This window comes from Rhineura floridana, chromosome 1 (genome assembly GCF_030035675.1).
Source record: "Rhineura floridana isolate rRhiFlo1 chromosome 1, rRhiFlo1.hap2, whole genome shotgun sequence".
Classification (NCBI taxonomy): Eukaryota; Metazoa; Chordata; class Lepidosauria; order Squamata; family Rhineuridae; genus Rhineura; species Rhineura floridana.
The window spans coordinates 13,881,643-14,025,821 of NC_084480.1; positions in this window are offsets into that span (position 1 = coordinate 13,881,643).

Genomic DNA, 144,179 nt, shown 5'->3' on the forward strand with positions numbered 1-144,179 from the left:
TTAGCTATGCCCCGCTGCCCCATTGCCTCCAGTAGCACAGTTCAAGATGGTTTGGCAAATGAAATTGATATGAATGACAAGATTTTATTATTAAAAATTCTATATTTTGTTACAGCTGTGACCGAGGCTAACTGATTATAGCATAACAATAATAATTTATTGGGTATTGAATTGCATGCCATTATTTTGCTTTGCCTCTTAAAGAAACTGGTTCTGGAGAAACAAGATTTCGATGATAGACCACTGGTTTGGCTTGAGCCTAGTGTCACTCCTGAGTAAATCATGAGAAAATGTGTGAGGCTCCAGTGCTATTCACACACACCTGCACAGGAGTAAATCACCATGAACATAATTTTACACCTAAGCAAAGGTGCATAGGATTGCACTGTAAGTAGGAGTGAGGGAGAAATTCAATTCAGTTCACATGTAAAGCCTAATCTATCAAATTTGCACTTTCTGAAACAATATGAGACCCGAAGCACAGCCATCCTTCAAAATTTGCACTGCAGTTTGCAATGCAACCAATGTTTACAAAAATGCATATATTGGGGGAAAAGTGAGCATTAAAATGAATACATTAGGAAAGCGGCGTGCAACAATGCATTATATTAGGATAATTAGCTTTCAAAAATGTGTGCTTTAGTCAAAACTATACAAAAAAACAGTTTATTAGGACAAATTCGTACTACCTGCTGACAAATTTTTGTGAGGATTTTTTAAATAAAAAAAAAATCACAAATTGCTTCAGAAATGTGGAGAACTGAATAAAAGACTGGAAAAATGAGAAACTGACAGATTTTTCCATCCCTAACTGGTATTGTGTATTATGTATTGCTCAATATTATGAGTTGTATTCATAGAACTGCTTTCATGTTTTGCATTGTATGTTATGTATCCACATTACATTGTTTATTATGTTACTATGGTGTGAAAAATGGTATATAGGTTTCTAATATAATGTTGTTGTTATGTGCCTTCAAGTTCATTACGACTTATGGTGACCCTATGAATCAGTGACCTCCAAGAGCATGTCATGAACCACCCTGTTCAGATCTTGTAAGTTTAGGTCTGTGGCTTCCTTTATGGAATCAATCCATCTCTCGTTTGGCCTTCCTCTTTTTCTACTCCCTTCTGTTTTTCCCATCACTATTGTCTTTTCTAGTGAATCATGTCTTCTCATGATGTGTCCAAAGTATGATAACCTCACTTTCATCATTTTAACTTCTAGGGACAGTTCTGGTTTAATTTGTTCTAACACTCAATTATTTGTCTTTTCCGCAGTCCATGGTATGCGCAAAGCTCTCCTCCAGCACCACATTTCAAATGTTGATTTTCCTCTTATCCGCTTTTTTCACTGTCCAACTTTCACATCCATACATAGAGATCGGGAATACCATGGTCTGAATGATCCTGACTTTGGTGTTCAGTGATACATCTTTGCATTTGAGGACCTCTTCCAGTTCTCTCATAGCTGCTGTCCCCACTCCTAGCCTTTTTCTGATTTCTTGTCTCCATTTTGGTTAATGACTGTACTGAGGTATTGATCATCCTTGACAAGTTCAGTGTCCTCATTGTGAACTTTAAAGTTTCATAAATCTTCTGTTGTCATTACTTTAGTTTTCTTGACATTCAGCTGTAGTCCTGCTTTTGTGCTTTTCTCTTTAACTTTCATCAGCATTCATTTCAAATCATTACTGGTTCCCGCTAGTAGTATGGTATTTTCTGCATATCTTAAATTATTGCTGTTTCTCCCTTCAATTTTCACACCTCCTTCATCTTGGTCAAATCCCGCTTTCCATATGATATGCAGAACATAGATTAAACAAATAGGGTGATGAAATACACCCCTGTCTCACACCCTTTCCGATGGGGAACCAATCGGTTTCTCCATATTCTGTACCTATAGTGGCCTCTTGTCCAGAGTATAGGTTGTGCATCAGGACAATCAGATGCTGTGGCACCCCCATTTCTTTTAAAGCATTGCAGAGTTTTTCATGATCTACATAGTCAAAGGCTTTGCTGTCATCTATAAATCACAGGGTGATTTTCTTCTGAAATTCCTTGGTCCATTCCATTATCCAACTAATGTTTGCGATATGATCTCTGGTACCTCTTCCCTTTCTAAATCCAGCTTGGACATCTGGCATTTCTTGCTCCGTATATGGTAAGAGACTTTGTTGTAGAATCTTGAGCATTACTTTACTTGTATGGGATATTAAGGCAATAGTTCGATAATTACTGCACTCCCTGGGATCCCTTTTCTTTGGAATTGGGATATATATTGAACGCTTCCAGTCTGTGGGCCATTGTTTAGTTTTCCATATTTCTTGACAAATTTTTGTCAAAATTTGGAAAGATTCAGTCTCAGTAGCTTGTAGCAACTCTATTGATATGCCATATGTTCCTGGTGATTTGTTTCTTCCAAGTATTTTAAGAGCAGCTTTCACCTCACATTCTAAAATTTCTGATTCTTCATCATATGGCTCCTCTGTGAATGAATCTGTCATCCTGTCATCTCTTTTATAGAGTTCTTCAGTGTATTGCTTCCATCTTCCTTTTATTTCATCTCGATCAGTCAGTGTGTTCCCCTGTTGATTATTGAACATCCCTAGTCATGGTTTAAATTTCCCTTTCATTTCTCTAACCTTTTGGAATAAGGCTCTTGTTCGTCCCTTTTTGTTGTCCTCTTCTATTTCTATACAATAACTATTGTAATAGTTCTCTTTGTCCCTATGTATTAGTCGCTGTACTGTTGCATTTAGGGTTCTGACCGTGTTTCTATCTTTTCTTCCTTTTGCTTTCCTTCTCTCTTTAACCATTTTAAGAGTTTCTTCAGTCATCCACTGAGGTCTTTCTCTCTTTTTAACTAGAGGTATTATCTTTTTGCATTCTTCCTTGATAATGTCTCTGACTTCATTCCATATTTCTTCTGGTTCTCTGTCAATTAAGTTTAGCCTCAAATCTGTTCCTTATTTGATCTTTATATTCTTCTGGGATGTTATTTAAATTGTACTTTGGCATTATGATTGCTTTGTTCTTCTTCTTTAGCTTTACACTGGTTTTTGATACAACCAGTTCATGATCTGTACCTCAGTCTGCTCCTGGTCTTGTTTTCGCAGAAAGTATGGAACTTCTTCATCTTCTGCTTCCAATTATGTAATCAATTTGATTCCTATATTGACCATCTAGTGATGTCCACGTGTACAGTCTTCTTTTTGGTTGTTCAAAAAATGTGTTCGCAAGAACCAAATTATTGGCTTCACAGAATTCAACAAGTCTTTCTCCTACTTCATTTCTGTTTCCTAAGCCCCATTTTTCCACAATTCCTAGTTCTTCTCTGTTCCCTACTTTTGCATTCCAGTCTCCCTTGATTATCAGCACATCTTGTTTTGGTGTGTGATCAATTTCCTCCTGTACTTCTGCATAAAATCTCTCCAATTCCTCTTCTTCTGCATTTGCCATTGAAGCATAGACTTGGATGATGGTTATGTTAATAGGTCTCTCGTTTAATCTCATTGATATCACTCACTCAGACTTTGCGTTGTAGTTCCTAATTGCTTTTGCTACATCATTTCTCATTATTAAAGCAAGCCCGTTTCTTCTTAATTTCTCATTTCCTTCATAAAATGTTTTGTAGTTATCTGACTGAAAATGTCCCATTCCCATCCATTTTAATTCATTCATGCCAAGTACTGTAATGTTGATATGTTCCATTTCTTGCTTGATAGTTTCTAACTTTCCCTGGTTCATACTTCTCACATTCCATGTTCCTATTGTGTAAGTCGTACAACTCTGGACTCTCCTTTCGCATCTGTGCACATCAGCCTCTGGGCTTCCTTTCAGCTTTGACCCAGCTGCGTCATTAGTCACAGCACTACTCATACTTGTCCGTTGTTCTTCCCCAGTAGCTCACTGAGTGCCATCTGACCTGGGGGGTCTCATCTTCCAGCACTATCTTGTGTTGAATTTTGGATACTCCATTCATAGGGTTTTCATGGTAAGAGGTATTCAGAGGTTTACCATTGCCTTCCTCTGAGTTTGGATGCATCTTAGTCTGGTGTCTCAGCTTTGGCCATTCCGCCTTGTGTGCCCCTGCTAGGAGTCTAGCCTCTTGGTCTAGACTCCTGACAGCATTGCTCTTAGCTTCTTCAACACTCTCAAACCCCCACACCACATTAAGGTGTGCATCCTAAAGGGGGTGGGTATGTGTCTAATATCTGATGAAATGACAATGAGTTCTACAAAGCAGAGCCTTTCCTTACCACTAGTCTTTTCTTGACTTTCCTGCTGCAAAGTCATTGTTGTGTCTTCAAAATCTACACTGTGCAGAAGACTTGTTTCTGCACTCATCAGCACCAAAGCATTAATTTTTACATTTAGCATGCTTGCTCTCTGTTCATTTTTATACGTGCAGTATTTAAAAATGATCTCTCAGCACCGCAATTGCACACATAAATTGTGACGGTAATATCTACATTTGGAAAGACACTCTCCTTTTTGCTATCTCCTATAATTTTTAAGGGTTGTAGTGGCAAACATGACTGTTTCCCAAAACTTTTAAACTGAAGAGATTATTCAGGAAAAGATTTATCAAGATCTTTTGGGTAATATTCTTGTAAATTTGCAGCAGCACTGAGTATGTTTTCACTTGATATCTCAATAAAATTGTTGCGGAATCCAAACTTGTCCAGTGCAGTTTTGTAGGCATTAAGATGTGAACTTATGCAAATGGATCACTTATCAATAATTGGATAAAATGATTCTACTCTGAACTTTTGAGAACCTTCCATGACAAATTCATTCTCCCATGTTTCATTGGACATGAGCTTGCAGAAGTTTTTTTGCTTTTGAAGACTGTAGCACTTCACTAAGGTCAAGTGTCTTTTGCTCAAGGCTTTGAAAGTATTCATGCAAAGTAGCAATATAGGCTGCAAGGGACTCTAGCAAATGAACTCCAACACAAATATCTAGCTTTTCTTCTTGTAGCCTGAATATTTCAAATATGGTGTTCCACAATACAGTCATAAAGGTGATGTCTAGTTTCTCCATCGTCTTCACTAGCACCCTTGTATCATTTTGTGTTGTCTGTTTTTATGTTCTGTCATCCATAGTGCTTTTAAGATGTAAGTAGATTTTTCTATCATTGCAGTGCAGAACTTTGGTGGATGCAGCTCTGGCTGCCCATCATGTGCCACACAGATTCTTCAGTGTTAAACCAGTCTCCTATTCTCACAAGTTTTCAGGCCTTTGCAGACTTTCCCCCATCTTTTAGAAGATGATGTACAGAAAATGAACAATGACTGCATTAAACTGAAAAATATCAGCTGCAATGCAGCAAATTTCAACTACATTCATGCCAGCCAAGCTCAAAGAATATAGTGCACATGGGCATTTATTTATTTATTTATTTTTAAAACTTATATACCGCCCGACTAGCAATAGCTCTCTGGGCGGTGAACATAAATACAATAAAATACAGGAAAATACAAAAGCATCACAATCTAAAATCAAATTTCACAATCTAAAAACTGCATAACTAAGATCAAATTACAAACATTACCATCATTAAACAAAAAATTAAAATGCCTCGGAGAAGAGAAAGGTTTTAACTTGGCGCCGAAAGGATGATAGGGTCGGCGCCAAGCGCACCTCCTCGGGGAAACTATTCCATAGTTCGGGGGCCACCACTGAGAAGGCCCTTGATCTTGTCACCACCCTCCGGGCCTCCCTATGGGTCGGGACCCGGAGGAGGGCCTTCGTAGCAGACCGTAGTGTACGAGCTGGTTCATAACGGGAGAGGCGTTCCGACAGATATCGTGGTCCCACGCCATATAAGGCTTTGTAGGTTAATACCAACACTTTGAATCTGGCCCGGAAGCGTATTGGAAGCCAGTGCAAGCGGGCCAGAACAGGTGTTATATGGTCCGATCGCTTCGTTCTTGCTAGCAGTCTGGCCGCCGCATTTTGCACCAGCTGTAGCTTCCGAACCGTCTTCAGAGGTAGCCCTACGTAGAGCGCATTACAGTAATCCAAACGTGAGGTTACCAGAGCATGTACTACTGATGTAAGATCCTCCTTAGTCAGGTAGGGACGTAGCTGGGCTACCAACCGAAGTTGGTAGAACGCATTCCGTGCCACCGAGGCTACATGAGCCTCAAGTGACAGGGAAGAGTCTAGAACGACTCCCAGACTACGAACCTGTTCCTTTAGGGGGAGTGTAACCCCATCCAGGACAGGATATGTATCCACCATCTGATTGGAGAAACCATCCACCAACAGCATCTCAGTCTTATCAGGATTGAGTCTCAGTTTGTTAGTTCTCATCCAGTCCATTATCGCAGCCAGGCAACGGTTCAGCACATTGACCGCCTCACCTGAAGAGGATGAAAAGGAGAAGTAGAGCTGCGTGTCATCAGCGTACTGGTGACAACGCACTCCAAAACTCCTGATGACCGCACCCAACGGCTTCATATAGATGTTAAAAAGCATGGGAGACAAAACCGAACCCTGCAGGACCCCACATTGGAGTGCTCATGGTGTCGAGCAATGTTCCCCAAGCACTATATTCTGGAGACGGCCCGCCAAGTAGGAGCGGAACCACTGACACGCAGTGCCTCCAACTCCCAACTCCGCAAGCCTCTCCAGAAGGATACCATGGTCAATGGTATCAAAAGCTGCTGAGAGATCAAGGAGAATCAACAGACTTACACTCCCTCTGTCTCTTTCCCGGCATAGGTCGTCAAACAGGGCGACCAAGGCCGTCTCAGTGCCAAAACCAGGCCTGAAACCCGATTGAAATGGATCTAGATAATCAGTTTCATCCAATAGCGCCTGGAGCTGGTCAGCAACCACTCGTTCCAAGATCTTGCCCAGGAATGGAACGTTCGCCACTGGTCTGTAGCTGCTGAAATCCTCTGGGTCCAGGGAAGGCTTTTTCAGGAGTGGTCTCACTGCTGCCTCTTTCAGACAACCGGGGACCACTTCCTCTCGCAAGGAGGCATTTATCACTTCCTTGGCCCAGCCAACTGTTCCCTCCTTGCTAGTTTTTATTAGCCAAGAGGGGCAAGGATCTAGTACCGAAGTGGTTGCACGTACCTGTCCAAGCACCTTGTCCACGTCTTTATTCACTCTCTTCAAGTGGGCTTGAAGTCCTTCATATTTGCCAGACATACTGGCAGCATTGTCACAGGATTGACCATGAGCATTTTGCATGTCTAAGCCTAAATCTCTGATCTTTCTAAGAACCTTATCAGCAGTAGACAACCAAGTGTGATCATGAAGCTCCTCAAAGCCTACAAAACACCCTGCAATCTCAACTTCAGCAGTTAACGCAGCACAAGTTGAATCTTAGCTGGTCACAATGCAATATGTCCGGAGATGAGTCAACAAATTATACAGTGGAGTGCTGTTTCTGAGCATATAGCACCACGAACTTTACCCCTCATGAGCAGTACAATTTCTTCATATGTGGTTGAAGACCTGGGTTTCCCTGCTTTTCCAAATGTTCAACAAGGAAAGGATCAAATTTAGCAATACAATGCCAAGGAAGTTGCCACTGTCAGATTCACCTAAGTTTTCAGTATTGTCTCTTAAAGCCAATCCATGCTCACAGAGGAATTGAGCTGCCTTTACAACTCTCTGCAATACTTCTAGCCAATATCAAGAACAGTGTTCCAAATCTTTCTGAAGTTGTGCATAAATCCTACCAACCTTAGAGGTTTCACTAATCCAACATTCTAAAGATGTCAAATACCCTTTACTTCTTAATGACTTGAAACAGCTGGTGTTCTGTGGGCCCAGTGACTAAAACCATTCTGAAACTGAGCAATCTCTCAAATCTGTGTGTATTTGTGAGTGAACAAAAAAAGTTACCAAAAAAACGTTTCCTGATGAAGGTGAGTATATTAAACATTTCCTTGACATTATTTCGCCATTATATTTGTGTAATGAAAATAACTCCCACAGTAATGATAGGAGTTTGAAAACTCGCTGAAGCAACAAATGCCTGATAGTCGAAGTTTTGGTTTGGCACTGTACTTCTTTGCACCCAAAATGTTTCAAAATGGGCTCCAACTGGGAGGAAGGATGGGATATAAATACTAAATAAATAAATAAAACTCTATTACTCTAATGCTGTCATTTGGCCACAATGCGGGATCAGATGACAAATATAAGCAAATCAGTTTCACTCTCAAATCACTTTAATCCAATTTCAATGTGAGCAGATGCAGTTTCACTACACATCTGAGCCATTTGTTCCGTGGCTACATTGTCACTGGAGCAAGAAGCAACTCTATTATCAGAACCACGTTTGAAGGATGCTATTTTTGGCACTTTATCCATTACAGCCTTCTCTTTTTCTGTTCTTTCTTCCTATAGTTTTATTTTTGCAGAACCGCTCAGGCCCCCTTTTCCCATTTTTATTCACTAGCCCTTGATAAAAGATATGGGGATCTAACTGAAAACTAAGAGAGAGTTTCTATAAGTACTTTAGTGTGGCATATGGTTAGAGTGATGGACTGGGACCCAGGAGACCAGGTTCAAATCTCCACTTAGCCATGAAGTTCACCGAGTGACCTTGGGCTAGTCATTATCTCCCAACCCAACCTACCTTGCAGGGGTGTTGTGAGAATAAAAAGGAGGGGATAGACCATGTGCACTACCTGGAGCATCCTGTCACCTTTTCTAGCAGACACTAAGATGCACTTTGCCAGAGATTCTGGTAGACAATGAATATGCATATCCCCTGCATTCCAAGTCTTTTTGGCAGGTGAGTCACAGACTTATCTGCCATGTTAGTGAGACAGCAGGTACCCTATTAACTCCCTTTTTTAAAAAAGCACAGTTAGTTGTGGACAAGGGGAAGAGAAAGAACAAAGGGTTTCAGTTACAGCAGTTTAGCTGTCTCTGTTTCCAGATGAAACATTGTGGCCAGTGCCAAGCAGACAGGGCATATCCCACAGAGCAGTGATTCTCAAACAGTGCGCCCAGGCACACTGGTGCGCCTAAGAGGTGGCTAGGTGTGACTCAAATATTATGAAAGTATATTTTAAAAGGGAATCAGGGAGTGAACTGAACAAAGGGCTACTCTTTTAGACAGGAGCTAGGAGGGATGGGGGAGAAATTTGATTCAGTTGCATTTAAAAGTGAATCTATCAATTTTGCATTTTCAGAAACAATATGAGAACCAAAACACAGCCATCCTTCAAAATTCGCCTTTATCCAAATTTTGTGAGACAGTTCTCTAACCAAATAACATTTGTAAAAATGCATATATTACTGGGAAAGCACGCATAAAAAGTAAGTGCATTAATGAAAATGAAACACAAACATGCCTTATGTTGAGGAGAAATTGCTTGCAAAAATGCGTGCATTAATCAAAACTGCATGCAAAATTATATTTATTAGGAGAAATTCGCATTGAAATGCTGAAGAAATTTCATGAGGTTTTTCCCCTGCAGTTCTGCAAACTGCTGCAGAAATGAAAATAATTGAATTTAAGATTGGAAAAATGAGAAGCTGAGAGAAATGAAATGGACAGATCCTTCCATCTCTAGTCAATGGAGAAGAAAAGGGGAGTTTTCACATCTGACTGTACTTTCTTCGCTCCCACAGATTTACGAGGCTGTAAAACATATGAAAAACAGTAACCTGCTTTTATTATTTACTAGTTCGTCGCCGTAGGGAACAAAGTCCTTTGGGGGGAAATCAATGTAGGCCTTAATTTCAGGCCTCGGCATTTTATTTCACATCTCCAGAGAAACTTGAGTGTCAGCCCCCCACCATATTTTGTAATTATGGGTTTTTTGAAAAAAAACACAAACACACACTCTCACACACATTAATCGTAAATTATAGGCTGCTATGGAAGTTTAGATTAAACATTTAAAAATACACTAGTTTAATTTCTCTAATTGTTAAATAAGCATAAGTACAAACCTGTTTACCTTATAGTTCATGATTTGTTTCTTTTTTTCCTATGCATTTCAAATGTTTTCTAATGTACTTTTACATTTCTGAAAAGTTCATACTTTTGTACATTTAGTAGTGTATATACTTTATATTTACAGCCATACTATCCTGAACATGCCCAATCTCGTCTGATCTTGGAAGCTAAGCAGGGTTAGGCCTGGTTAGTACTTGGATGGGAGACCGCCTGGGTGCCGTAGGCTTAGAGGAAGGCAATGGTCAGCCCCTCCCTTAGCATGTGCGGGGCCCGGGGCAAAAGCATAGTTGCCCCCCACACACATTTTTTCTCTCTCTCTATATCCTTTCCTGCAGGCAGCGGAGGAGGCTTTGTATTTCGGCTGCTAGGAGCTTGCGTCTGTGGCTCCCTTTTTTGCAGCCTTCGTTGTCAGCGGCAGCGGCTTTGTATTTTTTGGCTGTGGCTCTCTTTTTTGCAGCCTTCGTTGTAGACTCGCTTAGTATTTCTTGCTGTGAGGTTTTCTCCTTCCCGGCTCACTACCGCGGCCGTCAGGAGACCGCCGCTGCACCTCTTCCTCCCGGCTCGTTTCTACGCTCCCCTCAGCTTGCTACTGCAGTCGTGAGGAGGACATGGTAGCTGCTTTTATATGCAGATCGCCAAGCATGCCCCCCCCGAAGCGTGGGGCCCGGGGCAACTGCCCCACTTCCCAGTGCCTAGGGGCGGCTCTGGCAACGGTAAACCACCACTGAATACCTCTTAGCATGAAAACCCTACAAATTTATCCAAAAAAGGTGCATAGAGTTGCCATAAGTCATTATTGACTTGAAGGCATATAACAACAATACTTTATATAATTTATTTTATTTGTATAGCCCCCCTTTCTCCTGAGTTTTATAGGTTATGTTGGTAAAAAGGTGGTTTCAGTTAAAAATAATAAAACATATAAATGAAATTATTGGGCATGGCTCATGGTGGACGGGAGTGGACTAAAAGTGACAAGAGGCCAGATCCCTGTTAGTTACAGAAGATTAGGGCAGGCTGTGGCTCAGTGGTAGAGCATCTGCTTTGCATGCAGAAGGTCCCAGGTTCAATCCTCAGCATCTCCAGGTAGGGCTGGGGAAGACTCCTGCCTGAAACCTTGGAGAGCTGCTGCCAGTCAATGTAGATGATACTGAGCTAGATGGGCTACTGGTCTGACTCAGGATAAGGCAGCTTCCTCGGTTCCTAACCATCAGGATTTCTGTACAAGCCCTGTTATTGTAACACCCGAAAAGGAAGCTCTGAAGCTTTTGGGGAAGGGCCACAGCTCAGGGGTAGAGCCTCCTTTGCATGTAAAAAGGTGTCCCACGTTCAATCCCAAATGACATCTCCAGATGCTGCCAGTCAGTGTAGACAATACTGAGCTAGAGGGACTACCGTTCTGACTCAGTGTCAGACACATTCCTATATTTCCCAAACCCCCTATTTACATCCCTGCTTACCCTAGACAAAAGATCCCAATCAGAGTATCTTTCACAATGTCCCTTGTGGCTTCCTATGCACCAGAATTAACTGTATTTTATTTTACAGTAGGTCTCTCTCTCTCTCTCTCTCTCTCTCTCTCTCTCTCTCTCTCTCTCTCTCTGGGATTACATAAATGTTTGTCTCGCTGGCACCGGCCCTAACTTCTCCTTTCTGATTTTGCAATATCTGAGAATGATAGATGTTCATGCCGGGGGAAGAGCAAGCTGAACAATTTCATCAGTGTCTCAGGATGGTTTTATTGGATGACTGCAGATTGGTTCCCACAGCAATTTACAACAAAAAGCTACAACAGGTTCCCATCCTGACAGCAACTGCTACAGCAGTGAAGGGATGGAGAAAAGAACAGCTGAGGGATTTTCAGCTCCACCCTCGGCTCATCTTTGTCATATCCCACCTAGGTTTCTTTCCCCCCCCGCGATGAATCTTTGGGGGAGGGATGCAATGGCGGATATGGATCACTGAGGATATCCAAGGTCCATGCCTCAAAAGAAGTGGCAGCCATGGGCATGTATCAGATGCCACGTCAGGATTAGAGATGGAAGGGACTGACAATTTGCCACCCTGGGCTCCTGCTGGGAGGAAGGGCAGGACATAAATCAAATAATACATAAAATGGAATAAAATAAATTTCAGCTCTCTGCCTTTCTCCACATTTCTGCAGCAATTTGCAAATTTCTTTTTTTTAAATCCTCACGAAAATCCCTCAGCATTTTAGTGTGAATTTCTCCTAATAAAACAGTTTTGTGTGCAGTTTTGACTAATGCAGTTTTACAAGCAATTTCTATTAATGTAATGCATTTTCTTGTTATTTCCTCACATATATTCATTTTTATGCCCATTTTCCCCTAATACATGCATTTTGTAAACATTATTTGGTTGGCGAGCTGCATCTGAAAATTTGGGTAAGTGCAGATTTTGAAGAATGACTGTGTTTTGAGTCTCATATTGTTTTGGACAATGCGAATTTGATAGATTTGGCTTCAAGTGTTAATTGAATTGAATTTCTCCCCCAACCCTAATTCTTACACATCCGGAGCTATGAGGAAAGGAGGGTGACTCTTGGCCCAGGCAAAGCATTTACCGACACATTTGCTGCCTCTGTATTTCCTACATGCCTCTTTTAAAGTGAATGTATTTGCTTTTAGCAGACTTGCGGATTTGGTTGTAACTAAAGACAAGAGATCCAAACTGTTACTAAAATCTCCTATCATTTGCCTTGCGCTCAGTATGGCTGGCAAGGAACTGGCAGCGATAAATGAGAATCTGAGTGCTGTTGGACACAACAGACAGATGGCAAACTGATGTTCGCAGTCAGCTCCCCATGGCATTATTTGTATATAACACAGAGATATGGGTGAATTATTGCTGATCTTAAGTGTTTAATGATTTTTCTTTTCCTCTTATATGAAATCTGCTTCACTTTTTTCTATTTCCCCCCCTTTTGTTTTTCCAGAAGACTTGTGTTTTTAACATCCCCAAAATTCATATTGGCAAAATGATCTAGATTGTCTAATACAACCTGGTGTGTAATCAATCAGAATCCTGGCCACGTTGCTTTCTTCCTTTTGCCAGTGCTACAGCAGGAGGGAAACTCTGTCCTGTGGTTGATAGGGTAATGCAATCAATTCCCATTAGAAACTTAACTCTGAACTAGATTCAGAAAGTTCTCTAGGAAACTATCTGGACCTCTAAACCTACCTTACCTCCAGAGAAGACTTTTGAGTCCATGAGTCCAGAGGACTGCAGGAAGAAGGAACACACAGACACACACACAACACAAAAGGGATGGAAAGAAATGTTAATTTCAGTTTTCTCAGTTTCTCATTTTTCCAATCTTAAATTCAGTTCTCCACATTTCTGCAGCAATTTGCTTTTTAAAAAACAGAACAAAAGCCATCCTCATAAAAATCCTCCAAAATGTTTTTATAGGCAGTTTTGACTAACATACACATTTTTGCAAGCTGTTTCTTGTCATATAATGCATTTTTGTGTTATTTTCATTCATATATTCATTTTTATGCACACTCTCCCGTAACATATGCATTTTTGTAAACACTGTTTTGTTGGAGAACTGCATTGCAAAATTTGTATAAATGCGAATTTCGAAGGATGGCTGTGTTTTGGTTCTCATATTGTATTGGAAAGTGCAGATTGGATAGATTCAGCTTGAAATGTGAACTGAATTGAATTTCTCGCCCATCCGTATATATACCCACAGGAGGAAATAGTATATATATATAACATCTCCGCAATTCAGTCTCAAATATATAAAAAATTGCCCAGTGATATGGGAGATCAGCCCCATTAGCCTTCTGCATTCCCCTTCCTTCACATCTCTCTCTCTCTCTCTCTCTCTCTCACACACACACACACACACAGAGAGAGGAAACAGTGGGGGGGGGAGAGCAAGAGTCCCAGCGGGATCACATGACCTTCCACTTTTTCATTTGTCTGAAGGCCCACCCATTTGTGGATAGCATTGGGAGCACATCAAAAACAGCCTGCAAAAATCCAAGGATGGCAGATTTCACACTTTCTGTGCGGGTTAGATTCTCAGCCTTCATGTGACACAGATTCCTGTGGCACCTCAGCCTGAAAAAAAACTCCCCCTTTTTATGCACCAAGAAAAAATAATCAAACAGTTCTTTGGAAAGCACAGGAACAAAGCCTGTTTTGGGATATAAGAGCAAGGTATCTGCTCATGGTGTCACACATTTAGAAATGAAAAGTTTTGGGCCTTGGGTGATAGCAGTAATGAAGTAGGGCCTTTTTCATACTTAAGTCCCAGGTTTGGGGGTGACCTAATTGTATACATCGAGAAAACGTTGCTGTTCGAGCGACTTTCTTTATTGTCTCAGATAGTTTTCCTCAGGTGAGTTATGAACCTGCTTCAGCTTCCTCAAAGGTACTGCAAAGAAAATTAATCTAGCATCAGAACATCCTATTGAAGGTCCTTACATGGCCTCAATTAATACAGCCTGGTCCCCAAAGGATCTATACCTCTGAGCTGGGGGAGGCTGTGTAATTACGGACACTCTGCAGCATTTATTCCAAGGTAACTGCCACCAGTCCCATTTTATTTTATTATTTACTTATTTATTATTTGCCCTTCCTCCCAGCAGGAGTCCACTTTGACTATCTCCCGAAGCAAGATTCCCATGTCCTCAATGATGGGTTACAAATGAATCAGCAGCTCTGAGGAAGGGAGGAGAACCTTTCAGCCTGAGGACCACATTCCATTCAGGAAAACCTTCTGGGAGACCACATACCAGTGGTGGGCAGGACCAGAGACAAAAGTGGGCACAGCCACAAATGTAAATGTTATCTGTGATACTAGTTTCTACACACATCCCTCTCTGTTCTTCATACAAACAAGCAAGAAGCATTATCATCGTTCAAGGACACATTCTAGCCAGGCAAAAACACTCCAGGAGGGTGCGAAGGAGGGCTAGTGAGGGGTGTGGCCTGGGGAGAGGGGGTGTGGCCTGAGGAGAGGTGGATGGCAGAGCTTGGAAAAGTTACTTTTTTGAACTACAACTCCCATCAGCCCAATCCAGTAGCCATGCTGGCTGGTGCTGATGGGAGTTGTAGTTTAAAAAAGTAACTTTTCCAAGCTCTGGATGGCCTAGCGAGAGTCCCAAGGGCCAGAAAGAGAGGCCTGGAGGGTGGCATTTGGTCCATGGGCCTGAGCTTCCAGACAGAGAAACATTCATAGCAATCTAGGCAAACAAAGCAGTTAGTTACCTCTTCATACGGCAATCAGGAAGTGAAAGATGGAGAATTCATAACTGTATGTTACTGTATCTCCTTGTGAGACATTTTCTTCATTTATGCAGGGGAAAACAAAGGTGAAAATGGAGACATAACAGAGCAGAATTTGCCGGTTTTCATGCAAGCACACACCCCTCAGATTGTTTTTTGCAATTCTGCAATTTATGTAATGCAGGGCTGGGAATCTGCTGCACTCCCTTGTAGAGAACCTTCTGGCAGCTGCACATGCCAATGGCAGGAGGGGTCAGAGGCAAAAGGCGGTGGAGCAATGGGTGTGGTTGTTACCTTTGTGCTGCAGGCTACATTCCAGCCATGCAGAAGTCAGTGTGGTGCGCACACCCACCTCCCCTTCTCTCTCTCCAAGCAAGCAACAGTTCAAGGACACATTCCACCCAGGCAAAAAACATTGAAAGATGTTATAGAACGGTGTTGGTGAGGGCAGGGCTGACTTATCCATGAGGCACAGTAGGCACAGTGCCTAGGGCCCACAATACTTTTAGGGGCCCACGAAAATGTTTTAATTTCTTTTAAAATAAGAAGGAAAAAATGAACTTTTAGGGTTGCCCATCCCTCACTTAATGGATTGCACACCAGTGTATCAAATGATGGTTTAGCCAAAAGGTGACAGGCTTGCTGATGTTATACCAGCTCTTCTGGTTACCAACTGAATTATGGGCACATGGAGGTGTTATGGCCACCACCCAATGGCCAAATCCAGAGGGTCATCCTCAGGTGAAGAGGCTACGCTTTATGCATCCAGGCAGTCACTCCAAGAGCTCAGCCATGGAAGGAGGACTCTGAGACACCAGTTGTCTAGGAAACCCAACCTGCAGAACCAATTTAAACTAGAGGCCCATTAATACTTCCAGCATCCCTTGTCTCTGTGTGTCCCTTGGTACAGCCCCTCCCCAAGACGTCCCCAAGATGATGCAAGGAAGGAATAAAGTCACCACAGGAAGTTACTACTAGAAGGCAAAATGTGCACCTTACAGGACTGGCCCATCCCTACACTAGTTTTGCTTCCTCATGAGGACTTTGCATGTAAGTACTACCAGGATCAGCAGCAGCAAAGGCTCAGGAATATAAGGCTTCAGCACAGCCAATACATGGCTGGTTTCCCATTATCTATCTATCTATCTATCTATCTATCTATCTATCTATCTATCTATCTATCTATCTATCTATCTATCTATCTATCTATCTATCTATCTATCTATCTATCTATCTATCTATCTATCTATCTATCTATCTATCTATCTATCTATCTATTTATTTATTTATTTGTATCCCACCCTTCCTCCCAGTAGGAGCCCAGGGCGGCAAACAAAAGCACTAAAAACACTTTAAAACATCATAAAAACAGACTTTAAAATATATTAAAACAAAACATCCTTAAAAACCATTGTTTAAAAAAGGTTTAAAAACATCTTTAAAAAAATGTTTAAAAACATCAATTTTTTTTCTTAAAAAGGAACGTTTAAAAACCTATTAAAAAGCGATTCCAACACAAATGCAGACTGGGATAAGGTCTCTGCTTAAAAGGCTTGTTGAAAGAGGAAGGTCTTCAGTAGGCGCCGAAAAGATAACAGAAATAGTGCCTGTCTAATATTTAAGGGGAGAAAATTCCAAAGGGTAGGTGCCACTACACTAAAGGCCCATTTCCTGTGCAGAATGGACCTTCTGATAAGATGGTATCTGCAGGAGGCCCTCACCTGCAGAGCACAGTGATCAACTGAGTATATAAGGGATAAGACAGTCTTTCAGATATCCTGGTCCATAGTTGTATAGGGCTTTGTGCACCAAAACTACAACCTTGAACTACTCTTGAATTTCTCTTTCCTAGAGCCAGTGTGATGTAATGGTGTTGGACTGTGGCCTGGGAGACCAGAGTTCAAATCAGCTATGAAGCTAACTGGGTGACCTCGGGTCAGTTATTGTCATATACGTTTATATATATATATATGCTTTTTAGATAAACATTCAGAAACACACAATCTGGGTCTCAGGTGGTGCAGGCTGCTCTAGGGAATGTGTAGACCCCATAGGCAAGGCACAAGGCTTGGTCTTCTCATGCAGCAGAATGAGGAGGTAAAATCCTGTGACGGTAGAGTGGACTGCTCCACTTTAGGCTGCAAGTGGAGCATGATATTTTTAGTGCCCCCATCGTGAAACAAAAACAAAAACATCTCCCTGCAAGTAGACAATGAGTATATCAGGGAGCAAAATTCCAGCTTTGCATCTGTTCCCCCTTTTGTGTTGTGCCGTTTGGTTTGCAAGCCTGTGGTCAAAGGCTGTCTTGTTTTTAATCTGTGTACTACAGCACTTAGTGAAAATTAGGCACTTTATAAACAATCATGATGATTACGAACTTTTTTATTTTTTGTGAGCCACAAAATAAGCTCTGTAGTGCAGAAAGGTGAGATAGAAATTCACTTATAAATTAGCAATGAAAGTAAATGTGTACCAGATGCAGTTGAGCATAGAGTTCCTGCATATGTTTAATCATTGTGTAGACTGTAGAGTGATGGAGGCTGCCAGTCGATCTAGGATTAGATGACAGGCTTCCCTGGGAACATCTTGTTGCATCCAGATAGGTTCAGCCTCAGAACCTCTCGTTTTAGAAATGAACCGCTGGTCTGTTCCACATTCTAGTCTCCGGTGAAGCTTCATTCACAGCATTTTGCTTTGAGCAATTGGTCATTTCTTTCAAAAACACCCATAAAGAACCGTAAGCCTCTTGCTTTTGAACTCTCAGCGTCCCCTTCCTCCTCTGTTTCCCCCCCCCATCTCTTCTTGTCAGGCAATGGAAAGGACAGACAAGAAGGCCTTAATTGATCAGCTTCTGAAGTAGCCTTGAGAACTTGATTCAGATATTGACTTCTAAGGAGCTAGTTTAACTCCAGGTTCCAGAGGCTGCAAGGACTGAACATCAAACCTATTAACCTCTGACCTTACCAGTTGGCGAGACATCACAGCAGCAGTAATTAGGAAGTCAATTGGAATCACATGTCTCACTTACACCGGCATGTCAATCAATAGTGTTGGTGACAGATTCATTAGGTTAAGGCTTGCAGCATCGGCTAGTAACAGCCTCATAAAATACACTTTTCGAGCAAGGTGGGGCGGGGGAAATCAGCTAGAAGGACTTGTCGGGGTGACAATATGTATTGAGCAGGATGTTCGCAATTTATGAAGAGCTACTCACTGGGGTAACCTTTTTGACTTGGTCCTAAATTTTCCCAAGTAATTGCTAAAATAAGACAACCACAAAAATGGCACTTTTTAAGAAGTCATATTTCTCCCTGACAGGGTTGTTGTTGTTGTTATTTTTTAAAAAATTAAACAGTGGTTATCATGAACAAATAATCTAAGAAAGTAAAATGTGAGCATTTATTTCATGTTGAAAGATATCTTTGCTTTTACGATCACTGGATTTTAAAAGATATTTACTGTGTGTGTGATATGAAAGCTGCTATCCTAAACCCTCGTCTCAAGAAACTGTTGCTGCCATCCATTATACCCCATCTGGAGGGGGTCTTAGATCCTTTACTTTTTGAGAAGCAGGGCCCCAGAAGGGTTGCTATGTCTCCAGAATCCTACAAGCCAATCAGCGTAAAAGAGGAGTGAGCCACTGAGAAGAGTCTTCTAATATGCTTCTTTGTCCTTTCCTGCTGATTGGAGCCAATCAGAGTGAAAGGAGGTGAGTCAGCTACTGAGAAGACTCTTCTCACTTGCTAACACATTCCCCCTTCATGCTGATTAGTTGCTAGGGACATCTGTTGTTGTTGTGGGAGAAGGCATTAACAAGGATAGAGAAGCAGAAAGCAGTATTCAAGCCTGGCCATATGATATTGTATAATCTTAGAAGGGGCATGGCTGCGAGGGGGCGCAGCTGTGATGATCATGAAGGGACCCTGCACTTCTGAATTAGCTACTACACTACTGCCTTTATACCTGGGTTGTGGAACTTTTCTCAGCCTGAGGGCTGCATTACCTCAAGGGCAAACTTCTGGGAGCTACATGTCAGAGGAGAATGGGCCTGAGAGGGCAGAGAAATGGATATTCATTATATTTATATTTTTTATTATTACATTTATATCCCAGCTTTCTTCCAAGGAGCTCAAGGTGGCATACAAACACGGTTCTCCCCCTCCAAATTTTATCCTCACAACAACCCTGTGAGGTAGGTGAGGTTGAGAGACAGTGACTGGCCCAAGGTCACCCAGCAATTTTCATGGGGCAGTGGGGATTTGAATCCTGGTCTCTCAGGTCATAGTCCAACACTCTAGCCACTACGCCACACTGGCTGTTACTGCTGTACAACAGTCTACAGAGGTTTCTACACATACACAGGTCACATCTGCTCTAGGGATGGTTCTGTTGGTCAGTGCCAGTTGGAAAGCATTCCATTGACCTAACAGGCGGGTATCAATCTGAGTTTATTCTTTGCTGGCCACTGCTTTTACTAATCCGTTTTTACCCCCTGCAAAAAATATTGATATCAATATTGATGCTTTTAACGGAAATACAGATAATTTCAAAGAGATATTTTGAAAGGAAATATCAATAAATGAAAGGAAATAGCAATAAAAGTATTGTTCTTAATAACAATATTTTAAAGACAGTTTTTTTAAAAAAAAAATCCATTTTCAAAAATAGCCACGGAAAAATGATGCATAAAAATCTGATCCACAATGATAGAGAACAAGCAAATTAATGGAAGATTCTATACCAAATCTGAATTTGGGGGGAATTCTAGTACATCCCTAATCCACACTAGACATTTCAAGCACTGTGATGCCACTTTAACAGTCATGGCTTCCTCTAAAGTATCCTGGGGACTGTAGTGTGCAAAAGGTGCTGAGAGGTAGGAGACAACCTGTTCCCCTCACAGAGCTACAATTCCCAGAGTGTCCTGCCCAGAGTGAGACTCACGAGACGGAGACAAGACTGGAATTAATTCCTGTTTTATTAAAGTAACATCGAAGGCAATGCGTTTCATAGGCACGCTGTGCTAACTCACTATCATCCCTAACTAAGCTACTTAAGGATACTCTGCGGCATGTAAAGAGAGTTGACTCAGCACCCAGATCCGGGGGGTGCAACCTTAAATAGGAAAGGTCTTCGCTCGTAATCTCTGACTCCTTCGCATCCCCTCCCTCTGACCGAAGCACTTCTCCTGGCGTCTTGTGCGGGGCGAAAGGGGGCGTGCCTCCGCTGGCTCATCTGACAACGCAGTCTCAAAAGGTGTTGGCTCAGTTTCAGGAAACAGGGAAATGCTTGATGTGCCATGAGGGGGGCTCAGGGGGGGTGGAGTTGGCGCACGCGGTTCAGTGGGGGCGTCTGGAAGTTGAGCGCAGTCTTCTTCGGCAGGAGAACTGACCATTGGAACTGGCACAGTGTCAAACACACCTCCTCCCTCCTCGTCCAGGAAAGTCTCAACACCCTCTGATTCTTCCCCCTGTCCTAAGGGAAGAAACGGAAGCTCATCCAGCCCCCCTCCTTGATCCTCCTGAGGGCACCGGGGCTCAACACAGAGTGGTTTAACAATCAGTCTTTCTTCCCAGGGAAACCCCATCAGCCCTGATCATTGGCTAAGCTGGCTGGAAATGATGGGAGCTGTTGTTGAACACCCTCTGGGGATCAAAGGTTGAAGAACACTGACCTAGGAGTAAGGATTTCCCAGTTCTGTGCAGCATCACCTACAAAGGTACTAAAGCTGGCCTGAAATCCTGCCATCACTTTCCCCCCCCAAATTCTCCTCCTGTGAAAATGGGGTTTTGCTGAAGAAGACTCTACAGGGCATCCCCAAAGATAAGTCCTGTCTTGTGAGGGATGGGGGAGAAATTTGATTCAGTTCACATTTAAGGCCAAATCAATCAAATTTGCACTTTCTGAAACAATATGAGACCTGAAACACAGCCATCCTTCAAGATTCACTTATCTGAATCTTCTGACAGAGTTCCCCAGTGTTTATAAAGATGCATATATTTGGGAAAGGTGCGCATAAAAATGAAGATATTAGTGAAAGCAAGATACAAAATTGCATTTACATTATGAGAAAACGCTTGCAAAAATGTGTACATTAGTCAAAACTGCATACAAAAATTGTTTATTAGGAGAAGCTTGCACTGAAGCGCTGGCGAGTTTTCATGAGTATTTTTTCTGCAGTTCCGCAAATTGCTGCAGAAATGTGAACTCAATTTAAGATTGTAAAAATGAGACTCTGAGAGAACTGAAATGGACAGATCCTTCCATCCCTGGTGTCAGCATACATGTGGATATAGAGATTGTTTACTTGGGCTTTCAAAAAGCTTCTGACATGGTCACTCACCAAAGACTCCTGAGCAAACTGTCATGGGATAAAATAATCTTATCAGCTGGTAACTGGTGAAAGATCTGGAAGCAGAGACTAGGAATAAATAGTCATTTCTCACAATGGAGAACTTGTGCACAAATGATCTGGAGTTAAGGATGAGCAGCGAGGTGGCCAAATTAGAGGTGAGCCAGTGAGGTGGTGGTCATTCGCTGATGACACCAAATTATTTCAAGGGTTAAAAAACCAAAAAGGGATTGCAAGGAGCTCCACACAAATCAGATTGGGGGAATGAGCAGTAAAATAGCAAATGCAGTTCAATGTAAGCTAGCAAGTCTAAAGTGAGATGCACTGGGGCAACCCCCCCAACATAATATATACATGTATGGGGTCTGAGCTAGTGGTTGCTGATCATGAAGGAGACCTCAGGGATGTAGCTGATAGCTCAACGAAAACGTGAGCTCCATCTGGGGCTGCTGTGAAAAAAGTGAATTTCATGTGAGGATCGTTAGGAAAGGAATAAAAAATATAGCCACCACTATCATAATGCCTCTTTACAAATACATGGTGCAGTCGCGCTTGGGATACTGTGTACAGTTCACTATACCTCAAAAAAGATATTGCAGAGCTGGAAAGGTTTAGAAAAGGGCAATCAGAAAGACTAGGGTGCTGGAGCAACTCCCTTATGAGGAAAGGTGACGAGGAAGTGGTGTGTAAGGGAAGCATGATAAGAGATGGATCAAATTATGCACGGTGTGGAGAAACTGCATAGTTTTTCTCCATCTCCGACTGGAACCCCAGGATCAGGCAATGAAGCTGAATGGTGGAAGACTCAAGGCAGACAAAAGGAAGTACTTTTTCCATTATGCAACTATGGAATTCGCAATCCCAAGATGTAGTGATGGCCGCTTGGATGGCTTTAAAAAGGCATTAAACAAATGCATGGCGGCTACTAGCCACAATGGCTATGCTACCTCTAGTATCAGAAGTAGCATGGCACTGAAGACTATGGGTTTCATCCGATGTTGAGCAAGCCTGGTCTTTGTGCCTCCAACTTAGTTAAAACTAGCCTGCCTTTCCTATTGACTATGTATTTCTAGAAATAAAGTAGCTTTTCTTATTTTTAACAAAGTCTGAAGCTCTTTGACAGGTAAACTCTCATACACACTCACTTACTCACTTCTGCTGCTGCTGCTGAACCACAGCCTAACTGCTACCCAGCATACAAATCCATCAGCTGAAGAACCAACTTCATTAGATAGAACCCCATCCGCTGGAGACCGTGAGCGATAGAATATTATTGAGCTCAAACTTGCTTCCCCGAGGGTTGGCTGCGGTGGAAAACAGAATGGTGGACTAGAGAGGTCTTTCTTTTGCTTCAGAAGGGCTCTTCTTGTGCTCTCTTCTTCATTTCCAACCAAAGACTTCATAATTAACAAATACACAATATACAAACCCACATCCCCATCAGGAGCCAACAACTCAGAACTGACCAGAAAATCATTAGGATAAAGCCATTGGCAGAGCCAGGACTTGGCCTGGCACTGAAAGGAGTGTAGAGTGCACAGGCCTGGCACAGCTGTCTGGGGAGAGCATTCCACAACATTGGTGCCACTACTGAAAAGGCAATGTTCACACTAGATATTCATCATTTGACAAGGGCAACCTCTGCCCTGCTCAAGGCAAAGCCTGCAGAGGGAAGTGGGAAATCAAAGCAAACGTCTGGTAAGACTTCAGAACTTCAGAGATCTCCGGATAGAGCTAGAAATGGATCAGGTTGGATACATGCATCCAGGAGCAGCAGACTTCAGATTTGCTTCAGCAGCTTTAGAGTGAACTGAAGGCTTTAGACTGTTGACAGATCAGGGTTTCTAGCTGTTCCCTCATTAAGGAAGTGACTGATTCTAAAAGGGGGCTTGCTTTTTTCTGCAGGCCTTGGATCTGGTGACGCTGGAGAACCTCCAACTCTGCTCAGAGTTCATGAGTTTCAGAATCCAAGGAGAAAGGCAGAGCAACCTTCTCATATGGATGCCAGTTGGGAGTAGAGTCTTCTGGAGTTCATTCTAGGGGCAATCCCTGCACCCAGTGTCCTCCTTGGACCTTTCTCCTGATTATGAGGTGTCTGTCCACTGGACCATGGCAGCCTGGGATGTGGAGCAAGGCACATACCCAAGTCCCAGCCACTGAGCTTTAAATCTCAGAACATGCCTGGAAACAAGCAGGCAGCCACTGCAGATCAAACAAAAATCAGAGGAATATGTTCTGATCAGCCAGCTACAACTGGAGGAAGGTTAAGTTTAGCAAGGCTCCCCTGAGCTCTTCAAGTTTGACAAACCCTGGAGTAGCATCAAGAAAATCCCAGGATGGTGTGAGAAACCAATAACCATTTTAAGTTCCACCTTTGTTTGTTTGCAACCAATTTTTATCATCACTTCCTGCTTCATTGACCAATGGATTCAGGTTTTATTCTACCAGCTTTGCACTTTTCTTTATTACTCGTATTTTGATCTTCCTCATATCGGAGTGCAGATTTGGATGTCATTTGCATCTGAACCTCCTGTGAACCTTGAAAGTTCCGTTCATGACATGAATTGTGTGTGTATGTATATGTGACACTGTCATTTACATTCAGTGCCAACATATTATTATATTAAAAAGGCTTCAACTTTTGGAGCTGGTGCAGAAAGTCTGGGGTGTAAAGATATATACTCAGCAAAGTGTATAACCTGGCATATTACTGCTTAATCCTAACATAATTATTCTCATCCTTTTATTTGATTAACTTCTAATGGTTCCTCTTGGTGTTAAAGGTCCCAGACTGATCATTTGATTTTAGTGTCTGCTATAATTACCGATAATGTTCTTTTGCAAGACAATTTAATGATAACCACATAACAGCCTATATGAGGAAAGCTGCAGGGTTTCAATGCTTTTGAGTAATATAAAATACATTAGACTAACACAAGCCATCAACATGACAGGGAATGTTTGATTTACACCAAGGACTACGTTAGTGAGGCATTGTGGAATTTCTACCCTCCTCCCCTTTTGTCTTTCCTCCCACTTTGCAAGAAACGGCAAAATAGCTGCTACTCACCAGGACTGATTTATAAACTATTGTAAACTTGGCAAGAGTGACAAGTAGCCAAGCCCCAAAGAGTTCCACCTCAGCACCATCATTAAGCACACACAAAAGTTACATCGGAACATAAGATCATCTCTGGATTTATTTATTTATTTATTTATTTATTGTATTTGCATACCGCCCCATAGCCGAAGCTCTCTGGGCGGTTTACAGTAACTAAAAACATTAAAAACAAATATACAAGTTTAAAACACATCTTTTAAAAACAATTTAAAACACACTTTAAAAAATTTAAAACAATTTAAAAGAACACATGCTAAAATGCCTGGGAGAAGAGGAAAGTTTTGACCTGGCGCCGAAAAGATAACAGTGATAACAGTCCACCAACCCCAGCATTCTGCTTCTAATGTGGGACAATCAGATGCCTCCAGGAAGCCCCCAGCCGGTCATGAAGGCAATTGCTTTCCCTTGTCAGGACCTTGTCCTTTCAGTGGTATAATGCTCCTGAACCTGGAGGCTTTATAAAGCCATTAAAAACTAGTAACTAACTCAAGTCCCCAAGTGCCACCTTGTAGCCAAAACAGCACTATCCACAGACAAGAGGGAGGTATCAGCAGGCCTGGGAAAACACAAAGGCTGCAGAAATAAAAAAAAATATGAAGGGGGAGAAGCCTTAATGTGGAAAATCTCTAAAACACTCCACTGAGAACTGAGCATGCTCAGTGAGCTTGGACTGCTGACTGACAGCTGGGAAGAGGAATGGAAAACTAAAGGGGAGGTGGAATGGAGTATGCTGGAAGGGGGCATGGCTGGCTAATTAAACTGGAGCACTCCATGCTGCAACACTTTGTAGCAAGTCCACCTTCTCAAGTCTCATGTATCAATATTATTATTCTTAACATTTGTTAGTTTAAAAAAAAAAGGCTCAAAGAGACTAATACCCATTGATTTGACATGGTTCCATAATCCTCCATGAAATTGTCCAATCCTCTTTTAAAGCCATCCAAAGGCTGCATCTTGTGTGATGACACACTCCATGCTTTAATAATTGTTTGTTGTACGTAGGAGTGGTTTGCTTTGTCCGTCCTGAATCCCCTGCCAGTCCATGTGACTGGATGAACCTGGGTTCAACTATGATGAGAGTTCCACTGTTCAGAGATTCCGTTGCACTCCCTTTGATCATCCGACTCCCACAGTGAAATATTGCGCCGTGGTATGCGTTGCCAAGTACACACACACACACACACACACACACACACCCATTTCTCCTGGAAATTAAGCAATCGCTCACAGTGTCCTGGAAATGCACAGCATAATTTATGGAGGGGACATCATGTCCAGGGGTGGGGATGGGGGCAACGCAAATTTCCTGTTGGCGGCGGCGACGACGAAAAGGTTAACAGTGGACATATTGCATCTGCCGTTCCCTTTTCTTTTTCTCTTATTCCAGGATAATGGCATTTGGGCAAACGTAGGCATGTCCTCTTTAGAGTGGCTTTATGCTCCATTAGTATTATTGCAAGTCTCAGGACCCTCATGCTCAAGCACTTAATCAAAAGCAATGGGTTGAAAATCATGTTTCCACTGCTCCTCATATTTGATTCATTCCTCCCAGATAGAAAGAAGTAAAAAACACATTACTCGCATCCAAACAGGACATGCATTATCTACTAAGCAGTTGAGAAGGCTATCATTGGGTTTTATCCCTTTGGGTGCTGGAACGGACAAGAATTTCTCCCACTCATCCATTCAGTGAGCTGAAGCTTCCATTTTTCATCCCCTCCTCCCACCCCTCTGTCTGACAGACAATCCTTTAGTTTTCCATAGATCACTCTTTTAAAGACACATCCATGTCACTTGTTTTAATTGTCGGCTGCAGGCACCAGACGTTGATGGGGTGGTGGTGGAGAGGAGCCCCACAAACACACAGTGACACACGGTGTATGTCTGAAGGAGTAATATGTCTCTGAAGATCCCCTGAGGATTTTGCCAGAGACAACTTAATAAATGGGAAAAGGGCATATCTTAAGGGAATAATTAATGTATACATTTAATGTATACATTTAATGAAAGACCGTCTTACCCCTTATATGCCCAGTCGATCACTGCGCTTTGCGGGTGAGGACCTCCTGCAGATACCATCTTATCAGGAGGTTCATTCTGCACAATATAGGAAACAGACCTTTCGTGTGGCGGCACCTACCCTGTGGAATTCCCTCCCGTTGAATATTAGGCAGGCACCATCTCTGCTATCTTTCCGGCGCCTTTTGAAGACTTTCCTCTTTCAACAAGCCTTTTAAGTTGAGACCTATCCCAGTCTGCATCTGTGTCAGAATTGTTTAATATGTTTTTTAATAATGTTTTTAACCCTTTTTTAAAGTTGTTTTTTTTAAATGTTTTTAATGCTGTTTTGTTTTAATGTCTTTTAGGATCTGTTTTTATGATGTTTTAAAGTGTTTTAGTGCTTTATTTGCTGCCCTGGACTCCTGCTGGGAGGAAGGGCAGAATATAAATCAAATAATAAATAAATAAATACCCAGAATCTACTTATTGAAGCTCTATCTGAGCGGTCTTGCCTATGCACAGTTGTTTTATGATCCGCTCTGAATTGGGACTGTTTCAACTGGGACTGCAGTTCCTATCCAAACGAGAAGTCCAACAGGGCAGTCCCTAATGCATGTTTATTCAAAAAGTAATTCCCACATTCTTCCCACATTCTTTATTCAAAAAGTAATTCCCACATTCTTTCACATGAGTTGTGAAAGAATTCCAGCTAAAAGGGAATTGGGGCAAAGGCTGGGATATTCCCAAAATGGGATTAATTTCCTAAATTGGGAGCAGGATTGCAGAAATTCACATTATGTTTTACTGAGTCCGGCCTATACTTTCTGCAGCCTTAAGATCACAAACTCTATGAAGCATTGCAATTGAGTGAAACATGCATGTATGGAGACATCCAGTACCAATAACTGAAGTAGGGATGGAATGACCTTTCAGTTTTGGTTCTCTCAATCACTCAGGTTTCTAATCTTACATTTCTGTAGCAATTTATGATTTTTTTAGGGGGGGAAATCCTCATGAAAATTCTTAAGCATTTTAGTGTGAATTTCTCCGAATAAATATATTTTTGCATGCAGTTTTTACTAACTTACACATTTTTGCAAGCAATTTGTTCTAATAATGCAGTTTTGTATGTTTGCACTAATATCTTCATTTTTATGCACACTTTCCCATAGCAGATGCAGCGTTCTAAACATTAGTTGGAGAACTATATAACAAAATCCGGATCAGTACAAAGTTTGAAGGATGGCTGTGTCTCGGTTTTCATGTTGTTTCGGAAAGTATGAATTTTATAAATTCATCTTTAAATGTGAACTGAATAAAATTTCTCCTCCATCCCTAAGCTGAAGCAAGCAATTTTTAATGGGAGACTCTCCTAAGAGAAAAGCTGAAATTAACTCAGTGGCATCTAACTGTGATTGGAGAGGGAAACTCTGTGACAGCATGAGAGGGAAAGAAGTCAAGCAAACCAGCCAAAATAGCCCTTCTTTCTTACTAACTTCACTGCTGCCACCAAGTGGATATCTTAATTTGTCTCTAGCTGTCTCCACCACATAGCCCTTTAACTTTCTGGACTTTAACTGGCCCAACTGCCTCCCTATATGAGATACAGTGGTGTGGTGCTTTGACGTGGGGGTGAATAGCAATGCCTCAGACCGTTTCCTCCCCAAACAAAGTATGGTTTTGGTTAAAGATTCAGTACAGCAACAAATTAAATTTTCAGGGGAAAAACCCGAATTTTATGGCTTAAGTAGTTACCCATACCTCGGCACAGTCATTAACCAAAAGGGGACAATAGTCAAGACATCAGAAGAAGGCTAGGATGGGGGAGGGCAGCTGTGAGAGAACTAGAAAAGGTCCTCAAATGATGTATCACTGAACACCAAAGTCAGGATCATTCAGACCATGGTAGTCCAGATCTCTATATCTGAAAGTTGGACAGTGAAAAAAGCGGATAAGAGAAAAATCAACTCCTTTGAAATGTGGTGTTGAAGGAGAGCTTTGCGCATACCATGGACTGCGAAAAAGACAAATAATTGAGTGTTAAAATAAATTAAACCAGAACTGTCACTAGAAGCTAAAATGATGAAACTGAGGTTATCATACTTTGGACACATCATGAGAAGACATAGTTCACTAGAAAAGACAATCATGTTGGGAAAAACAGAAGGGAGTAGAAAAAGAGGAAGGCCAAACAAGAGATGGATTGATTCCATAAAGAAAGCCACAGACCTAAACTTACAAGATCTGAACAGGGTGGTTCATGACAGATACTCTTGGAGGTCACTGATTCATAGGGTCGCCATAAGTCGTAATCAACTTGAAGGCACATAACAACAACATAAGAGCAAATTAAAAAATAGAAATAGATAAATGCATCCAGCTATACCTATTCTGGACTGTTTATCTAAACAAGCCAATACTTATCAATTTGCATTCCTAAGTTCAGCTACTGGACAGTCTCCTGGCTTCTGCTGAAGCATCTGTGCTCTCTAATACTTTCAGAGTTTCAACTCTCTTAAACCTGTTGAGTTCTTTCTCTCTCTTGTATCTCTCCACTTCTTCAAGTTTTGGACTACATAACTTTGTAACTTACTAGCTTGTTTTCTAGCATGATTTATGTCCTGTTTTCTAGCATGATTTATGTCCATTCTTTTCACTCCCCTTCCCAATCTTTTAGCCAATCAGGAGGAGAGAGAGATGTGGTTAAGTTTATATTTCCTTTTATTTGCCAGATTCCCAGAAGGAACCATTGATGCTCCTTTGCAGAACTTTCTGAGCATAACATCCAACAACATCATGAACAAAACATCCCTTGTACTTTTAACCTTCCTGTGAAGTTTTGACTTTCCTGTACAGGAGATCCTTTGAAGCAAAATCAACCAATTTACAACCCAAGATTGACAAACAAACCCCAACACAAAATAGGTGAAAATCTTATTCTTCATAGATATTGTCTTTTAGGGGTATCTGAGAAGGGCATTCAAGAAAGACTTAATGGATGGGATTTCCCACTTCAGATTCTTCCAGCTGTTTAACCATAAAATCCTTCCCAAAAGTGGAGGGAAGATCAGCTACAACCTTAAAAAGTCAAATCTCTAATTTAAAATTCAAGATTTGGGGTTTTCATATTTTTGGATATCTATCTGCCAGTATGCAAACCTGCATAAGGCTTTTCAAGTGCAAGTTCTTAACTTGAGAATTTGAGTATTATATGAATTTTGCAATACAGTTCTCCAACCAATGTTTACAAAAATGCATATATGAGGGGAAAGTATGCATAAAAATGAATATATTCGTGAAAATAACGTACAAAAATGCATTATATTAGGAGAAACCGCTTCCAAAAATGTGTACATTAGTCAAAATTGCATTAAATATTGGGAGAAATTTGCAGTAAAATGCTGAAGAATCTCCATGAGGATTTTTTTTTTAAAATGTGGAGAACGGAATTTAAGACTGGGAAAATGAGAAGCTGAGAGAAATGAAACTGACAGATCCTTCCATCCCTAATTGCTCCCAATGGCTTCATATAGTTTTTTTTTTTTTTTACAATAATTTTTATTCAAATTTTCATAAAACATAGAAAACAAAATCATAAAACATTCAAAGACAAAAAACAAAACAAAACAAAAATGATTAAACAAAAAAATAAAATAAAATAAAATGTTGACTTCCCATTTGTCACATATCAAATCAGTTATAGGTCTACAATATATAACAATCCTGTCTCTTAAATCATATTATAAAATCACTTTCCTCCAGTAGTTATCTTAATTAATCATCAAATCTCATAAACATTACTTTATTCTTTCCACAAAAAGTCAAAGAGAGGTTTCAATTCTTTAAGAAATATATCTATCAATTTTTCTCCAAATAAACATGTCAATTAATCCATCTCGTTAATAATTATAATAATCTTATTGTCATAACCATAGTCCAAATAAACATTTCGATTAATCCATCTCATCAGAATCTGTTAGGTCCAATAATTTCAATAGCCATTATTCCATTATCCCTATTAGTTCCATCTTCCATCTTCAATAGTCCTGTTAAGTCCAGTAATTTCAGTGTCCAATCTTCCATTATCAGTATTCCATAATAATCTTGCTGTTGTAGCCATAGTCATATAATAAGAGTCTGATGGGAATTTCCTCTATCCCAAATATTTTCTTGCCATCCATTCTGAATAAGTTGCTGAAATACTGTTGTAAAGTCATATCTGTGTTCTTCTTTTTTACAAAATGCACTGGCTCATCTCTTAAGAGTTTTTCCATTGTCACATGGCTGTAGTTAATTCCATAGATTTTCTCTATATCAAGCTCCATCACATCATTCCAGTCCAGAAGATTATCCAAGCCATTGATAACTTTATCTCTAATATCTTCATTAATTTCTTCAGAGATAACGTTAAATTCCAAACAGTAGATTTTATTTCTAAAATCCATAAACTCCAGATCTTTTTCCAATTCCACATTTGTTCCAATCTCCAGGGCTTGTATCTTCCCTTTATTTTTTCTTTTCTCATCTCTGATCTCATTCTCCTCTCTCACAGGGTCCCCTATTTCTTTAAGCTCCTGCGTCATTTTGCTCAGTTCAATTTTCAGCTCCTTACTACCCTGTCGCAGGGTTTGTTTCGTTATCTCAATCTCATCCATTATTTTCTGAAACATAATTACTTCCAGATTCTCAGCCACTTTCTTGATTGCCATTTTTAAAACCACGAAAACAAAGCAAAACAAAAATAAAGAAGAACCACTTCTTATTTCAGCAACAATTGGGTTAATATTCCAGGCTTGATGACATCACAGTATAAACAGAGCAACCTGCCTTATCTCTCTTGTGCAAGAATGCAAAACAAATTTAGTTCCCAGCATCAAAACAGTTAGTGGCGTCGTGAAGAAGCAGATTCGTCAAAATAAAATAGACCAAAAAGAGAATAGTCCCAGACAATATAATATTCCTCGGAATAGAAATCAGGAATAGAAATCCCTCTTCTGTTTATTATCTTTAGAATGCACTTCCAGGACAGCTTTTTGCGACAGAAACAGAGATAAGCTGTTAATTTCGTGAATAACAGAGAAGAGCTATATCTCACCCAGAAGTTGTCCAAAGCCGATCAATCTGACAAATCTCCTTTTGCTGCAACAATTTAAACCAAGTAAAAAAAATAATAGAAAGAAGGGTGCTTGCCTGTTAGTCCGTTCTCTCTTTGAAGAAAAGATAAACGTATCGCTTAAGCAGATAGAGCTTGTTCGGAAGTCCGTCCGGCATTGTTGGCTGGACCTTATCTCATAAATTAATGAAATCCAGTCCTCCCAACAAAAACAGGCTTTGAGGTTGATCTCTACGTTTCTCCCTGCCCGGGAGAAATTTCATCAGTCAAAAAAAAAAATGTTCTGACTGATTTATATCTGAATAAGCTTCTTTTGAGGCGGGAGCCCGTCCCAAAAGCAGGCACAAGCGAAGTCACCCTTCCCGGAAGTCCCAATGGCTTCATATAGTTAGAAGATATAGATAATACAAGGCACTGTATTATCCGAAACTTGTGAAAGTTACTTCACAACCAATGGCTTCATATAGTTGTGAAGTAACTTTCACAAGTTTCGGATAATACAGTGCCTTGCAGCACCCCACAGCTAAGCTGCCAAAATATAGGCGTCACATGGCAAGAGGTGTCTACTTCTAAGCAAGGGGGTGTATGTGCCGATGCTTCTGATTTCTGTAGGTTTGCTGTTCTCCACAATCAAATGATGCTATAGTGCAATTAAAAGGTATTCTGGCTCTTCCATGTAGGCACTCCTTACTTTGTAAAACATTTCACAATATTCGACCATAGTCAAATAATCAGAGATCTATTGGCCCGTCAACTGACAATACTTAACTGTGGCCAATGGTCTGTGTGATCGATTGGTTGACTGGCATCCCAGACCTAATGTTTGTGTAGTGTTTTGCCCCTCCTGGCTTGCCATACCAGAAACTGGCATGCCCGAGCAAGTGAGACAGATATGGCAAGACAGGAGAGCCAACACACTACAGTTTGCTTCCATACAGTTCCGCTTGAGCCTTGGAACACTTGCCCACATTTCCTTTCTCCACACCATCACCAGGACTGGCCAGAAACTCGTTGCTTGGTCATTTAATTTCTCAATATTATAGCACAGCATTGTGCTAGCAAGGAGGCTGGAGAATGGGCCGCAAAATGTTTAATAGCTGAGCGCTCCATTCTGCCACCCCCCAATCCTATCTGTGCAATAATAACATAATCAATTTGTTTCCTTTGCTGTCCTTGGTTGTGGGAGCTCTCAAAGTGCATCTCCTTCTGATATGATGTTAGAATAAAGCGTTTGTGAAAACCAGCTGATTACCTGAGGAGACTAGAGAAGGCATCTGAGGCGGAGTTTATAGAGCTCTCTGCATCCGTGTGACAGGGTATTTCAGTCCAATCTGCAAGTGCATCTTGACAATGTGAGTAATGAAATTCTTTAGGCAGTGTCTCAGACATATGAGGTTTCTTGTGCTCCTTAATGTTTTAGCATCTCACCCCCCCCCAAAAAGCTTTAGTGCCCAACCAACAACCCACTGAATTATAAGAGCAACTGCATTATATTGATAAAGGGCTTCATGTCATTTACAGATTGGGGTTAATGTTGGTTTGGCACAAAGATTTAGTCTAGCAACTGAAACCATTGGGCTGTGAGTTCCAGTCCTGTCCTCCCCGGTGCTTTAAAAAAAAGGAAGAAAGGGGACATGTGGTTGGATCTAGACTTAGTCATGCTTAGAGTAGACCCTCCCCTGCCCTTAAATACCTCTTTAAATTTTCTCTTCTCCCAGGCATTTTAGCATGTGTTTCTAAATTGCTTTTTAAGAATGTGTTTTTAAATTTGTATATTTGTTTTTAATGTTTCTAATTGTTGTAAACCACCCAGAGAGCTTCGGCTATGGGGCGTTATACAAATCCAATAAATAAATAAATAATTTCAAGGGATTTAAATGGTAGTGGTAGATCATGTCCTTTGCATGTATAATGGCTTCTGTTCAATTGCCCCTCTAGACAGTTTCCTGCTTCTAATGTATTCACCTTTTCCCCCTTGGTCTTAATGTTTCACCAATATACTCCTCAAAATAATTTTTTAGAATGTCCCTTATTGTCTGCTTTTGCCAGAGTTTGTGTTCCTTTTCATTCTCTTCATTTGCTCAAGATTCTGAAAGAATCCCGGGCATTTCCACTGAAAAATAAAAGTTCTGGGGAAGGTTTCTGCTTGAGGCCTTAGGGAGCTGATCTCAGTCAGAGTAGACAGGGTTGGGCAAGATGGGCCAATGGTCTGACTCAGGACAAGGCACATGCACACCCCTTATGTTCTTAACCCTAACCCCTCCATGCAATAGCACAGCCATTCCCACACTGCTTCTTTCCTTACAATAGCACAGTTTTGCCGATGAATGGCATGGCAGCCCCTACTTGCAAACAGATGTATTGCAACAGGCATGGAGTTCCTCTGGCTCCCAGGCCAAATTTGGCCCACCTGGAGTCCTAAGTTGGCCCACAAGGCTGTTTCCTCCAGCCACTCCCACCTGACATCATATGACGTTAGGTGCGAGACAGCATGCCCTCCCAATTGTTCCTTTGCAATTGTGACTTTCAATTGTGCCATTTAATTTTGGCACCAAATGCAAGCCATGCTGTTGGGCTCAGATCCCTTTGGGAGCTCCTGATCAGAGATCCTGAACAGAGAATGGCACAAAATGCAAGCCATGCTTGTAACATTCAACTGAATGCCCAGGCATCGGAAGGTGAGGCCAGGGGGCACACCAACATGGCCTAGGGGTGGTAGCTGGCATAGTACTGCTCCTTCCTTATGTGCCCAGTGAATCTGTGCATGGGGGAGGGGGAGTGTCTGCAAATTGTGCCCATGTCTCCTGAAGGCCAGTGGCTTTCATGCAGCCAATGAGGTGCTAAGAATGGGCCTCCTGCAAAAGTGCAGGAAATCTCAGCCCTCTTCATCCATCCATCAATCCATCCATCCATTCTCCCCTTAGAATTGTGGCCCCCAAGCAGTTGCTTAGTTTGCAGCTGAGAACCTCATTGGAGGTCCTTCTCCAGGTGGCTACAGGAGAGAGGGCCTTTTCAGTGGCTGTGCCTAGCCCCCAGGTCTGTAACACCCTGTCCAGGGAGATTCTCCCGGTGCCTTCTTTGTTGTCCTTCAGACAACTGAGCAAAACCCACCCTATGTTAGAGGGCTTTAAATGTTTCATTTGGATTTTTTTCCTCTCTCAAGTAAGTTTTAATTTAGTTACATTTTTTCCAGTTCTGGAATCACAGTATACGGTCACCTGGTTTTCAAGCTCTGCTTTTTTATTCGGAGTTTCGGTGCTCTTTTATTAGTGTACAAAGCCCTGAACGACTTAGGCCCAGGATGCTCTGCCTGGCCCCATAAGTCGCAAGCTGGTGATTGAGTTCATCTGAGGAAGCATTATTAGTGGACCCCCATGCACCAGGAGAATGGCTCATGTCAATGAGCAGTCGTGTCTTCAGCATAGGGGGCCGAGCTCTATGGAACTCCCTCTCAGTAGAAACCAAGCAGGCACCGTCCCTGCTGAGTTTCAGACATCAGGTCAGAACGCCATACTTCAAGAGGCCTTTTACACCATGAATGCTGCTGTAATCTTCTTATCGTCTGATGTTTTAATCTATGCTTTAAATGTTGTATGTTATGTTTTCTTTTGTTTTGTTTGTAAGCCGCTTCAAGACACATGTGAAAAGCAGGGTATAAATTCTTGGAGTAAAGCAGATAAATAAATTTGGTTGCTGTTCTATGTTTTGTACTTATTCTATTGCATTGTTGTGATGTTTTGTTCCTCATTTGAAAGCAGCCTGGAGCAGCAGCGTAGTGGCAGGTTCAGAAGTGCAGGGTCTCGTCATGATAGTCACACCATGCTCCCTCTAGAGGAGAAAAGGCGGGTCAGAGGAGACATGATAGAGACATGATAGAAGTGTATAAAATTATGCATGGCATTGAGAAAGTGGATAGAGAAAAGTTCTTCTCCCTCTCATAATACTAGAACTCGTGGACATTCAAAGAAGCTGAATGTTGGAAGATTCAGGACAGACAAAAGGAAGTATTTCTTGACTCAGCGCATAGTTAAACTATGGAATTTGCTCCCACAAGATGCAGTAATGGCCACCAGCTTGGACGGCTTTAAAAGAAGATTAGACAAATTCATGGAGGACAGGGCTATCAATGGCTACTAGCCGTGATGGCTGTGCTCTGCCACCCTAGTCAGAGGCAGCATGCTTCTGAAAACCAGTTGCCGGAAGCCTCAGGAGGGGAGAGTGTTCTTGCACTCGGGTCCTGCTTGCGGGCTTCCCCCAGGCACCTGGTTGGCCGCTGTGGGAACGGGATGCTGGACTGCATGGGGCGCTGGCCTGATCCAGCAGGCTCTTCTTATGTTCTTATGTTCCCTCACAGCCATGCCCTGAGGATTCATCATCTCTTCTGCAATTTATTTATTTATTATTATTATTTGCAATTGCAGAATTATAGAAGCAGGATAAAACTGCGGTGCACATATGCTTCCCCTGACTCAATCTCTGTCTCTGGGTCTGGGGGCTAAACATTGTCAGAAATGTTTTGATTGTAAGAATTTTGAAACGAAGCCAAATGTGGGACTAGGATTTGGGAGACCAAGGTACTTTGCCATGAAGCTCACTTTGCCATGAAGCTCCACAATTAAGATTAGTGCGCCAACTGCGCCCGTTCCTTGAGTCATCTGATTTGGCCACGGTGACACATGCCTTAGTTACATCCCGCTTAGATTACTGTAACGCGCTCTACGTGGGGCTGCCTCTGAAGACTGTTCAGAAACTTCAGTTGGTTCAATGTGCTGCAGCCAGAATGTTAACTGGGGCAGGTTATAGGGACCATACAACTCCCCTGTTAAAAAAGCTCCACTGGTTGTCAGTCTGTTTCTGAACACAATTCAAAGTGCTGGTGATGACCTATAAAGCCCTATACGGCTTAGGTCCAGGCTATCTATCAGAACGTATCTCCCTGTATGAACCTGCCCGGGCCCTGAGATCTTCAGGAGAGGCCCTTCTCTCAATACCCATGCCCTCTCAAATACAACTGGTGGGGATGCGTGATAGGGCCTTCTCGGTGGCTGCCCCTAGGCTTTGGAATTCCCTTCCTAGGGATGTAAGAATGACCCCCTCCTTGCAGTCCTTCTGGTGTCAAGCAAAGACCTTCCTATTCCAACAAGCCTCTGGTATTGACGGCTGCTAAAGATAGGGCTTGACGGGAACTGCATTGCTAATGCCTAATTCCTCCATTTTTAAATTGTTTTTTTTTATTCTCTTTTAGCTATAAGTATGAATGGTTTTAACATTGGAATTAGTTTAATTTTATTTTAATCTAGACTCTGTATGTTTTAATTATATGTGTTTTTTATCTGGCAGCCGCCGCGAGTTCCAGTTTTGGAAGGATGGCGGGGTATAAATAAAGACAACAACAACAACTTCTCACTAACCCTAGGAGCCAATCATCATGAAAGGGGAAGCATGTGTTAGCTGCTGAGAAGAATGACCTCCTTTTACTCTGATTGGCTCAAAACAGCAAGAGTGAACAAGGAAGCATTTTGTTAGCTGAGTGAGAAGACTCTTCTCAGTGGTTAACACACTCCCATTTCATTATTATTATTATTATTATTTATTAAATTTATATACCACCCGACTAGCAATAGCTCTCTGGGCGGTGAACATAAAATAGCATAAAAATACAATGAATAACAAAATAATACTAAAATACAATCAACAATCCAATACAATAAACATTTTTAAAATTAAATCAGTGTAACTTAAAATGCTTCAGAGAATAGGTAGTACTGATTAGGTAGTACATTGGGACTCTGCAGGGACACTATTGCTATATTGCTAAGGACAAAATAGTGCCTCTCCTATTCCATATACAGAACTTCTGTGGCAATGGAGCAGCGACCTCCGCCACACCTGAGAACAGAAAACTAGCTTAGGGCATGTCAGTGGAGCAGCGGAATCCGCTCTGAGTTTTAGTCTGAACTTTCAAAGAGCTGTCCAAGGTGCTTCAGCCACCAGCTGCCACAGACTGAGGCGGTTCAGATCAGACACCCTGGCACACACTCCTCCAACACCTCAGCATTGATACTACTCCTTAGCACAGCCTTTCCCAACCAGTGTGCCTCCAGATGTTGTTGGACTACAACTCCCATCTTTCTGACCATTGGCAATGCTAGCTGAGGCTGATGGGAGTTGTGGTCCAACAACATCTGGAGGCACACTGGTTGGGAAAGGCTGCTTAGCATCTGCCACCTGAGGTGGCCACCTCACTCTGCCTAGCGGCAAAATAGGACAGGGCTCTGTGTACCTTTAATTATTGAATGACAAGTGACGCCTGTTGATTTTCCCTCTACCACCCAACTATTAAAGGTGCAGGAGACCTGAGCCCTTTTGCAAATTGGCCATCTTAAACCAAATAAATAAAATGTCTGTACCCCTACCCCAAAATAGCTTTCATGGGCTTAAGTACTAAATCAGTCAGGCAACAGTAACTTTGACTGAAGCTTCCATTGGTTTTAAAACAGAATTATGTAACTCTGTCTTGGGTATTTGCAGCCCCCTCTGATGTCTTGTAGACTAAACCAAATCCAGCTGATTTGTATGAATATTGTATGTAGCAGAATTACTATGTTCTATCAGCCTGGATAATTGTATTTCTCTTGAACAGAACAAGTATCAGATCTGACAAAGACATCTACCACTCCATTTTTCTTCATTATCTGCTCACGTGTTGCATCCACTGAGAAGTGGAGCCGTTAATAAATTCCTACCTTTCACCCTCAATTAAACACACTATGTTAAAAATGGATAGATAAAGGGGATTCCATCAAAAAGTCCAATAAAGGGCCCCTGGAGATGCTTTGAACTATGATCTTGCAATTAAACATGATAGTAATTAATCATCTTCATGAAGCAATTTGCTGCCTATTGCAGGTGGTCTTCCTATTAAATCGAAATGTGCTCCCCCCCCTTTTTTAGGCTCTAAGCTTTGGCTTGGTGGTTACAGGGCATTGCCAACCATCCTTCCTACATCCCAAGACATGCAGGCAACTGGAACAAGTGTAATCAGTTGACTGTGCCAACCATAGGAGATGCAGGCCTGCAAATAGGTGTTCTTGGGGGACTGCCCCTCAACTTCAGAACTCTTTGGGTTGCATTCAGTTAAATTCTACGCAGACTTGACTCATTGAAATGAATGGATCTAAGTTAGCCAAGCCTGTTAACTTCAGTGGGTCTACTCTGAATAGCTGTAGCATCGAATACCACCCTTTGTCCTTACAAGAGGGATAGGGAATCTTTTCCAGCTCAAGGGCCACATGTCCTCAGGGCAATGACTGGTGGCTCTTATGTCAGTGGGGCAGTGAATCCACTCCAGGTTTTTAGTCTGAACTTTCAGGGAGCTGTCCAAGGTGCTGAACCTATGGATCCATTCCCAGTTTTAGGTCAAGCTTTCAAGGAGCTGTCAAAGGTGCTGAACCTGTTTGGGGAAAGTTTGGACTAAGACCAAACTCCTTGACAGTTCCAACTAAAACCCAGAGTAGATTCCACTGCCCCACTGACATCAGAGCTACCAGCCTCCACTGCCTTCTGGGCAGGGTGCAGTGGCAAATTCAGAAGTGTAGGGTCCCTTCATGATAATCCCAGCCATGCTGTCTCCCATCCTCCCCTCCCCCACTGAGTTGAGAAGGACATCCTTGTCAAGGCCTTCTCCCACAACAACAAATGTCTCTAGGAGCCAATAAGCATAAAAGAGAAAAGTGTTAGCTACTGAGAAGGGTCTTCTTAGCAGCTGACTCACCTCCTTTCACTCTGATTGGCTCCAATCAGCAGGAAAGGACAAGTAAGCAAATTAGTAGACCCTTCTGAGTGGCTAACACACTCCCCTTTCATGCTGATTGGTTCATAGAATGCTGGAGATATAGGAACCCTGCTGGGACTCTGCTCCAAAAAAAGTAAGGGGTCTAAGTCCCCCCTGAGAACCCAGATGACTACACCCCTGATCACGGGCAACCTTCATGGGCTGCATGCCGGCATTGGGTGGGGCCAGAGGCAAGAATGGGTGAAGTACGAGATGTTACTCTAACCCTTTGTACAATAGGTACATTCCAGCCATGAAAAATGTCAGAGGTTTCTACACCTACCCATGCACATCTCTCCATCTAGGCAAGCAAGAGGTCCATGGCAGAGTTCAACGGCATGTTCCAGCCAGGCAAAAGCACTTGAGGAGGGTCAATGAAGGGCGTGGCCTGAGGAGGGTCCCACAGGCCTGGGGTAGAGGGCTGGGGAGCCACATTCAGCACTCAGGCCTGAGATTCCTCACCCCTACCCTACGACATTGTCCAGAATCGTTGCAAGTTGTCTTGGGACATACAGAACACTCTGCACTTGCATCATCTTCTAGATGGCTCAAGAATGAATCAAAGGACATTCAAAGGGGGGGATCAAATGTCAAAATGAGCTGTGAAAAATGCCAACCGAGCCTATCAAGATACGGGTGTGTTGCTACAGCTCTCAATTAGCCATGCTGGCTATGTTCCACCTCCACTGTCAGAGGCAGTATGCTTTTGAAAAACAGTTGCTAGGAGTCACAGGTGGGGCCAGTGCTGTTGTGCTGAGGTTCTGCTTGCAAGCTTCCCATGGGAGCATCCAGCTGGCCAGGATCCTGGACTACATGGGTCTTTGGCCTGATCCAGCAGGGATCTCCTGGCCTCTTCTCAACCCAAGGAACTCTGCCAGCCAGATCCTATCACTTGTGCCACACGAGGGGTTGGCACAGGAGGGTGCAACTGGTGTGATGACCCTCAATTTTACACCTTTGGATTTTTCATTTTGAAAATGGTTTACAATATTGGTGTCATTTGAGAGGGGTGTTTTTTTGTTGATTGATTTTGTACTCTGCTGCTGGAGTTTTACCGTGCGTTCTAATTTTGTTTTATGGTCATAATTATATTTCAAGGTTTGCGTTGTTCTCGTAAGGCGCCCAGAACACCTTGTTATTGGGTGGCATATAAAAAATGTTAAATAAATAATGAGAAGACATGATTCAGTAGAAAAGACCATAATGCTGGGAAAACCAGAAGGGAGTAGAAAAAGAGGAAGGCTAAAGAAGAGATGGATTGATTCCATAAAGGAAACCACAGACCTGAACTTACAAGATCTGAACAGGGTGGTTCATGACAGATGCTCTTGGAAGTCGCTGATTCATAGGGTCGCCATAAGTCATAGTCGACTTGGAGGCACATAACAAAAATAAAACACTTTTGATGACTTGGCAACAGTGTCAGTTATCCATCATTTGCTGGATGGGAGACTCTCCCTGTGTCAGGCAGGGCTTGGCAGTCCATTGGTGCTTCTCTTTTGCCCACCCTCCTCCATTCTTCTGTTCAACCTTCTGTGCTTCCTTTTCACTGTAGCCATTGCCCAGCCTACTTTCTCCCAGGTGTCACCAACGGCCATGCACCTCCTCTTGATGCAGTGCTTCAGACTTCACCAGACCTGCATCCCATAACCTTGCAGGAGCAGGGATTACACTGGCCAGCTCCTGACTGCGTTTTGGTGCCACCGGTGTGGCTGGCTGGAAGATGTTCCTGCAGCTACTAGCTCTGTGGAGTTCAAGTGAGAAAGAAAACAATAGGATGGGCCCCCACCTGACTATATGAACCCTCTGGCGCTGGCCTGACTCCTAAGTCTGGGTAGCTTATTGGCAGGTTAAATCGCTGAGCTCCTCCCAGACTTGCTCTGCCTGTGGACCATCAGTCTCAAACGTTTAGTTCTCCTTTCATCCTACAGTAAGAAGTTGCTAGAATGTTATGGTTGATGGCCAGGGATGGATTAATCTTTCAGGTTTGGCTTCTCTGATTTTTCTAGTCTTCAGCCCTAAGGAGAGCCCAGCTGGATCAGTCCAAAGGCTCACCGGGTCCAGCATCCTGCTCTCACAGTGGCCAACCAGAGGCCTGTAGGAAGCCCACAAGCAAGTCTTGAGGGCAACAGCCCTCTCCCCGCTGGTGCTGCTAGTGTACTGAGGCACACGGCCTCTGACAGAGGAGCCTTGAGAGCCCTTTTATCCTGAGCCAGGCCACTGGTGCACCCAGCTCAGCATTGCCCACTCTGATTGACGGCAGCTTTCCAGGATTTCCGATGGAGTTCTCTCCCAGCCTTACCTGGAGATGCCAGGGGATTGAAACTGGAGTTTCTGCATGCTGAGCATAGCTCCACCACTGAGCTATGGCGGTAGGAACATGCTGCAGCCATGGTGGCTCGTAGCCTTGTTTTCCATGAACTCCACATTTCTGCATCCATTGGCAATTTTACAAAGCAAAAAAGTTATCATGAAAATTGTCAGCTTCTTAGGGCATATCTCTCCTTACATATTCTTTGCAATTTTAACTGATTTACACATTTTTACAAGCAATTTTCCCCAACAGAATGAATTCTCTCTCTCTCTCTCTCTCTCTCTCTCTCTCTCACATACACACACACATTTTTGAACACATTATATGGCTAGAGAACTGCATCACAAAAACCGAAGGGTAAATTTCAAAGGATAGCTGTCTTTTGGTTTGTGTATTCTTTTGGAAAGTGGGAATTGGGTAGGTTAGTATTCAAATCCAAGCCAAACAGAATTTCTTCCTCATTCCTGTTGATGGGCACAGTACACAGTGGCATCGGCAAATACTGTGCCTGACAAGAATGATCCAAACCCGAGTATAGGCTGCAGCTCAGGACAGAGAAGATCCCAGGTTCATGCCCCAGCATCTCCAGACAGGGCTGGAATAGACCCCTGTCTGGATAGCTGCTGCCAGTCAGTGTAGACAATACTGAGCTAGATTGATAAATAGTCTGACTCAGTATAAGGCAGCTTCCTCTGTTCTTGTACTCAGCAGGCATGAGTTGCTAAGGCTTTCTCAAATTCTTCTTTCTACAACCTTAGGATATATCACTCTGAGACAACACCATTGTCAGGTCTCAGAGTACCAAGTTTGGATCTCAGGCCCATTAGCTAGCCTCAGACTATTATCTTTGAATCTTGGGTCTAGGATTTTATTTTTTTTATAAAAAAGCACTTTAAAAAACACTAATCATTCTGAAAGAGAATATTGCATCAGTGGGTCTCGTTTCTCAGTATTTCCAACTGGAACCAAAACTAAATAACCCTGCCCTTCTCCCATTTTCTTGACCCTTCACATCTCTTGTTCTGCCACTTTACTGCTCAACTGCATCCCTGGGTCCTGCCTAGATGTCGGATTTTTGTTTCTTGAGAGTTGGCAGCCCTTTCAGGTTCATAGGGTGGGCCATAATGATGTCATGAGTCAGGGCCTTGTTTACAGTATATATATATTATGGAGCCTATGTTCATAAGACTACATCGCTGCCATCCATGCAGGGAAGTCAAAAGTGCAGAGGGGTTTCCCAGCATTTCTGCAAAACTCCCCTCCATGCCATAGAAGCCAATGGAAGGATTTCCCCCAAGCCTAATTATGGTGAGGGGGAGGAGCAGGGGGCATGAGTATCCACAAGGAGGCATCCCCTACCCCAGAGAAACCATCATCCCCAGATTCCCAGCTTTCAGTTTTAAAAAGAGTGAGCTTCTAGCGTTTGTAGAAACAGAGATGTGAGACAAAATATATTGGCATGATTCTTCTCACTTTTAAAAAGAAACTAGCCTCCTCCCTTTTCAGTCTTTACGTTGCCCCTCCCACTGGAAAAATCCCTGTGGACACCTCATGGGCCAGAGGTTCCCTAACCCTGCCATAGCCATAACCTGGAAAACCAAAGCACCCACCACCACCCTGGGGACATCTAGCAGACCTGTGCATCTGGGGCTTACTTATACTCACCATGTGAGTGCTGTGCCTGGCTTCGTTCACAACGTGAGTGTTGTGCCTGATGTGATTCATACTGTGTTGTGCCTGGCATAGTTCATGGATCTGGCTGGAGGTGCACCACAAGCTGCTGTGTGCCTCACATGGCAAAGGGTGGGATTGTGCATTCCTTGCTCCAAGAAAACACTTCACAAGTGGGGAGGCCGAGTCACGGCCTAGAAAAAGTATCCTCTGCCTTCTTCACAGGATGGATCACCATGCCTACTCCGAAACAAGTCCCACTGAATTTTATTGGCTCTTCTCCCAGGAAAATGGGGTTAGAGTTGCAGCCACAAACTGTGGTTTCTCTCCCATTTAAGATATAAGACACTGGGTTCTTATATCCAACTGAGTTCACAGTAGACCCATTGAAATGAATGGCCTCAGTTTGTCATACTAGTTCATTTCAATGGGTCTACTCTGGATATGATTAACGTTGCATATAATGCTTTATGTTTCAGTAGGTATTTTAGATTTTGGTTTCTCCAAATATAGTTCACGTCGAGCCCTCTAGTCAAAGCAAGTTGCAAGTTCAACATCTTGGTTATTCTGAAAAGCAAGTTTCTGGGATAAAGGTTCTGACTGCTTTCAGGATATTGCATGCAAAGTATTAGAGATCAAGTAGGGCCTTGGGTTGTATCCGGTGCTGCCGTGCTGCTCATGCAACAGACTTCTGCTTGAACAAAGGAACTTCTCCCTCATCTCCCAGCTAGCCCCCACTCCACCCCGTGCACCCTCAAAATCTGCTCCGGGGGTTGGGGGACCCTCAGAGCAGATTTTGGGAGCGTGTGGGGAGTCGCAAGGAGGGGGAAGTCCCATTGCACATGAAGAACAACACTCTGAGTTTTAAAAAGGGGGGAGCAATATGGTAAAAATTAACTAATTATGTCATAGAAAATAAAGGAAGGCAAAATTGGTTTTTTTTAGCATACTGCTGACCATTTATTATTTAGAGTAATAAATAAATCATTTTATATATCACATGCTTTTTGATGAACATACACAAAATATAGGATTTGAAACTGCATATATCTAGTGATTCTCACTCTTTGTTGTCTGATTTATGTATTGTTTTACAATCACATGACATTTAAACTGACAAACCTGAGACTGTATATATGACTGCCATCTCCCAACACTCTGTCTCTTGGACCACACTGAGCATTTTAGGGAGATTAAATACAGGAAAGAGGTTGAAAGGGGAGAGCAAATATACTAAAAATACACTGCCCCTCCCAACCTAGAAACTAGCCTTGGGAGGGAGCCAAATAAAAGGCATGCTTCTCACCCCCCACCCCCCAAAACATCCCTCTACAGCAAATGAAATATCATTGTTCTTTAACTAGTCAATAAATAAATGTGATCACAATTTGTTATGTATTCAGAAAACTCAAATAACCAGTAGCTCTGATTGCCAGCTGAATCTCTGATTAATCCGGGTGCTGTGGACCATTGAGAAATGCTGGTGCTCAGTCTCGTACGGCAGACAAGCCCATTAAAACGATTCTCAAAAGGTTCGTTTGTACAGATGCCCATAAAAAGTTTCATAAACCACCCACAATCACCCGCCTTAATCCACTATTCCTGCAAGCATCTTATGTGCTGAGTGACATGGCTGACAAATTAGGAAGGTTCCCTTGGCACCTCACCAGAACTCAGCTGCTAATTGTAGAAATAAATAACCGCCCCTGAAACAGAGGCTTCTTTTTATTTCTCCTTCCCACCAGCAGGCTACATAGAATGTAGCATTTTTAATAAAATAAAATAAAGGAAAACTCTTGCTCAAATGATTGACTTAATAAATATACCTGCGGAGATAATGGAGGCATTTATGGAGGACACTTGTCTCAGCAATAAATACTACATGCAAGAAGGACCTTGGAATTGTTGATCACAACCTGAATATGAGCCAACAGTGTGCTGTGGCTACAAAAAAGGCAAATGCTATTTTAGGCTTTATTAACAGAAGTATAGTTTCCAAATTGCATGAAGTACTAGTTCTTCTCTATTTGGCACTGGTTAGGCTTCATCCTGAATACAGCATCCAGTTCTGGACACCACATTTTAAGAAGGATGCAGACAAACCAGAACAGGTTCAGAGAGGGCAACAAGGATGATTAGGGGACTGGAAACAAAGCCCTATGTGGAGAGACTGAAAGAACTGGGCAGGTTTAGCCTTGAGAAGAGAAGACTGAGGGGAGATATGATAGTACTCTTCAAGTACTTGAAAGGTTGTCACACAGAGGAGGGCCGGGATCTCTTCTTGATCATCCCACAGTGCAGAACACGGAATAATAGGCTCAAGTTGCAGGAAATTGGATTTTGACTGTTAGAGTGGGACGACTATGGAACCAATTTCGTCGGTGGGTGGTGGGCTCTCCAACACTGGAGGCATTCAAGAGGCAGCTGGACAGCCACCTGTCCGGTATGCTTTAATCTGGATTCCTGCATGGAGCAGGGAATTGGACTTGATGGTCTTATGGGCCCCTTCCAACTCTATTTTTCTGTTATTCTATGTCTCCCAGGTTATGACAATCCAGAAGAGGGAGACTTAACAGACGTATCACTAGGCAGGTGCGGGAGGTGGGGACTGCACCCGGGTGACACCATGAGAGGGGTAACACCCAGAGCCACCGCGGGGGCTCCCATCTGGCTGGCGCAGAACCCAGGAGTGCGCGAAACCCGCACAAAGGCACCCAGAGTCCAGACTGGAGAGGAAGCGAGAGACCTGTGAAGGGGAAGCGGTCCCAGGAGGAGGAGGAGATCTGTCGGGAGGAGGATCCATCCCCGGCAGACAGCTGCCCGCCGGCTCCCTCGGCGCCCCAACGTGGCAGGCCAAAGGCAGGCTCCGGGCGAGTGGGCAGGCGAGCCCCTCCCCGTGGTGGGCTGGGGCTGGGCGGGGCTCGGGGGAACATCCTTGCCGGCCTGCCACCAGCTCGGAGCCGCCGATCGGGGCGTCCCGGCAGGCAGTTGGTGCGGCCGTCAGGCCCTGCACTGGGTGACACCAACCCTAGTGACACCACTGAGACTTAACCAGCTGCGATCTTATGGATATTAGCAGAAAGTGTTCTACTGAAGTCAATGAGACTTTCTTTCAAGAAAACATAGGTAGGATTTCTTGTCCAACTCCTCTCCCTTTATTTATTTAGAACATTTTTATTTTTTAAAAAAATCCCAGAGCAGTTGATATGTGTTAATGATAAGACAATCCCTGCATTCAGAATTACAGTGTAAAAGACATGACACAAAAGGAAAGGAGATTGGGAGGGAGGAGAAAAGGAAACTCAGGCACAAGTCTCTTAGTTACAGAGTTCTTATAATGACCAAAGATTTCAAGGACAGAAGGAGCCAAAAGTTGCTGGTCTTTTAGCAGAGCCGATGGAGAGGCCTGCAGACCCATATTTTCCCCTGCTATAACCTGATGGGATGGTGACTGAGGACAGCTTAGTTAGGGTCTTGAACGGAGCTGGTCTTTCAGTAGGGGAGATGCTGTTCTGTACTCCATTAAGAATTCTTAGAAGGCTGCTTGAGCAGAGTCTTGGTTTTAGAGCATGTGCAGAGTTCCATGAAGAGAGAGGCTCTGAGAAGGAGTATTTTGGGGCTCTTGGTTGGATGATTCTTGGAAAGAGTAACAGCAGAATCCGATACACGTCTACTGAGGAGCAAACCCTATTCAGTTCAATGGCACTTACTCCTAGGTGAGTCTGAATTGAACTGCAGCTTTAATCCCACCCACCACCCAGTTGATCCAGGATCAAGGTAAAACCATTTCTAGTCAAGGCACAGACTCCAGGAGGCTTTGGGAACCTGATCTAAAAGGTTTAGCAGGGAGCAGGCCCGCCAGCCTGCTGCAAGATCCCAGTTTGTTCTGACAATTCTCATTGCAACATAATTACAAAGGGAACAAAAGACTATGTAAGATATCAGTGATGGCTTTGGTAAGGGGCAGGATGGAGGGTGGGTATCACCGAACAGGACCTTTGAGAGTGGTTCTGACGCTGCTGTAATAAAGTGGCTCAGCTGGATTCAGCACTTGGCAATAGGAATCACTCTTAAACTCTATTAATTGCTTCATTAATATCTGCTACCAAGCACCAGGCAGAAATCACGTCAGGGTGATGCATGTCTACAATAACATGCAGGGCAGTTCTGCTGACTCACGCATCTTAGATGCTGAGTCAACATCAGCTGCTGGCTGTTGGGTATGGTTTGCAAAAGCTTAGCAAAGGAGTCCGCCTGACTGGGGAACCTTCGTGTGCTTAGTTCTAACTGATGGGATAACTTGATGCTTGAGGTATCATCTAAGGATGAGAAAGAAATTTGATTTTGTTCACATTTTAATGAGAGAGTACTTAAATATGCACTTCTTGAACTAATGCACAAATGAAAACACAGCTATCCTTCAGACTTTGTACTTTTGCAATGCAGGTCTCCACTCAAGCAGTGTGTACAAAAATTCATGTATTAGGCGAAAGAGTGCATTAAAATGTATATATTAGTGAAAAATAACATGCAAAAATGCATTGCTTGAAAAAACATAAATTAGTCAAAATGGCACGTGAAAATCTGTTTATTAGGAGAATTTGCAACAAATTGCTGATGAATTTTCATGAGGATTTTTTTAAAAAAAATGTGAACTGAATTTTTGATTAGAAAAAATGAGAAGCAAGAGATTTGCCCGTCCTTAGCACCCTGTGGTTTTCACCACCTCCTTCAACCTTATTACTAGTAATGGTATGTTAGGGAGTTTCTGGAGGTAGCCAAGGGATTGCAAAGGTACTGATATAGTTCATGTGAGGAAGGGCCTAAAGTGTTATTATGGTGACAGAGATTTGTACCAGGGCTCTGAGAAACTACTGACACTTCTGCATCTGTCAGTTTTTGGTTTTGATTTTCATAGCTCTTTAGGCAAATGATTGGGTGTCATCACTGCACAATCTGGTATATGTTTATTGCATTTTTATTTCACCTTTCCAAGGAAGCTCAGATTGGCATAGAAGGTTCTCCTGCACCTTTATCCTTGCAATGACCCTGTGAGGTCAGCTAGGTTGGAAGTGAGTGACTGCTCAAAGATCTAGTAGGCTTTATGGCTCAGTGGGGAAGTGAACTCACACCTCTGTACTACAAGTCTGGCCCTCTAACCACTATACCACGCTGGCTTTCACTGATATGGAGGATAGTATCTGACATACTGTAAATTTACTGATTTTAGATTCTCTGTACAAACAGTAGAAATATACGAAAGAAGCAAAGTAAGATGAATACCAACAAGCATACAAAAAATGTAATTCTACAGCTTTGAAGACGCAGTCCAGATTGTAGGTGTTGCCACCACTCACCATGTGCTCTGAGACACATTACCAATTTTTTCTAAGCTACACAGGAAGTGGATTGGACTGTGAAAGACCAACCCAAATTGTGTTTGTATTCTGACAAATTTGTAGGGCAGTACAATATCTCAGAGATGAGGTCAGGTCTCCTGCTCCCCTGGTGCTTTCACTATAGCTGCCCAATTCCCCTGCTTTTTGAGGTTTGATAGAAATATCTGTACAGGTACATTCTTAAATTGCAAGAATTTTTGCCTGTTAGTGAATTTCTCTGCTTTTTAATCTGGGAGGTAAGAAATTGGGTTCATCGTTTGCATGCTTATTCAGTTCAGTGGGATTTACTCCTGCGCAATTGTGCTTAGGATAGGTGCAACTGACCGGGGGGGGAGGAGGGGAGGGGAGGGAAGGCAGGAGTGGAAGAGGCAGGGAGGAGGGAAGGGGAAAGGGAGGAGAGAGAGGAGGAAGGGGAGAGGAGGGAAGGAGAGGGGGAAAAGAGAAGGGCAGGAGGAAGAGGGAGGAGAGGGGAAGAGGAGGGGAGGGAAAGGGAAGGAGAGGGAGGAATAAGGAGAGGAGGGGAGAAGGTTGGGTGGGTGGGTGGGCACTGGGCAGAGGGAAAGCCCCTTTCCTTTCCAAAAGGAAAACATTGTTAACAGTATTATTGTTTTTCAGGGTTTCCCTGACCTTTTTATTCTACTTCAGACAAATGTAGTCTCCCACCCAAAGTTAAAGCAAAGCTGCCCCTGATTAGCCAAGCCAAACAGCTGCTGTCCAGTTTTTAGAACACTGACTGTTGGTCCTTACTGAGCATGCCCTGAGCTATCATAGACTCCAATGTTTTTCTTAAATTAATTAAAAATCTTTTTTTTTAACTTTTAAGCTCAGGAAGATGAAGGTCAGAGTATGGGACAAGGTCAGTAATAGGCTTACAGGTACTCTGTGAACATGTCTGCTTTTTAATTATTTTCAAAAAATTATGAGAAAAAAAAGTCCACCAGGGTTTCTTGATTTTTAACTCTTGTTTTAGACTTTAAACTGTGCATTCTCTCTGAATGTTTTATGTATTACCATGAAAACCTAGAGGATTGTTAAGGAAATGTTTCTGAGATCAGGACTATACATTTTGTAAGATTTTGTTTTGAAATGAGCTTATGGGAAGCAGCAGAATGGCATTGGGGGTATTTTCAACTTAACATGGGTGGAATGTGAAAAATCCATGCTGGCTATAGTATACAACCACTCTTGTGGCTGTATAATTTCAGTTTTCATATCCTTTACAAAGCAAGATCCCAGTCCCATGATTGCAGGGGAAAGTTTTGAAAACATTGTTAGCTGTGTCTGATGACACCTAAGAGCCTATTCACACAATTCAGTTTCTGAGAAGTGTATCCTAGCATCATATATTTCTCCTTCACAAGGAAAGGCCTTGAAGCACTGTATCCAGTCTCCACAGAAGGAGATATTATTTATGTATTTATTTATTTATTTATTTTATAAAATTTATATCCGGCCCATCCGAATTGATGTGAGGAAGAGGATAAATGTGCCATGCAGTGAAACTTTGTTAATTCAACTTGTGCTAGCAAAAGTAAGACGTAAAACTGAAAAGGCCTTATTTTTAATATTCAGGCCTATGGAATGGTTGCGGGCGTTGTTGCAAGGATAGAGGAGGTGGTCTTTTATTTTTTTATTTTTACTCAGCCTCTACATTAAAAGGGGGGGGGAATTAAACATTATACAAAAATGATTCAGATACATGAGATGAGGAATGGAAAAAGCTGTCAGTTTCGGTTTGTTCCGTTTATCATTTTTCCAATCTTAAATTCAGTTCTTCATATTTCTGCAGCAATTTGAAATTTTTTTTAAAAAAAATCCTTATGAAAATTCTCCATCATTTTAGTGTGAATTTCTCCTAATACACATTTTTGCAGGCCATTTCTTATCATATAATGCATTTTTGTATGATATTTTCATTCAAATATTCGTTTTTCTGCACACTTTCCCCAAATATACTCATTTTTCTAAAGATTGTTTGGTTGGCGAATTGCATTGCAAAATTCAAATACAAATTCAAATTTCTGTTTTAGTTCTGATATTGTTTCAGAAAGTGTGAATTCGATGGATTTGGCTTGAAATGCAAACTCACTCAAATTTCTTGCCCATCCCTACATGAGAGTCGGAACCGTCTCATTCATTGCTAAGTGATGCTGTGTGAGCTGGGGTTGCATGAGTGAGGTGTTCATGAGGCCACTCACATAGTGTCACAGGTTATGTGCATAACAATCTAAAAGCGTTTGCAGCTGCATTTCCTCCCCATAAAGAGCTGTGTCCAATGTTAGTTCTACTCAGAGTAGACCCATTGAAATTAATGGACCTAGTTAGCCTGTCTATTAATTTCATTGGATCTACTCTGAGTAAAATTGGGTACACCCCACAAATCAACAGATTTAGAGGACCTGTTGATTTTATCTATATTTTGATAATTTCATTACGTCTACTGTTTTTAAAATCTGTTTTTATTCCTATGGTTTGATGAATATTTCCTACCATTTTATGTATAGAGAGCCAGCGTGGTGTAGTGGTTAAGGAGTTGGACTTAGGAGACCAGGGTTCGAATCCCCACACAGCCATGAAGCTCACTGGGTGACCTTGGGCCAGTCACTGCCTCTCAGCCTCAGAGGAAGGCAATGGTAAACCACCTCTGAATACCGCTTACCATGAAAACCGCCATAATTCGGAATCGACTTGAAGGTAGTCCATTTCCATGTATATATACTAGCACAGCCCCCTGATTGCTTCGCTCACCAACCCACCCATCCTAAGCACCCCCCCAAACACATAGGCACCCACAAACACCCCAGGCACCCACAAACACACCCTGTCTCGTTCACATACACATTTCCGCTCCAGGTACCCACACTCCCTGCCCCAACCCACTTGCCTCAACTGTTGGGCCTCCCAGGCCACAGCCCTCCAACCCACTGCAGCCTTCTCTGTCACCACTGCAGCCTGCGTGGCCTCATTGCCAGGGCCTCCGTTGCGCTGTGGCCTGGGCTGTATGCCAGTGCATGTGTGGTTCCCTCTAATAGCTCCTGCATGGCTGCCACCAGTATTGTCTTCGTGGCCACCACTGGGGTCTGTGTGACCACAATGGCCACTGCTGATGAGACCTATGAGGCCGCCGCTGATGAAGCCTGTGCAACCTGCACAGCCACCGCAAATGAGGCCTGCACGGCCTGCACAGCTGCTGCTGCCGGGTAACCCACCTGCTCACCGGTGGTCTTTGCCCCCATGCCATGCAGCCTCTGTCATACCGCATGTCATTGTGACAGCTTGAAGGCATGAGGGCTTACCTTTTTATTATATATTTTTATTATTTTTAAATTTTATTTTTGTTATATAGGAAGATATATATACACTAGGGGTCAGAGCCCCCCTGCTTGCTTTGTTTGCGAACCCTCCACCCACAAACATGCATGGACACACACTCACATGTCTGTCTGCGCACGTGCGTGCATACACACATACACTTGCGGACACACACATTTCCAAACGCCCCAGATGCTTCCAAACACACACACAGTCTCTCTCTCTCTCTCTCTCTCTCTCTCTCTCACACACACACACACACACACAGAGAGAGAGAGAGAGAGAGAGAGAGAGGAACTCACAAACTGTGGAAGAGGCACCACCAGCCTCCCTCCGACCCACCCACCAAGGCCACCACTGCGGCCTCCCACCCATTCACCTAGGCCAAAGCCAAGGCCATCACTGCTGTCCTTCTACCCAATTACTCACCCACCCAGGCCAAGGTCAGCTGCCTTTGCCGCCGTGCCCTCCCCCGACGTCATGCTGCCTGATATCATGCCGGCACGACAGAGTGGTGGCTTACCTTTTTATTACATAGTAAGCTATATATCTATATCTATATATGAGAAGCCAGTGTGGTGTAGTGGTTTGAGTGTCAGACTATGACCTGGGAGACCAGGGTTCAAATCCTCACAGAGCCAAGAAGCTCACTGGGTGACCTTGGGCCAGTCACTGCCTCTCAGCCTCAGAGGGAGGCAATGGTAAACCCCCTCTGAATACCACTTACCATGAAAATCCTATTTATAGGGTCGTCATAAGTTGGGATCGACTTGAAGGCAGTCCATTTCCATATCTATATATAGTGATACATATCTGTATCTATATCACTCTATATCTATATATATCAATATAGATATAGATATATGTAAATCTGGCTAATAAAATAAGACTAAAGCCTGTATGGACAGGGCTTAACAGAATATAACAGAACTCTTTCCCCAGCTGCATGCAACGTAAGCATACTTTTAGCATTGAGTACAGATCTTAAGAAGTCCCTTCATTTCCCCTTTCGTTGTCATTACTGCCACTGGTATTGTAAGGACTAGAACCTTACCGCACTCCAAAGTTTCTTTCATGAATAGACTCTGCGGCATTAGAGAGCGGGCCCCATCTGCCTACCATCCTAGTGCAATTGGATTTCATTGCCTCCCTTTTGTCTCTCTTGCTTCGGAGTAGGTTTTCTGAACGTTTCACAGCAGGCACTGGAGCAATTACTTAATGTTCTAAATTACTATCAAGAATGCACGGGCCGAACGGGTGCACAATAGCCCAGCACTGTTGATTCAGGTATCTTTTTTAAATTTTATTGGGATCTTAAGTGTGCCAGAAATGGAAGGCAAAGACATTTCAAGCAGTCATTCAGCGGGGTTAGAAAAACAGCTGTACAGATTGCATCTTTGAGGGTTTCTTTGAGGCTTCTCCTTGTTCTTTTGTTAGGGCACTGTTAAGTGGGTATAGAGTCTGGAGGAAGCTATTTTGCTATTATGTGAGTTTTAAATAGGGCGTAGAAATAGTACTGGATACAATTTGATTAAAAACTGAACCGGGATATTTTAAAAAGCTATTCCTTTTCCAATTTGTGCAGGGTTTGTTTTTTTTAAAAAAATATCTTCCTACACAGATGAGCCCTCTTCAGTGAATGCGTAACTCATCTTATAGATGTGTGTGTGTGTGTACCTGTAATTTGAACAGCAATGCAGTTATTAAAACGGTGATGTCAGATGTTCAAAAGCCAATGGGGGCATGTCTGTAGGTAATAAAAACAGCTAGGAAGTTGTTTAGAGATGGATGCAGTTTCACCTGGTTACTTCAGCTGGGATTTGGTCAAAGATGGATATTACTATTTTATTATTTATTATTATATTTACTAGTTGCATTTTTACCCTCAAGTGCCTCAAAGTGACTTACCCAGTAAAAGTAAAATAACAAAGACATTAAATGGGCTCCCTCTGGGAGGAAGGGTGGGGTATAAATTTAATAAATAAAATAAAATCAGAGAAAATCAAAAACTGTCATATCCAACAATATATTTAAAAGGAACAACTCCTACCACCTCATTGAAAGGAGGAGCACAACAAAGGACACTGACATATCTAACTACCCTCCCAATTAAATATCATCAGCCTTGGTAATTAACAGCGGCGTCACTAGCGGGAGTGCGGGAGGGTGCGGACCTCCGGTGCGTGCCCTCCCAGGGGCATGGACGAGGTGGCTGGGCTTGTGTGCACACACACATGCACGCACGCACTCGAGGCCAGCCACCCCGTCCATGCCCCTGGGAGGGCGCGCGCCAGAGGGGCACCCAGCCGGAGAAGGCGTGGGAACGCCGGCATACCTCCCTCGCCCCGCCGACACTGCTCCTGGTCTCACCCGCCCGCCCGCCTCCGAGGAGGAGTTGGAGCAGCCTTGCCGGGCAACGGCGTGGGGCGGCTCTGGGTGTCACCCCCCTCATGGTGACACCCGGGTGCGGGCCGCACCCTCCGCACCCCGGTAGTGACGCCCCTGGTAATTAAGAATGTTTTTGTCTAGTGCCTAAAAACACCAGCAATGGCGCCAGGCATACTTCCCCAGGGACAGCATTTCACACATGGGAAGCCACCTTCCTCAGAGAGGGCACATGAAGAAGAGCCTCAGATGATAAATACAGTGTCCTGTTTGGTTCATGAGGAGGGAGGCGATCCTTGGAGTCCAGAGCCACATAAGGCTTTATAGGTAAAAATCAGCACATTGAACTGAGCCCCAAAACTAACTGGTGGCAAATGCAGTTGAGCTTGGGTAGGTATTATATGCTCAAACCATCTTGCCCCAGTCAGCAATCTGGCCGCTTTAAGCTCCAGTCCATCAACAGAGATCTACATGCATTATTTATTTGTTTGTTTATTTTAGATTTATATCCCGCCCTTCCTCCCAGTAGGAGCCCAGGGGAGCAAACCATGCATAAGCACAGTATGTTTTTGAAATAGATGAGATGAAGTTCCCCATTCCTGAACTAGAACATCTAGTAATAAGGGAAGATTGTCAGTGCAATCCAGATATCCTCCTTAAGCCAGACAAGAGAAAGTGGACTACAGCTCCTGAAGAGTGCATCAGGAGTACAAGATCCAAAGAACTAATGAGGAGGGGAAATATGCATCCTGAACCTGGCTGCAGACTGTACTCCCTTCAACCCTACACTGGCCACGCAGAACCTTGTAGAGGAACTAGGGGGCATCATGGATATTCATCTCCACTCCTTGATAATTTAGGATGTAGAAGTAAGCCTCTCTAGGGAGAGCATTCTGCAACTGGGGGGGGCACCACTGAAGAGCTCCTATCCCCAGCAGCCACCTTCCATACTTCATATTAACAGCTGCAGCACTAGGGGACTGAAGAAGACCTGCCCTGGGAGTTAGTACCTGAGCATCTATTATTATTATTTATTTATTCATTTATTTTATTTATACACCGCCCTTCCTTCCAGCAGGAGCCCAGGGCGGCAAACAGAAACACTGAAAACGCTTTAAAACATCATAAAAAGACCTTAAAATACATTAAAACAAAATGTTAAAAACATTTAAAACAACTTTAAAAACATATTTAAAAAGAAGGGTTAAAGATATTAAAAGACATATTAAAAGCAATTCTAACACAGACGCAGACTTGGTCTCAACATAAAAGGCTTGTTGGAAGAGGAAAGTCTTCAAAAGGCACTGAAAAGATAGCAGAGATGATAGCAGAGATGGGCATCTAGGTGCTCGCTGCTCGCTCCTCTCGGTTGCTGTCTCTCGAGACAGCTGAAGTCCCTGGTAAGTGCTGCAAGGACTGGGACCCCCTGCCTGACCCTGGTTCCAGAGAAAGGCTGCAGTCAATCTTGCAGCCTCTTGAATCAGCTGCCGGTTGGGTCAGGAGGCGGGTCTGCCCCTGGTGGGTTGCCACCGAAGGGATGACACCAAAGGGAGTTGCCCCTTGGGGAGTCCCTTAGGGAGTCCTGCGGGCGAGGGTGCTACCCCCTTCTATTACCTTTTCTTTTTTAATTTGTTTTCTGTTAAACCAATCTAGAGGAGATTGGTAGTGGAGAGGGCATGTGGTGCATGTGTAGTTCCTGCACAGGGTGGGAGCCTGTGCAATGAACTGAATGATAGGAGAAAGTCACCAGATGCCTTCAGAGTGAGAGTCTATAAGTGGCAGAAGGCTGGCCCTCCCTGGGTGTGAAACAAGACGGGGAGTAGATGGGCCCTGTGTGAAAAAGTTTGAATGGGTATGACTATTCCTAATTCTTGCAGAGGTCTACTGGAATAATAGGCTCAGGCAGGTTTTGTTGGTGGGCTCGTGTTGGGTCCATATTAGGTGTTTAGGAGGAGTCTTAGTATGGAGGAGCATGGGTGATGCCACCCCAATTTCAGTGATCACGGGTAGAGGAAAAAATAGCCATGGGGAGGTGGTGAATTACCATAGAAGATGAGGGCAAGGCTATCTGCGCCTTGTTCCTTGCTGCCACTCCTCTCATGGATGGGTTCCTCATTGCTCATCTGCTGTGCCCACTGGCCTGTGTGTGTTGTTATTTAATGCCAGATCGGTACACAATAAGACCACTCTCATCCATGATTTGATTTTGCATGAAGGTGCCAATTTGGTGTGCATTACTGAGACCCGGGTGGGTGAGCTGGGAAGAGTTGATCTGACCCAGCTTTGCCCATCTGGATACTTGGTGCAACACCAGCACAGGCTGCAGGGATGGGAGAGAGGAGTTGCTGTAGTCTACAGAACTTCCATCTCTGTCATCAGGAATCCACTCTGTCTTGGAGCTGGCTGTGAGGGCCTGCACCTGGTGTCAGGCCGAGGAGACAGTAAACTAGGGTTTCTGCTGGTGTACCGTCCACCTTGCTGCCTGGCAGCTTCTCTGACTGAGTTGGCGGAGGCCGTTTTGGCTGTGGTGTTGGAGGATCCCAGAACGATAGTGTTGGGTGCTTTCAATGCGCATGCTGAGGCTGCCTCTAGTGTTCCGGCTCGGCACTTCATGGCCTCCATGACGCCCATGGGGCTGTCTCAAGTTGTCAATGGCCCAACACATAGGGCAGGGCACACCCTCGACTTGGTTTTTGCTCCAGATGGAGGAAGGGGTGGTCTGGGGATGGGTGGTGGTGAATGTCACCCCATTGCCATGGTCATATCACTTCCTGGTGAAGTTTAGACTTATGGCTCTGATCCTTCCATGCAGGGGTGATGGACAGATTAAGATGGGCCACCCCCAGAGCCTAATGGAATCCACAGGATTCCTGAATGCCCTGGGGGAGTTCCCAGTAGATAGAGCAGGTGACCCTGTTAAAGCCTTTGTCACCCTGTGGAACAGCAAGGCGCGTCAGGCTGTTAACACAGTTGCCCCTGAGCTCCCTCTCCAGCATTGTGGGGCCCGGTTTGTGCCTTGCAGAGCTTGGAAGATTACTTTTAAGAAGTAATAAATTACTACAATTACACTTCAGTTACTTTTTTAAAGAAACACCTACAAGGTGCTGGCCTTGGCTGCTGCACATCTAAGTAGTCTAAAACAACATTGAAAATAAACACATACAGAGGTAGTAGAACAATTCTTTTTATCCATAAGATAGCAATGGTGGTCTCTCTGCTGGTAAGGGAGGTGTGGAGGGAGGCAGAGGCCACTTGTCAGATCTTTGCACGTCAAACTAAGTGTAACCCCCCCCCCCAGCCAGCAAGCATAAACTCTGTCACTTAACCACCTCCCGGCCCGGCCCCGCCACCCACTAAGGGACACCCACCCAAGCTAACATTTTCCAAGATGCAAAAAAGTTAAAATACTGCAAATGCAGCACAATAGCCAGAGAGGGTGGTAGAGGCCACTTTGATGCGGCCTGATGACGTGAACAAAGTGCTTGTGATGATGCAGCCAGCAACATGTCCTCTTGACCCTTGCCCTTCTTGGCTTATTAAAGCTTGCTGAGGGGGTTTGATCGAGTGGCTCCAGGGTGTGGTCAATGCATCATTGCAGGAGGGAGTGGTTCCAGCCACCTTGAAAGAGGCGGTGATCCGAGCACTCCTGAAAAAGCCCACCCTGGACCCATTGGTTTGTGACAACTACCGACTGGTTGCAAATACCCCCTTTTTAGGGAAGGTGATTGAGAGGGCTGTGGCACAGCAATTGCAAGTCTTTCAGCCCCCTGGCAGTTGTGCTGTGGGGTGCCACAGAGTACCATCTTCTCCCCCATGCTGTTTAACATCTATATGAAGCCCTTGGGAGTGGTCATCAGGAGCTTTGGGGCGAGGTGTCAGCAGTATGCTGATGATACCCAGCTCTATTTCTCTGTAACATCTGAATCAGGAGAGGCCATGCAAGCCCTGGACCGCTGGCTGGACTCGGTGGTGGGCTGGAAGAGGGCCAATAAACTGAGCCTGAATCCTAGCAAGACGGAGGCTTGGTGGTTCCTGAGTTTGGATAATTGGTCAGTTACCTGCTTTGGATGGAGTCGTACTCCCTCTGAAAGAGCAGGTCCGTAGTCTGGGGTGCTCCTGGATCCATCTTTGTCGCTAGAGGTCCAGGTGACCTCCGTGGCTAGAAGTGCCTTTACCAGCTTCAGCTGGTAAGACAGCTGCGGCTGTTTCTGGACTGGGATAGCCTGACCACTGTTGTCCACGCACTGGAAACCTCCAGGCTGGATTACTGTAATGTGCTCTATGTGGGGCTGCCCTTGAGGTTGGTCCGGAAGCTGCAGCTGGTGCAAAATGTGGCAGCAAGACTGCTCCCGGGGGCAGGGTATCGCCAACGTGTCACCTCGCTGCTGAAAGGATTCCACTGGCTGCCCATTTACAAGTTCAAGGTTCTAGTTTTGGTGTACAAAGCCCTTCACAGCTTGGGACCAGGATACCTGAAAGACCATCTTACCCCTTATATACCCAGTCAGTCACTGCGCTCTGCAGGTGAGGGCCTCCTGCAGATACCATCTTATCAGGAGGTTCGTTCTGCACAATATAGGAAACAGACCTTTAGTGTGGCGGCACCTACCCTGTGGAATTCCCTCCCCTTAAATATTAGGCAGGCGCCATCTCTGTTATCTTTTCGGCGCCTTTTGAAGACTTTCCTCTTTCAACAAGCCTTTTAAGTTGACACCTTATCCCAGTCTGCATCTGTGTTGGAATTGCTTTTTAGTATGTTTTTTTTAAAAAAAACAATATGTTTTTTAAAGATGTTTTAAAGGCTTTTTAAAAAAATGTTTTTAAAGTTGTTTTGTTTTCGTGTATTTTAAGGTCTGTTTTTATGATGTTTTGATGTGTTTTTAGTGCTTCTGTTTGCCACCCTGGGCTCCTGCTGGGAGGAAGGGCAGGTTATAAATCAAATCATATATATAATATTAAGGAGCACTTGGAGAAGACCCTCTGCTGATAATCTTGTGACACAGATAGGTACATATGCATAGAAAGCATACCTTCTGGACTGAGGTCCAGAGCCACCCTGAAATGGAACATAGGAAGTTGCCTTATAGTGAGTCAGGTCATTGTTCTATCTAGCTTAGAATTGTCTACACTGACTGGCAGCAGCTCTCTAGGATTTCAGGCAGGGACATTCCAAGTCATACCTGGAGATGACGGGGCTTGAACCTGGGACCTTCTGCTACGGGCAGTCAGCAATGAATCGTAAGCCAGTGAAGGTGAGAAAGGACCAGCGCAATACATTAGCATCATATCTAGTTTGGCCCAGCAAATCCTGTGCTCTACATTGGAAGAAACAGATGGACTAAATGTTAATGACACTTCTAATAATATTCAATTGCAGCCTCTTGGATGTAGCCGAAAGTTTCCCCCTTGATGTCAGTAGCATCTGAATCACCCCTTGGAGCCTTAGTATACAGATCACTCCCTGTATAATTTTCCCTGTCCCTAATTACTTTAGAATGTATTATCATATCTAGATGTGAGCTTTGCATCTATGTATATATTTTCCAGTGTCTGAACTTGTAGCATTAGCAAAGTGGTAATAAACGTAAGAACATTAACATGCAATTCCCTTGTGTTTTTGAAAAATTACTTCATAAATGCAAAGTAAAAATATTTCCCCCTTTTTATTACCTGACAATTACATATTACGAATTTCTTTTTTATGTTTAAAAACATATGCAGATGGGCAAGGCAGACGCCAAAATGTAATTGCTTTCTTACTATAAGAATCAGATGCCATTTTCTTCCAACTCAGCTCTGGAAGAAAAGAGAGAGAACAAATTGTTGTATACATTAAATTTTGAGACATTGGATAGCATTCCTCAATTAAACTATTTAAATGAAAAAAGATTGCTTTACAGCTCTATCATATCCTCCCGAATAAAACCTCTCTTGAGGCAAATTGGCTCTGGCAGGTACCAAATGTGCTGGTTTTAATGTGGCTGGACATCCTAATGGAGGTCATTGGTAATTGTTATTATACACAATATTGCACTGTCAGAAACCACCCCAGAGCTACATACATTATTCGAGACGTCCGAGGTTCTTTGCTGCAAAGGAAAACCCTTATCTTCCCTTGCAAAGGAGGTAGCATCTCAGCTGAGACCTCCTCCTGTCTCCATCACTGAGGTTGTCAGTAACGCATATCGTCTGAAGGTGATCTGTGGCATGGATTTCAACTGTCCCTGTTCAACAAAAGACACTTCCCATATTTTCTGGTACCTGTCTCCAGTGAATCATTGTCATTGTCCCTGTTTTTGTCTTCTGGAAAGATCCTGGAGATGCCTTTTGAAAACATTATTAGTGTGAGTTGCTACAGTTGCCATTTTCCAGGTTTCTGTCCCATCAACACAACTGACTCTAGTGTATGTACATGTAAATGAGGGGTGGGCAGCCTGTGAACCCCCCTTAATGTCATCTAGGTGACAAGCAGGGGGGAAATGGGGGTAAAGAGGGAGTGGCAGAAAGAAAGGGATAAAAAGAATGCCCCACCCACGTCTGGCTCTCGCCTTACCCATACTTGGATTCAGCCCTGCCCACTGCCAGCCATCTCTGTCTCCGCCCACCACCAGCACAAGGACCCCAGCAGATTACCCCTGGGAGAGTGCGGCCATTTAACAGGGGAAAAAACCAGTTCCCCACCCTCAGGGTGGAGAACCTCAAGCCCAGGGGCCCACTGGGGCCCTCCAGGCCTCGCTATCTGGCCCTCAGGACTTTTCCCACACTCTACCACCTCCTCAACCACACCCCCTTTCACCAAGCCACACCCCTCACTAGCCACACTTCGCACCTTTCCTGACAGTAGCATCGTGGTGAATTCAGAAGTGCACCTCAGCACCATCACACCTACAAGCTCCATCCTGACATCCAAGCATTCAGCAGGATGTCTAAAAATGGAGTGCCTATGTGCCTGCAATTGTAAATGTAGAGGTATCCCTTTTAAGATGTGGTGCTAAATGTGTTGCAAGGCACAGTGATGTCAGGTCTAGTCATATTTCTGTTCCCCCTCCACACAGAGAGAGTAAGACACGAAGGGAACATCTGAAAGAGACTAATATCTAATCAGTACATTCCGAGACAATAAATGAAAGCTGAGAGAGCTTTCTGTAACCTGCCTTTTTCCACAGCCTATCCTGGGGATAGCCAACACATTATATTCTACTCAGAGTAGATCCACTGAAATTAATGAACCTAAGTTAGCCATGTCTATTAACTTCAATGGGTCTGCTCTAAGTAGGACTAGCATTGAATACCACCCATGGAGCCCTCCAGATGATCTCAGGCAACAACTCCCATCAGCCCTAACCACTATGGCCAGTGACTAGGGTTGCCAGGTCAGAAGCATCCCAAAACCTGAGATTTTAGGGGCGGGCCCGAGTGATGTCACAGGGCGGGCCCAAGTGATGTCATTAAGCATGATACATTATTCATCAATCACAGTTGCTTGGAGCGTACAATTAAAAAACATATCTGACTGGAAATTAAGCTAGACATCTTAGCTAAAAGATGGAGCCTGGGTAGGGAACATTTAATCTAGCCTACTTGCTTTCAGCAAGAAGGGTTTAAGTGCCTTCAGGCCAGGCCAGTCACCAGAAAGTCACTGTAGGAAGAAAGGAGCCTAGTGTTGTGGAGATGTTAGATTGGAGCATTCAGGAGTAAAGATGGATGCCCCTGAAGGTTGCAATTCTAAACACACGTACTAAGGGACTAAGCCCCCATAGAACTCAACAGGACTTACTTCTGAGTAGATATAGTTTGGATTGTGCTGTTGGTAAAGCTTGACTAGGGATCCTCTGCAAAGACATCCATATCCAAGCAGGGTTGGCAACCCCCTGCCTGGAATGCCCTGCCCTTATCTCTTAATGTGGCTGCTCCAAACTTCTTTACAGATTTGACCCTTCACTTCAGAAAGAGGTCTGAGAAATGAGTAAAAGTAAGAGGATTCTCTACCCTTTCTGTCTGCATAGATGCCCTCATCCTTCCCCTGCACCCAGCAGAAGCTCTGGCCCAGGCGGGACACAGTGGCATCTCATAGAGGACACCCTCCCTTTTCATGGGGTGTATGATTTGTCCTGGCCCAGAGCAGATTTTGGGGTGGGCACCCCCAGTTACTTATTTTTTATGATTTTATGATATCATTATGTATTTATGATAATATCAGAAGCCTGATGATTTTGATTGCATAAATGTATTGTTATTCTTGACGGGGAGAGTCCCCCAATCACAGTGATATATCATACAGGGTACCCCAATATATATTTTGGGGTTCAGAGACATGTTAAGTTTGGTTTGAAGTTGCTGTAGTTGTCAACTCTTCTTCTTTTTTAGTGTTTTGAACTTTCAAGCAAATAAGGAACTGGGAACTAGGAACCAACTTCAGTGTCATATCAGTTAGATTAAACAGTCGTGGGGGCAGCTGACGTTTTGGTGTATATCTCGGGAACCAGACCACCTAGGAACTTAATTTTTTTTAAAAATCGAAGCTGAGAGTTCAGAGATTAAGGGGTGCTAGCCGGAGAGCTGGAGGGCCCCCAAAAAACTGGAGCCTCTGGCCGAAAACCAGAAACCTGGTAACTCTACCAGTGACCTTCTTCTTTCAACAAGCCTTTTAAGTAAAGATCTTATGCCAATCTGCATCTGTGTTGGAACTGGTATTAAGATATTATAAAATATGTTTTTAAAGATTCTAACTGTCCTGGAATGCTCTTGTCCGTCAATGCAGCTCAACAAGACACGCAACAAGAGAGTCAGAAGCTGTGGATCGATTGTAGAAGAATGTAACAGAGGCTTGGAAATGTGATTGCAACTTCTGGAGAGGCTGACAGCAGCCCACTTGCAGATTTGGCTCAAATAGCAAACCAGTTTGTCAAAGGTGGAGAAGGTGGGCATATTGTGAGAAGTTGTGTGACCAGTCAAGAGGGATAGAAACACAGGAAACTGCCTTATACAAATCCATGTTGACTAAATGTCTCCCTCAGATCTTGTTGTAAATGCACTGACCTTGGCAGGAGTGATAATAAGTTCTTTTGCAAGTGTAGAATTCCTCTTACGATTGATATGTGCAGCTGTTTCCATATAGTGATTTGTTTTGCAGACATTAAATCACTGTAACCATTACTGTACAAGGCTGTTTCCAATAGGTGCTTTCTGGCTGTAAATACTAGTTATTACATTACGGAAACATTCTTATAACAAAGTGGTAAGAGAGAACTAATATTAATTTAAAAAACCCTTATCCAATAAATAATTTTAAGCAAATATATATTTCAAACACTCCTCCAAGAAAAAGGCTTGTTGCAGCCAAGCAACAATCGTAGAATCTTTTAAAGGTCCATGACTACTTTATAGACTTCATTTCTTTTGGACTTCATTGTATTTTGTATCTTGATATCAAGTCAGGCCATTGGTCCACCTAGCTCTGTTTTGTCTGCACTAGTTGTGGGGAACCGTTGGTCCTCCAGATGTTACTGAACAACAACTCCCATCAGCCCCAGCAAGGATGGCCAATGGCCAGGAAAGATGGGAGTTGTAGTTCAGCAACTTCTGGAGGGCCAAAGGTTCCCTATCCTAGTCTACACTGACTGGCAGTAACTGTCCAGGACTTCGGACAGGGGACATTTCCAGCCCTATGTGCAGTCCCAAGTCCTCTACTGAGCTACAGACCTTTCCCAAAGGATCAAGGGGTGAGGAGAGAAAAAGAGAAACCAGCGAGAAAGAAAGAGACTGAGGAAACACAGAGAAATCCACTCCACTTAACAGAAAACATTCAACAGAAAGATCCATGTGAATGGGCTCAGCTTCACACAAGGAACCCCATCCAAAGAAGGAAGAAAGTCTGGATTGGATTCTCGTCTGCACAGGTGGTGAATGCATACCTTCCTCTAGCAAAGGTCAGGATGGTGCAAGCACAACCATGCAATCCTGTATGGTCTAATCAGAAGTAAGCTCCATTTAGTTCAATGGGTCTTACTCTTCAGTAGTGGTGAATAGGATTGCAGCTTAACTGATAAAAATAGTTTAGCGTATTCAAGGATTGATTGGGTAGTGCTGAAGACATCCATGAATCATCTCGTTTAGAAGATGAACACTTTGAAATATTGAAAATATCCATGAACGTTTTCAATAAAATAATACCAGAGGAGGGAGAGAGATTGTCAATATCCATTTTGCAGAATTCTTCATCAGTTTCCCCTCATGTTAATGCAGTGCCTGTAGCAGTTGTTGACTTAAAAGTCAGAGTGGACTGTAGCCAAGAAGCTCATTCCAGATTTCACAAAAGATACAGAAGACAGGATAGGCAATCTTGTCTGTCAAGTTCCAAGTTGGACACCCATCTTACAAATCACAATGCACTCAGGAGGTTTTATGTTGGGTAATGCTCACATTACTTTCTTATGAGGAATCCCATCCAAAGAAGGTAGAAGATCTGGATTTATCTACAAAGCCAAATGTAGTGAAGTAGCAACTGAGTTTCAAAGGCATATAGCATTGACCACACACCATTTTTGGCTAGCTCTCAAAATATCAGCTGACTAAGGGTGCTCATTAGCAAACCAGAAAGTCAAACAGAAGGTAGATCACAATTTATAGATAGATCACTGGATGATTTGCAGTAGATTTTCCAGCAGGGCCTCGGTCAAAGCAGCACCCAACACCTTACCTTGTCAGCGGCCTTCAGGGAAGAAAAGGAGGCATTGATGCCCGCCTCCTCCTCCACCTTGGATATGAGGCAGCAGAGCCAGCGACAGCACCTCCCTTCCTGGGGTGGTTGTGGTGGGGCCATGGGGAACACTCGAAAGAGCTCACAGCATCTCCCCAGTAATGCGGTGGTGACAGCAGTCCCTGGGCCCGGCAGCCATTTCATCTCATCCAGGACCCATTTGTCTAGGACTAGTGCCCGGGCTGTGGCAGGGCGGGATGAGGCAGTTGCAGTTGGGGGCTGTTGGTGTCAGTGCAGAAGACGACTGGAAAGGGCGGTGCATTGGGGAGACTGGAGTGTGGCCATGCACGCCACACCCTGGATGGAGGAACTGAAACATCTCACCACAGAAGCCCAGGAAGTAGACAGTGTTTGGACCCCGTTTTCCCTGATCGCATTAGCGCTGTCGATGGGTGCTAAACTCCCATCACCTGCCTGGTGTTTCAGGGTCCAGAGTATCAGCTGCAAATGCATTCATCCTGAGGCCCATGCAAGGAATTCCAGTGTCTGAATCATTTGCATTTGGGTCCCTTGTGGCCTACTCTGGCTTTTATACTGTGTTTATGTACATGGATATTATTCACGTATTTTGTTCTGTAAATTAATTTGATATGTTTTTATTGTACCTTTTGTAAACCGCTTCGAGATCTTTCAGATAGTAAGCAGTCTATACATGGAAATATAAATAAATAAATAGATCAACCAGGATTTATGATTCCCAACTGCTGAACAATGTCACCCATGCTATTTTGTGGGTGGGATTCAATTGCATACTGGAAATTGAAATCTGCACAATAAAGGGGATTAAAGCACTCTGGCTTTCTGAGGTTAGGAAAGTGAAAGGGAAATGCATTATAAAGTGTAGGACAGCTTTTCCCAGCCTTTGGGTCCCCAGATGTTGGGGATTACCATTCCCATCATTCCTGACCATTGGCCATGCTGGCTGGGGCTGATGGGAGTTGTAGTCCAGCAACATCTGGGGACCCAAAGATTGGTCTAGGATAATGATTAACTGGTGGGAAGATGTATAGCGTTGACATACATGTATAGCCTTCATATCAGGATGAATGCTCATTGTCGTATAACCTTCCTACCAACAAATCCAAATAAATGTTCAATAAAGAGCATTATATGACCTCTGCATAAGCTTTATGCAACCAAATTATGATGAATGCACAATAAACAGGTCATCTGGAGGAGCCCTGACAGCAGCAACAAAATCACACACACACACACACACACACACATTAGACTGCTGAAGTGAAGAAATCTGGGAGTAGCTAAGAATGATTTTTTGTGTGAGCTCAGTTCCGTTCTGGTACTCTTAATAAATCTCTGGACTCAGCAGCTGCTTAGAGGTAGGGATGGAAGGATCTGCCAGTTTCAGTTTTCTCCGTTTCTCTTTTTTCCAGTCTTAAATCCTATTCTCCACACTTCTGCAGCAATTTGTGGTTTTTAAAAAAATCCTCAATAATTTGTTTTAGCATTTTGGTGCAAATTTCTCCTAACACACATATTTTTAGCCGGCGGTTTTGACTAACGTACAAATTTTTGTAAGCAATTTCTCCCAATATAATGCATTCCACATTATTTTCGCTAATATATTCATTTTTATGCACGCTTTCCCCTGATACATGAAGTTTTGTGAACATTGTTTGGTTGAAGAACTGCATCACAAAATTCAGATATGTGTGGATTTCAAAGGATGGCTGTGTTTTGGTTCTCAAATTGTTTTGGAAAGTGTGGATTTGATAGGCTTAGCTTTAATTGTGAACTGAGTTGAATTTCTCCCCCACCCTTACTTACAGACACCTTTTATTCTATGACTTACATGCCTGCCTCCAGTTGGTGAATTTCTGGGTTCTAGTTACAACATAAGAAGAGCCTTGCTGAATCAGGCCAAAGGGGCGTCTAGTCCAGCATCCTGTTTGCACAGTGGCCAACCAGATGCCTTTATGGGAAACCGGGAAACCTAGGCAACAACAGGAAGTGGCTAGCACCTAAAACCAGGGAAGAGAGAGGGGCGGAACCCAAGATGCTAGAAAAATATGTATTTATTATATAATCAAAGCCCGATGTGTTTCAGCCTATTAGAATTTATCAGGGGCTGTAGATAAAAAGGCAGGAACAAATTACTTACAATTACATAGATTTTATATGTATGATTTCATATGTTCTTGTAAGTAATTTGTTCCTGCCTTTTTATCTACAGCCCCTGATGAAGGCCTAAATTCTAATAGATTGAAACACGTCGGGCTTTGATTATATAATAAATACATATTTTTCTAGCATCTTGGGTTCTGCCCCTCTTTCAAACCTGCAAACCTAACCTGAAAACAACAGCATCTTCTCCACTTGACTAGAAGTAGGGATGGGGGGGGAATTTGGTACCTACCTACCTGTCACTTTTCAAAACAACATGCAAACGAAAACTCAGCTATTCTTCAAAATCTGCACTTCTCCAAATTTTGCAATGCAGTTTCTCCACGTGTGCAGATGAATGCATATGTTAGTAAAAATAGCATATAAAAGTGCATTCTTCTAGGAGATGTTGCTTTGCAAAAATGTGTAGAGTAGGGGAAATTCACATGAAAATGCTGATGAATTTTCATAAGGACTTTCTTTTTTAAAAAAAATCACAAAGTGATATGGAAATGTGAAGAACTTAACAGACTGGAAAAAGAAACAGAGAGAAACTAAAATTGACATATTTGTTCATCCTTATTTATTTATTTGTTAAATTTATATCCTGGCCTTCCTCCCAGTAGGAGCCCAGGGCAGTAAACAAAAGCGCTAAAAGCATTTTAAACCATCATTTAAAAAGAGTTTAAAACAAAAACATCCTTAGAAACATATTAAAAGAAAACATATTTTAATTTTTTAAAAAAACTTTAAAAACATCATTAAAAGCAATTCCCCCTTTAGGATGCACACCTTAACGTGATGAGGGGGTTTGAGAGTGTTGAAGAAGCTCAGAGCAATGCCGTCAGAAGTCTAGACCAAAAGGCTAGACTCCTAGCAGGGGCACCCATGGCGGAATGGTCAAAGCTGAGACACCAGACTAAGATGCATCCAAACTCAGAGGAAGGCAATGGTAAACCACCTCTGAATACCTCTTACAATGAAAACCCTATGAACAGAGTATCCAAAATGCAACACAAGACAGTGCTGGAAGATGAGACCCCCCAGGTCAGATGGCACTCACTGAGCTACTGAGGAAGAACAAAGTGTACGAGTAGAGCTGTGACTAATGACGCAGCTGGGTCAAAGCCGAAAGGAAGCCCAGAGGCTGATGTGCACAGATGCAAAAGGAGAGTCTGGAGTTTTACAACACACACAATAGGAACATGGAATGTGAGAAGCACGAACCAGGGAAAGTTAGAAAATGTCAAGCAAGAAATGGAATGCATCAATATTACAATACTTGGCGTGAGTGAATTAAAATGGACAGGAATGGGACATTTTCAATCAGGCAACTACAAAATATTTTATGCAGGAAATGAGTAATTAAGAAGAAATGGGGTTGCTTTAATAGTGAGAAGTGATGTAGCGAAAGCAATTAGGAGCTACAACGCAAGGTCTGAGCAAGTGATATCAATGAGATTAAATGGGAAACCTATTAACATAACTATCATCCAAGTCTATGTTGTTGTTATTTGATTTATATCCCACCCTTCCTCCCAGCAGGAGCTCAGGGTGGCAAACAGAAATGCTAAAAACACTTTAAAACATCATAAAAAGACCTTAAAATACATTAAAACAAAACGTTTAAAATATTTTTTTTAAAAAAAAGCTTTAAAAACATATTATTAAAGAAAACATATTAAAAGCAATTCTAACACAGACTCAGACTGGGATAGGTCTCAACTTAAAAGGCTTGTTGAAAGAGGAAAGTCTGCAAGAGGCGCCGAAAAGATTGCAGAGATGGTTGCCAGGCCCAGCCTCCAAGAGGTCTTCTGTATCTTTGAAAGTTGTGCAGGGGGAAGGGAGAATTCCACCTTGTGGTTTTTCCCATTAGAGGGTTGCAAGAACACCTGCACTTGGCTGACTTTCTCTTCTAAAGATACAGGATCAGTCTCAGGCCATGGACCTGGCAACCCTATTGCAGCATGTACCAGGGATTTCAACTGTCTCAAGAGACAGCAACCCAGAGGAGTGAGCAAGCAAGCACCCAGATGCTCAGGTACTCACTCCCTGGGCAGGTCTTCTCTAGTCCCCCAGTGCTGCAGCTGTTCCCCCAGACAAAATAGACCCTGAAATCCTGATGTCTGCTATCTCCTATGCTAAAATTGTCCTGTGGTTACAATGTTGAACTGACTTTGAAGATCCAGATTAAAATCCTCCTCAGCCATGAAGCTGACCATGTAACCTTGGTCCATTCACCATCTCTCAACCAAACCTTCCTCATAGGGTTGGTGTGAGGGGAATGTGGGATAAAGAAAACCATGTGAAGAGCCTTCAGCTCCTTGGAGGAAGGATGGAATATAAGTGTAATAGATAAATGAGGAACTGGACAGACCTCCATTTCTTCTCCAAAGGCAGTGAGGGTCACTGTAATATTTTTATTTATTTTTTATTTTGCACAAAGAACATTTCTGTGGGGTTTCTTGTTAATATAATGATGCCCGTCAACAAAAGCAAAGGCTGGAGATTTGCACAAAAAAGAAAGCAGATTTTGGTCTAAGAACCCAAGTCTTTTAAAAAAATTAATGTTGTTTGCAGTGATAGATTGATTCAAATTGAGCCCTCTTTCCTTTTACTGCCCCGAATCTCCCTGGGAGAAGAGCAACAAAAGAACTTTCAATAGTTCAATGGAACAACATTATCTTCCATTTTCCCCCACTCTGTGCAGGCAGCTGATGCACCAAAAAAAGTGTAATTACCATCTGACATAGACGTGATTGTGTGCGCCTGAAAATCAGGAACGCTAACTCTTCTCAAAATAAATTTCAATTTGACGCTGTGAATTTTACATTGAAATGAGTTTTTTCTTTAAAACCCTGGAGAAAACAGCCCCTGTATGCAAGCATTAACAAATAGCTCTGCAAATCTAGGCTAAAGTGAACATTCAATTTGAGGAGGTCAAATCAAGAATCCGTTCTCAGCCACGGAATGACTTGAGCTGAGTACGTCAGAGTTTAACCTCCAAAGAGAAACATAACAACACTGCCAACTGATTTATCTGCCCTGGTGATGCCTCCTCTGGCTGCCCTTGCCTTCCTTCCTCAGACATTTACGCTGGGGAAGGGCCACAGCTCAGTGACCGAGCATCTGCTTTGCATTCAGAAGGCCCCAGGTTCAATCCCTAGCATCTCCAGATAGGCCTGGGAGAGACCCCTGCCTGCAGCCCTGGAGAGCCACTTCCTATCAGTGTAGACAAGACTGAGCTAGCTGGACCAATGCTCTGACTCAGTATAATGGTCTGACTCAACATCTATTTGTAGATGGTCAACCGCTTGCACCAGCCAAGAATACTGGCTCCTTATGGACTGGTAGCTTCTCACAAACCGTTGTAACAACATCTCCCTTGCTATGGGCACAGCATGGGGCAGATGTCTTGCTGGAATGAGCTAACCTGACTGTCTCTCCCAGCAATAATATACAGTACCTGGACATTACGAGCATCAATTGAGATCCTTCTCCATATGTCCCCTCTGAAAGGAGCCCGGAGATTAGCAGCAAGGATCTTTATGGTTGTGGCTCACTACCAATGGAATGCTCTCCTCAGTGAGGCCCACCTGGTGCTCACACAGATGCTTTTACTGGCAAAACAAATAAACAAATAAATAGCACTCTATTTACAGCAAAGATTGCCCTTCAACCTACCAGCATGTCAGGGAGAAGGGTTCATCCTGGCCTTTCCCTTCAAATGCTATGTTCCAATGTTGTTGTTGTTATATGCTTTCAAGACAATTACCACTTATGGTGACCCTATGAATCTTATACAGCCACAAGAATGGCTGTATACTATACTCAGCATGGATTTTTTTGCATTCCGCAATGTTAAATTGAAAATACCACCATGCCATTCTGAGCCTTCCCATAAACTCATTTCAAAACAAAACCTTACAAAACTTATAGTCCTGAACTGAGAAACGCTTCCTTAACAACCCTCATGGTGATACACAAAACAGTCAGAGAGAACTGAGAGTTCAAAGTGTGAAAAGAGAAGAAAAAAACCCAGACCCCTTTTAGACTAGAGTTCTCATAATCCATTGAAATTAATTAAAAATCAGCCATGTTCACAGAGTACCTGTAATCCTATTACTGACCTTGTCCCATACTCTGACCTTTATCGTCTGCGGTTTAAAAGTTAAAAAAAATGCCTGGCTGATTTTTAATTAATTTAATAAATTTAGTATTGAACTCAATGATAATGTCGGGCATGCTCAGTAAGAACCAACTGTCAGTGTTCTAAAAGCCAGACTCCCAGCTGCTAGGCTTGTCTAATCAGGGAGCCACACCCACACCAGACCTTTTTTTCACTTGAGACAGTCATGTGTCCCGGGAAGTGTAGTTTGTGAAGGGTGCTGAGAGGAGATTCCTATTCCCCTGACAGAGCTCCCGTGGCCAGAGGGGTTTAACAATCAGCTGCTCTGATTGAAGCTCTGTGAGGGGAACAGAGCATTCCTAGCAACTCTCAGCACCCTTCACTAACTACACTTCCCAGGATTCTTTGGGAGAAGCCATGACTATCTAAAGTGAAATAGAGGTCTGGTGTGGATGTGGCCAGGGAAAGCTTTGGTTTAAATTTGGGTGGGAGGCTACATGTGCCTGCTGTAGAATAAAAAGGTGGGGGGAATCTTGAAAAAGAATGATACTGTTCACAATGTTTTCCTTTTGGAAAGGAAAGGGTCTTCCCCTCTGCCCAGTGTCCACCTATCAAACTTCCTCTCCTCCCCCTTACTCTCTCCCCCTCCCCTCCCTGCCCCTCCTCCAGGTCAGTTTCACCTATCCTAAGCATGATTGCACAGGAGTAAATCCCACTGAACTCAAAAAGCATGCAAATGATCAAATCTGCCCTCCCACCCTCCTTCCTCCTATTCCCTCCCTCTTGTCCCTCCCTCCCCCTTCCTTCACCCCTCCCTTCCCCTCCCCCATCCCCTTCCAATCCCCTCCTTCCCCCTCCTCCTCCTCCCCCTCCCTTCCACCCTCTGCCATCCCCCTCCTCCTCCCCCATGGACAGTTGTACCTGTCCTGGGATTACAACCTGGGAGACCAGCGTTTGAATCCCCACACAGCCATGAAACTCATTGGGTGACCTTGGGCCAGTCACTGCCTCTCAGCCTCAGAGGGAGGCAATGGTAAACCACCTCTGAATAACGCTTACCATGAAAACGCTATTCATATGGTCACCATAAGTTGAAATCGACTTGAAGGCAGTCCATTTCCATTTTCAAGCATGATTACCTTTGGTTAGAGTGTTGGACTACGACCTGGAAGACCAGGGTTCGAATCCCCACATAGCCATGAGGCTCACTGGGTGACCTTGGGCCAGTCATTGCCTCTCAGCCTCAGAGGAAGGCAATGGTAAACCACCTCTGAATACTGCTTACCATGAAAACCCTATTCATAGGGGCGCCATAAGTCAGAACTGATTTGAAGGCAGTCCATTTCCATTTTCAAGCATGATCGCACGGGAGTAAATCCCATTGAACTCAATAAGCATGCAAATGATCAGACCTGCCTTTCCCCTCCTTCCTCTCTCCTCTCCCTTCCTTCTCCCTTCTTCCTCTCCTTCCCTCTTCCTTCCTCCTCCTCTCCTAACCACTCTAGGCTTCCCTCCCCATGGTCAGTTTCATCTATCCTAAGCATGATTGCATGGGAGTAAATCCCACTGAACTCAATATGCATGCAAATGATCAAACCTGCCCTCCTCCTCCCCTCCCCTTCTGGCCTGCTCCCCTCCCCCTCCTCCCCTCACTATCCTCCTGTGGTCAGTTTCACCTATCCTAAGCATGATTGCAGGGGAGTAAATCCCATTGAACTCAATAAGCTTACAGATGATCATTCTTAGCAACCTTGCACAGGATCCCATTTCTTACCTCCCAGATTAAAAAGCAGAGAAATTCACTAATAGGCAAAAAAAACCCTTGTGGTTTAAGAACGTACCTATAGCCAACAGATATTTCTATCAAACTTTTAAAAGCAGGGAAATTGGGCAGCTATAGTGAATGCACCAGGGGAGCAGGAGACCTGACCTCCTCTGTAAGATATTGTACTGTCCTACAAATTTGTAAAAATGCAAACACAATTTGGGTTGGTCTTTCAAAGTCCATGCACTTCCTGTGTAGCTTGGAAGAATTTGGTAACATGTTTTTTGCCTGTTAGTGAATATATATATATCATATGGTTTTCATGGTAAGAGGTATTCAGAGATGGTTTACCATTGCCTTTGGTTAGAGAGTTGGACTACAACCTGGAAGACCAGGGTTCGAATCCCCACACAGCCATGAAGCTCACTGGGTGACCTTGGGCCAGTCATTGCCTATCAGCCTCAGAGGAAGACAATGCTAAATCTCCTCTGAATACCGCATACCATGAAAACCCTATTCGTAGGGTCGCCATAAGTCAGAATCGACTTGGAGGCAGTCCTTTCCATAATCCTTTTAGTTAGTAGCTGCTTTAATCATTTTAAATATGTTTTCATTACTTGTTTTTAACTGTTATTGTTACTATGACTATGACTATGGACTGCCTTCAAGTCAATCCCAACTTATGGCGACCCTATGAATGGGGTTGTTAATTTTAATGTATTTTGTAAACCACTCAGAGGTATTTACTTTCAAGCAGTATATAAATTTTGTTAAATAACTAAAATAAATACATGTTGTAGCCTCTGTATAAGCCATTTAGTACCCTCATGCCTTGAACTGCTCTGTCCTTCCAGGCTGGCCACTGAATATTCCTAGGCAGGAATGGCTTCAAGAGGGCATTCTGTTCTAGTTAAGCCTTCCTTGAGCAACAAGGTCTTCCTATGCATTGGTGTGCAGCCTTTGGTTGATCTTCAGTCCTGATTTCTGGTGTGCTCCTCATTCTGGTTCCTTGTTTTTCCTTCAGTCTGGAATCACTCTTCTGTCACAACTCCCATGGCTCCCAAGTCCCGTGGCTCCCGAGTCCCATGGCTCCCACACCCGTAGCTCCAAAATCCCATGGCTTCCAAGTCCCATGGCTCTGGACTCACCTCAGAGCGCTGCCCATGTTATGACCCTGATATGCATGCCATCAATGGATTCAATTGTTGCTGAACATCTCCACAACTGTCACTAGCAAAGCTGCTGTTACTGCGCCCACGCACTGTGCAGCAAATAATTAGCAATGGGACCCTTCTAACTTCGTGAGCTTCAGGAGAGACAGACAGCAAGCCAGAGGCTGAGATAAGTTTTCAATTTGGCTTTAAATGAAATCACTGAATTGGCACCTCTGACGTCAAGGGGAAGTGAGTTTCACAAATCTCAATTTATTTTATAGGGAAGGGTTATTGATTTTTTTTTATGGGCTCACTTTGTTCTTCCTTTGTGTCTCCAGTTCTCCCCCCCTTCTTCTTCTACCTGCATTGATTTAAGAGAGCCGCTTCAGTACAAGAGACCCGCTCCATAGTAACTTAGAGGCTCCCTTGCCCCCCACCCGCCCGACCAGACAGGGCAAACCACAGTGCCACATCAATCAATCATGCACAAATATGACATTTATGGTGCAATTAAATTGCTCACAGTGAAAACGAGATCACGCTATGGTCTCCAATGCCAGTTTGTACTAGTCCGACAGGAGTCAAATGTAGCACTGGATGTGCAGGGTGGATGCCATCCAGGCTTGCATAACTTGTGACTGATCAAAGCTCAGCTCTTCTGAGTATAGTGGCCTACTGGGTTCAAATCACCTCCTGGATTTGTTGCTTGCACAAGACTGCAGCATCCAGGGAGTTGTCAAGCTCATGACACAATGGCAGTTCATAGCTTACAGCAGTTTGCCCCAATGTGGTGCCCTCCAGATGCTGACAGATCTCAATTCCCGTGGTCAGGGGTGATGGGAGTTGTAGTCCAAAACATCTGGGGATCACCAAGTTGGAGTTAGCTGGGTTGATGGTCACAAACACTTGATGGTCACATTCACATAAAAAGTTTCAGTCAAGACACTCTACACCTTCAGACGAAATCCATCAAGTCATTAAGCAATGTGGTAACAAATGACTGTACACACCCAAAGTGTTTTTTTCTTATTTAACCATTTAGGGAAGGGGGGATTACCTTCTGTGTTCTCAAGGGTCACCCTGTTCTGCAGTATATGGCCTGGGACCTGGAAGTATCTATTTCCACTCCAGCTAACCCCATCGCAAAGTCAAAAGTTGGAAGGATTCCCAAGTGACTATTCAGACCACCGCCACCACCCAAGCTTACCTGACTTTTCTGGGGAGATAGCCGAGTTCGCAGATTCTTTATTATTTTTATTTCTGTTATCATTACATCCCTATCCCATCTTTCCTCCAAGGAGCTCTTTGTTTCATCCTCACAACAACCCTGTGAGGTACGTTAGGCTGAGAGACCGTGAGTGGTCCGAGGTCCCCCAGTGAGCTTCACGGCTGAGCAGGGATTTGAACCCTACTCTCCTGGGTCGTAATCTGACACTCCAACCACTATACCACACTCAGCTTTGCTATGAGGAGAGTGGAAGAACCAGCAAAAAGTAAAGATTACATGCAAGCTAGTAGGGTTTTTTCCCCTGCCTTTCAGGAACCAGAAGTGAGCAAGATCATAGAAACAAATAAATAACATAACATCAAAAGAAAGAAGAAAGATTATTTATTTATTTATATTCTGGTCAAAGGGAGCTCAGGGTGGCACGTTAGAGTTGGGACTCTAATAATTCCTTGTCCCACAGCAGAGGGAAACCAGATAAGGAGAAAGGCTTGGTTTCTTCACTGTAATCACAGGAACACAGCAGCGGTGGCCGGTGCCGATTGGGACTGGCAGGGCTCAAGGCATGGATGTCAACAGTGGGTGGAGTCAGAGCAAACGATAGGAAGAGCCAGAAACAGCGGCAGGCAGAACCAATGAGTTTGGTCCCCATCCTCTTGCTGAGCTTCACAAGGCAAAACTGCAACTAAGGAGGAGGAAGCAGACACACCTTGGGCTAGTTGTCAATGTGCAGTAGTGTAGTGGCGCATTCAGAAGTGCAGGGTTCTTTCATGTTAGTCCCAGCCATCCCATGCCCCCTTTTTTGCTGCCTTCTCCCACAACAACAGATGTCCGTAGTAGCCAATGAGCATGAAAGGGAGGAGTGTTAGCTACTGAAAGGAGTCTTCACAGTGGCTGACTTGCCTCCTTTAACTCTGATTGGCTCCAGTCAGCAGGAAATGACAAAGAAGCATCTTAGAAGACTCTTCCTTTCATGCCGATTGGCTTGCAGGATGCCGGAAACTTGGGGACCCTGCAGGAACCCTGCTCCCAAAAAAGTAAAGGGTCTAAGAGCCCCCAAGACCCTGGACAACTACACCCCTGTAACTGAGAAGGCAGGCAGGTGGGGGCTGGCTGGGGGCAGACGGAGGCTGGTGGGGCACTGCTCCTTTTAGCCTAGTGGACCACTCTCCACTGCAAAATAGAAATATAGGAAGCTGACTTACCCTGAATCAGGCCATTCGTTCATCTAGCTCAGTGCTATTTACACAGACTGGCAACGGCTCTCCAGAGTTTCAGGCGGCAGTCTCTCCCAGCCCTACCTGGAGATGCTGGGGATAGGACCTGTGGCTTTCTACATGCAAAGCAGATGCTCTACCACTGAGATATGGCACTACCCCAAGAGCAGGGCCGGCTCCAGGCATGCCGGAGCCCTTGGGCACCAGCCTGCCCTGGGCCCCTCTGCTCCCCTTCCGCAATCCATGGAAGCAGCTGTGGGAGGGATCGCAGGACAGCAGCTTCTGATCAGCCCGCCATACTCCCCGCTCCACCTACCTTTCTGTCCGCTGTTTTTTGCGGCTGCGCGCACTGCACACACAGGTTTGCCATCAATCAAGCTGGCGGCCAAGGTTTTCCTAAGGGGCTGAAGCCTATGCTGCCATCTTGGTTGATGGCAGCAATGCACACATGTAGCATGCCTGTATGCCATCAACCAAGATGGTGGCAGAGGCTTCAGCCCCTTAGGGAAACCTCAGCCGCCAGCTTGATTGATGGCAAACCACAAAAAACAGTGGAGAGAAAAGTAGGTGAAGTGGGGAGATGGTGGGCGGTTTGGAAGCTCTTGTCCCATGATCTGCTGCTCCTGTCCTGCTTCCGCGGATCGCGGAAGGGGAGCAGAGGGGCCCCTGTAGCTCCAGGGGCCCCTGTAGCTCCAGGGGCCCTCAGGCCAGTGCCCCACCTGGCTGCCCTTTAGAACCGGCCCTACCCTAGAGGTACACCACCACAAATGGGCTAGGAATTCTCAGAAGAGATGGCTGGGAGTTCTTATTTGTTTTGGAAGAACCCAGCATCCCATGTACAAATGGAGACAGCCGTTCTGGGCTCCCTTTGGAAGGAAGGGCAGGATATACATTTAATAAATAAATAAACAAAAGCCGTTTCCCCTTACCTACAGGACCTGATCATCCACCAGGACCTTGGGAAGGCTAACAAAAAGTCATCTTTCCTGTAAATAGTCTCCTGTGTTTTATCCTGGGTTCTTTAAAACTCTTTCAGACTGTGGACAGATTTTTCCTTCAAAAAGACATGGTCAGCTTCTTCTCCATAAAGAAGTCCTGACTACTCCCAAAGCAAAATAACAAACATGGTTCAGAGGCAAGGAACATAAGGAATGCAAAGGTGAGAAAAGGGATTTAGCTAAGCTTTAAGCAATAGAGAAAGAATCCACAGCCATTCAAAGGGATAGAGCATCAGGGTGGTGGCATGCATCAAACTTCTGCATGCATCTGAAAAGCCTGCACATGCAATGTGCATCCAATCATAGAAAAAACTTATGCAACCTCACCTTGAATTTGAAAGGATTTGTTCACTAGAGGTACAGGCTTAGACATGAATGCAATAAAACAAAAGGCATCGGTGGTGTGTTCCCTAGTCTTAATGATTAAGTGTAATGGCACAGGGCTAAATCCAAGGCACAGGGTATCTCCACCTCTCAAAACTTATCCTAATGAGGTGATCCCACCCTCGTTGAAAGGGGGATACGCTTGGACCTCTCAAGAAATGCAAAAAGGGCACTTGGCTTAAAAGGCCAGCTGGCTCTTATTCATTTGCAAGGGATGATTAATGCCCAAATGATAGGTATCCGTTGCATTCAATATGGCGGAGAACCAATTAGGCAATTGCGATGTGTCTGACATATGCTGAAACCAGCACTGCCTCACGCCTCAGGGGGTTTTCATGATTTACCACAATGATATGCTCACCTCTAAAGCAAAGCCGAATAACACAATTTAAGGGCATGTGCAGAGTTCCAGCTGAACTCAGAAACAACATTCATTTAAATGAATTCATGTAAAAGCCATTGAGTGATGTACATGCATGTATCTATTGGTGTTTGCATGGATGCAAAGAGCATAGCACAAGAAATGGAGAGGAAGATCTGAAACCTCTTTCATTTCCTTGCGGGTTCAAATGATTTTATTGGCAGTGAAGGCAAGGCTTCCTTATGTTCTCCTGAGCTACAGATAGAGATTATTTATTTATTTAAGAATGGTTACCCTTTAAACACCCCAAAGTGATTTTGCAATGAAAGCACTGTCAGTAAAAAATAAATAAAAACAATTTGGAAACAATAAGGCTACTAGCCATGATGGCTATGCTCTGCAGAGCTTGGAAAAGTTACTTTTTTGAACTACAGCTCCCATCAGCCCCAGCCAGCATGGCCACTGGATTGGGCTGATGGGAGCTGTAGTTCAAAAAAGTAACTTTTCCAAGCTCTGGCTCTGCCTCCACAGTCAGAGGCACGTATGCTTCTGAATACCAGTTGCTGGGAACTGCAGGAGGGGAGAGTGCTCTTGTGCGCAGGTTCTGCTTGTGGGTTTCCCACAGGCATCTGGTTGGCCACTGTGAGAACAGGATGCTGGATGAGATGGGCCACTGGCCTGAACCAGTAAGATCTCTTTATATTCTTAAGACTGTGTTCCCGCTTAGAAACTAGAGAGTTAAGTGATACAGAAATAAAATTTAAATAACTAAATAAATTTAAAATGCAATACAGGTAACAGGCTGGGATAGCAATCTCCACTTAGAAGGCTTGTTGTAAAAAGAAGGTCATCAATTGACGCTGAAAAGACCATAGAAATGGTGCTTGTCTGATATGTACTGGGAGGGAGTTCCAAAGGGTCAGCACCACTCCACTAAATGCTCGATGCCTACATCACATGGAGCGGACCTCCTGATGTGATGCTATCTGCAGGAGGCCCTCTCATGCAGAGCGCAGTGATCGGTTGGGTATATAAGGAAAAGACAATATTTTAGATATCCTGGTTCCACATTTTACAGCTAAGATTATATTTTTTTACTGTGCTGCCAAAGCTTCCTTTGGCTGTTATGGGGGTTGCTGTTGTTTTGGTTTTTATGGCATATTTATTTGTGTTTTTAACAGTGTTGTACATCACCTGATAACAGGTAACAAATGACTAAAATTATTATTATTATTATTATTGTTGTTGTTGTTATTTATATCCACCCTTCCTCCAAGTAGGAGCCCAGAGCAACGAGCAAAAACACTAAAAACACTCTAAAACATCATAAAAACAGACTTTAAAATATATTGAAACAAGACATCTTTAAAAACATATTAAAACAAAACATCTTTAAAAACATCTGTTTTAAAAAGCTTTTAAAAACATCTTTAAAAGCAATTCCAATATAGATGCAGACTGGGATAAGATCTCTACTTAAAAGGCTCGTTGAAAGCCTATTATTAGGCTTTGTACACCAGTACCAGTACTTTGAACCTAGCCTGAATGCTGATTAGCAGCGAGTGCAATTCTTTCAGCAGCAGCGTAACACGATGGCAATATTTTGCCCCAGTGAGCCATCAAGCCACTGTACTTGCATTAACTCAGGTGTGGGGAACCTTCAGTCCTCCAGACGTTATTGAACTACAGCTCCTATCATCCTTGGCCATTGGCCCATGCTTGATGGCAGTTGTAGTTCAGTATCATCTGGAGGGCCAAAGGTTCTCCACACCTGAACTAGCTGCAGCTTCTGGGCCAACCTCAACATGTAGTGCACAGAGAGATGATGATGATGATGATGCTTTTCTCACCAGGTGACCCAAAGTGACTTACATAACCGTACAGGTCTCAGGAACAGTTAAGATCATATGGCGAGCTGGTAAGAGAAAACTGAACATTAATACTGATGTATTAGATATGGATGCAGCTACTCTCTGATTGGCCTGCCAGTGTTTAACAACATGCCATTGCTAAGCACAGGGGGGATCAGAAACAAGGATGAGCAGAGAAATGGATGAGAGAGAGAGAGAGAGAGAGAAACACCCGCAAAGATTCCAAGCTTCTGACAAGAATACGCAGACATAATAATTTCTTTGACCTCAGCCACATGAGCCTCCGAAAAGAACAAAACAGCACCATTCCATGGCATTTACAGTTTAAACCTTTCCTATTCAAGTTTCGAACAAAAAAAAGCCAGCAGCCCATTCTGGTCATGATTAAAATTCATAGGTTTGCAGCTGAGAACAGATGGAGAAGCCATTTTAGGCCAGTCATATCCCAGCTCTGCAAAATTAATTTGACAGCTTTGCATTAAAGCACTGATCAATATCCACTTTAGAACAGCAGAGGCTAACTGAGAAAAAATAAGTGACCTGAGTGTTACCAGACGAGAAAAAATGAATCTTTGAGACTTTTTTCCCTCTAAGCTTCCACCTACATCAGAAGTCCTGACCTCAATCCATTGATCGGCAGCAGTTAACATGACAAAAGGCCTAGCGGATATACCCAGACCTATACCTAGCAGGGAACAATCAACCCTGATACACTAAATGTTTGACAGAGTGACTAGACTGCTGAATTTGTATTTGCTTTCTGAGGTCTGGGAGATGCAACCTTTTCCTTCCTTCCTGGCTTGCTTCTTTTTATTATTATTACTATTTTTTAGACTCAGTAACAAAAGAGATTACATATAAAATGCCAAACTTTTCTTAAACTTCTCTAGTGGGTCTTTGCACTCCAGAGTAAACATGACAGGGAGGAAAAAACGTTCAGCAACCTTGCAGCCCTTTGGCACTCATGTCATAGCAATGGTGTTTGATCTGCTAGAAATGAATTGTGTGAACAGCAGTGCCTTGTTATTCATAGCCTCCCTTTAACATTGGCATGGCTTGGTCACTATCAATCAATATGTGGAGCTGCTTCTGAGGTTGGCTTGCAAGTAGGGATGGGCAAAGGTGTCCAATTTGGTTTGTCTCTAGTTCTCATTTTCCACTCTTAAGTTCAGTGATCCACATTTCCACATCAGTCTGTGTTTGTGTTTGTTTTTTGAAAAAAACCAATCAGCATTTTAGTGTGAATTTATTCTAACATACACATTTTTCTATTGCCTAATATACACGTTTTTGTTTCCTCTAATATAATGTGTTTTTGTATGTTATTTTCACTAATATATGCCTCTTATGCACACTTCACCCCGCTATATGCTTTTTTGGACACATTACTTATAAGGAGAACTGCGGTGCAAAATTCAGAGGAGTGCAAATTTCAAAGGATGTTTGTGTTTCGGTTGTCATATTGTTTCGGAAAGTGCAAATTAGGTAGATTTGCTTTTGAATCAATTGAAGTGACTTTCTCTCCCATCCGTACTTGGAAGCTACAGCTAGTGCAAAATGCAGCAGCTCAACTTCTCAATGGGACATACTTACCACCATGTTACACCACTGCTGAAATAATTGGTTGCCAATTAGCTACTGGGCTAAGTTCAAGGGGCTGATACTGGTGTACAAATCCATCTACAGTTTGAGACCAGGATACTGAAAAGATTGTCTCAGCCCCTTATATGCTCACTGATCACTGTGCTCTGCAGGAGGGGTCCTCCTGCAGATACCATTGCAACAGAAGGTTCCTTCTGCATGAGGTAGGAATTGTGCCTTTAGTGTGATGGCACGTACCCTTTGGAACACCCTTACTTTACATATCAGACAAGCACTGTCTCTATTACCTTTTCGGCATTTTTCATTCACTTTTCATTCATTGTACATAGTACCAGACTAGATTTACCAATGTAAATCTGACTTGCAGCTTCAGCTCTTCATACGGTTGTGTAAGTTGAATCTTTCCTTGTGGACAATGGAGATTGCTACCTTGAGACAGCATCATCAGGAGAAAATGTCCCTTTTCACTCAAAACATCCTATTCACTATCATTCAAAGTGTGTGTGGGGGGGAGTATTATAATGCCTTTCCAAGTATTTTTGCAATATTCTGTCAACATATTGAGACCTCATATTTCACATTAATGAAACTGCTTTGCACTTACATTCAGTAAAATATAATTTATAGGTAAAGGCTGGGAAAATAACAGGTTGACATGGGCGATTTCCATTTTCCCTTCTATAATTTTATGGCTCCAGTTTAGAACCTTTCGTTTGTCGTCTTCAATGTGCTTTTACTAACCTAGGTTAATTATGCCTGACCACAGCAGTTCAGCAAGGCATACTACTGGGAAGAATTTACCAGATGAAAACTGGAAGACAGGAAGATTTTAGGAAACAGGAAATAAAAGAAAAAAATTAAATTGTGGTAGCTATTCACTGGCAGAAAATGTGATGGGGACCACTAGCTTAGATAGCTTTAAAATGTACATATTCATGAGAGGGATAGATCTATAAAATGTCTAGCATGGTGTAGTGGTTAGAGTGTCAGACCAGGACCTTGGAGACCAAGGTTCAAATCCTCACTTGGCTGTGAAGCTCACTGGGCAACCTTGGGACAGACACCAACTTCCAGTCTAACTTACCTCACAGGGATGTTGTGAGGATAAAATGGAGAGAGAGAAAATACCTTGAGTTTCTTGGAAAGAAGCTAAGGTATAAATGTAATAAAATAAATAAATATGAGCCCTCATAGCTAAAAAATAGAATGTCCATATACAGAGAGCCAGTGTAGCCAGTGGGGGTTCAGCCATCTTTCAATTACGTTACATCTGTCAATTATTCATCTGTCAATTATGTTACATCATAACATAATGTATGTCAACAAGCCTTTTAGGTTGAGACCTATCCCAGTCTGCGTCTGTGTTAGAATTGCTTAATTATGTTTTTTAATAATGTTTTTAACCCTTTCTTAAAGTTGTTTTTTTAAATGTTTTTAACACTGTTTTGTTTTAATGTATTTTAAGATCTGTTTTTATGATGTTTTAAAGTGTTTTTAGTGCTTTGTTTGCCACCCTGGGCTCCTGCTGGAAGGGTGGGATAAATTAAATAATAAATAAATAAATAAATAACATAGTATCATTCATTAAAGGTAAGCTGGAAATTCAGAGTATTTTGGTCCTGCCCACACACCCCAAAAAAGAAAAAGAAAAATTTGTCTGGTCCAAATACTTGCTCAACTCCACGGTGGACTCCAGGGCTATGCATCCAAATCTGAGATACTGAACCAAATCAGGTTAACCAGGATTTATCCAGAGCAAGTTGAGGCAGTGCTGGATCTCCCCAGGTTGGGTCAGGTCCATGCAGACTGATCTGGGGGTGCCATAAGGGGGGAGTGGTATTAAACATGCAGCCGGGGGGTCAGAAGTAGGTGATCTTGCCTTGACTCATTCTTCCCACCTCTTTCCTCACTACCCCCACCACATGTTTAAAAGTCCAAAGCATCTGGAGGGCATCCAGTTGGGGAAGGGTGCAGCAGAGTGCTATCTATTCTTGCAAATTGGTTTTTCTATGTATCAAATGGCCTGGATCCAAAGAACTACCCAATTAGTTCTAGGAACAAAGGAGGCTGCCTTATACGGCGTCAGACCATCTAGTTCAGCATTCTTTCCACTGGCTAGCAGCAGCTCTCCAGGGTTTCAGACAGGGGACATTCCCAGTCCCACCTGGAGATGCAGCCAGGGGTTGAGCCAGGGTCCTACTGTGTGCAAAGCAGATGCCATGCAGCTCTTCCCTGTGCTCTGAAGAGAGCCTTTGGCTTCTGTTTTTTGTGCAAGCATCTCTGCTGGCCGCATACCAAAAGGCTTTTAAAACAGAGGATATGTTTGAAAGCGTTTTGTGACATACCATGAAGTCTTCTGATTTTATTTATTTATTAAAAAATGAAATCTCACTTGATATGCCAAAAGCAGCCATCAACAAAATTAAAATACAATGCTTACTGTGAACGCCCTAATAGACTGGTTACTTTGTGGCAGGCGTGAGAAGGACACTCCCGCCATAGGTGAAATGCAGCCCTTCAGCCTTCTTAATCAAGCCCTGAGGAAGGTGGGTGGAACCTATGGCCCTCCAGATGTTTCTGTGCTACAACTCTCAGCAGCTCCAGGAAGTATGGCCAATGGCCAGGGATGATGGGAATTCCCCTGAAATATTAAAGTCTCTGTTGACTTTTCGGCACCTGCTGAAGACCTTCCTCTTTCAACAAGCCTTTTACATAGAGACCTTACCCCATTCCGCATCTGTGTTGGAATTGCTTTTAAGATGTTTTTAAATATATTTTAATTTTTAAAAGATTTTTTTTTAAAGAAGCTTTCTTTTTTCTTTTTATAGATCTTTTTAGTGTTTGTAATTTGTTTGCCGCCCTGAGCTCCTTCTGAGAGGGAAGTTTGGGTATATATTTAATTAATGACCATCATCATAATTCAGAGGGCCAAAGGTTACCCACACCTGCCGGAGGGACTCTCCCTAGTACTTGCCTCTTTCCCAGGCAACACCCATCACTGAATCTGTTCCATGCCCTCCTCAAGTACCTTCATCTGTGTGAAATGTTTCCTTGGAGTGTGATAACTTATCTTACTTGGATGGATGGAGTGATGTGTGTGTGAAGCAGAGCTTGGAAAAGTTACTTTTTTGAACTACAACTCCCATCAGCCCCAGCCAGCACATGCTGGCTGGGGCTGATGGGAGTTGTAGTTCAAAAAAGTAACTTTTCCAAGCTCTGGTGTGAAGAATATAGCCTACAGTACAAAGGTAAGAGTCACATCCATTGTTCCACCCAGATTTGCCTCTGGCCCTAGCCATGACTGGCATGTGGCCCTTGGAAGGTTGCGCATGAGGGAACATGGCTCTCAGGCTGAAAAGATTTCCCAACTGCTGCTCTCCCCAGATGTACCCTCCTGTGCTTTCAAATACTTCCTTCTCTGGGTCTCCCTGATGCCATCTAAAGCTCAGGAAGTGGCTATGAGAGACAGGGACTTTGGAGTCATGGCATCATTGCCGTGCAATGCCCTTCCCCAGGTCAACTCACCTGGCTCCGTCACTGCTCATGTTTCATCACTTGATAGAGGCATAGCTTTTGAGAGGGCGGGAGGGGAGACTTTGGTGATGCTGCTGCTTAGGGATTCTTGTTGCTACTGTGGTTTAGTGAATATTTTGCATAGTGTTTTGTTTTGTAATTTGTTTTATTGTCTTTGTGACAATTTTAAATTACTAGCTATTATCTGCCTTGGTTTTTTTTCTTGGAGAGAGAGAGAGAGAGAGAGAGAGAGAGAGAGAGGTTGTGATTATTATACTGACTCATCTTACAAATGTTCTGGCACAAAAACAAAGGTCAACATGCTACATATAGTCTGCAACTGTTTTTAGATGTTTTAATTATAGTATCCTTGTGTGCTTGTTGCCCTGAGCTCCTTTGGGAGGAAGGTCAAGATATACATCATCATCATCATCATCGTTGTTGTTATCATTATTTTCAACAACAGCACACCTGAAGACTGTGCTAAAGACCAAAGATCTCTATTGCAAGTAATTTACCATGTCTAAAACATCTATGACACAACTGAGAACATATCCCCAAAACATAGCATTGTGAAACATCAATAGTCTGGTCTGAATTTCTACCTCATTAGGAACAGTTTCCCCCTTTCCCCCCTTCATCTCTCTTCCCCCATCTCTCTATCCACAATATCTTAACTTCTTAAATATTCCAAGAGACTTCTTCTTATGTATCTTAAATATTAAACAGAGAGTAGATTCAATAATACAATGTAATCAATGCCAGTAATTATGGTGGTGGGAAAATGCCATTGTTTAGAATTTCTCATCTTAATGGATGAAATTTCCAGTACTTTTAACCCTGGACAAATCATTTGCCCCTGCTGCATTTAAACCATATGCTTCTAAATAATGCAGAGATACCTCTTTAATATGATTATCACTAGTTAAAAAAAGAAATGAACATGCATACACAATAATATACTACAGCCACTTTATACACACACAGGATTTCTCCTCTGAGTTTGATTTGATATATAAATCAATCAATGTTTAATGCATTTTCTCCCATTTTCTAAATCTTATGAGGGTTTTTTGTTGTTATTTTAAATGGGCAACAACAAGTTATAGCCATAAATTCTCATCTATGAATGCCACTGCATTCCAACGGTGCATTGAATTGATTCTACAAACTTATGTTAACTCTCTTGTTTATTCTGGGATGATGATGATGATGATAATGATGGTGATGATTAACTGAATTTATTTGTGCAATAAAAATGTCACAAAAATGTCTCAAAGCAACTTACAAATATTTAACCTTCCAAGCAGTTTGTCGAGCATTTAAAACCAAATACATAGAATAAAACACGATAGAACTAAAATATTATAAAGGTGTTCACCAAGTAACAAAAATAAAAAGGAGGAATCCTACCCAACCACATTAAAAGACAAGCACAACAAACAGGCCATAAATCATACTGTAGCACGATATACCAAACACCTGCGCAAACAGGAATGTCTTAGCATAAGCACACTAATAATTAATATAATATTATAATATTATTCTAGGAGGAAGGGTGGGATATAAATTTAATAAATAAAATAAAATAAATAAAGCTGAACATTCGTACTCAAGTGTTCAAAGCACTTCACATGCAGTAACTAGTTGTAAATCAAACCTGTAATGTAAGCCAGTAGTAATATCCACCCATCTTGCAGATGGGAGAACGGAGGGTTGTCTAATCTAAGGCCATTTAGAGAGCAATCCTAACTATGGGAAGCCAGCATAATTCACAGTGGTTTTAATTAAACTGGAGTAAAGTACTCCAGATCTCAACCCCATTCAGGAGTGCAGCTTCTGCTGGCTGAGCTTGCCCAAGCCTGGCAGAAGGAAAACAATCATTTAAAATAGAGTTTGACTTATAGAATCATAGAATCACAGGACAGTAGAGTTGGAGGAAGCCTATAAGGCCATCAAGTCCAACCCCTGCTCAATTCAGGAATCCAGATCAAAGCATTCCCGACAGATGGCTGTCCAGCTGCCTCTTGAATGCCTCCAGTGTCAGACAGCCCACTACCTCTCTAGGGAATTGGTTCCATTGTCGTACTGCTCTAACAGTTAGGAGGTTTTTCTGTTGTCCAGTCGAAATCTGGCTTCCTGCAACTTGAGCCCATTATTCTATGTCGTGCACTCTGGGACAATCAAGAAGAGATCCCGGCCCTCCCCTCAGTCTTCTCTTCTCAATGCTAAACATGCCCAGTTCTTTCAGTCTCTCTTACACCACCCTATTTCCTACTGTAAGTTCTGCTGGGTTGCCAGGTCACATGACTGAGCTGAAGGGAGTTAGGATCCAGCATAAGTCCCCCACCCAGTCTTGCCCATGGAACACCCTTTTGGGGGACTTACGCAAGCCTCAGCTGAGTGGGCTTCAGCTGAGCTAGTTGAGCACCAGATGAGCCAGGATGAGGCATTTAGGCCGGCATATCTCTGGCTGAGCTGGAGATCCGCCAGATCCTAACTCACTCATCCCAAGTGGTTTAACTATCAATACTTCTTCCCAAAGAACTCTGGGAATTATAACTCTGTGAGGGAAATAGGGAGTCTCCTAACAACGCTCGGCACCCTTCACAAACTACAGTTCCCAGGATTCTTTGGTGGAAACCAGGACTGTTTAAAGTGATATAATGGTGCCTGAAATGTAAGGTGCAGGTGGGACCCTAGTGTGATCAAAATGGGTTCGGGTACTAGAAGCAGGTTTAATTCTTCATGGGTGGAGTCATCAAGGCAGGAAGAAAGTTTTGCCTCCACTCCCAAGAACTGAATAGATGTCATTCATTCCAGTGAGGTAAAAGGAAGCGCCACCTTTGGTGAGAACAATGATGGCACTCACTCACCCCATTCAGCAGGGATGGGGAACCTGTGGCCCTCCAGGTGTTGCCCATCATCTCTGACCATCGGCTATGCTGGCTATGGCGGATGAGAGTTGGAGTCCAACATCTGGAGGTCACAGGATCCTCATCCATGATAGGGATGGAAAGATCTGTCAGTTTTGATGTCTCTCAGTTTCTCATTTTTCCAATCTTAAATTCAGTTCTCCACATTTCTGCAGCAATTTGTAATTTTTTTTAAGAGTCATTAAATTCTCCAGCATTTTAGAGCACATTTCTCCTAATAAACACATTTTTGTAGGCAGTTTGACTCATACATATTTTGCAAGCCATTTCTCATCATATAAAGCCTTTTTGCATGTTATTTTCACTCATATATTCATTTTTATGCACACTTTCCCCTAACATATGCATTTTTGTAAACATAGTTTGGTTCCAAACTACACTGCACATTTTGAATAACTGTGCATTTTGAAGGAGGGATGTGTTTCAGTTCTCATATTGTTTCAGAAAGTACGAATTTGATAGATTTGGCTTGAAATGCAACCTGAATAAAATTTCTCTCCTGTCCGTAATCCGTGTCATATAATAGGTAGTCCAGCTTTCACCAGCTACCAACATAATTCAAGCCCTTCTCTCTGCACATATCCATCCCACCATAATTACAGGCATTTTGCTAGCATATAGTGGTAAGGAGTGGCATTTAGAGGTTTCACTCTACGTGATCTATAGATGTAGATCTCATCTATGCAAAGATGCATCCTTCTGCTTTAAATATTTTATCAGTTACTTAAGGTGGAAAACTCTCCAAAAGGGCACTGCAGTAAGCGCAAGGTTGGAAGGTGTGCATCTGCCTATAATGGACCTCTCATGACATCACTTTGCCCGCTACTTACCAGGCTAGAATGCACTCTCTTTAATGGTAGCTGTTTTCTTTTCTTTTTTCGAAATGTAGTCACTCTTCTCTTAACAGTTCTTTTGGGTTTTCCTCCCATGGTGCTTAAGAAGAAGTGAAATGAAAGTGTGTCAGTGAGAAGCCCACTACATTAATTCATGCACTTATTAACATCCTCTGTTTGCTAGAGGTTGGGGAAAAGAAAGAGCCATGCATAATGTATAAGGCAAGATCCGTTCATCACACCAGTCTGGAGATACCCTTGAAAAAGAGCCGTGGTGGCTCAGTGGTAGAGCATCTGCTTTGCTTGCAGAAGGACCCAGGTTCAATCCCCAGCATCTCCAGGTCAGGGTGGTAATGTCCCCTGTCTGAAACCATGAAGAGCTGCTGTCAGTCAGTGTAGGCAATACTAAGCTAGATGTAACAATGATCTGATTTGGTGTGAGCTAGCTTCCTATGTCCCTATGCCTTTGGCTGTAACCCTAACCCCACTTACCTGAAAGTCAACCCCGTTGAATTCAATAGGACTTACTTCTGAGTAGACCAGTAGTGACTGATGGCTTCATGTCAGTGGATAAGTAGAAGCAGCTCCTTGAAAGTTCAGACTAAAACCCAGAGCAGATTCCACTGCCCCACTGACATGGACCCATCAGCCACCACTGGAGTAGACAGGGTTAGGATTGCACTGTAAGGGCATATCTACACTGCCATTTTAGATGTCATTCCTTCTTTCCTGGGAACGCTGGGGATTGTAGTTCCATTCTCAGCACCTCACCAAACCAGAATTCTTCGAGGGAAACCATGATACTTAAAATGGTTTTACACCAGAGAGGCCTTTGCACACTGACAAGGCCCAGTGCTGCACTCATATGCCTGGAGATAGCTCCACTCCCCTAGGATCCTCAGGTCAGCCAGCTTGGAGCTGTCTGTTTGCAGTGTTGACTCGCTAAGCATTATGGGTAACTCAAAAGAGGTGCACAGGGATGGGGAAACTGTGGCCCACTAGATGCTGGTGGATGCCATGAACTCCCATCAGTCCCAGCCAGCATGGCCAATGGTCAGGGAAGATGGGAGCTTTAGTTGAAAAACACCAGGAAAGCAGCCAATGGCATGGTAGGGCCACGCTGCTTGCCTCGCCTCCGCCTAGCTGAGTCACTGCAGCATACTGGGATGGAGAGGGGAGGGGCACAGTGGTGGTGAGATTGGAATGATAGAAACATGCCAGCAAGAGCACTGGGTTGCCTCTACTGGCATGTTTGGACTGGGCCAACCTCACCAACGCTGTATTCCTCTCCATCTCCATCCCAGTATGCTGCAATGACTGAGCTGGACAGAAGCCAGATGAGTGGCACAGCCCACCAACCAGTAGTGTAGTGGCAAATTCAGAAATGCAGGGTCTCTTCATGATAGACACAGCCACACCCCCTCCCCTTTTTCTTTTTCTGCTGGGTTGAGAATTAGATCCCTTGTTAATGCCTTCTCCCATACCAACAGACATCCCTAGGAGTCAATAAGCATGAAAGGGGGAGAGTGTTAGCTACTGAGAAGAGCCTTCTCAGTGGCTGATTCACCTCCTTTCACTCTGATTGGCTCATCGGATGCTGGAGACATAGGGACCCTACTGGGACCCTCCTCTCCAAAACGTAAGGGGTCTAAGACCCCCTGAGACCCTGGACCACTCCACCCCTGCCCACCACTCCATCTACTGCTGCACCTGGGATGCCACTGGTTCCCCATCCCTGCTGTTTCAGATGCTATTGTCTCATAGGCACAGGAGATCCTCCAGGTGGCCAGCCCAGGGAGGCACCATGTGCAGAGAGTGTGGCACCCTCCCTGCATAATCCAAGCCACATGATGGAATTGTTCTTCAAACTTGTGAATAGGTCTACCCATCTGTCTGCTTTTATAGATGTCTATTATGCTAAAAAATAAACATAAAAAGTGGCCCTCTCTATAAGTCAAAGCCTTGCTCAAAGGTAAAGGTGCCTCGTTGACCAAATGATAACACCACTATAGTTCTTGCATGGAATAGTAACCAAAAAAGTAACAAGAACTAAAGCTCTGAAAGCACACAGGGTTTTTTAAAAATTTAATCTCAAGGGTGCCTATACACCCCCTCACCTGTTCAGAGAATGTGTGAAATGGGAGCAGGATAATCCCCTCTGGCCATGCCCTTCCCATGTGGTTTGAACTGTGGGAGAAGAGTCGCCCACTCTCTGTAAATGGTGCCTTCCTGTGTTGGCCACCTACGAACATAGGAAGCTGCCTCATACTGAGCCAGGCCACTGATCCTTCTAGTTCAGCATTGTATACGCTGACTGGCAGCATCTTCAGGGGGCCCACTGGGCTGCAGGGGCCCTCAGCCAGGGCCCAACCTGGCCAGTGTCTGGTGCTGGCCCTGTTCACACTTTCCAAAACAATATGAGAACCAAAACACAGCCATCCTTCAAAATTCACATTTATTTGAATTTTGTGATGCAGTTCGCCAACCAAACAATATTTACAAAAATGCATATGTTAGGGGAAAGTGCATAAAAATGAATATATGAGTGAAAATAACATGCAAATATGCATTATATGATGAGAAATGTCTTGCAAAATGTGTACATTAGAACAAAAATGTGTTTATTAGGAGAAATGTGCTCTATAATGCTGGAGAAGTTTCAAGAGGATTAAAAAAAATTACTGCAAATTACTGCAGAAATGTGGAGAACTGAATTTAAGATTGGAAAAATGAGAAAAGATAACCAAAATTGACAGATCTTTCCATCCTTACTGGCCACATCAACTACATTTATTTATTTAGTTAGTTAGTTAGCTAATATACAGCTTAATATAAAAAGAAATCTCTAAGTAGTTTACATAAAATATAATTTCATAAAACAACTACGAGGAAAGGTTATACCATTTATGGGTTGTAGTTTAGAAACAAGGCAAGTAAGGAGGGACGTGACAGAGGTATATAACAGGTGTGGGGGACCTTTGGCCCTCCAAATGTTGCTGAACTACAACTCCATTGTAGTTGGCCATGCTTGCTGGGATGGATGGGAGTTGCAGTTCAGCACTTTGTTGTATTATTGTATTGTTGTATTATTTTATTGATGTATTATGTTCTATTGATGTATTGTTATGTTCGTGTTTTTTGTAAGCTGCCTTGAGGGCCTTTTGGCCATAAGGCGGGGTATAAATTTAATTAATTAATTAATAATAAATAAATAAATAACATCTGGAGAGCCAACGGTTTCCTACACCTGCTGTATAAGAGCATGCACGGTGTGGAGAAAGTGGATAGACAGAATGTTTTTCTCCCTCTCTCATAATGCTAGAACTTGGGGTCTTCCAATGAAGCTCAGACATTCAAGACAGACAAAAGAAATAACTTCTTCACTCAGCACATAGTTGAGCTATGGAATTTACTCTGACAAAATATAGTGATGGGCACCAACTTGGATGGCTTTAAAAGAGGATTAAATCAATTCATGGAGAGTAAGGCTACCAATGGCTAGTAGACATTATGGCAATGTTCTGCCTGCATTGTTGGAGGCAGTGGAGGTAGAAGTGAGGAGAGTGTTCCTGCACTCATGTCCCTTGTTTGCAGGTTTCACATAGACATCTAGTTGACCACTGTGAAAACAGGAGCACGTCCACACCATACAGTTCAGAGCTTGGAAGTAACTCGTTATTTTTAACGAGTTACTTGTAATTCGTTACAATTTTAAATAACGAGTGGGTAATTCCATTACATTTGGCAAGTAACGGAACAACTAGTAATTTCCCTACTTTTCAGCTGCAACTTTAACGTTTCCACGTTAGGTTGGACGTTACTTGGGGGCGGGAACAAGGGGAAGTCAGCTCCTGGCTGTGATTGGTTAACACAAGACATGTGCCTCACACTGATTGGACCTCTGCGCAGACTGTCTCTTCCCTCGTGATCTGTGTTTGGAGGCACAAGGGAAGAGGTGAATAGGCAGGGCCTGCTAGCATCTGAGAGGACAAAATGGATGCCGGAGGAAAAAGCCAGGGCAAGGACAACGGAGGAGAAGGCAGCAGCAGAATGGCGAAGAGCTGTGGAGGTGAGTGATGATGATTTGTGTGTGTGTGTGCCCCCCCACGGCCCCTTCCACCCCCGTGGCATTTTTGCCCCCCCAACCCCCCGTGGCCCCTTCTGCCCCCCCACTGCCTCTCCTTGCCTCGTTGCCGCCCCCTCCATCAATCACAAGGCACTTCTGAAACTTTGGCCTACTCAGAGCTTGGAAAAGTTACTTTTTTGAACTACAACTCCCATCAGCCCTAGGCAACATGGCCACTGGATTAGGCTGATGGGAGCTGTAGTTCAAAAAAGTAACTTTTCCAAGCTCTGGCCTGCTTCTCTTCCTTCCCCCCCTTTTTGAACTCTCCCCCTTGTTCCCATGCATACTGTGCTGTATTTATCCAGACAGAGCACTCCTGCCTTTTACAATGCCAGCTAGCTTTTTATTGTATATTTATTTGAACTCCATCTTTCTTTTTATTTGTATTTTTGTCCTGTTTAATCACAAGACTGAATTGTATGTGGGACAAAAACTGTCTCAGTAATAATAATAATAATAATAATAATAAATCATTAGGCGTATAATAAATGGCTTAAGGCTGATTTTTTTGTTCTTGGCAGAGATGAGGTGAGAAGTAGGGTCCTTGCAGCTCCTCCTCTCAGTCCCCCAGCTCTCAAACTCATGTTCTGTGAGAAAAAGAGAGATTCCCAGTCCCAGAGAGAGATAGACTGTTGACAATCTCTGCTAATATCTATACAAATGTACATAACATGCATCACCTGAACTCACATGATCTAGAGTTACCTTAGATTTTGCAAGATTTCCAAATGAGAAGCAATAGGGTTTTATATTAGTTCTGATTGTCTATTGGGCTATCATAGGTTATATGTTTTTTTCATTTTCTATGGCAAAAACTCCAACTTCAGTGGAATTTATGTGATGTGTTCTAATCATTTGAATTTGGCTAATGAATGCTTTATTCTTTCATCAGAACTTTAGCAGTAGTACTAAAATATTAATAAAAAAGAAAAGGGAAAGAAAAAATACTTTACATACATCATTCAGCTGTATTGCTAATTATAGATATAGATATAAAAGATAAACGGCATTTTGTCAAAAGTATGTTTGTCTACATTTTATACCTCATCCTTGGTTTTCCAAGCTTGGCATGGAATGCTTCTCATACAGAATTAATTTGAAATGCTGCATATTTATTATCATAATCATCATATTCATAATAAAAAATATATGTACCGCCTTCAAGTTGATTCCAACTTATGGTGACCCTATGAATAGGGTTTTCATGAGGCTGAGAGGCAGTGACTGGCCCAAGGTCACCCAGTGAGCTTCATGGCTATGTGGGGATTTGAACCCTAGTCTCATTTTGTTCTCACAACAACCCTGTGAGATAGTAGGTTAGACTGGCCCAGGCAGGGTTATTCAGTGAGCAAAAATGATGCAAATAGGATCTCTTTTAATTGTGCTATCGACCTGCTTACTTCCACGCTGACTGGGGCATCTTGCAGCATGGGGAAGAGATGGGGGCACATCACAGCTGAAGTTCACCCATATAGGAGCATTATCTCTTGTTTATTACAGAGACGCCTGTTGCAGGTTTTGCTGCTGAGAGCAGCAGTCAGTTAGTGCGGCCACTTGAGTCACAGCTTGTTGATCCTGAGGAGGCAAAACTAGAAAGTGAGGTTCAGAAAGGAGGCCCTGTGCATGAGGAGGAGGAGGGCATGAAGCAGTGCCAGTTGCCCACAGCCACATCTGCAGAACAGCAAGTACCATGGTTTGGCTTTGAGAAAGCTTGTACATTTGTGAGCCAGAGTGGGAAAAATGTTTTTGTACGATGCAATTACTGCCTTCCAAGGATCAAAAATCTGAGATTAGCTGTTTCCTCCTCATCCAATGTGAAGAAACATTTTGAGGTAAGCCTTTGTCATGCTGGTCCTCAAAGAGTGTCCATTGTCTATTTATGTTTAAATTGTGAAGTTCCTCTTCCATTTTTTCTTGGATTCATGCTTTGTTCTTCTTCCTCGGAGGGCACACCCTGAGAAGCTGAGAGCAATTGAAGAAGCAATAAAGGCAAGGAGATGTGGCCTTCCTGAACCAATGCATGACACCCCTCCTCCCAAAATGCTGAAGCAGCAGCAGACAACCCTTGAGAGGTGGGGATCTGGCAGGGAGCCTGTCACCCAGAGCAATCTCGACAGGAGAATCATTGATTTCATTGTAGAGGAGACATTACCACTTCAGACTGTGGACAAACCATCATTCATTAATCTGGTTCGCATTGGACTCCCCAAAGATCTCACCATCATATGTGCCAAGACTCTGAGAGACAGAATTGAGAGCATGCCACATGAGAGAAACTCTTGCAAGCCGAATGGGTGCTGTGGCATATATAGCAATCACTGCAGATTGTTGGACCAATGGCAAGAAGAGTTACTTTGGGGTAACAGCCCACTGGATCAACCCAACTACCCTGAAACGTGAGGTCGGGGCCTTGGCTTGTAAGCGTCTGAAAGGGTGCCATACATACGATGTCCTTTCAAAAGCACTGCATGATGTACATGTGCAGTACAGGATCCACAACAAAGTTATGTGCACTACTACAGACAATGGCTCCAACTTTGTGAAAGCGTTCAGAGTTTTCATGGCCAAAGAACCAGTGGAAGCTGCAGGCACCAGTGACGATGATGGTGATAACCAGGAGGAGGAAGAGGCTGAGGTGGAGTTTGTGCCTATCTGTGAGATTCTGGACACAGGACCTGAGGCAGAGGAAGAAGTTGCAGACTCAGGAGAGGATTTTGTTTTACCACCACACCAGAGATGTGCTAGCCACACCCTCAACCTTGTGGCAACACAAGACATAGAGGCCATGCTTTCTGACTCCTCCAAAAGTAGTCTTCTTGGTCCTTTCAAGAAACAGTTTCGTTCCTTGATGGGAAAGTGCAGCAAGTTGTGGTCCAAGCAGAACCAGTCAGCACAGATTGCTGAGTATATCCGTGCGCAATGTGGTGTGTATCTGAAGGTACCGAATAAGACCAGGTGGAATTCCACCTTTGATGCGTTGAAGCAACTACATGAGCTCTTGTCAACTGTGCCACTAAAAATGCATGCCATAATGGACCGCTGCTCCTTGTCCAGGATCACAGCTGCTGAGATTGAAGTGGTACAGGAATACACAGAGATTATGGAGCCACTAGCCCAGTCCCTAGATATCCTGCAACGGGAGAACGGCATGTTCATGGGGTATTTGCTACCAACGCTCTGCAATCTGGACCGCAAGTTAGAAGGACTGGAAAACAAACCTGAGAGGTACACATACTGTTTTCAGCTGCTGAGAAGTGTGCGCGAAGCCCTAAGAAAGCGGTTTGCAGCTATCTGGGAGGACAAGAGGCTTCTTCTGGCAGCCTGCCTACACCCTCGCTTCAAACTAGATTGGCTGGAATCATGTCAGGCCACCACCCATACCAACAAGTAAGAACATTAGGGAAGCCCTTTGGGTGGATTACTCCAAGGGAAATGTTGTCTCAAGGGAGGCATCAGAGGGCTTAAGGTGGTAGGCAGGGGCTGGGCCTTTTCTTCCTGGGGCTTCTCATCACAACCTTGGGTTGCTGCAGGTAATCCTTAAGGGTCTGCTGTGCTGCCCCATGAGTGTGGTGACTTGGTCACCTTCCTACCTTCCATGTCATCATCCACAGGCTCAGGCTGGACCCTGAACAAGGGGACATGACAAGCATCAGGAAATGAAGAGCAGATGATGGTTTCCTAACATATATGTGTTAACATATCCTCTCTCTTTCTTAGATACACAATGGAAGCCTTGTTGAAAGCTGAAATAAAGATGGGTGTACTTAATGAGGACCGTGATCAGTCTTCAGATAAAGACCAGGAAGGAGATGACTTAGAAGATGACTTCTTTAACTTTCTGCCCCAGGGCAAGAAGTCAGCAGTGGACACTGCTGAAGAGGAACTGGTGAGGTACCTGAGGTCTCCCAGCAGGGAAGTGTCATCACTCCATGGCTTTCCACGTGTGCTGCGGTGTTTTTTGCAGCACAACACAGGCATGCCTTCAAGCGCCGCAGTAGAACGCCTGTTCAGTACTGGTGGCAATGTAATGACTGTAAAAAGACATTCCTTGTCTGACATGCTCTTTGAGCATCTTGTTCTTTTGAGACATAACAGAAACATATTATAAAAGCATTTCAAGTGTAAAATTTGATTTCAAGAGTTGGGGTATCTTCATTGCTTGGAGGGATGTGAGATTCTGTTATGCCATTATGTTAATCTTATGGATAAAATTTTTTATTCTACTACCCCCTGTGTGTGTGTGTTTATTTTTAATATTGTTTTAGGCTTCTTAGATGTGCAGCAGCCAAGGCCAGCACCTTGTAGGAGTTTTTTTTAAAAAGTAACTGAAATGTAATTGTAGTGATTATTATTATTATTATTATTTATTAAATTTATATCCCACCTTATGGCCAAAAGGCCCTCAAGGCGGCTTACAAAAACACAAATATAACACATCATAAAGCATAAATACAATAATGCAATTCTCAAAATTAAATAACAAATAACATTATTAAAAGAAAAGAAAAAACATTTAAATGTGTCACAATAAGAGAACCAAACACTTTATAAAAAGGCCTAGATAAAAATCTTCAATTTCCCAGCAAATAAGTAGCATTTTTATTTTTAACATGTAAATATACACAGTATATAAGTAGCCAAACAATAATAATAAACAACAAACTAATGAGAACATCTCAATAAATATACAATTAAACAATCCCCACACACTTCACAACAGTGTTTAACAAAAATATGCTATAGTCCAAATAACAGCAAAAATGAATCTCCAAAATTAAATCTTGATCCCCAAAACAACTAAAAAACAACTAACCCCAGTGGTCTATAGACATCCCGAGCAGCAGGTTCACGCACACATACACACACACGGTCTCTGGCCCCTTCAGCAGTTGCTGCTTTTGTAGCTGGAGAGAGACAGGGCCCCACCCTTCCAGGCCAGGTGGAATTAGCCAGAAATGCAGGGAGCAGGTCTTGCAGAAACTCACACAGGTAGATGGTCTCTGGCCCCTTCAGCAGTTGCTGCTTTTGCAGCTGGAGAGAGACAGGGCCCCACCCTTCCAGGCCAGGTGGAAATTAGCCAGAAATGCAGGGAGCAGGTCTTGCAGAAACTCACACAGGTAGATGGTCTCTGGCCCCTTCAGCAGTTGCTGCTTTTGCAGCTGGAGAGAGACAGGGCCCCACCCTTCCAGGCCAGGTGGAATTAGCCAGAAATGCAGGGAGCAGGTCTTGCAGAAACTCACACAGGTAGATGGTCTCTGGCCCCTTCAGCAGTTGCTGCTTTTGCAGCTGGAGAGAGACAGGGCCCCACCCTTCCAGGCCAGGTGGAAATTAGCCAGAAATGCAGGGAGCAGGTCTTGCAGAAACTCACACAGGTAGATGGTCTCTGGCCCCTTCAGCAGTTGCTGCTTTTGTAGCTGGAGAGAGACAGGGCCCCACCCTTCCAGGCCAGGTGGAAATTAGCCAGAAATGCAGGGAGCAGGTCTTGCAGAAACTCACACAGGTAGATGGTCTCTGGCCCCTTCAGCAGTTGCTGCTTTTGCAGCTGGAGAGAGACAGGGCCCCATCCTTCCAGGCCAGGTGGAAATCAGCCAGAAATGCAGGGAGCAGGTCTTGCAGAAACTCACACAGGTAGATGGTCTCTGGCCCCTTCAGCAGTTGCTGCTTTTGCAGCTGGAGAGAGACAGGGCCCCATCCTTCCAGGCCAGGTGGGAATCAGCCAGAAATGCAGGGAGCAGGTCTTGCAGAAACTCACACAGGTAGATGGTCTCTGGCCCCTTCAGCAGTTGCTGCTTTTGCAGCTGGAGAGAGACAGGGCCCCATCCTTCCAGGCCAGGTGGGAATCAGCCAGAAATGCAGGGAGCAGGTCTTGCAGAAACTCACACAGGTAGATGGTCTTTTGAGAAAAGGTAAAGTAATCAGTTACTTTCAGAGCAATTGTAATTGTAACGGTAATTACTACTTTTTGGGCCAAGTAATTGTAACTGTAATTTATTACTTTTTAAAAGTAATCTTCCAAGCTCTGATACAGTTACAGCACATCCAATGCACATTTAAATCACATCACTTCCCCCAAAGAATTTGTAGTTGGGCGAGGGGAAAGCCACAGTTCCCATGATTCTTTTGGGAAAGTCATGTGCTACAAATGTGTGTTGGATGTGCTTAAAATGTATGGCAAGGATCTGCGCTAAGATGACAGACTAGATGGGCCTTTAGCTTTTCTTATCGTCTTAAGTTTTTTTTAAAAAAAATCAATATAAATTCATATAAAAATAAAGCAATCAAATGAAACTTTTTAAAGCATTGAGGCATTTGCCAGCGGATAAGACTCCACTCCGCCCTTGCGCTATTAAATAGACGTGTGAAGGGTTTTGTATAAACACCCCCCTTGAATAATATCCAAGAGCAGGCTTTTAAACTTTGCTCTGATTCTTACCACATGCGCACACACACACACACACACATGCTCATGCATGACTGAAATCTGTGCACTACTCACCACCACCAGCACTATCACTTAAAATCTGAAACAGCGCCCTTGATGACCTAGTGTCCTTTCTGATAAAAACTCTTTCAGCTACCATAACTGATCACTGGTCTTGTGACTCTTTAACCGTTGCAGCCAGAGGCTGATATGAAAAGGGATATATACCTTTGTAGACCTCTGGCACAGATTCCTTGACCTCTTTGGAGATTAAGAAGGTGTGTGAGGATAGCAATTGGGCAGAAATCTGGTTCACTTTGCATGCAAAGGTGAACCTGTCTAATTCACAGTTCCTGAAACAAGGCACAAACCAAAATGCATTAGTCCTTTGAAATTTGACCATCACCAGATATTGCAGTACAGTCCTTCAGGGAAGGAACATGTACAGAAATGCATATGCTAAGGTACAGCATGCTTCAAAATGTATATATTAGTGAAAATAGCAGACCAGAAAAAGCATTATGTTAGAGGAAAATGCTTCCCCTACGTGAGGCAAAATTACATACAAAAATGTGTATACTCAGAGAAATTCACACTGAAATGCTGATGAATTTTCATGAGGACTATAAAAAAAGAAAGAAAACAGACAGGAAAAATAAGAAACTGAGAGAAACCAGAACTGACAGATTTGCCCACTCCTCGTGTGGAACCTCAGATTACCTGGAGCACCTGTCAGGGAAGGTGAGTTGCTCTGCCAGAATATGTATTTTATGACATGTTTATAGATTTCCTCCTCTTTTTGCCCCACAACCCAAAGTAAATAAAAGAAAAATGTGAAATAAACCAGTTATTTGATGGCTGCTTTACGTTTCTCAATTTTACTTCATACAAATATATAGGTAGATGGATATAGGATAATGACAAAGCGAGAGGAGGGGAGATTTTTGGCAGTCTCATTGGACATCCCCTGAGGGTGGGGGGAAATGACTTCAAGAGAACTTAATTCAAAAAATCCTTTAGGCCACACTGCAGCCCAGTAAAGACTCAGACAGCGGTGAAGAGAAAGACATCAATAAATAATCAAGGGTCTTAGACTTTTAAATGGGAATCTGAGCATTTCAACGGAAAGGTAAATTGAATCTTTTCCCCCACTATCTCCCAAGCAGGTGCTCATGCATGGGCAAGACTATAAAACTTTCCTCATTGTAAATGTTGCCTGACCTTTCGACAGATAGTTTTACATGGAAATAGAAAAGTCGTCGCTTAAAACTGCTGAGACCCGGCTTTGCCTCCAGCAACTTCAGCTTTCGACTTTGTAAAGGTTTCTTTTCTTTTCTCCTCTACCCCGTTCCTTCCTCTCCCCCCATTTCCTTTCTCAGTTTGCCGAGGGATATCGGAATCCTACTTAAACATTCCCCTCTCCCCGCTTTCTGCCATAAATGGCTTACAGAACAAATCAGCACCGGTGGGCAGCTGGTGGAAACATCAGGCTTTGCCATAAACCTGAAATTTTGAAAGACCGATCCATTGGTCTTAAGATGACATTTATTCTGATCCTATGCTATCCAGCTGGTTTTGATCCTAACCCTTTATAAAATTTCAGGATTAAAATTAGCGCTCATTTTAGAAAAGATTGATCAGGCTGGCTTTCTCGCTCTTTCTTTTCTTCTTGGTCAAAGGCGAAAAGTCAGACTTTTTTCCATCAGCTGCCCAATATATATGAAGTGGTCAGCTGTACTTCACTCAGATTGAATCATAGGCTAAGGCTGACTGGGATTAGAAATAAGCAAATCTGACAATTTTGCTTACCATCGGTTTCTCATTTTTTTCCAATCTCCCACATTTCCACAAAGTTTGTGATGTCAAAAATCAAAACAAAAAACAAGTCCTCATGAAAATCCATCTGCCAAGTGTGAATCTCTCCCAGTAGTGTAGTGGCAAATTCAGAAGTGCAGGATCCCTTCATGATAGTCCCAGCCATGCCCCCCCTTTTTTTGCTGCTGGGTTGACAATGAGATGCTTCTTAATTCCTTCTCCCACAACAACAGATGTCCCTAGGAGCAAATAAGCATGAAACGGGAGAATATTAGCTACTGAGAGGAGTCTTCTCATATGTTAACTCACCTCCTTTCACTATGATTGGGTCCAATCAGCAGGAGAGGACAAGGAAGCATGTTAGGAGACTTTTCTCAGTGGCTAACATATGTCCCTTTCATACTGATTGCCTCACTGGATGCTGGAGACATAGGGACCCTAATGGGACCCTAACCCCCAAAATGTTAGGGGTCTAAAAACCCCTGAGATCCCAGATGACTGCACTCCTGATCTCTCCTAATATACTCGTATTTATATGCAATTTTGTATCATATACACAATTGTGCAAAGCAGCGTTCCATTACATAATGCATTTTGTATGTTATTTTTCACTAATATATGCATTTATATGTGCATTCAAATAAGTTTGCATTTACTCATTTTATTTATTATTTATTCATTACATTTCTATCCCAGCCTTCCTCCGAAAAAGGAGGCTAGGGCAACATTTAAAAATGAACCTATCTTTGAAGTCACCCTTCCAAATTTTCACATCGCTGAATTTTGCAATGCATCTCTCTAGTCAAGTAGTGTGTACAAAAATGTATACACTAGTGTAAAGTGTGCATTTTTGTATACACTACTTGGCTGGAGAACTGCACTGCAAAACTCAGAGAAGCGCAAATTTCAAAGGGTGGCTGTGTTTTGGTTTGTGTATTATTTTGGAACGTGCAGAATAGATAAGTACACCTTTAAATGCACACCGAATCTTCCTCATTCCTAGTTGGGATATCATTTAATTTTGCTATACTTGATTAGTGACGGCTCATTGTATGAAGCACCACGTTTGAGTTGATATGACCATGGTGTTGTATCTCTGATGACCTGTCCACATAATCACTGTGTAACATGGTGTAACTAGGTTGCATTCAACTAACTTTTACTCAGAGTAGACCCACTGAAATTAGTAGACCTAAGTTAGACATAGCCATAAATTTCAATAAATCTATTCCGAGTAAAAGTTAGTTGAATAAAGCCCACTGTGATCAGTTCATGCACATATGTATGTGTGAACCAGCCTGTACATGAGTGACAGTAATGAGAAGACTCCTAACCAGGGATGCTCAATCAGCCTTCATAGAATAATACTTAGGATTAATATACCACATTTGGCTTGTTCAAAGCACTAGCCTAACCTATCCACATGTGCAATATCCAGAAGGCCTCGATAATAAATAACATTCAAATAATTTCACTCTAAACCATAATCAAATGTCCACTGTTTATATCCATTAGTAGTACTGCACTGAATATTTGCTCATTTCACCTTTAACGAAGCTGAATAAATTAAATTTCCAGGGGCAAAATACACACTTGACGAACATTTCTGTCCTGTTGGCGTTTGCAATCCTTTTCTGCACCATTTTGCTTCATCTTTGCCTTTATTTGCCCTCATAAGGATGATTCTGACCATCTTACCCTCATTTGCCCAAATTGTTGTTTAATCCAATTGGCTGTGGTGACTTGTGTGATTTTGTTCATGAGCATCTGTGACATCATCAGGTCTAGTGTACCCCTGTGACATCATGACAAAAATCACAAGAGTTTGCTACAGTCATTTGTATTAAAAGGCAGTGTGGGCAAGTGAGAGCAAAAAACAGAAAGAAAATAGCAGGGAGAAAAGCGCAAGGTTGAGACAAGAGTAAAAGATTTCCCATCTCACAAAAACAAACACAGCAGGTTTATTGTTGATTTGATTTGATTTATATCCCGCCCTTCCTCCCTGTAGGAGCCCAGGTTTTATTGTATTGTAAAACTTTTGGTATTATTATTTATTCATTTTAAAATATGGATAACCTGCTCTTCACTTGAAGGTCCCAGGACAGAAATGCATAGAATTGTACCTAGTCAGAACAGACTCATGAAAAAATGAATGGACCTTACTTGGTCATGTTGATTAATGTCAGTGGGTCTATTCTGCATCTGACTGCTGTCAGATACAAATCATAAATTCCAAAATCAAGCTTAACAATAAAGCCAAAAACAGTACATAACAAAAAAAATGGAAATTCAAATGTAAAAACCTCAGCAGCAGTGACCAAGACATACAAATCCCCCATCCCCCTCTCCAAAGGCCTGGACAAAGAGGTGCGTCTTCAACATCAGTTAAAAATGAAAGTGTTTACAGTATTAACTACTCTAAGGCTCAGTGTTCATAAGCAGAGCTTCTGTTTATCACTAATGGCATCCTGGTGTTGGCAATAATACAGCTGTGTGCCAAAAAGAATGTAAATGTCCTAGGTTTATCCTTCCATACCTCTGCACACCTACTGAAGAAGAAATGCCGGTGTTTCTATTCCCTTACCGTCAATGATATTTGGTCATGTGCATGGGGTCTTATTTGGAGACCAATCTAAATCTACCTTCCTGAAACTGAAACTATTTACTTCTTGGCCACAGAGGACAATGGTCCTCTATGGATGTCGGCAAATAAGCCGAGGTGCAGTTAATTCATTCAACAAAATGCTAGAGAGAGAGAGAGAGAGAAGCTAATTTCGACCCTTGATTTCCATGCCTTGCGGGAGCTCAGCAGAACGTTCCAAAATATATGCAAGTGTGTGACTAATGCACAACCAAAGGACTCACGATGGAACAACTTTATTCATTCCTTGTTATCGTTCAGTTTGTTGCTCAGTGTTCTGTAAATCCACCCCCCAGGTGGTTTTTTTTATTAGAGAATGTTTGTTTCTCTCTCTGCTGCTTCTTCTTTTTGAAATGGGGTTTGGCGAAAATGAAATTTCAGAGGTGTGTGCCTTGGCATTGATTTTTCTATTTGTAATAACACACAATAGCATATCTTGTTTTATATCAAGAGGATAAAAATGTCCCTAACACAGTGATCTCCATTCTGGGGTAATGGATAAAACCTGTTTATGAGATGTCATTTATTCCACAATAGACAGTAAATAAAAGCCATTTCAAGCTTCGGTTAAATCAAAGCTTGTTCGGGATTTCAGCAGATTTGCAAATTACCTTTGGGACTGTTCCACTTGTTTTCTCACATGCTATTGACTAGCCTTGTTTTGCTACAAAGGCATCTCTCTCTCTCTCTCTCTCTCTCCAATCCTTTGGATGGTGGATTGATTTGGAGAGATGACTATATAAAGAATGTACCCAGTGTCTATTATGTAACCTATTCTTCCTTGTCATCTTTGGAGAGATAAATTAAAGCATGGGGTGGGGAAAAGTAAAACAAAAGCACTTCCAGTTCCCAAAATCCAACAGCTTCTGAGCACACGAAACGAGGATGTTGTTTAAGGTTTCCCTTTCCAGCATCTTCCATACAGAACCAAACTAAGGTCATATCCACACCATACATTTAAAGCACATTGATACCACTTTCACAGTCATGGCTCCCTCCCCCCCCCCAAGAATCCTGGGAACTGTAGTTTACGCCTCACATAACTACAATTCCCAGCAATCCTTCTCAGGATTCTTTGGTGGAAACTGTGTGCTTTAAATAATGTATAGTGTGGCTGTGACTTAATTCTGCCATCACCCCAGCCCTCAAACAGAGGTGGATGCAGCTGCTAGGAGAACTCCATGCATTCCAAGTAAGGTTGCCAGGTTCCTGGCCTGAGATTGATCCTGTATCTTTAGAAGAAGAGAAAGTCAGCCAAGTGCAGGTGTTCTTGCAGCTCTGTAATGGGAAAACCCACAAGGTGGAATTCTCCCTTCCCCCTGCACAACTTTTAAAGATACAGAAGTCCTCTTGGAGGCCAGGCCTGGCAACCAAGAGGTCTTTTGTATCTTTAAAAGTTGTGCAGAGGAGAGGGAGAATTCCACCTTGTGGTTTTTCCCATTAGAGTGTTGCAAGAACGCCTGCACTTGGCTGACTTTCTCTTCTCCTAAAGATACAGGATCAGTCTCAGGCCAAGAATGTGGCAATTCTAATTCCAAGTGAAGTTTTGCAAAATGTCCTTGCTCAAGAAAAATGGCAGCTTCAAACCCTTTCAGTTTTTTCCATTGTCTCCTGGCGATCCAACCCAGGGGTGCCAATTAGGGTAAGCCTTTGGGGCAGCGGCCCAGGCCTTCACTCCACAGAACCAGCAGGAGGGTCCTTAAATGCAGCAAGGTCAGTTTGCAATGGTTTGAAGAAACTGAAGCAATACATATTGATTTGTTAGTTACAATGCTTTTTATACGTAACTGTTTTCTAGAATGCTTTCAACATTTTTTTTAAGAAGGCTTCCTTTTTGTGGGTGCTAAATTGTTTTGTTGGGGTGTTTACTGCCCTGTGCTCCTTCAGGGGGAAGGGCAGGATATTAATTCGATACATCATCATCATCAAAAGAGTTCCCCCCCACAACCTCATAAAGTCCAGAGTCTAAAATGAGCTAACTTCACCAGGGCTCCAAACCACCTCTGAGAAAAATGGCTTCCCCATAGTGATGTAACTATTAGTGTGGGAGGCAGTATGCAGCTGAAGACCAGTTCTCGGAATCACTAATGGGAAGAATGCTGTTGCATTCAGGTCCTGCTTTTGGGTTTTCCACAAGGGCATATGGTTAGCCACTTATGAGAACAGGATGTTGGGTTAGATGGGCCTTTGGCCTCTTCCAGGAGGGGTCTTCTTATGTTCTTGCTTGGACACTTCTATTATCTTCCAACTTTCAGAGAGATAGCAAGAATGTTAATCTGTTGCAGCACAAGCAGCAAAGAGATTTGTGGCAAGTTAAAGACTACCAGAATCCACTGGAATTTGATGAACATAAGGAAATGAGAAGAGCCCTGCTGGATCAGGCCAAACGTCCATCTAGTCCAGCATTCTCTTCTCAGAGTGGCCAACCAGATGCTCATGGGAAACCTACAAGTAGGGATGGGGGAGAAATTTGATTCAATTCACATTTATAAGGGCAAATCTATCAGGTTTGCACTTTGCAAAACGATATAACTGAAACACAGCCATCTTTCGAAATTCGCTCATATCCACATTTTGCAATGCAGTTCTCCAACCAAACAATGTCTACAATGCTTTTTAAAAATGTGTTTTTAAATTTGTAAATTTGTATATTTGTATATTTGTTTGTAATGTTTTTAATTGTTGTAAACCGCCCAGAGAACTTTGGCTATGGGGCGGTATAAAAATGTAATATAATAATAATAATAATAATAATAATAATAATAATAATAATGTGTGCATTACAATGAGTATATATGGCTTAGGTCCAGGCTATTTGTCAGACTGTATCTCCCTATATGAACCTGCCCAGGCCCTGAGATCTTCAGGAGAGACCCTTCTCACGATCCCATCACCTTCACAAGTGCGACTGGTGGGGACACGAGATAGGGCCTTTTTGGTGGCTGCCCCTAGGCTCTGGAACTCCGTCCCTAGGGAGGCAAGAATGGTCTCCTCTGTGCAGTCCTTCCGCCAACAGTGAAAGACTTTTTTCTTCCGGCAGGCCTTTGGAACTGAAGGCTTTAAGGGTAGTGATTGAAGAGGGTGCTGTATGTTATTGTTTTACTTGTATGTTCCTAAACTGGGTTGCAGTATTTTAAGTGTATATCTAATTGGTTTTAACATCTTAATAGTTTAATCGTGTTTTAATGCTGATTTTTATATGTTTATATGTTCTTAATGATATGTACTTATTTTTATCTGGAAGCCGCCTTGAGTTCCAGTTTGGAAAAAGGGCGGAGTATAAATAAAGATGATGATGATGATGATGATAATAATATATTCATAAAAATAACACACAGAAATGCATTATATTTGCAGAAATTGCTTGCAAAAATGTGTAGATTAAAAAGTGCATACAAATATATAGTTTTATGTAGGAGAAATTTGCACTAAAATGCTGAAGAATGTTCATGAAATTTCTACACAAACTGCTGTGGAAATGTGGAGAACTGAACTGAAGATTGGAACAATAAGAAACTGAGAGGACTGAAACTGACTTATCCTTCCATCCCTGCCTGCAAGCAGGACCTGAGGACAGCAGCACTCTCCCCACGTGTGATTCCGAACAACCGATATTCAGAGACATACTGCCTCCCGACAGTGGAGGTAGAACATAGTCATCATGGGACTCGAGGCAGCGTACGTGAGGTTTCTTTGCAGATATCCATCCAGGCCTGACATACCCAGACCTGCTTAGTTCCAGCTGGGTAGTGGACTCATGAACTCATGTGCTTTTAGATGGTAACTTGGAGCCAATTTTAGCACTGCAAGTGTAAAGTTGAAAATGTAGATTGTGATGGTTATTGTTATTTAACTCGTGTAGATTGTGTTTTGTAAACCGTGTTGCTTTATTGTATAGTTTTATTGTTTTATTGAAGCCCGGAGGACAGTTACTTGATCTAGGGCCTTTTCTGTAGTGGCCCCCGAACTGTGGAACAGCCTCTCCGAAGAAGTACGCCTGGCGCCTACACTTCTATCTTTTCGGCGCCAGGTTAAGACCTGGCTATGCTCCCAGGCATTTTAAGTGTTTATGTTATAATTTTATATTTTTATTTTTTCTTTTGTTGCTGCTTGTGTTTATTGTTTGTTGTCTGATTTTATTGTTGATATTTTGTATTTTAACCTTTTTGTACACCGCCCAGAGAGCCACTCGCTATGGGCGGTCTATAAATAAAATAAATAAATAAATAAAATAAGATGTATTCTTATATTGTATTTTGATATTTGTGTCTTCTATAAGCTGCCTTGAGGGCCTTGGGCCAAAAGGCGGGGTATAAAAAAATTATTATAATAATAATATAATAATAATCATGGCGAGTAGCCCTATCCTCCATAAATGTGTCCAAATCCTCTTTTAAACCCATCCATTCCACACTGCACTGGTTAATCTTCAAGGTACCACTCTTTCTTGTTTAGACTCTTTCAAAACACAAAACTACTTTTGAACCCATTCAACTTGACGAGTCCAGGGAATACTGAATTTGTAGCTCTAATTTCTTTACTGTGGTGCCTGCGAGTCTCGTTATAGTTAAACCTGTGTCAGCATTTTCATTAGAAACTGAGCTTTGATTTATCACCCTGGCTGTAAAAATTTGCTCCTGGCTGAAACTTGGCATAAGGTCTAGAGTAAGGGAAAACATTTTCTTTCTTTCTTTTCCTTTTATTCTTTGTTCGTTGAACATGCTGTTTTGAAAGAAGTTCTCCGCCAGCCTTTGGCCTGATCCAGCAGAGCTCTTCTTATGTTCTTTGGTCCTTCGTATATAGATCTGGGGATCTGCAGGCACTTTCTTCCAGATTTGATGACGTCTCAAGAAAGAAGGGAAAGTAACAAAGGCACCTCAAAAAGAGGTCTCACAGAGCAGGAAAAGATGCAGGAAATGGCAACCAAAATGATCAGGGGGATTGTTAAGGGGATGAGGGCTGATTAGTTTAGAACAGGGGTAGGAAAACTACTTCAACGCGAAGGCCACATTCGCTTGTGGGAAAGGTTCCTTCTGAGGACCGTATGCCAGTAATAGGGGAGGCCAGAGACAAAGGTGGATGGAGCAATGGATGTCACCTTGCCATAGTAGGCCGTATTCCAGCCCTGCAAAAAAACAGGGGTTTCTATACACCCACATATCTCCACGCTCCATCCAGGCAAGCAGGAGGCATTTTCACAGTTCAAGGACACACTCCAGCCAGACAAAAATACACAACATTGGCATAAAGCAGGGTTGGTGAGGGGTGTTGGGAATGGGGAATGGCCTAAGGAGAGTCATGAGGCCCAGACAGGGAGGTCTGGAGGGCCGCATTTGTCTAGCAGGCCAGAGGCTCCCCATCTCTGGTTTAGAGAAAAGGTGGCTGAGGGCCTCGATCATGGGTGGAGAATCCATGTCTCCCCTGATGTTGTTGGACTACAGCTCCCATCATCCCTGGCCATTGGCCACGCTGGCTGGGGTTGATGAGAGTTGGAGTCCAACAGCGTCTAGAAGGGCATAGGTTTCCCAATAGGTTACTAAGATGTGGCGAGAACAAATCAAAGTAATCCCCTTCTCACCCGATACTAAAATGTGGAGTCCTGCAATGGAAATTATTGGCAGTAGATCCAAGATGGATAAAGGAGAGTGATTCTTCTCACAATGGATAATTAACTTAAGGAATTCTCTGCCACAAAATATGGCAATGCCCACACTCTTACATGTCTTTCAAAGGCAATTAGATAAATTCACGGAGGAGGGGTCTATCTATGGCTGCGAGTCCTTTTGGCTGTGTGCAACCTCCAAGCTCAGGGACGTTATTCTACTGAATATCAGATGCTGGCGTGCAAGAGTGGAAGACCACTTTTGCCTTCATGTCTTGTTCTTGGGACCTAGAAAACCTCCGTATACTGAGCTAAGCACATCAAGTCAACCATTGCTGACTCTACACTGACCAGCAGGATCTCCCCAGGATTTCAGAGAGGAGATCCAGTGTAGTGTAGTGTAGTGGTTAGAGTACTGGGCTGTGACCTGGGAGACAAGGGTTCAAATCCCTTCTTGGTCATCAAGCTCCCTAGGTGATATTGGGACAGTCACTATCTCTCAGTCTAACCTAACTTGCAGGGTTGTGAGGATTAAGTCAGGAGAACCATTTTTTTCACTAACCTGAGCTCCTTGGAGAAAAAGTGGGATATAAATATAATAATAACAATAACAATATTATTAATAATAGAAACATATGCTGGATTGATGGTTCTACAGGAATATTACTTTTATTGCACTTTCTTTCTTTATTAAAACATTTATATCCCACACTTCTAGTGCAAAAGCACCACTTAGTGTGGCTCACAACTTTTTAAACATAAATAAATAAATATATCACAATGTTATTTTATTTTATTTTTCAAAAAACACAGTATAAAATGATCAAGCAGAGACAGGATCAGGAAACCATTCAAACATTATCTGCCGGATACAACGAAATCCTGGCAGAATAAAAATGGTCTTCAACAAGCAGTGAAAAAGAGCAAGGGGTGGGGAGCCGCCTGCACTTGACTGGGCTAGGCATCCCATAATTTGGGTGCAGCCACTGAGAAGATCCTGTCTCTCATCCCACTCAAACATGCTTCCACCCTTGATGGGACATGGAGAAGGGCCTTGCCTTCTCATCCTAGAGAGCAGCAGGATTATATGGGAGGAGACAGCTCTTAAGGTATCAAGGACCTGAGCCATTTGAGCTGGGAGGGGGAAGCTGTGACCCTCTAGATATTGTTGCACCTACCAGTTCCCAACTCCCGTCCACATGGCCAAAGGCCCACTATGGCCATGATGGGAGGTGTAGGCCACGTACACACCATACATTTAAAGCACATGGCTTCTCCGCAAAGAATCCTGGGAGCTGTAGTCTACCCCTCACAGAGCTGTGATTCTCAGCACCCTTAACACAGTACAGTTCCCAGGATTCTTTGGAGGAAGCAGTGTGCTTTGAATATGCTTTAAATGTGCTTTAGTTCCCCATCCCTGATTCAGGGTTTTTAAAGAGTGCATGGTGCATTTTCAACAACATACCGTATATCTACGAGTAATATTACCATTGAACTATAAATGGGATGCTCTGATGGGGAAAAGGGTATCTGTTTCTATATCCACATATTGTTGTGGTTTTAAAAGAGGAAAGAAGTACAGGTTTGTACAATAACACCCCTTTAATATCCATAGCAGCAAATGACTTCCAGGAAGTTACCGACAGTATTGGGTTGAGAGGGCAAAATTTGCAATGTCATTGGGGCCCTTGTAAGGCTGATATTGTTCCCCTTAGATATAAAGCAAGGCTGGGGGATCTCTGGGCTCCAGACATGGTTGGACACTAATTCCCATTGGTCCCAGCCATCCTGGCCAATGGTCAGGAACAGTGGAGACTGGCGGCTCCAATGTCAGTGGGGCAGTGAATCCACTACAGGTTTTAATCCAAACTTTCAAGAAACTGTCCGAGGTGCTTTCAGCATTCAGCACCAAATGACACATGACAATAGCAGGCCTTTTAAAAGGTGGGTCTGCCCCGCTCGTGGAGAAAATGGGGTGCAATTTAAAGTACTAAAATGGGGGCCACCACTAGAAGGGATGTTGAATCCTCATCCTATCAGAAGCTTTATTTGACTGACCTTTGACCCCAGCCTCTCACTCCAATTGGGTCCTTGCTAGCTAGTGGGGATTAGCAGACAGCATGAAGGTCACTTCTGAGAGAGGGGAATAAAACTATGGTGATCTCTTTCAGTGTCAGGATTCACCTGAGAGAAAAGAGGATTGGGGGGGCAGGATGAACTGTGGGGTAAGATCAATGGGCAAAAGGAACATTCTGCCCTCTGCCCAGCCTTCTTGCCCTTTTTGCACTTTAAATTGCACCCCACTCCCCACTTCAGACATGAATGGAGCGGATCTATATTTAAAGAATGAGTCAACTGCTTTCAAAGAATTGGGTGTGCCCAAGATGTGTGGGATTTCAAAGAGATGGGGGTTAGTACAAAATGTAATGTACTCTAGTGAGGAATTCCCCCTCTGCATTCCAGCCTAGTCTACAGAATCCTGCAAAAGCAAGAAAGAGGCAAACGGCGGGGAAATGTGTATGCAAGCTAAAAAGCAGCAGTCGTTTAAAGCTCCCCAAGTGTCATTAGTGGTAACCTGTCACATAAAACGAGGTGTCAGATTTCCATTTCCATCTGAACTTCAGGTGTTTAGTAATCCAGAAGCTTTATTTAAGGACTGACCTTTGACCAGGGCTGTCACTCCAATTGCGAGTGGTTGATAGCCACTGGGAATCAATGGACAATATGAAGGTCACTTCCTAGAAAAACTATGGCTATCAATGTGTCAGTTCCAATGAAGGATTATAACAAAGCGGCAGAAAAGCAAATCTGGGGGGTTGCCAGCAGTTTGCTTTCCTCCTGGGCTGAGTCTCTTGTCTCCATCTCCTTGCTCTCTCATTAACTATTTGGGAGAGACAAATAGATATAAACTGGTATTAAATAACATGCATTTCCAAAGACAAACTGAATTTTCTGCTCCAGGGGGGATATCAGCTGGGCTTCATTTAGAATCCTAACACTCTGCTGTCCCAGATATGTGAAAGAGCTGAGGTTTATTTCTGTACTTAAAGCGGAAGATGCTGGAATAATTTTGCAACGGAAATGTTAGCAGGGAGTCTAGTATTGGGCAAATAAAGGGTTCTTCCAGACCCTTTGTTGATTGTGGGATCAGTGCCCCTCATGCATGCAAGCTTTTTTGCAGCACCCACATGATGTCATTGGCATCAAAATGCCAGCCTGTATCCCCCCCCCATTTAATCCAGACTTTCCCATTCCAGGGAAAGTCCAAATAAGCTAAGAACACCTGCTGCCAACAAGCCGTTTGTTATATCTCAATGTCTCATTTCCAATATTGAGACCCACTTCTCTAATCCATGCACCCATTGGATTGTATCCAATGCTAGTCTTGCTCAGAGTAGACCCATTAAAAATAGTAAACATTGTCCTCCCCAAACCTGATTTGGAGGGTCTGGGAACCCCTAGAACAGATTTAAGGGGTACATGGAGAGAAGAAAGGGAGAGAACATTCCATTGTGCAAGGACAAATCTTTGGGTTGTATTCAACTAAGTCCTAAGAGTAGACCCATTGAAATTAATAAACTGCAATTATTTATATCTATTAACTTCAATGGGTCTTCTCTGAGTAGGACTAGCATTGAATACCATCCCTTGGGCTGATGGAGCTATTGCTTTAGCTCTCCATTGATACAACCCATAGTGTTCTTTATGTTGCTTGAACACACACACCCAGTGGTACTCACTGCCACAGGATGTTCAGACAACAAGTGCTACAGAAACATTTCATGGGGAATGGGACTTACAATGACCATTACATGAGATCCTGATGGAGCCATCATTAGGTTCATGCACTTCCATCTAAGGTTCTGTATGGGTTTTGCCATGCATATGGAGCTTCAGATTCTGTCTTTATAGTTGATTACACAACAAACCTCCTCAAAAGATCAGATTTTTTGCAGTAAGGAAAGTGACAGGGAAATGCAGTAGAAAGTGTAGGATAACACTTGCTTTGAGGCAATAACGTCTAACCTCCCTGCAAACAAATTAAAACAAATTCTCATTAAACTGGCTGGCTGACTGAAACCCTGGACAGGAGCACTCAACACTGCAACATTTTGTACTAATTAAGATTGGGATGCCAAACAGTGTGCGTGTACACTAGGGATGGGATCCGTTGTCTGGTGCTGGCTTGCAAACATTCCATTGACCTAACAGGCTGGCATCGATTTGAGTTCATTTTGTATCCGCTAACCACTGTAATTTTTTCACTCAGAAAAAACATTTATATTATTGATATTTTTAAAGGAAATATTGATATTTTGAAGGAATTATCAATATTTCCTTTCAAAATACTGATATTCTGAAGGAAGTACTGGTATTTTAAAAGGAAATATCGATAAATTATTCTTACAATAAATGTTTTAGAGGCAGATTTTTTTTTAAAAAGTCCATTTTCAAAAATAGCCATGGAAATTTGCTACATTAAAATCCAATCCTCAGAGACTGAGAATAAGCAAATTAACGGAAAATTCGGTACCAAATCCAAATTGGGATGAATTCTAGCACATTCCTAGTGTATACACACACACCCCTCCATATCTATAATGGCATTTAATCAGGAGGCATTGCAAACAGGTGTTTCTTTTTTGAAAAAAGGTGGAGAGTTTTGTCCCCAGATTCGAAATCCTTTGTACCTGAGGATCCAAATGAAGGTCTCACCTTTAGGCCTTGAGTTCATCTATACTAGTATTCCACTATGTAAATAGAAGCACCAGGGAATTAGTTTCATTAGAAATTAATTCAAGAGAAGAGGGATTGTGTTACATGTTGCCCAACTCATCAGTGGATCAGCCCATAGTGTGAATTCACCCAAGAGGAGAGTCCCAGCTGAGTAATTCTTTAGAACATATCGGGCATCTGGTCATATCCATGACATTAACTATATGAAACTGGAACCTTGAGTAATCAAAGGCAGAGCTTGGCCAATGAGAGCAAAAGATGGCCTTAATTCAGCATTAATATTTCTCTGCTCATATTTGGGTTCAGGAACTAGACGAGTGCATCAAACTATCTGCTGCTGCCTTCCTTGCAAACACTTTCAAAAATACAATGCAGATCACAACAAGTCTAAAGTCAAAACTGAGGTTAGACTATTGCCAAATGTGGAATAATGGTACACTGTACATGTAGGCTCTCATTTTTTGTATTGATTTGTCACTGTTTATTGCCTATTTTTAAACTTCTTGAGATGTACATGCATATATATAAGCTCAACAACTGCTTTTCCCAGGGGAAAATTAGCTTGGGCACAGGGATCAAGAATGCAGTAGGTGTGGGGAGCGCTTCTTCACTCCAAATAACCCTCTTCCAAGCCTTGTCCCCTCCCTGCCCCGTAGGGTTGCCAGGTTCAGGGCCTGAGACTGATCCTGTATCTTTAGGAGAAGAGAAAGTCAGCCAAGTGCAGGTGTTCTTGCAACACTGTAATGGGAAAAACCACAAGGTGGGGTTCTCCCTTCCCCCTGCACACCCTTTAAAGATACAGGAGACCTCTTGGAGGCTGGGCCTGGGAACAAAGAGGTCTTCTTGAAAAGTTGTGGAAGGGGAAGGGAGAATTCCACCTTGTGGTTTTTCCCATTACAGTGTTGCAAGGACATCTGCACTGTCTCTTTTGACTATGAAACTCACGACATCAGCCTTCACCTACCTGGTGCCCTCAAGATGTGTTGGACTACAACTCCCATCAACCCCAGCCAGATGGGAGCTCTAGTCAAAAACATCTCGAGGGTGCCAGGTGGGCGAAGGCTGCTTTAAATCATTATGAACATTAGCAACAATGGCTCAGATCCTATCTAGCACTCTGGAGTATGGGGACTTTTTTGCCCATCTTCCCTCCCCACTGCAGCCCACTGCCCCACCTCTCATGCAACCCCCAACCATCTGGAGCAGATTGTTAAGGGACAAAGGGGCTGCTGAAGGAGGAGGATATGGGTGGGAAATGCTTCATCCATCCATCCATCCATCCATTCATTTTATTTGTATGCCACCTTTCCACACAAAATTGTGCTCAAGGCGGCTTACAAGGTGAACAGAAATATATCTCAAAAACATTTGCAAAAACAATTTCCTAATAACAAAAAACAATAAAACAGTAACATAACAACAAATATAACAGCAAGCAAAAAGAACTTTCATTATTATGAACATAATAAAAGCAATATTTAAAATTGCTTGTAGGCAGGATCTCCTGCTGGTGGGCAGGATCCCATTAGCGGAACAATGCCCATGGAGTACTTCCACCAACAGAAGCTCAGTTAGGATCTAAACTAGTATATATAACAACATCTCTGTCCCCATCATTGCAGTGGTTGGGTGCACAGAAGAAGATGATAGTAATAGAAATAGTAATTCAGTAATAGGCCAAAAAAAAAAACTTGCGGTTTAAGAATGTACCTATAGCCAACAGATATTTCTATCAAACTTTAAAAAGCTGGGAAATTGGGCAACTATCGTGAATGCACCGGGGGAGCAGGAGACCTGACCTCCTCTCTGAGATATTGTACTGCCCCACAAATTTGTAAAACTACAAACACAATTTGGTCTTTCACAGTCCAATGTACTTCCTGTGTAGTTTGGAAGAATTTGGTAACGTGTGCCTCTGATAACAACAATCTTTAATCAATCTCGAAATGGGCATTTTTGCACCATTGCCCCTGAACTGTGGAATGCCCTCCCCTCTGCCATACATGAAGCATCAGCCATCAGTTGTTTCAGATGCCCTGTAAAGACATATCTTGTTGACTAGGCCTTCCCTGGCCCATAAGACGAAACCCTGCCATTACTGAATTTCTGTTTTCCTAATACTGTTTTACTGGCTTTTATGTTGCATCTCAGTATTTTTATGACATTGTTTTATTGTTTTTATGTTTTATTTTTCTATGCCGCTCAGATTCTTTAAATATTAAGCAGTTTAGAAATGTTTTTAAATCAATAAGATAATCAATCAGTTGGCAACCAAATATAAAATTGTCAGAGGATAGCCATCTTAGCCTCCTGCAGCAAAAAGAGTCTTGTGGCACCTTAAAGACTAACAAATTTATCGTAGCATAAGCTTTCACCGAGTCAAGCCCGTGCATCAGATGCATGAAGTGAAATCTTAGTTGGCAGGCATAAAAAGGAGAAAATTGTAAGGCGGGAGTTGAATGGCAATGAGGTGCAAACAGTACAGTCAGTGATAAACAGAGCTTAATTATATGTTAAATTACAAAAATAAAATGTCATTTGCCTTTTCCCTTTTGCTGAATTTATTACTCTGAGGCAGCCTCGCTAGCAACAAGGAACATTCGATTTATTGGCATAAAAGATGTCTCAATTGCTGTCAAAGTAGAAGAGGGAGAGACAGAGAGAGAGGAGTGTGGTCGGCTTTTCTCAGTACGTGGTAGTGGAGATCCCAGAGCACAGGTCTGGAAGCAGCCTGAGTTTCTCTGCAATAAAGCAGCAGTGAGAAAAGCTCAGAGTAATTAAGTGGCTGACGCGCAGAAGAAACCGTTACAAAGAATTGACTAAATTGCCCATTCATTAGTAGCACGGCATGGAAGGAGAATTATAAGTAGACAATAGAGCCAGCGGTAATTCAATCTAACCTTGTACTTACAGAAAACAATGAGATAATGAACAGAAAAATTACCAGGCACATATTGCATTTTGTGAAGGGGAGGAATGAGAGAGGGAGGTGTGAGCACTAATGCGGGGGGATGGCAAGAGAGTGCTGGAGAGGGACAGGATGGGGGACAGGGTGTGGTAGCAGAGAGGACTGGCACATGCAATGCTAATAACGACACTCAAGCTGAGCAAACATTTCTCCAACACAATCATCGCGCTCCGTCGAAGGGCCTCTGGGGAGCGGAGGCGAGGATAGATCGTGAGCAAAAAAATGTAATTTATAAGGCGTCTGCGGACTGGAATGTATCATCGGATCCGCTCGCTGACACTCAATTGATATGTAGTTGATTTCAAACAACACCCCCCGGGCGCCCACAGGGAACATTTTTTAGATTTTACGCTTGGATATATCTGTTTAACTCGCCATTTACCAAAACGACGGCTGATGACAGCACAAACAAGTCACTCTGGTGGAGGGAAGGAGGGAGAGAATATGCACACACTCAAATACACACATACACACAAATCCTCCAAGCCTCAAAACTCTACTGGGTGCGTGCAGAAATGAAAGAGATATACAGCAAACACAAATACATTTATTTACAGACAGCAGAACATACCTAGAGTCTTGCCAGAGTAGACCAAAAGTCCTTTTAAACCAGCCTCTTTTTCCCTTCCAGGAATTTAAAATGTGTTCTAAAACTTCACAGTGGCTTAGCATCAAACACTGAAACCAGAATAATGGTTTTTAAACACACACACACACATAAAAATTATATGAAAGAGCAGAGTTGCAAGATTTTCTTCTTTAGTTGGTTAGAAGATTACATCAACTGAAAATATTTTGTTAGAAGATTAATTGATTGAAAACGTGTTGATGCCAACAGACTAAAAGAAAGGGAGCTCCCAATTAATTGGACAGCAGATTGAAAAAGTGTTTAATTATTTTCAGTGGAACTACTTGTGACAACTGCATAAATCAAGTGTCATTATAAAAGAGGCATCCCCTCCTGTGCTGGAGAGGAAAAGGGGAATGCCTCTTAGAAGATGGTGCCTGCCATGATGCGTGTGCTTTGTATGCTTTTCCAACTTATAATGGTTTCTCTCCAATGTTTCCCAGAGAGGCAGGATGGCAGATGCAGGCATGTCAACAGCACCAGTCTGGCATTCCCAACTGGTGCTCCCGTGCACACTCTGCAAAATTGTGGAGGAGGGCTAATGTTGTCCCTATCTTCAAAAACAGCAAAAAGAGGAACCTGGGAACTACAGATCAGTCAGTCTGACGTCGATCCCAGAGAAAATTCTAGAGGGGATTATAAAGCTGTCTGTAAGCACCTTGAAAACAATGCAATGATGACTACAAGCCAACATGGATTTATCAAGAACAAATTCTGCCAGGCTAATCTTATCTCATTTTTTTATTGGGTCACCTCCCTGGTAGACTGTGGGAATGCTGTGAACACAATATATCTTGACTTCAGCAAAGCTTTTGACAAAATACCCCATGATATTCTGATTAGCAAGCTCGCTAAATGTGGGCTGGATGGAACAACTATCAGGTGGATCCACAGCTGGCTACAGAATCATACTCAAAGAGTACCTATCAAGTGTTTCATCTCAAACTGGGTAGAGGTAACAAGCAGGGTACCACAGGGCTTGGTCCTGGGCCCAGTGCTGTTCAATATTTTTATTAATGATTGGATGAGGAGGTGCAGGGAATCCTTATCAGATTTGCAGATGATACAAAATTGGGAGGGATAGCTAATACCCTAAAGGACAGAAACAAAATTCAAAGTGATGTTGATAGGCTGGAGCATTGGGCTGAAAGCAACCAAATTAAATTTAACAGGGATAAGTGCAAAGTTTTACACCTAGGAAAAAGAAATCAAATGCACGGTTATAAGGTGGAGAATACTTGGCTCAGCAATACTACATCTGAGAAGGGTTTTGGGATTGTTGTTGATCACAGGCTGAATATGAGCCAACATTGTGATGTGGCTGCAAAAAAGGTAAATACTATTTTAGGCTGCATTAACAGAAGCATAGTTTCCAAATCACAGGAAGTATTGGTTCCCCTATTTGGCACTGGTTAAGCCTCATCTGGGGTACTGCTTCCAGTTCTGGACACCACCAGACAAACTGGAACAGGTTCAGAGGAGGGCAATGAGGATGATCAGGGGAATAAAAACAAAGCCCTAAGAGGAGAGCATGAAAGAACTGGGCATGTTTAGCCAGGAGAAGAGAAGACTGAGGGGAGATATGATAGCACTCTTCAAGTACTTGAAAGGTTGCCACACAGAGGAGGGCCAGGATCTCTTCTCGATCATCCCAGAGTGCAGGACTAAGAATAATGGGCTCAAATTACAGGAAGCCTGATTTCAAGTGAGCATCAGGAAAAACTTCCTAACCTAGAGTGGTAAGACAATGGAACCAATGACCTAGGAGGAGGTGGGCTCTCCAACACTGGAGGCATTCAAGAGACAGCTAGATAGCCATCTGTCAGGTATGCTCTAATTTGCTTCACAAAGCTTTGTTCCAGAGGTCAGTACAGGAAAGCAGCATCAGGCATTCTAGACATGATTCAGGATAAGGAACAGTAGTAGACTAGACATATCTCAGAACATAAACTAGGCAGGTGGAGGCAACATCAGACTGTTGTTGCAGTGACCTGGTCATGCCCAGCCACACTAGATATAAGAGAGATGAGCGGGCATATTACTTGTCCGAGCATTCTCTAGTACTTTCCATCTTTTGCTGCAAGGCAAAGGCTTCTTCTAAGAGCACAGAGTGTTTCCTTTAGCTGACGGAGTCTCTTTTCTAATCTATATGACCTTGGCAAAAGTGTAATCTCTAACTTTGAAATACTACTTTCACTTTGCTCTCTCTGGAAGACTTCAGGCAATTCATTAAGTTTTATCTGTTCAACAGCTAGATCTGGGCTGGGTACCTGTGGGAATTTCCTTTCTCTCTGTCATAAATGTGGGGGGAGATGGGCACCACTTGACTTATCGAACTCAGAGCTGCCAGAGTTCTGGAAACATTTCTCCCTTGTTTTCCCTAGCCCCCTCTGCAACATCTGGAACCTACTCTTCATCCTCCCAATCTTGCCAAATGTTCTCCTTGGGGCCCATGATGTCCAGTAAGATTTTGCCACACAGTGATTAGGGCTGTATTCATCTGAGGCCCCAGCCAAATTGGGCCCGTTCGGACTGTGGGTTTTTGGACCTTGGCTAAGTCAGGTTCTGAGAGCTATGGATTGCTACAGGTTGCATTCAATGACCCAGAATTGTTGGTGGCTGGGCATCGGGCAGGAAGAAGAGGCAGCCTCATGAGCAGAGGCAGCAATCTTTTCGGGTTGTGGGTGCTGTTTTGTAACGGGATTTCCTGCAGAAAAGCCTTTTGCAAAACAGCATCACACAGGATAAATTGACCCTGCTCTCAGTTGGGGAGCAGACACAATGTCTCCTTCCCCCACCCTGTCATACATTTAATTAGGTTTTTTTAATTAGGGTAATTAAACATGAGCCCTGTCCCCTGAACTTATCCAAGGAGGGTTGGCTTCATGTCCCCTTCATATTGGAGCCACAGGGCGGATGGGGGGGGTGTCTCTGCACAGCCCTAATGATACTGCTGAAAGTGAAATCAGAGTGAAGGCAACGCTGCCTGCCCTCTTTCTGGTGCTTTGTGAGTTTTTAAAAAACTTTTTAAAATGACGCAGGAGCAGCAGAGAGCATGATGATCAACAATTATTACCAAAAAGCTTGGTACAATTGGAACTTCGTGTGTACCCTGAGACTGTCTGTGTGTTTTAACTTTGCTTTGAGCAATGAGTGCAAGGATCATTGCATATAATCAGAGGAAGCAAGTATAAATTGATGACAGCATCATTTTTTTTCAGGGAAAGACATAGTGGTTCCTGCCAAAGATCCTCCCTATAGTAGTGGCTGCACAGGGGATTTCCCAGCAAGTGATCGGAAACTGGACCATTGCATGGATCACAACATTATGTACATGTCTAATTAATCCCCTAATTAATCCCCCAAATGCAGTGCCATATCAAATGCAGGATATGCCTCCAATTAAAGTAAGCACCCTCATTTGCATTTCCTGAGACACCCAAACTCAGTCGCTGCAGTGAGCACAAGGTTACCTCTTAAAGATCTGATTGGCTAAGGCATCCATGGGACCAGGGCCGATCTTATGGGTTGAGCTGGGCAGTCACCTGGAGCACCAAGTTGAGCTCAGTATCTGTGGGGTATTTTTAATGTACTTTCTGCAGTGGGCAAGGACAGCAAAAAGCAAGTGTCTAACCTTTTTTGCAAGGTTTACAGGGTTTTTTTGTATTAACTGCAAAAATGATCTATTAGCTTTAAAGTATTTTTTTTCAATTTCCACTCTGATGTCATTTGTGCTAGGTAAAATTCAGTGGAACAAAACTTTACTTTGAGGGAACATTATCAAGCACTTGGCACTTCAAATACTATGAAAGGGTCCTTGCAGGGGGCAGCAGTGGGGCCCCAACATCACATCTGTACCAGGCCCCATAAACCCTCTGGGTGGCCCTGCCAAGCTGACCATGGGGTGGGGTGGGGAGTACTGAAGGTTTTCCTCACCAGCTCCGCTATTTGTTCTAGGGCTGGCCCTGCATGGGACTCTGCAACAACGCTATCACAGGAAATTTAATTGATATGACTCATGACATCTTACTACCTCTGTCTTTTGTGATATAATATCACCTGAGCCCAGTCTGGAAATCAATAAGATCACTTTGCAAATTTATGTTAACACCCACTGATAGGGCCTTTGCCTTCAGTTGGGCCCCTCTTGCATCCCCAAGTTGTTCAGCTTTTCGAGACAGTTCCAGAAGGCTGCTCCATGCAAACTATTGTAAGAGAGGGTTTCTCTTTCCTCCAAATTATATAGTATCTCAGAGCTTGTAAACATTACTTTTTTGAACGACAACTCCCATCAGCCCAATCCAGTGGCCATGCTGGCTGGGGCTGATGGGAGTTGTCGTTCAAAAAAGTAACGTTTACAAGCTCTGGTATCCCTTCCCTGCTTCTTAACCGCAAGCCCTTGCCTCTGATCTGTGCTTAGTGTTTTTTCCTAGGAAGAGTCAGGATACCAGTCAATCTCTTTCTGCGAGGAAGGTCCCCCCACCTCATGTCTAATAACAGAGGAGGGTTCTAAGGAATCCAAAGGAAAACACAGCAAGGGGTCCCAGGGTCAACTGACCAGCTGTCCCTTTTTGGCCTTGGTAGGGAAGGATTATCTTAACCTCTCATATAAGAGAACCCCAGTGGAGTGTCTGAGCCCAGATAGGTCTGTCAACCAATTGGTTACAGTCGGTGACAGCTAGTGGCTCCATGTTAATGGGACCATGGAATCCACTTCGGGCTTTAGTCCAAACTTTCAAGGAGCTGTCCAAGGTGCAGCACCTTGGACACCTCAGTGAAAGTTCTGACTAAAAACCTGTAGCAGATTCTGCTGCCCCACTGAAATGGAGCCACCAGCAGCCAGTGGTTGCAGTGACAACCTCAGCGCTTCAGTCCAGCTTCTCATTCTGTTTCCACTTTTCTCAGTACAAGTGACTACTGCATGCCACCCATCCCTCTAGTCCCTCTTGGTTCTCATGGGTTTAAATGCCCTCCTTGAAATCCCACATAAGGCATATCTCCATATCTCTATTAGGAACTGTCCAAGTGTGAGTGTGCATGTGTGTGTCCAGATGGTGTGGGGTGGACAGGCCGTGTGCTTGTACAACCTAGCCATTACCTCTTTTATATTTCTGTACTGGCACTTCAAGACACAAAGCTTTTTTTTTACTTTCTGTCTGCCATTTTAGGTAAATAAATATCCCGGTCATTTCAAACAGTGTGGTTCTCGTTAAACTCTCCAAGCACTTGATTTTCTGTTGGGACGGATGAGGGGAGAATTCAGTTCAGTTCACATTTCAAGGTGAAATCAACCTCCCTCACAATTCCCGAAACAATGAGAACCAAATGTTCTGCCAAGGGGTAGAGGTTCTTTTGGGATTCAAACAAGGCAATAAAGCAAACCAGATTTTGTTTGAGGGGGGGCAAGATTTTAAGAGTGCAGACAAAACAGAAAGGAACAAGCGGTATAGTACAACTTACAGCCCTTTCATTACTGGGAACCCCACTGCAGTAACAGAAGAGCTCCTAGGGCCAGGCAGATTCTTGCCCCCAGAGAGGTTCAGATTACTCATCTCCCGTGGGGCTTTTTATAATGTTTTATAATGTTGACCCACCATTGGTCTTAATACAATCTGCTGACTCACGCTGACATCATCTCGTTATCTATCAGCCATACCTGCGTCTGAGGAGCGTTCCCTCAGATACCGCTGACCATCTTCCATCAGTTTATTGGTTGCCCCTGCTATCTGGGGGCTTGGGACAATGTTTCTGCTTTCACATGGTCAAAACAGCACTTACTTTCTGCTAAGCAGGAGAGGTAATTGACCAGCTATCTCTCCATATACCAATACCAGCTGTCCCCTAGGGATGAGATTCACCCCCCTGCCACCAATCCGCTCCTCCGCGCTCAACCCTGGCATCATGGAGGAGGAGGAGGCAGGAGATAAGACCTTCGCTGGCTGGAAGGTCACAGCAGCTGCCTGGGCAACAGCCTCCCCAGCAGGACCAGACCGCATAGGAGGAAGAAGAACAGGAAGAGGAGGTGTCACACCATGGGGAAAGCTGCCTGCTGCAATAGGTGAAGAATAGGTGAGCTTAATTCTGACACACATCCACACCGTGCAGTCGGAATTAAGCACATTTTTCATCTACCCCCTAACCTGCATCCTGTTGCTTGCCCCACAGAGTTGTGCCTCTTCTTTCTGTTCCTTCTCCATAGTCTGGCCCTGTTCTGGGAGGCTTTTGCCACAGCAGCCTCTCTCTCCTTCCACCCAGGAAAGGCCCCTTCTCTCCTGCCTCCTCCTTCTCTGTGATCCTGGGGGTGAGCAGGGCAGAGAGGGGTGACTCCCATCCCTCATGGACACCATGAGATTATAGCGAGCTTATCTCTTTGAGAAAGACAAATGATCAACCTTCCCAGGCTCTGCTCAATGGTGCCACCTTCACACACATTATATTTTAGAGACTGAGAATGAAAAGACTGTTTTACAGAATAATAAACAGTAAGCTGTTACATGCCTTTGGCCCAAAAGGATCCCTGGGCATGCAAGGAGCAAGTGCAGTGTACCAGTAACCAAACCTCCTCAAAATACAGAGCCATCTTCTGGATATGCCAATACACCGAAAAGCAGCCATCCTTCAGAATTCACACTTCTCTGGATTTTGCAATGCAGTTCTCACACCAAGGAATGTGTACAAAAATGCATATACTAGGGTAAAGTCTGCATACAAATGCATACATTTGTGAAAATAAAAGACAAAACTGCATTACATTAGGGGAAACTGTTTTGCAAAAACATATATATGTATACGTATATTAGGTCCAAATTGCATACAAAGATGTGTATATTAGGAGAAATTCACACACAAATTGTGATGAACTTTCATAAAGACTTCTTAAAAAATTGCATCCTGATGTGGATATTTGGAGAATTTGTAGTGGGACCCTCCTGAAGACCCACTGTAATTTCAAAGAGTTAATGTGGTGTAATGCAATTGTCCCCCTTCAGTGCCTATTCCTCCTCTGGCCTTGGCATTTGTAGCATTTGTAACATGCATGAAGTTTCCTGACAGCTTCAGACACAGTCTAACCACCACTTATCTGTTGTTTATAGCTAGGAGGAGTCTCAAGGCCAGTGGTCACCTGCATTATCTAATTAGCCCAGTCATGGGGAGCTTGCAACTGCATGGGAAAGATCTCTGAGTCTCACAGGAATCCATCTCATGCTGAGGTAGGTGCATCTAAGGGTGCTATGCTCCAGATCTGTTGGCTGTTTGTCCCAGGCCCACTTATCTGTGCAGAGTCAAGACCACTGGAGTATAGCCCCAATAGCAGGTGGGCAGCTTTCTCACCATGTATAGGCAAAATGCAGGATGGTCTCTGAGGTTAAGAATAGTACATTCAGAGGTGGAGAGGTTTTGCTTCTCTGAACCTCAGCCTAGATCAGAAGATGCCATGCACCAGACTTCACAGGAGCTTCTCCCTCACTGTTTGAGGCGATTGAAAGGACATCTCCTTGGGGAGGAGAAACTTTGACACAAATCTGGAGCTGGTAAAGGTTCTGCACACTGGTCATTAGGAGTTGCCATGCTGAGGGGGTTCCAGGCAACTGAAGCGGTGTACGCTGTCTGTCTTTTGTTTCGTTTCATATTGCTTTGTTCTTCATTTTCTCGTCCTTCTTAATAAAGCCAGTTTATTAAGGAACAGACCTAGTGCACATCATTGCCATGTCTGAATCCTAAAAGAAGCTCTCCCCTGGAGGAACAGAACTGAATTTAAGACTGGAAAAATGAGAAAATGAGACAAGCCAAAATTGACATTATTTGCTCATCTTTATCTATCAGTGCAGCTAACAAAAAAAAAAAAAACCAGGTCGTTCCTTTGCTGAAAACCAAAAAGAGAGGGAGGGATTTAATGAACTGATTCTTGATTTTCCCATCCCCATGTTGAGAAACAGAGGTGGAATGCATAGTTAAGAGCTGAAATATGGTGATTCCATAGGTTGTTAGTCTTTCAACACAAAAGGTTGTCGGATTCACAGGCTAGCAAGTGATTGCATGGAATCTGAAGGATTGCAGCTAAAGCTATATCAAATGGTGTGGAATAAACATTACCAGTAGCACACATTTTCATGAACCTTAATAAGCTTGACATGAGCTTTCCATGGGTGGGGACATGCAGGAAAGCCACAGCGGGATTAAGAATGCTGTTTCAGGTTAGCGGAGGGTGCTCACCTTGCTCCTTTCTTGTAAATTTATTTAGTTGCAAATCATATTCCTCATTGATTTTATGTCTCCTTGTACCCTTTGCTCTATAGTTGCCGTTTTCAAAAGAGAGTTTAAAGGCAGTGGGCTCTTTAAGGCAAGGGCAGAAGTAAAAGGAAGAGGTGGCTGTCACTGACCTCATTTTTCATCCCAACCAACACATGTGCATCTACACTACAAATTATACAGCCACGAGAGTGGCTGTATACTATAGTCAGCGGGGATTTTTCACATTCCGCAATGTTAAATGGAAAATATCCCCCAATGCCATTCTGAGGCTTCCCATAAGCTCATTTCAAAACAAAACCTTACAAAACTTATAGTTCTGAACTCAGAAACGCTTGCTTAACAACCCTGTCAATTTTCATGGCAATACACAAAACAGTCAGAGAGAATAGACAGTTCAAAGTGTAAAAAGAGAGAAAAAAACTCAGAGCCCTTTTGGACTTTTTTCTGCGAGTTCTCATAATCTGTTGAAATTCATTAAAAATCAGCCATGTTCACAGAGTACCTGTAATCCTAATACTGACCTTGCCCCATGCTCTGACCTTCATCTACTGCAGTTTAAAAGTTAAAAAAATGTCTGGTTGATTTTTAATTAATTTAAGAAATTTTGGCTGGAAGCCTATTATAACACGGGGCATGCTCAGTAAGGACCAACTGTCAATGTTCTAAAAGCCTCACAGCTGCTGCGCTTGGCTAATCAGAGGGCCACACCCACACCAGACTTGATTTCACCTGAGACAGTCATGGCTTCCCTCAAAGAATCCTGGGAAGTGTAGTTTGTGAAGGGTGCTGAGAAGAGACTCCTATTCTCGAATGGTTTAACAGTCAGCCACTCTGATTAAAGGTCTGTGAGAGAAACAGGGTGTCTCCTAGCAACTCTCAGCACCCTTCACTAACTACACTTCCCAGGATTCTTTGAGAGAAGCCATGATTGGCTTTGAGCCATGGCTTTGAGAGAAGCCATGATAAATTCTTTTAAATTGTTTTTAAAATATGTGTTTTTAAATTTGTATATTTGTTTTTAATGTTTTTAGTTATTGTAAACTGCCCAGAGAGCTTTGGCTATGGCACGGTATATAAATACACTAAATAAATAGATAAATAAATAATGATTGTCCAAAGTGTAATAGAGGCCTGGTGTGGATGTGGCCAGGGACAGCTTTGTTTTAAATTTGGGTGGGAGGTAGGGTTGCCAGGTTCAGGTCCTGAGACTGATCCTGTATCTTTAGGAGAAGAGAAAGTCAGCCAAGTGCTGGTGTTCTTGCAACATTGTAATGGGAAAAACCACAAGGTAGAATTGTCCCTTCCCCCTGCCCAACTGTGAAAGATACAGAAGATGTCTTGGTTGGCAGGCCCAGCCTGGTCAGTTTTACCTATCCTAATCATGATTGCATAGGAGTATATCCGATTCAACTCAATAATCATACAAATGATCAGACCTGCCTTTTCCCTCCTTCCCCTTTCCTCTCCCTTTCTCCTCCCCTCTTCCTTCTTCCGCCTTCCCTGCCCACTCCAGCCCTCCGTCCCTGTCCCCCAGTCAGTTTTACCTATCCTAAGCATGATTGCACGGGAGTAAATCCCACTGAACTCAATAAACATGCAAACGACCACATCTGTCCTTCTTCTCCCCTCCCCCTCCTGCCTGCTCCCATCCCAGTCCTCCCCTCTGCCTTTCCACCCCTCCCTCCTCCCCCTCCTCCCTTCCCCATCCCCTGTGGTCAGTTTCACCTATCCTAAGCATGATTCCGTGTGTGTGTGTAAATCCCACTTAACTCAATAAGCATGCAAATGATCAATCCATTCTCAGCAAACTTGCACAGGATCCCATTTCTTACCTCCCGGATTAAAAAGTAGGGAAATTCACTAATAGGCAAAAAACCTTGCGGTTTAAGAATGTACCTATAGTCCACAGATATTTCTACCAAACTTTAAAAAGCAGGGAAATTGGGCAGCTATAGTGAATGCACCAGGGGAGCAGGAGACCTGAACTCCTCTCTGAGATATTGGACTGCCCTACAAAGTTGTCAAAATGCAAACACAATTTGGGTTGGTCTTTCACAGTCCAATCCACTTGCTGTGTAGCTTGGAAGAATTTGGTAACATGTGCCTCTGAGCATATGGTGAGTGGTGGCAACACCTGTAATCAGTCCAAATAATAGAAAGAAGATATGTCCTGTGCTGATCTTGTTTTAGCCGGGAGGAAGCAACATTATTAAGACAGTTGATATAGTTCATATGGTCACTTTAAATATGTCTGATTTACTTTGCAATTTTAGTGAAGTTTTCTATAGGAAATCATTTTCTTTTGCTTTTGTTTCTATGATTATGTCAAGTACAGCAACACTTTGCAAAATTTATACTAAAAAAACTCCAAACATAATTGTGGAATAATGGCACTGACTTCTGCAAAATAGTCTCCAGTGGACCTTAGAAGTGTCTCAATTTGCACAAGATAAAACAGTGGGAGGTGAAATATATTCTAGCAAAATTCTAGGTGTGCTCTATGTTTTTAATTGATCGTGAACACCTTGCCTTAAATAAAGTGGTTTAAACATAGCAGGCTGAAAACATGTGTCCTCTTTTTTCCAACAACTAGAGTCATTGCTAAAGTAGCAGCATATTGTAATCAGTCTGATTTTACATTAAACTGCAGTTTCAGGTCCAACTGTTAATGCACCCAAAATAGAAATAGACCATAACCTCCAGTTTGAAACAAAAAAGGCTATCTTCACCATCATATGACATTGACCAATAAAAAGGCTTTGAAATTAATAAAAAATGAATTTGACACAGATTTCTAGGATGAATAATGAGGGAAATAAAATTTTCTGGTTTAGATTCTCTGTAGAAACATTAGTAACACAGGAAAGAAGCAAAGTAAGAAGAACACCAACAAACATACAAAAATATAATTCTCCATCTTTGGAGATGGCAGGTGTTGCCACCACTCACCATATGCTCAGAGGCACCAAATTCTTCCAAGCTACACAGCAAGTGGATTGGACTGTGAAAGACCAACCCAAATTGTGTTTGCATTTTGACAACTTTGTAGGGCAGTACAATATCTCAGAGAGGAGTTCAGGTCTCCTGCTCCCCTGGTGCATTCACTATAGCTGCCCAATTTCCCTGCTTTTTAAAGTTTGGTAGAAATATCTGTGGGCTATAGGTACATTCTTAAACCGCAAGGTTTTTTGCCTATTAGTGAATTATATCTAGTTTGTGCCAGTTTAACTATCAAGTTCCCCTCACCAATCACCTGCCCTGATGTGAAGATGCCCAGAGAAATTTGTCTTTTATATCTAACCCTTCCTTGGCTCTACAATTTCTGGCGTTCCTTAAATGGGAACTGTAGAAATTAAATGAATTTGAAATTGGTTTAAATATGTAATGTAGGTATACCCAGAAGAAACATCCCAGGAGTATCTGCACTGGCTGTTTTAATCCTGGCTCTTCTGTTTGTATAGGCCAGGGATAGGGAACCTCAGGGATGGGGAACCTCAGGGCTAGGGGCTAAATGCAGCTCCCCCAGACCTGTGGAAGTAAAATAACCAGGAAGTAGAGGATTCTGGGTATCTGAAAATATTAGTTCTGCCTGTGTCTGGAAAGTATAAAAAACTGCTGAGCATGGGAAAACAACTGACAGACCAGATGGCTAAGCAAACATGTCTTTGTGTTTTCTTGTATGCCCCTGAAGTCACAGTATAACCAGCTTTAAAATGTTACAACTCTAGTTAGCAAGCACTCCCTTAGCAACATGGCCCGGTACTCCCTAACAACCTGTCCTAGCAATTTATAGACAATCAGAATGCTTTGAATTAAAAGCATGTCATATGTATTACGCATGCTTGAAATGTGAGAGTTACATCTGCTGAAGTCTTTGTTCTTTGAAAAACTATAAAGTCCTGCGCTGTTTTGTAGAGAGTCAGAGTCAGTTGCAGTTTTCTGTTTGGCTCTCCAGAACTGCATGCTTTGAATAAACTTGGAATCTGCTTCAGCTCAAATTTGTCTCCAAGTGAATTCCTCCACAGACCTCTCTGTCTGGCTCTTGGGAATCTCCCAAGGCCACATCCCCTTTCTCCAGCCCTCACTGGCCCTACGCCATGCCAGCTCTGAGTCCTTTTAGTGGCAGGAATGTGTCCTTGAACTGTCATAATGCCTCTTGCTTGCCTGGGTAGAGGGTGTATGTGTAAACATCTTACTTTTGTGTCCCGGTTTGAATATCGCCTTCTGTACAAAGGTAAGAGTCACATCTGTTGCTCTACTCATTTTTGCCTCTGGCTCCACTCACCACTGACAAGTGGCCCCTCAAAGGTTGTCCGTGAGGGAATGCGGCCCTCAGACTGAAAAAGGTTCCCCAGATCTGATATAGTTTAAGCTGTCCTTTGGAGGTGAGATTTTTAGCAACTCCTACTGGCCACAAGAACTGACTGTTCTTAAGCTGCAAATATTTTTGCTTATGGATGGGTGAACCTGTAATTTTCAGTTTCTCTACATTTCTCATTTTTCCAATCATGAGTTCTCTACATTTCCACATCAGTTTTCAAAAAAAAAAAAGTCCTCATGAAAATTCATCAGCACTTTAGTGTGAATTTCACTTTATATAAACATTTTCGTATGCAATTTGGTCGAATATACACATCTTTGCAAAGCAATTTTCCCTAATATGATGCATTTTAATGTTATTTTTAGCAATATATTCATTTTATGCACACTTTACCCTAGTATATGCATTTTTGGACACATAACTTGGCATTTTGAAGTGCATGTTGCACATTTTAAAAGTGTGTATTTTATGTACAAAATGTGTACAATTTAAATGCCCACTTTTCATGCATTCTGCACAAAAATCTGCACAAAATGGGATGGAACAGAGGGCCAATGACTGAGCACAAGAAAGATTGAAACAGGACAGAATTAAGCTACTCAAACCATCCTAACTGCACCCTATGTTCATCCTCATTCCATTTACCTGTTGGTGTCTCACCTTTGCCTCGAGAAGCTACCTGTGGGAACAGGTGGAACAGCGGCTTATACGTCGCTCCCACAACCAGCTCAGAAGGTGAGCAGGGTGGACCAGAAGTGAGGAAGCAAAGAGGCAGTGCAGAAGACACCAGAACTACACTGCAGTTGCAAGGCACAAACAGGGCAGAGAACAAAATAAGAGGAGGGCAACAAGGATGATCAGGGGACTGCAAACAAAGCCCTGTGAAGAGAGACTGAAAGAACTGGGCATGTTTAGCCTTGAGAAGAGAAGACTGAGGGGAGAGATGATAGCACTCTTCAAGAACCTGAAAGGTTGTCACACAGAGGACGGCCATGATCTCTTCTCAATCATCCCAGAGTGCAGCACGTAGAATAATGGGCTCAAATTACAGGAAGCCAGATTTCGACTGAATGTCAGGAAAAACTTCCTAACTGTTAGAGAGGTACGACAATGGAACCAATTACCTAGGCAAGTGATGGGCTCTGCAACACTGGAGGCATTCATGAGGCAGCTGGACAGCCACCTGGTATGCATCAGGTTAGAGCTTGGAAAAGTTACTTTTTTAAACTACAACTCCTATCAGCCCCAGCCAACATGGCCACTGGATTGGCTGATGGGACTTGTAGTTCAAAAAAGTAACTTTTCCAAGCTCTGGGTATGCGTTAGTTTGGATTCCTGCATTGAGCAGGGGGTTGATAGCCTTGTAGGCCCCTTCCTACTATTCTATGATTTCATGAGAAGACAGATTAGTGAAGAACAGTAGTGTAGTGGCAAATTCAGAAGTGCAGGGTCCCTTCATGTTAGTCACAGCCATGACCCCTCCCCCTTTTTTGCTGCTGGGTTGAGTATGAGATTCTTGTTCCTTTCTCCCACAACAACAGATGTCCCTAGTAGCCAATGAGCATGAAAGGGAGGAGTGTTAGCTACTGAAAGGAGTCTTCTCAATGGCTGACTTGCCTCCTTTAACTCTGATTAGCTCCAGTCAGCAGGAAATGATAAGGAAGCATCTTAGAAGACTCTTCCTGTCATGCCGATTGGCTCACAGGATGCTGGAGACTTAGGGACCCTGCTGGGACCCTGCTTCCCAAAAAGTAAAGGGTCTAAGACACACACACCTGAGACCCTGGATGACTACACCCCTGGTGAAGAAGAAAGGGCAGGAGGCAGCTAAGTAAGGAAGCAAGAGGTTTGGAAGGAGGGAATGAGAAGGCCAAAGGGAGAAAGAGAAAAATGTGGTGGAAGGGAGGTGGGAAGACTTACCCCAGAGGGGGAGGAGAGAAGCCACCAGTAGGACGATGCAGGACACTGTTATTTCTGCATTCCTGCTTTTACATGTTTTTATAATGCTGCTTTACTATTTTTAATCTTACTGTTTTATTGTTTATATATATATATATATATTGTTTGGATTTTATTTTATTGTAGTTCACTAGTAGAAATGCTTTTAAATAAGTCAATAAGATACTCAGTCACGAGTGATCGCCAATGGATGAATGAATGGTAGAACTTCACGCGAATCAGTTTCCAAGCTGTTTTCACATCTCTAGCCTAAGTGGGGCAGGTCCACACCATACATTTAAAGCACATCCAATGCACATTTAAAGCGCATGGCTTCCCCAAAAAATCATGTTAAGAATGCTGGGAATGTGTAGCTCTGTGAGGATAAAACCACAGTTCCCAGGATTCTTGGAGAGAAATCATGTGCTTTAAATGTGTGTTGGATGTGCTTTTCATGTGTGGGCCGGATCTTCCTGTGGCTGTGACTGCAGGCCCACACGGGGCTTCTCCATGGACCCTAATCTTGAGTAAAATGATAAAATGGCTTCAGCTTTGACTTTCTCTGCTAAGTAAGTTAAACGGGTAGGCACCACTCTGTCAGCTGTGCTCTTGCCAGCCTCATGCAAGCCATTCTCACTGTGGCAAAATGCCTGTTCCTTCCCTCCAGGAACACACAGCTCCTCTGACAAGGAAGGGTAAAGACCCTCCAGGGTTCTTTGGGAACATCAATATGTTTTGTATTTAATGTGCTGGCTCGGTTACAGCAAATTAAAGAGAGCGGGCCTGCTACAAGATAATGTGGCAGGCAGGCTCCCTACTCCCCAGTCAAGTGGTACACACTGAAAATGAGGCTCCAGTGTGGGGAAACTGCCCACTTTACGTCCCCTTGCAGTACCAGAAGAGGCATTAGGCAAAGCCCTGAGTCTTAATGGTACGCATCAGGAAAACATCTGAGCTTGGGCCTTCAATCACAAACGCTGCAGGATTTAAAAATGAATAAACTTCACATTGTGATTCTCTTATTTATCCTTTATGCAAATTTTCTGTGGGAGGACACATTATGTTCGCTGCGTGGTACAGCAGAGGCCCACATTAAGCTACAAGGGACGCTCTGAGTCGCTGCGAAAATACCGTGGGCCCCATCCCTGTGGTTCACACATCAGTGTCGAAGGAAGGAAGGAAGGAAGAAGGAAGGAAGGAAGGAAGGAAAAGAAAGAGTTATGATTTAGTGGCAAAGGCAAATGCTGTTTTAGACTGAATTAACAGAAGTATAGTTTCCAAATCGTGTGCCATTCCCCCTCTGTTCAGCACTGGTTAGGCCTCATCTTGAATACTGCATCCAGTTCTGGACACTGCACTTTAAGAAGAATGCAGACAAACTGGAACAGTTTCAGAGGAGGGCAATAAGGATGATTAGGGGACTGGAAACAAAGCCCTATGAGGAGAGACTGAAAGAACTGGGCATGTTTAGCCTTGAGAAGAGAAGACTGGGGGGAGATATGATAGCACTCCAAGTACCTGAAAGGTTTCCACACAGAGGAGGTCCGGGATCTCTTCTCGATTGTCCCAGAGCACAGGACATGGAATAATGGGCTCAAGTTGCAGGAAGCCAGATTTCAGGAAAAAACTTCCTAACTGTTAAGAGTGGTATGACAATGGAACCAATGACCTAGGGAGGTGGTGGGCTCTCCAACTGTGGAGGCATTCAAGAGGCAGGTGGAAAGCCCCCTGTCGGGTATGCTCTAATTGTTTGGTTAAATGAAATAGGAACAATATGTAGTCCTATTTCTTAACAAAGTATAAATGCAACAACGGATTTGAGAATAACCTGTCTCACATCTTCTCTCAGACATATTAGTTAATCAAATAACTTACAGAGACAATCTTCTTAGGTAAAAAGAATAAAAGAATATTTACTCACAACCTTCATACGTTTAAGAAAACATAGGCTCTAGCTTAGACAGATATAATCTACAGTCTCACTCCATTTTCAGTCATTGGTGAGGATGCTCCTAGAAGGAGCATCTGCCTGCTCCCTCTGCTAGAGATTAATGGAGAATATGCAAAAGGATCAATATCCCCAGACAAGGAGGAGGAAGAGAAGGTAAATAACCCCATCCTTTAAGGAAGTTACATCATGGTAAACAAAACATATAGAGATATCCCCAATACTGGTTAGAAGGAACATCTCTGTATCGAAGGGGGTGGCATGCAAGCTTGCTTAAACCCAACACTCATTTGGATCCCTGCATTGAGCAGGGGGGTGGACTTGATGACCTTATAGGCCCCTTCCGACTCTACAATTCTATGATTCTATAGTTATTAAAAAATTCACAGGGTAGGAATTCAATTTCAGGGGAACCAGTCCATTAAACAGAGCCATAACCTGCAACCAGCAAGAGAGTTAATGCAGACAGGTCATCTTCCAGTGGTCTGAAAATCACCCTATGTTCACCCTCAAAACCTCCCAAGGCAAGTCCTCTTGCTAAGCAGAGTATGCTTCCAGCTCCGTATCCCTGAGTTTTCTCTGGAAGAGAGGAGATCCACAGGTATTCCTAGTGTGTGATGATCAGCTTTAGGACTAGATTAGGCTGGACTTTAAAATTGCTCCTGCTTGGGACCAGCCTCTATTACTCAAATGGAGGCATTCAAGAGGCAGCTGGACAGCCACCTGTTGGGTATGCTTTAATTTAGATTCCTGCACTGAGCAGGGGGTTGGACTCAGTGGCCTTATAGACCCCTTCCAACTCTATGATTCTATGAATGTAATTGGGCAATACAGATATAAAGTGAAATCCACTACCCTGGTCTGGTCTGTACAAACAGCAGATCACATGGTAAAATGGTACTTGACTGGGCAACTTCAGGTGGCAGAGTGTGTGTTGCATGTTTGAGTGATTCCCCATGTGGGAAACAGATCTCTACACAGAAAAATAGTATGTAACTCAGGGAGGTTAGGCTAGGTCCTTTCTCCCAGACATAGAGAGAAGATCCATGTGATGTCCCTATAGTTTGATATATGTAAATATGGTAAGTGCGGGTTTATTAAGCGATATATGGTAAGTGACTGAGTGAGAGGGGGGAGTACATGGGCTAGAATGCTGGAGAATGCTGTATGATGATTGGCTGAGTGTTTGAATGGCTGAAGGTATAAATGAGAGGATGACCGTTGAGTCTGGGGGGAGTTGTTGAGGAGGTCGGTTGGTCGATGAGAGGGATTTTGGAGGAGTTGGTTGGCAGAGTTCTGAGGGAGGCTTGGATTTTATTTGGCTGATATTTAGGCAATATATATATGACCAGAAACATAAAGAGTGACACTATATGAAACCATACGCTTGTTAAACATACCTTACATAATCTTGTTATTTCCTGGTTTACCAAAAGCCTGATCCTTGGCTGGGGCTTTCACAGACCAGAAGGGTGGGCAGGGTATTTACCAAGGCGGAGAAACAGTATCAAATGGTGGCAGCGGTGAAGAGATAGTGTATCATCAAGTATCCAGGGCAACCCAGGGCTGTATGCTTTATTGGCACAAAGATACAGGGGGGTTGTGGCCTGCAAGTGCACCCAGACACAAAGTAACAATAAGCCAGAAGGGAGACTAAGGCGAAGTCTCTAGCAGTATTGTTTACAGGGAGTGACTGGTGGTGGTGCGTAGCAGTGGGATCTTGTGAGATCTGTGCTAGGGTGAGCTAAAGAAAAATAAAAACTACGTTTCTCCCTGATGGTAGCCATGGATGGGAGTCTGACAGGTGGTGCCAGGGGAGGAACATTACAATCCACACAATACATTTAAAGCACACGCTTTTCCTCAAAGAATCCTGGGAACTGTAGTCTGATAAGAGTGCTGGGACTTGTAGCTCTGCAAGGGGCAAACTATAGTTTCTAGGATTCTTTGCTGGAAACCATATGCTTTAAATATATGGTGTAGATGTGACCAGAATCAGACTGTACCACTTCAATCTGAAATAGTATAGTCCATTGCATGCACCTTGTAGCCCTTACATCTCTTGTGCACTGCCCCACTATAATCCAGGACTGTGGATTCCAAGAAAAAAAGTGAGATGGGGGAACTGAGGTGGTGAATTGAGGTGGGTTCTTGTCATTGTTTTTGGTGGTATAAATCAGTAAATAAACATCAGGCTTGTGGGATCTACCCTATTATTTTTTCTTTTAACTTAGGGAAACCTAACCCTAACCCTCTGAGATCCACCACCCAAAGCCAAGTGTTTGCAGAGTGGCTTAGTAGAGCAGACATAAGCTTAAAATTAAAGAAGGGTAACAGGTATCTCTGACCTAGGGATGGGGGAGAAATTCAATTCAGTTTGCATTTACAGGCAAATCTATCAAACACGCACTTCCCAAAACAAGACACAAACTGCAGTTCGCATTTATCTGAATTTTGCAACGCAATTCACCAACAAACAATATTTGCAAAACTGCATACATTAGGGGAAGTTGTGCATAAAATGCATATAAGTGAAAATAACACACAAAAATACATTATATCGGGGGAAATTGCTTTGCAAAAATGTGTATATTAGAAAATTGCCTACAGACATGTTTAGTTAGGGGAAATCACGCAAAAAATGCTGATGAATCTGTCTGAGGACTTTTTTAAAACAACAACCACAAAGTGATGTGGAAATGTAGAGAACTGAATTTAAAACCGGAAACAATGAGAAAATGGGAGAAACCAAAACTGACAAATTTGCTCATTCCTAGTACACAGGCACACAGAATGTATGCTCACTGAATGTGGCACGTGAACACCCCTGTAATCTCCAAATCTGGGCACATGTAGTCCTTCAAAATGTATATCTTCTACAAAGAATTAGAAGCTGATCTACACATTACTCAGAATGGCCACCTCTTCTGACTTTTGCTATGCTGGTGCTTTCACCGCTGCATTAAATTTCCCCGCCACCCTGTCTCGCTCAGGATACACCAGAAGGTCCAGGCTGCATTAGAATGGAATGTCAGAATGGGCCCTGAGGTGCCACAAATCTAAACTGTACCTCTTTAGGCTGATGTTGAGGGGACCAGGTACCATCACTGAATACTCTCCAGTGTAAAAGAACCCCCTTGCACGTAATAAACTAGCACACCTGTGACAAAGGTTTGGCTTAGCTGTCTCAGTATTTGGTTAGCATACTATCATTAGCACTGTTATTATTTCAATGTGTATGCCACTTTCCCACATAAACATGCCCAAAGCGGTTCACGGCACAAGAGCAAAAAATGCATATCAGTACATCATTACAGGAAGTCTAATGCCAATTCATTTCAAACAGAATACAACAATCCAAATAAATAAATTCAGTATGTTCAACTATTCAATTCAAAAATATGAGTTTTTTAAAAGAAATTATCCATTGAGGAATATTCATAAATTCCATGTGTGTGCATGCGTGTGCACACATTCACGCAGAGTTTGAAGTCTATAAGTCTTTCCATTCAATATATAGCAGGGCTGGGAAACCTGCATCCCTGGACTCCAATTCCCATCATCCCTGAACCATTGGCCATGCTATGGCTGGTGAGAGTTGGAATCCAACAACATCTGGAGGGCAAAGGCTCCCCGGTTCTGGTCTTCAGTTCAGTTTCAGGTCTACAACCACATCAGACCTTACTTTAAGACAAGTGTTAATAATCCTTCTGGTTTTGGTCATGCCAGAAATGGGCTCTGGCTTCCCCCCCAAGCATTACAGCAAGTGGTTTATCAGGTGGTGTCTAGAGATACCTTCCTTGGAAGCTTCTCAGGACTTCCTCAGTTAGAGAAGATCAGTCATGGCAACCAACCATCCCACCAAAATTGCTCATCCAACCCTACTCATCTTTACCTGCAATGCACAGCCATGTGTTAAGAACTTAGTGAGGTCTGGCTTGCTCTGACATTCCAAGGAGGACAATAGTTCAACAGATCTAGTGGCCAGCAGTCTGCATCAACTGAGTATGCATGCCCATGTAGAACATGGCTGCTAGGTTGATGAGTGGGACCACTCAATGAGACCATACATCACCAACCCTAAGAGTGCTGCATTGGCTACCAGTGAGCTACTGGTCCCAATTCTGGGCACTAATGTTAGTGTACAAAGCCCTACATGGCTTAAGCCAAGCATCTAAAAGAACACCTTCCCCAGTATCGTTCATCTCAAGCTTTCTAGCTTGAGATGGGCAGTCCCAACCCCCTCCAAAAAAGCAATTGTGAGTCTATTTTAGCCATGCCACAAAACTGCTCAGATGAGCAAGCTACCTTTATTATTAGCTTCATTGTTAATTTTCATTTTTCTTTTTTCCTCCTATTGTTAGCTCAGCAATATGAATGAAACAGCAACCTAACAGAACAGAGCTACATTGCGTTCCTGGCTGAGCGCCTCTCTGCCACCACTTCCTCTCCCTTGCCTTTCTCCTGCCCATTGCAAGCGTTCAATATTAATATGTGGTCTCCTTGAACACACATTTACAGAAGGGCCAAGGTAGCAAAGTACCATCTGGCCCTCCTTGCGCGAGGGGAAAGAATTACTGGATGGTAATTCAGGGACGTTGCCACAATGTTAACCACTCAAAGCAGCAACAACAAAAGATACAGGAAGATTTGTTAAGTAGCGTTCTGTGGGCAGACAAGCAGGCAGGTTCAGAATTGCTTAATCACAAAGCCATTATTTGTAACATTGCCACAGATCAAGGCATGCACCCTCTGGATCACAATTGCCCAACCCCAACATACTCCCTTGTGTTACCACCAATGAGTTAGATGTGGAGAAAGGGTCCCCCCCTTTCTTTTCACGTAACAACTCCAGGAACTGAGGCAGGGTAAGAACATAAGAAGAGCCTGCTGGATCAGGCCACTGGCCCATCTAGTCCAGCATCCTGTTCTCACACTGGCCAATCAGATGCCTTTGGGGAAGCCAACAGGGACATGAGTGCAAGAGCACTCTCCTCTCCTACGTCGTCAAGCAGCTGGTATTCAGATGCATACTGCCTCCGCTGTGGAGTGTAGGAATTGGGAAATGGGTTAGATGGAAATTGTGGCGTGAATGTCAGAGGCAGAGGGAGGGAGGACCTACGGGTAGGAAAGTATTCTTTTGTCCATCATGAGAGGATTTTAGGATTTTCAAGTTGAAAGGGCATCCAAGGCAAGTCTGTTCAGAATTTTGGAGGGGTCATCTTGCTCTTTGGAGTGATTTACATAAAGTTGGGAGGTTTGACTCTACTTGTTGTGAGGTTTGTAGGGTACACAATGGCTGACCATGTTATACGGGACTGCTTGCAGCATGTAGAACAAAAAGGGCCTCTACTTCATAGGTTTAGTGAGTTGGGTCTTGCAGATTTGTCCTCGGGGCTGCCCTTGGAGATAAAAAATATCTCTGGGGTTTGGTGCTGGAGTTTTGTGAGCGATACACTTCATGAAAGATCATGAATGAAGTGTTAAAATACTGTGGCTGGTAAATAATATGATTATTATTGTTGTTATTAGCAGTAGTAGAAGTAGTAGTCAATTTATTACCTGCCCTACTGGTGGCCAGTAGATAAAAGCAGTAGTGGTAACAGTAATAATACATTTATTACCCGCTCTACACTAGTAGGTCCTGGGGAGGGATGTCATCTCAATAATATACAATACATTATTAAAAACAATTTAAAACAGATTATATTTACAGCTAGAGAGGGTCCAGATATATAGGGTGAAGAGGTGCGTCTTCAAAACAGGAAGTACAGCGAAGGGGCACAGACTCATCTCAGTGGGGAGGGAGATCCACAACTTAGGGGCTGCCACAGAGAATGCCCTCTCCTAGGCCACCACCCCCTGAACTTCTGAGGATGGTGGAACTACCGAAAGGGCCCCCTCTGCCAATCTGAGAGGATCTGTAGGAAAGGAGGCGGTCTTTCAGATATTTTGGCCTTCCAATGCCATTAAACCCAAGAAGATGAAGAAAGATGAAGCAGCATGGGAAACAACGGTAGGATAGTTGCTATTGCACTCATGCCCCGCTTGTGGACTTCCCAGAGGCATCAGGTCAGCGTGCTGCTGGACTAGATCAACTATTGGTCTGACCCAGGAGGCTTTTTCTTATGTTAATATCGATGAGTCTGAAGGGCAGGAGGATCAGGACCAATAGGGGAGTAGGTCCTCACATCTCCAGAAAGGCCATAGCACAGTGGTAAAGTCTCTGACAGCCCTTCAAACAGAGGGCTGTCCTCTGCAAAGTAGGACATCTGGCCACCCTAGAAGGGGAGAAATTTTGGCTCTGCCCCAAAAAAGAAAAAGAGGAATCAACAGTGCAATCCTATTTAAGTCTATTCAAAGCACTGAGTTCAATGGATCTTATTCCCAGGTAAACAAGGACAGGGTTGCAGATTCAGGAAGGGCCACAGAGCAACTGTTTTGCATGCAGAAGTTTCCAGGTTCAATCCTCGGAGTTTCCAAGTTGGATTGGGAGTGTCCCTTGCCAGAATCCCTGGAAAGCTGCTGCCGGTCAGTGTAGACAATACTTCACCAGATGGACTGAGCGTCTGAGTCAGTATAAGGCAGCTTCCTATGTTCCAACATCATATAATATTTCTGGGATTTTAGTTTATTTATTTATTTATTTATTAAATTTATATACCGCCCGACTAGCAATAGCTCTCTGCGCGGTGAACATAAAACAGCATAAAAATACAATAAATAACAAAACAATACTAAAATACAAGCAACAATCCAACACAATAAACATTTTTAAAATTAAATCAGTATATGTAGTATATGGTGATGGCCGCTAGCTAATAGCAATGGCTATTAGCTGCGATACTGAAATAGAACCTCTATATATACAGGCAGTATACCTCTGAATACTGGTAGTATGGATAAACCACACAGAATGACCACACGTTTCATAGCTTGCTTGTGAGTGCCCAGGGTCTGTTGCAAGGGTGGGGAATCTTTGGACCTCCAGGTGTTGCCAGAGTACAACTGTCATCATCCTTCCTGATTATTGGCTATGCTGACCAGGGCTGGTGGGAATTGTAGTCCACACACCTAGAGGGCCACAGGTTCCTCACCCTCAAAACTGCAAATATGATCACCCTTCAGCCTTAAATGGTACAAGTGCAGGAGCAGCTGTACCACTAGTTCCTTCTGAAGGTAGAAACTCTCCCTGGCTTCAATCTTATAAAGGTAAAGAAAGAAAAATCAGCCAGCAGCAATTGGGAAGATTTACAATCCCAGTGGTGCTCCGGGAACATCATAAAACAGAATGCAGCAGTCAACTTCAGCATTGTGAGTTGGAAAATGGGCCGCAAATAACCAACACGTCTTCAGGGCGCTCTAGGTAGAAAGCAACAGGCTGCCTTTGCAGAGACTATTGGCATAATTCAACCACTGCTCTCCTTGCCATGTTTATTACTGTAGCTTTACTGAGAAGAAAATAACTGCAGAACAACCCAGCTAGGATCACTCAAGGTAAACACAACAATCCTGCCTTCAGGGTCCTGGCAGCAACAATTATACCAGTGCAAGCTGTTGGTGTCCTGTTGCTACCTGCAATCCCCTGCGCTATTTTGACTACTAACTTTGACACTCCTTGGCCATATTGTTGAGTTCACCATCCTCATGGTTTCTGGTTAGAACATTGCACCAGCACACGGGGGCTCATTGATCGCATTGAGGCATGTGATCCAACCATCCCTCTGTACTAGAGAAAGTCCTATGTTCTGGTGCACCTCTGCAGTCAATCACTCTTCCTGTTTAGTTTTCAGAGGAGCCAAACATGAGACCAGTCTTGCAACTGGGGACCTCTTCCATCTTGAGTGATCCTTTCATCTGAACCAATATGTCAACATGTCCCAAGGGTCTTACAATCTAAATTTCAACACTGGGAGGGGTAACTGAGGAAAGAAGAGAGAGAACCAAGAGTTTTACACCATAAAGTGGAGAGATGAGACAGGCAAGGAAAGCAAGGAATGGATTTGGGCAAATGCAGATTATGTTGTTGATGATGATGATAACAATATTTACCTACCCTTCACTCTGAAGTCAAAGGACAGTTCCCAGCACTTTAAAATGCAACGTTAAAAAACAGTTAAATTACAGTTACAAGAATATACATCTCAAGTGTCTAGAGAAGCATCCTCAGCACTCTTCGGAAACTGTACAGTGAAAGTGCTAGATGCACCTCTGTGGGGAGGGAGTTCCACAACTTAGGGCAGTGATTCTCAAACGGTGCGCCCAGGCACACTGGTGCACCCTAAGAGGTGGCTAGGTGTGCCTCAAATATTATGAAAGTATATTTTAAAAATGAGAAGAAACCCATTTGTATAGGGTAAGTAATAGTTTTCTATAGATTATTTTTATTCATAGTTTAAAATATATTAATATATTTTTAATTTTGTACACGAAGTGTGCCAGAAATTTTTTATATGTTTTACAGTGCGCCGCGAACCAAAAAAGTTTGAGAACCACTGACTTAGGGGTTGCCACAGAGAATGCCCCCTTCCAGGCCACAACCACCCCGAGCTTCTGAGGGCAGCAGAACTACCAAGAAGGCCACCTCCTCTGCTGATCTTAACACCTGAGAGGGTCCATTGTGAAGGAGGCAGTATTTCAGATATTTGGGGCCTAAGTCATTAGGGCTTCAAACACTAATGGATGCAGCTGATCTTTCCCCGGACCACTTGGAAATTGTGAGGGTCTTGGCGGCCCATGATTTTTCTGCCTGTTGTAGCAGTTGTCGTGTGCTGTGCTAGCTGCTGTATCATTTTTCATTGTATTTTTAGACATGGAGCAGATCACCTGAATGAAGCTTGCAGTTTACTGGTGGTCCGTGGACCACCGTTCAGGAACTCCCGGTCTAAAGCAACCTGGAAGTTTTTCTTTTTAAATTGAAGGGTGGGATAGTAAACCTTTCAGTAAAGAGCACCCCCCAAGCTAGGAACCTGCTCCTTCCAGGGGAGAGCAACCCCATCCAGGGCAGGCCGTCTTCCCATCTCCCCGACTTTCTCCAGGTGAAAAGCTACACCTGGCTGTAGTAAAAGTGCCATCAATATTTTCTGAATCAAGTCTCGCATAGTAAATATTTAACAAAGGGAAAACACCTGTAGCCTTCAACACTCTCTGCAGATATAAAGAAACAAATTACTGTGCTTTCTTTTAACTATTTATTTATT